This window comes from Heptranchias perlo, chromosome 15 (genome assembly GCF_035084215.1).
Source record: "Heptranchias perlo isolate sHepPer1 chromosome 15, sHepPer1.hap1, whole genome shotgun sequence".
Classification (NCBI taxonomy): Eukaryota; Metazoa; Chordata; class Chondrichthyes; order Hexanchiformes; family Hexanchidae; genus Heptranchias; species Heptranchias perlo.
In genome coordinates this window covers 34,664,669-34,786,047 of record NC_090339.1, presented here as the reverse complement: position 1 = coordinate 34,786,047, position 121,379 = coordinate 34,664,669, and the positions used below count along the sequence as shown (strand labels likewise).

The 121,379-nt window shown below is 44.4% G+C and overlaps 1 protein-coding gene across 1 annotated transcript; it reads right to left on the bottom strand.

Annotated features, from left to right (window-relative positions):
- Positions 1-427: 427 nt before the first annotated feature.
- Positions 428-120,813, bottom strand: tex11 (testis expressed 11). The gene is made up of 29 exons (XM_067996730.1): positions 120,645-120,813; positions 112,026-112,165; positions 109,939-110,023; positions 103,842-103,921; positions 101,204-101,284; positions 92,063-92,182; positions 89,049-89,129; positions 86,143-86,228; positions 83,665-83,722; positions 78,816-78,911; positions 77,028-77,109; positions 76,127-76,202; positions 72,880-73,031; positions 69,903-69,988; positions 68,288-68,425; positions 59,437-59,539; positions 58,717-58,841; positions 49,676-49,761; positions 47,645-47,698; positions 44,811-44,851; positions 39,720-39,806; positions 33,674-33,744; positions 28,018-28,134; positions 22,126-22,204; positions 21,021-21,170; positions 14,585-14,693; positions 10,553-10,673; positions 6,740-6,907; positions 428-590 (listed from the first exon to the last, which is right to left on the bottom strand). The coding sequence occupies exons 1-29, from the start codon at positions 120,811-120,813 to the stop codon at positions 519-521; spliced, it is 2,913 nt and encodes a 970-aa protein (XP_067852831.1). The 3' UTR covers positions 428-518.
- Between the last annotated feature and the right edge of the window lie 566 nt (positions 120,814-121,379).

The window sequence follows — 121,379 nt, the reverse complement described above, 5'->3', positions numbered from 1 at the left end:
AATATTGTGGCTGTTTACAGAACGTCACCTATAACATTCATCTCACACTCTGACTGAGTCTGGCAGCAAAACATTTACAATGCTGAGCAAACGAAATCAGTCTGAAGCCAAAGGTTTGTTTCCTAATAAATCTCACCATTCCTAAACATTTTCTTAAAACATGTCTGGAAACCAAAGTATTAGTTATACATTTTCCATTTAAAATCCAGAATATGACAAGCTGTTTCTAAAATGCTGTCTTTGTTGTGTAGTAGTTTGTTGTAGATATCGCCCTACATAAGGTTATCTGAGATTGCTGAAACCGAACGTTTCTTCTCGCACATTCTCCTGATTAATCTAATCATAGTTTAGAGCAGCCATGAAATTAATGTGAACTTGGTCAATACAAAAGAAAAAAAATCTTAAAATGAACAAATGGAATGGATAATTTAGATATGAGCTCACTATTATAAAGAATTGTTACTCCCACATTCCTGATGCATCCCATGTCCGCTGAATGGAAATGCTTTACTTTTCTGTTACTCTTCAATGGGGAGTACCTTCTTTTCTCTATCCATTCTATCCAAAATTTCAGTGTAGAGACTCATCATCTGTCAAAACACAAATATGTGTAACACACTGGTTTTCGTTTTCACGATACTCCACACACATGTAAGATCGTCATTCTATAGTTCTTTTACTCCGAAAACCACGGTACGATATTCAGTCTACAGTTCTTTCTCGCTTACTATTCCTATAAGTTGCGTCACAACGATTCCTTTATGAGAAGTCTTTTCTCAATTCACTACACTTAATTATTTTTTGCAGTAATCTAAAGCTTATGTTCATTTAAAATAAATTACATTTTGTCCTGTTAAATTATTATCCTCTACGCCTGTTGGAACTCCCCCAAAGCAACTAAGCCTTGGATGAATTCTGTCAGATGATTCCTGGGAACAGTAAAGGCTAAGAGGTGTGAATGTCTCTGTACGCCCAGATCAAAACACAAGAAAACACATATCATAGTATCGTAATAGATGCAGCACAGGAGGTCGCCATTCGGCCCATCATGCCTGTGCCGGCCCTTTGAAAGAGCTATCCAATTAGTCCCATTCCCCTGCTCTTTCCCCATAGCCCTGTAAATTTTTTCCCTTCAAGTATTTATCAAATTCCCTTTTGAAAGTTACTATTGAATCTGCTTCCACCACTCTTTCAGGCAGTGCATTCCAGATCATTAGAACTCACTGCGTAAAAAAATGTTTCCTCATGTCGCCTCTGGCTCTTTTGCCGATCACCTTAAATCTGTGTCCTCTGGTTACCGACCCTTCTGCCACTGGAAACAGTTTCTCCTTATTTACTCTCAAAACTGTTCATGTTTTTAAACACCTCTATCAAATCTCCTCTTAACCTTTTCCGCTCTAAGGAGAATAACCCCTTACAAACAAGATGGAGCAATCAGATGATAGAGCTTCCTCCCCACCTATAGTTACTCTCATCCAAAATCCTAGGTTGCTGAAACTAAGTAGGATGGCAAGGATCTACACGCTCCTTAGGAAATCTGTATCCATATCATCCACCAAATCAAAGTAATACATGGTTTACAAATCTATAAACCACAAAACATCCCAATATCTGGAACATTACTTGAACCAGGATTGGAAAAAGCTACTTTGGGGTGAGCTAGTGTATTAGATTCTGAAACATAATCAATAAGCTGCCAAAGCTGACCAAGATTTTAACCCCTACAACAGAACAAGCATGCTATATAGTTGCTTGTCTCATGAGGAGTGAGAACACTGGTCTTATGGCAAAAGAATCATGAGTCTCGAATTGTGTTTTATTGCCTCCAGTTCCCCTGTTTCATTTCACATGCTGTGCACATTGCTGTACAAGCAAATTAATTAATTTGTTTTTAATAATTGTTCTCCTCGCTTTATTTTTAGCAGTCATTTTGGACTTATGTTCGATAACTGTGTTTGTTCCCTGACCATTTGTTACCCTTATTCTTTACCTTGGTCTGATCTTTACTCTAATCTCTTATTTCTTTTATCTTCAGACTTGTGTTATTTTCACCTGATCCATCCCCCTGTCCCTTTCTAGTTTAAAATCCTATCCACAGCCCTATTTATCCTTTCCGCTAGGACACTGTTCCCATTCTGGTTCAGGTGGAGCCCGTCCCAGTGGTACAGCTCCTTCCCGTTCCAGTACAGCTGCCAGTGTCCCATAAAATGGAACCACACCAGTCTTTCAGACATGCTTTCACCTTCCTGATCTGTCTATCCCTATGCCAAGTAGCACTTGGCTCGGGTAGTAATCCCGAGATTACCACCCGTAAGATTTTTTTTTAGTTTAGTTCCTAACTTCTGATATTCTTATAGCAGGACCTCCTCCCTTTTCTTCCCTCTATCATTGGTCCCAACATGGACCATGACAACTGGATCTTCACCTTCCCTTTCCAAGTTACTCTTCAGTTGCTCTGAAATTCCTTTACCCTTGCATCAGGTAGGCAACACACCCTCCTGGACAATCAGTCGCAACTGCAGAGGACACTATCTATCCCCCTAATTATCGAATCCCCTATGACTACAACCGTTCTATTCTGCTCCTCCCTCCCCTTGGACTGCCTCCTGTTCCACTGTGCCATGGTTAGCATTCTGGCTGTCCACCCCGCATCCTTATCCTCACAGGTAGCAAGTACATTGAAACTGTTGGATGCGACCAGTGTCTGTGCGACCTCCTTCTCTACCTCCCCTTGGTTCCCCTTACCCTGCTGACTAACAGTCACATTCTCCCTTTCCTATACCTGTGCTTTCCTCTGAGATGTGACTGCAGAAAACTATCCAAAAATTCCTACCCCTCCCTCATGTGTCAGAGTGTCTCTAACTCGCATTCCAGCTCAAGGACTCTGAGCTGGAGTATCTCAAGGCAGAGACATTTCCTGCAGATGTGCCAATCGGGAACAGTCTTACTGTCCACAAACTCCTACATATCAGAGTCCTGACACATAGGGCTTGATGTTACCAGGGCTGCAGGTTCGCGGCGGGGGGGGCTATTGGGCGCGTGGGTAACGCGCCTGGCGAAATCAGTCTGCCCCCCCCCGCGAAATCGCAGCCTAATTGAATCCACTTACCTGGTCTTCCGGGTTCCCCACTGCTGATCTGAGCGTCAGGCGGACTGCGCATGCGCAGTAAGCTCTGTCAGCTGGAGGAGCTCTATTTAAAGGGGCAGTCCTCCACTGACAGATGCTGCAACAAATAGAAAAAATTACAGCATGGAGCAGCCCAGAGGGAAGGCTGCTCCCAGTTTAATGATGCCTCACTCCAGGTATCATTAGATGGGGTGAGGAGGAGGAGGACAGAGATCTTCCCCCAGGCGGGCAGGAGGAAGCGGCTTGCCTCTGCCACCAGGAAGGCCTGGCTCGAGGTGGCAGAGGAGGTCACCTGCACCACCAACATATCGCCCACCTGCATACAGTGCAGGAGGCGCTCCAATGACCTCAGTAGGTCAGCCAAAATGAGTACACTTAAATCATTCCTCTACACTCCATCTGCCACATCACCGCCCCCACCCCACACCTCCTTCTGCACTGCCAACACTACTCTGTCACATCACCCCTCATACTCACTCAAAGCTCATCCTCATCTTACCTGCATTTACTCACCTCGCCAGTACTCATCCCACCACTACCACTCAACCTAATCCTCATACAATCTCATGGCTCTATCTCATTCTCAGCCTCTCATGCATCTCTTTCACAGTCAGCCTCACTCAACCTGCCACTACCTGTGCTGCAGCCACAGGGCATGCATCACATATGTGCAGTAGGCAGCGTAAGGCAAACGTGTCGTGAGCATGAAGGGGATGCACAAGGGTGTTTGAGGGTTTGTCATGGTTTTTACTATTGAATTTCTGACCAACTCACATTACATATTATATTGGCACCACTACTGCCACGTCTTTGTGAATTTTGTCTGGTTTGTGCAATAATGCCCTTTCCTGAAGATCACAATGAAGACCCACAACTGATGACACCCATTGTGTCACTGCAGAGTGGGTGTAGGTGTATTTGCAGGGCTCTTTTGTGCAGACGACTGAGAGACGTCGGCGATGTTCCTGGTGGCACCCTGGAAGGATGCGGAGGAGAAGTTGTTGAGGGCAGTGGTGACTTTGAGAGCGACAGGTAAGAAGATGGTGCTCGGGCCAACTGGGAGCAGCTCGGCATGAAGGCTTTTATTGCTAGGGGGATAGAATATAAAAACAGGGAGGTATTGCTGCAGTTATATAAGGTATTGGTGAGACTGCACCTGGAATACTGCATACAGTTTTGGTGTCCATACTTAAGAAAAGACATACTTGCTCTCGAGGCAGTACAAAGAAGGTTCACTCGGCTAATCCTGGGGATTAGGGGGTGGACATATGAGGAGAGGTTGAGTAGATTGGGACTCTACTCATTGGAGTTCAGAAGAATGAGAGGCGATCTTACTGAAACATATAAGATTGTGAAGGGGCTTGATCAGTTGGATGCGGTAAGGATGTTCCCAAGGATCTGTGAAACTAGAACTAGGGGGCATAATCTTAGAATAAGGGGCTGCTCTTTCAAAACTGAGATGAGGAGAAACTTCTTCACTCAGAGGGTAGTAGGTCTGTGGAATTTGCTGCCCCAAGAAGCTGTGGAAGCTACATCATTAAATAAATTTAAAACAGAAATAGACAGTTTCCTAGAAGTAAAGGGAATTAGGGGTTACGGGGAGCGGGCAGGAAATTGGACATGAATTTAAATTTGAGGTTAGGATCAGATCAGCCATGATCTTATTGAATGGCGGAGCAGGCTCGAGGGGCCGATTGGCCTACTCCTGCTCCTATTTCTTATGTTCTTATGTAGATGTCCACGACTACATGTCGAGTGACTCTGAGCCTCCGTGTGCACTGCTGCTCAGAGAGGTCCAGGAAGCTGAGCCTCGGTCTGTGGACCCTGTGGCGAGGGTAGTGCCCTCTGCGACGCATCTCTCTCTGCGGTTGCCCTCCCTCCTGCTGTGCAGGTGGATGTGTCACAGCACTCTGTTGTGGAGCTCCACGTGTCAGAGGTGGACGGCGTGGACGGCGAGGCTGGTGATGCTGTTCGCCCTCCGAGGAGGTCATGACTGCAGCTACGGCGGCCCCCATCCGGAAGATGTACATCTGAGGGGGTCCGCAAGGTAGGTACATGTCTCTGGACCCCGGGGTAAGTGTGCAAGTTGGGGAATTTTCTTGTCAGGAGGAGGGTGGTGGAGGCCAAACTTTATCCCAAGTGACAGAGTGGCCTCCTGCAATGAGTGAGGGTCTTCCCCACCCCCCCCCACCTGTCAAATGGACCTTTGCAGCTGCCACAGGCTGATAGCTGCAACACGTCCATTTCAACTGGGAGTGTTTCCCCCAGTATGGGAAACAGTCCCAGTTGTCTCTAAAATCCCACCCCTCCTGACATATTCCCTTAATTAGGTCTGTTAATGAACTGAAATACCTCAGTATGTCAAGTGGCACCCCGCTGGCTTTAATTGCCTGCGGGAGTCCCACATGCGGGGGCTGCGCGCGCACGTCGGCGCGTCTGTGGGGAACCCGGAAGTGGGCGGGTTGGAGCCGGGCTCCCAACCCGCTCCGGGATTCCCTGATTTTCGGAGCCCCCCCGCCAGGAACGCACCCTATAGCGGGTGCTAAAATAGAGCCCATGGTCTACACTGCCATTTTTAGTTTTTATTTATTTATTTATTAGTAGTAATTTAATTCTAGATATAATACAATTGCTTGAGATCTAGACTATATTTAGTAGATGGATTTAGCTTGATTTCAGATTAATTTGTAATTAATTAGTCTTGTTTTTTGTTTGTTAACTTCTTTATTTCAGTATCCCCTTAACTCCTATTTATTATTTATGTATACCAGATTTTTATTTAATGCAATTCGGATCCCTTTAATGTTGGTATCCTCTATTTAGTTAATTTTAATTTTATCCCCTTAGATCTAATTAATTACTCTGATTATTTATTTATATATTTACTGTTGTCCCTTGGTTTAAATTACTTAGCATCTCCTTCCCCCTCTCACCAAATTCCTGTCGTCACTGTTTAGCAACTCACTCCGTTTAGTAGATTCACCCAACTCTCACCAAGCTCTGTGCTTAAAGCTCTGAATGAATTCAAATCCTACCACAGCAAGTTGGAAAAGTGAATGCAATCAATCTGTTAATTTGTGGGCTGGAACCTGATGAAACAACCACAAATGTTGCCGAATTGTCATAAAAACCCAATTGGTTCACTAATATCCTTCAGGGAAGAAACCTGTCACCCCTACCATGTCTGACATATATGTGACTCCAGTCCCATACTTTGTGGTTGACTCTTAATATCACCAAGGCAACTAGGAATGGGCAATAAATATTGCCTTGCCAGTGACTATTGACGACCATGCCTTCAGCCGCCTATGCTCAATGTTCTGGAATTCCCTTCCTAAATTCCTTGGCCTCTTCACCTCCTTGACCTCCTATAACAGCCTCTTTAAAACCTACCTCTTTGACCAAGCTTTTGGTCACCCCTGCTAATATCTCCTTCTTTGGTTTGGCATCTTTTTTTTTGATTACGCCTTTGTGAAATGCTTTGGAAGGCTTTCTACATTAAAGTCGCTACATAAATGCAAATTGTTGTTATAAATGGAGGCTAACGACTGAAGAAGAGGTTTTAAAACTTGTTCTGTAAGTGAGAGATAGTTACTGTGAGGCTGCTCTTACCTGACTTTCATAGCTGGCCCTGAGAGATCCCAGATGTTTGAGGAAGCGCATTCCAAGCCCACACCACCGTTCTGCCTTGGAGTATTTCCCCAAACTGTACAAGGAAGCCCCAGTATTCCATCCTCGAGTCATCAGCCACAGAATCTCCATCTCTGGGTATTCCTCCTGCTGCATATAGGAAATAGATAGCCTAAGACATAGTGGGGCCGATTTTGCTCACCCAGCCCCCCCACCCCCACCCCAAAGTACAAGTTGGGCAGAAAGCACCCTCAGTGCACTGTTCCTGATCAGATCCATACATGCCCCTATGATCATCTTCAGGTCATTTAAATATTGTGGGCTAGTCATGCCATGTGTCTATAACTTGCGACAAACCCATTCAGGGGAGGAAGTGTGAGGGCTACTGCAGGCCTTCAAGATCTGCAGAAGCTTAAAGGTACAGTACTGCTTTGGGAGATTTGGCTGCCAGCCTGTTGTTGGAAGTTTGGCTACATATCCTGAAAATCTCAAAGCTGCATCTGTCGTAATGTTTCTTTGGAAGTTGTGTGAGATGTCTGAAGACTCAGGGCCCCCTGCTTTGACAAGGAAAGCACAAAAAAAATGGTCAAAATTCTTTTTCTTTGCCATAACCACATGGTGTTCAAGAGAGTGAGACTTAGAATATGGCAGGTGGTGGTAATGTACTGTACTGAGGACATGGCTGTAGTGCAGAAAAAAAAATTCAAGAACTTCACTAGGAGTGACAAGATGGTCGCTTAAAGTCAGGTACTATAACAACTAGTCCTGGCATCATCCCTTCCTTCTTTCCCATGCACTCCTTCACTGCTCTCCACTTTCCCATGGGTGCCCACCACAATACATTGTGCACTTTCCAGCACCAGCTCCTTCATCATAAAATGTGTAGGCCTACAGCCAGCTCCTTCCATGATCAATACCTTCATGCTGCACATTCTACCTTCACAAACCCTAAGCCCTAACTCACTGCCTAAATAGTAAGTATGGCTGCTCCACTGGACATCCTTCATACCTACAGGTTTTGGAGGAAGATCAGAAGAAATATGAACTGGACCCCTGTTTATAATGTAGGCAATCAATAAGGATCTGAACTTATGACAGCACCATTCATACCAGCGAAGGATGAGTTATTTAGATATATCTGACATGATGGCACAGGAAATAATGATTCCCAAGGTAGGTTGTGATGGAAGTGTGCCTTCTCCTGTCCAAACCTGGAACCCACATCCAGGACAATGATGACTATCAAAATAGCAGCTTCCTTGATTTTGTTGATCCTGCTTGCAGCGCTACTTAACTCGACTGATTTCTGGGATGATGGGGTTATCTTATGAAGAAAGGTCGGACACGTTGAACCTGTATACATTGGAGTTTAGAAGAATGAGAGGTGATCTTACTGAAACATATAAGATCCTGTGGGGAAAAGGGGTAGAAGCTGAGAGGATGTTTCCCCTTGTGGGAGAGACTAGAACTAGGGGCCACAGTTTAAAAATAAGGGGTCTCCCATTTAAGATGGAGATGAGAATTTTTTTCTCATAGGGTCGTAAGTCTGTGGAACTCCCTTCCCCAAAGAGCGGTGGAGGCAGGGTCATTGAATATTTGTAAGGCTGAGTTAGATAAATTCCTGATTAACAAGGGAGTCAAAGGTTATAGTAATTAGATGGGAAAGTAGGGTTGAGGTCACAATCAGATCAGCCATGATCTTATCAAATGGCACAGCAGGATTGAGGGGCTAAATGACCTACTCCTGCTCTTAATTCATATGTTCGTATGTTCATCTGTTCGTACGTTCACTACGGGGTCATTCCAAGCAGTAGCAAGAGATATGTGTCAAATCTCCAAACCTGCAATTCATAGGTGCATCACACAGCTAACTGTTGCCTTGTTTGCTCAATTAAGAGACTTTATTAATTTCCCTTTGGAAAATAGCTAGCAGTCCAAAAAAGCCCTGCACTTTTAATGCCTGGCTAGACTCCCTAAAATGCAGGGTATTATTGATGGCATTCATGTGGCCATACAAGGCCCTAACACTAATGCTATCCCCTTTATGGTTAGAAAGGGTATCCACCCATCAATATACAAATAGAATCTGACCACAGCTTGTTAGGCTGGTAGCTCCAGATTCATTTATTTTGCAGCAAACAATGGTGTCACCATTATTGAAAGGCCATGAATACCGGATGCATAGCTGCTGGGGGCCCATGGTTATCCACTTTTGTTCTGGCTAATGCCCCTTTGAGAAATATATGAACAATGCCTGAAGAAAGATGCAAGGTGTATACAGCCACCTGTGTCTTGGTGAAGCATAATGTCAGATGCTCAAGAAAAGGTTCCAATATACTGACAGATCTGGAAGAGTCCACTAATATGGTCTAGGCAATGTCTTGAAGATTACCATGGAACAGGTTGAAGAGGGGATCGGGTTGAAGAGGAGAAACAGGCTGAACTGGTAGCAGGTGAGGAGCCTGATCAGCCACCTGTACACTGCGAAAACCATAAAACTGGCTCTTATTAATGACACCTTCACTTAAGTCCCTCTAATATCCCTCTAAATAGGTAGTCACGTAGCACTGCACAGTCACAGTTTGTGGACTCTTCCATAGATGCCCCTGTTGGCCAGGGGCTGCAGAAAACGACTGAGTTTAATTCGAATTGCTAACAAAGACACTAACTTTTGAACTGAAGTGACCTGGAGTTCAGTCACTGGTCTGAGCTGGCTGAAACCGGTTTGAATTCGTTCCGCTTCTAAGAGACAAAAGGAGCTCTGATGAGACACCAGTCCTTTTTTAGAAAAGGAGTAATGAGGTGATGCTACCTAGCCCCTTGGAATAGAGCCAATCAGGGGATGACACTGACCACTCGAGGAACTTTAAGCCAACCGGAGAAGACAGCATCATTCGAAAAGACAGGCTTGAAGTTAAAACTGAAGAATTGCAGGCTTGGTCCCAGTTTGTGAGGGAAACTCTGGAGACTAACCATCACAGAAGTAGGGACCCTACGTCAGGGACGTAGAGACTACGTCAGGGACGTAGAGACGACGTCAAGAAAGAGAGAACGTACGCCTGGCCAGCGGCAGCTCTCCTTTCCGGGTAATATAATATCCTTTCTATTCTGTGACCACTCAGGGAGTGTTAGTCAGAGAAACCTAGTGGGTGTGCGTTTAAATCCTAGTTTGAGTATAAAACTGTATAACCTGCTGTAAACTGCATGCCTATATCTAGCCAGACGTATAAGCGGTATGTACATGATCTAATAACGTTAATAAAGCGAATTGAGAATTAAGAGAGAATTGACTGTCTCCTCTGTGTACTAAGACCAATAATTGTAACCGGTGACTTCCGGTCAACACCCCCAAACTATGCAGGGCTTGGTACACTCTCAAATACTGTAGGAGTGAGTGAACCAGGATGCTGTGAGGTGCTACGGCCAGAGCTGCCATTGCTCCCTAGGGTTTTCTTGCCATGGGAACCTCTAGGATCAGAAAAACATGTTACAATGCTGCTAGTAAGACATCACTTCAAACACAACTTAAATGGCAAGATGCTAAGGCTGATTTGCTGTGCATTACTAGTAATAATGCAGTGATTTTAACTGCATTATTACTAGTAGGAATCTCATGGCGACAGAAGCCAGCGGATGAGGGCACAGGTTTCTTTCAGAATAGGATCCATTTAGAACGCATCCCTCTGGCACAAGTTTCAAGTATAGAGCGATGGCCTCTTCAGTTCCATGTTTTATTTCATTTTTTTTCACTCCCCTTGTCTCTGTCTCTCAGTCTGTCATTATTTCCTCACTCACCAAACTTTCTATAATGACTAATGCTTCCTCATAGTAAGACCAGACTTCCTCCAGGATTCGAGGTTCAATTTCGGTCACTCCTGTGGGAAGTGAGATCTGGATCAGGCTGTGAAGAAATTTGCTGTGAAAAAAAATGCAAATTAGTCCTTAATGACAGTCCTCCAAACATTAAAATAAGGTTTCAACTCCCTCCCGCAAATAGACAAATAGTCTTTTTAAAAAGTAGCATGTTGGCACCTCAGAAGACTAGTACAAAAGTTTGATGTCCCTACTTTGTTGAGTTGCATTACTAAACAATACAATGAAAAGATGCCCTCAAACTGAGGCCAGATATCTTCCCACAGAAGACAAAAAGGAAGGAGAATTGTCACCTAGTTATTTGTAAACAGGAGGATCTGTGCTGCAGGAGGATCATGGCATTGGGAAGCCAGGAAGGGAGAAAATAATTAGATAATTCTGTGGTCATCCACAGTCAACTAATGTGGACAACTTTGCCCTTTACCTAACGATAGTCCTTCACCAGGCCACCGTGTACTATTGTAATGAGCAATAAATACTGTGGCTACAAGAGCAGGTCAGAGGCTGGGTATTCTGCAGCGAGTGACTCACCTTCTGACTCCCCAAAGCCTTTCCACCATCTACAAGGCACAAGTCAGGAGTGTGATGGAATACTCTCCACTTGCCTGGATAAGTGCAGCTCCAACAACACTCAAGAAGCTCAACACCATCCAGGACAAAGCAGCCCACTTGATTGGCACCCCATCTACCACCTTAAACATTCACTCCCTTCACCACCGGCGCACCGTGGCTGCAGTGTGTACCATCTACTGCAGCAACTCGCCAAGGCTTCTTCGATAGTACCTCCCAAACGTGCGACCTCTACCACCTAGAAGGACAAGGGCAGCAGGTGCATGGGAACACCACCACCTGCACATTTTCCTCCCAAGTCACACACCATCCTGACTTAGAAATGTATCGCCGTTCCTTCATCGTCGCTGGGTCAAAATCCTGGAACTCTCTACTTAACAGCACTGTGGGAGTACCTTCACCACACGGACTGCAGCGGTTCAAGGCGGCGGCTCACCACCACCTTCTCAAGGGCAATTAGGGATGGGCAGTAAGTGCTGGCCTTGCCAGCAACGCCCACATCCAATGAATGAATAAAAAAATAATTCTTGCAACCCTTGCAACATGCAATCCATTCACTGCGACTAGTTAAAGGTATGAAGTCGAACTATCTACATTGGTGCTGACTGCACAACTTACTGTCTCATACCCTATGAACTAAGGTGACCTCCCTGTTTGCGTTGCAGATTTCTAAGAGGCCAGTAGTGGTTAGTCCCTCCCTAAACTTCTCCACCTCTCTTTCCTCCTTTAAGACCCTCCTTAAAATTTACCTCTTTGACCTGTCCTAATGTCTCCTTCTTTGGCTCGGTGTTATTTTTGTTTGATTACACTCCTGAGAAGTACCTTGGGATATTTTACTATGTTAAAGGCGCTATATAAATGCAAGTTGTTTGTTTTGTGACCAAGTTACTTCATAAAACACAAGTCTACATTTCCCCTGACTTCATCCAATCACCAAAAGCTGAAAACATTCACAGAAATGAACTCAGCCATGGTATCAGCCGTAGCTCAATTGGTAGCACTCTCGCCTCTAACTTAGAAGGTTGTAGGTTCAAGTCCCACTCCAGAGACTTGAGCACAAAATGCAGGCTGACACTCCAGTGCAGTACTGAGGGAGTGCTGCATTGATGGGGGTGCTGTCTTTCAGATGAGTTGTTAAACCGAGGCCCTATCTACCCTCTCAGGTGGATGTAAAAGATCCCACCACACCATTTCAAAGAAAAGCAGGGGGGTTATCCCTGGCCAATATTTATCCCTCAACCAACATCACTAAAAAACAGATTATCTGGTCATTATCACATTGCTGTTTGTGGGAGCTTGCTGTGTGCAAATTGGCTGCTACATTACAACAGTGACTACACTTCAAAAATACTTTATTGGCTGTGAAGCGCTTTGGGATATCATGAAAAGCGCTATATTAAATGCAAGTCTTGCTTTCTCAGAACTCTATATGCACAAGCCTTGTTCACTTTACAGAACAAAATATTCTCCAGAAAGGGCCAATAATTCCAATAACCTTATCTACAACTACTTCTTAACACGATGTCCACCTTTTGTGCCAGCTAATTTACTTGATAGTGGTCTGAGTATACTGCTTCTACAAGGTGATCCCTGAGTGAGATAAGGTTGAGAGATGGATGGCTGGTATGGTTCCCCCTGGAGCTCTAGAGATCCGAAGTGACTCCCGTCTCAAGAAAGCAGCTGTCCCAGAGGGAGCAGCTTCCAGCAGCCTTTCTATTGCATTAGCAAGGGATGCCGCGCCATGTCTGAAGTTCCCTCATGTAGAGGTATTGGAGGAGGCCTTAAGGCGGCAGACTAAACACCACTCTACGATAAGACAGTGCGCCTATTCCTTGCAGCCCACTGCTGGGCACCAGCTCAAAGGAGATATTGATTGGTGTCAGTACAGATGAAATAGTCCCAACCAGGTCTTGGCATCAAGATGCTAAGAACAGTTTCTATGGACATTGGTGGCTTCCAGAGTGATATAGATACTTTAAACAGGACACTTTCACAGGGCTTCCAACCTATCAGGAGTGGTAGTACCACTCCAAACCTGCCTGCACAGCAAATCAGAGTCCAGGAGAAAATTTCAGCAGGTTACTGGCTGATTCATATTGGCAGGTGGCATTCTCCCTCCACCAGTAACCCAACGGGAGGGATATCCAGGCCCTGATTTCACTGCCTGCAGATATCTGACTTCTGCTTGGCTGCCCTCCTCCAGCCTCACCCGTGGCAGGTTCAGCAGCTGGCTCGCTGGCTGGTTTGTCCATAGAACAACATGAGGCATCTGGCCTCCCACCTATGCGACAACCTAGTTGTGCTTATAGGCCATAAAATGATAGGCACATATGCCTAGCTGCTTGAAAGTTTTACATTCCTGATTGTAACCAGATTCTTAAATCCCCTAAAACTATCTCCAGAAATCTGTCTCTTAGCATCAAATGGCAAAGACTTTTGTAGTCTTCTGCACATTCGCTTTCCAGCTACAACTACTACTTGTCTTTGAGCTGGATAAACATTTTCCTGTAAGTACGGTGCAGATTCTTTTAGTTTCTTAAATTTCTGCCTGTAATCTTCAGGTGTTAAATCATAAGCCCCGAGAATATCACGCTTTACAATAATATAGTTTTTCCTTCTCTTCTGCCCTATGCTGGCACTGTTTCTCCTCCTTGTTCACCTCAAAATTGCTTTGTTCCCTCTGTTCCTGCAATCTGCATTGCTCTCATTCTCCTCGTCATCTATCTCCCTCAAGGTCTAATTGAAAATCATGCTCTTTTAGCTGAAACTCTGTCTTGTTTTCTTGTCAGACAGACTAACTCTTCTGCATTCTGACCTATCGAGCTTGCCTTCCTGTGGCACTTTTGCTTCAGCATCCTCCCTGTTGTAAAAGCTAGACTGCCGTTACGGTCCCTGTGTCTCTCTTCTCCACTTCACCACTAGACAGATATCAAAGGGTTTTCCAACAAATGAGAGGTGTTTTCCGATTACCCAGACACGCTGACAAGACGACTTGACATTCAAATATCCTTTTTGTCATATAACAATGGATACCATTGGTATGGCTGCCCCATCAGCACTTTTCATTGTCACAATCATAATACCACCGACACTGGTATTGATGTCATAATTTCTGACAAATATAACAACCGGACTTCGTTCTATTCTAGCACATTCCCAAAAAGCGTTCTGGTGATTGCTGTTTTTTTTCAAAACTGCTCATGTGGGCATCAGTCAAAAAATATCACACCATGCCTATGAGTCTTTTATACACAAAATATATCGACCAACTAAACATCTAAATTCTAAATTCTGATTGCCCAACAATTCCAGGTAACAGGGAAAGCTTACGTGAACTAACAAGCTCTCATGTGGTCATAAAATCCCTCTGGCTTGGTTACTGACCTGCATCGTATTACATCCATATCAGGCTGCTTCTTTTGAAGAGATAAGGCAATCTTCAAGGCCTTTTTACAGACTGATGGGTAGTGAGCAGGAGATTCCATGGATAAGGCTTTAATTTACAAGAGAATAAAGAGTCTATTATCCTCCATACAGTGGACAGACTGTACATATCCGAAGATCGATTAGCAACTTTATCTAATAAGATACTATTCTTTTTGTTGGTTGATTCAGCAATCTAGGAACTGCAACAATACTGGATTGGTGATCTCTTTCCATAGCAAGTGGATAGCTGTCAGTGGAAAAAAATCAGTGGAGTAAGTTCAAATAATTTCCACCCCCCCCCCGCCACCATCCCACAACTGCTCTAAGTTTACAAACTGGTACAAAATTATTTTTGGAATAAGCTAATAGTGGATAATTGCGACAAAATTAGGAAGTTCTGTCTTTGCTTTTGTCTAGTTCAAATAGTTAAGGTTTAAAATGAAGGCTGGTCTTCACCGTAAGTGCAAAATGGTGAACCACATACACTCTACATAAACCAAGCAGAGTGTTGTCCACAAATTAGCTAATAGGATCATAAGAAATAAGAGTAGAAATAGGCCATATGGCCCCTTGAACTTGCTCCGCTGTTCAATAAGATCACGTCTGATCTTCTACCTCAAGTTCACTTTCCCGCCCTATCCCCATATCCCTTGATTCCCTTAGTGTCCAAAAATCTATTGATCTCAGTCTTGAATATACTCAACAACTGAGCAGTCACAGCCCTTTGGGGTAGAGAATTCCAAAGATTCACAACCCTCAGTGAAATTTTTCCTCATCTCAGTCCTAAATGGCCGACCCCTTATCTTGATTTTATGGTCCCTGGTTCTAGACTGTCCAGCCAGGGGGAACAGCCTTTCAGCATCTACCCTGTCAAGCCCTCTAAGAATTTTATACATTTCCATTAAATCACCTCTCATTCTTCTAAACTCCAGAGAATATAGGCCCATGCTACACAATTTCTCCTCATAGAACAACCCTATCATCCCAGGAATCAATCTAGTGAACCTTTGATACAACCCTTCTAATGCAAGTATATCCTTCCTTAGGTAAGGAAACCAAAACTGTACACAGTACTCCAGATGTGGTCTCACCAGAGCCCTATATAAATGCAGCAAGACCTTCTTACTCTTATTCTCCAACCCGCTTGCAATAAAGGCTAATATACCATTTGCCTTCCTAGTTGATTGCTGTACCTGCACGTTAATTTTTTGTGATTCGTGTACAAGGACACCCAAATCCCTCTGAATACCAACATTTCTTAGTCTCTCACCTTTTAAAAAATATTCTGCTTTTCTATTCTTCCCACCAAAGTGGATAATTTCACATTTCCCCACATTATTCACCTTTTACCACCTTCTCGCCCACTAACTTAACCTATCCATATCCCTTTGCAGCCTCTTTGCGTCCTCCTCACAGCTTACTTTCACACCTAGCTTTGTGGCATCAGCAAACTTGTATACTTTACACTCGGTCCCCTCATCCAAGTCATCGATATATATATTGTAAACAGCCAAAGTCCAAGCAGTGATCCTTGCGGCACCCCACTAGTTTCAACCTGCCAACCTGAAAATGACCCATTTATTCCTACTCTCTGTTTTCTATCTGTTAACCAATCCTCAATCCATGCTAATATATTACCCCCAATCCCATAAGCCCTAATATTGTGTAACAACTTCTTTTGTGGCACCTTATCGAATGCCTTTTGAAAATCCAAATATACTACATCCACTGGTTCCCCCTTGTCTACCCTGTCAGTTACACTCTCAAAGAATTCTAATAGATTTGTCAAACACGATTTCTCTTTCATAAAACCATGTTAACTCCGCCTAATCATTTTATGATTTTCTAGTGCCACGTCCTTAATAATAGATTCTAGCATCTTCCCTACTACTGATGTCAGGCTAACTGGCCTGTGATTCCCTGTTTTCTCTCTCTCTCTTTTCTTGAATAGCAGGGTTACATTTGCTACCTTCCAATCCAGGGACCGTTCTAGAATCTAGGGAATTCTGGAAGATCAAAACCAATGCACCCACTATCTCTGCAGCCACCTCTTTTAAAACTGTAGGATGTAGGCCATTAGGTCCAAGCGATTTGTCAGTTTTTAGTCCCATTAATTTCTCCAGTACTTTTTCTTCACTAATATTAAATACTTTGGGGCCAATTTCGGATGGCCGAGCAGGTGCATTGGGGGCGGGGGGCTCCTAAAACGGCGGAATCCTGGAGCGGGTTCGGAGCCCGGCTCCAACCCGCTGACTTCCAGGTTCCCCAATGACGTGTTCTGGTGTGCGCGCAGCTCCCGCATGCGGGACTCCCACCAGCAATTAAAGCCAGCGGGATGCTGCTTTAGATCGTTATTTAGATACTTGAGGTACTTGACAGACCTCATTGACTGGAGATTTTGGCAGGGGTGCAATTTTGAAGGATCCTCAGCATGTTTCCCATGCTGTGGGAAACACTTTCTGTTGGAGCAGACGTGTTTCAGTCAGCAGCCAGTGGGAGATGCAAAGGATTATTTGACAGTTGGGGGGAATACCTCATTTATTGCAGCAGGGCAAAGTTTTGGCTGCAACACCTTTGTCTTTCCACTCAAAATTATTAATTTATACCCTAAACTCTACTGTGCAAACACATTTACCTACTTTGTGGACCCCCTCAAACTCACACCGTCAGGATGGGGGACGCCATAGCTGCATTCATCACTTCATCCGAGGACGAGCAACATCACCAGCCTTGCCAGGCACGCCGTTCACCTCCGCCACGTGGAGCTCCACAACACAGTGCTGCGCCACAGGCACCTGCACAAAATAGTCGTGCAACTACACATACACCCACTGTAGGGTGACCCAATGGGTGGCATCAAGTGTGGATGTTCATGGCGAACCTCATGAAAGAGACTTATCACGCAAGCCAGTCAAGAATGGCCAAGACACGGCAGTAGTGGTGACAATAATAATATTTAATGTGCCATTAACAAAAATCAAATACAAATGAAAAGCATGACAAATCATCAAACACCCTTGTGCATCCCCTTTGTGCTCACAAAACCTTTGCCTTAAGCTTACAAGTACTCCTATGTGGTGCTTCCCCTGTGGCTGCAGCAGAGATAGTGGCAGGTTGCTCTTGTTCATGCCCTGACAGATTAGAAGCTTTGGGCCTACGCCCTCTGGGTTTCGGTGCCCATGAGGGCCCCTCCAAAGACTGCTCAACCTGCACCTGTGCAGGGGCAGACTCGACCACCTGGAGAGGAGGCAGCATTGCGGGTACTGGTTGAGAGGGGGGCAACGGGTGAGACGTGGGAGCGCTTTGAGTGGCGTCCCCACTTTCATGTCCCCTTTCGTCATCATCCCTCTCCTGGGCCAGGCCCACATCACTCATTCCACCCTGCTGGACGACAGTTTGGAGGATATGTATGAAGCCTTGTAAGGCCAGTGATAGTGTATCTGCCTGCCTGTTTAAGGCTACAGAAAGTTGCTCACCCTGAGTCCGAAGGGCCGTTGTCAGGGCCTCAATGGACTCATCGGTGGCCGTGCTTGAAGCTCGATGGAGGCTAGCCTTCCCTCCATTGCAGACATTCCCGCACTTACCCGCGACACTATCTCAGAGATGCCCTCACATCCCTGTGACAGTATGTTTTTTTTTATTCGTTCATGGGATGTGGGTGTCGCTGGCGAGGCCGGCATTTATTGCCCATCTCTAATTGCCCTTGAGAAGGTGGTGGTGAGCCGCCTTCTTGAACCGCTGCAGTCTATCTGGTGAAGGTTCTCCCACAGTGCTGTTAGGAAGGGAGTTCCAGGATTTTGACCCAGCGACAATGAAGGAACAGCGATATATTTCAAAGTCGGGATGGTGTGTCACTTGGAGGGGAACGTGCAGGTGGTGTTGTTCCCATGTGCCTGCTGCTCTTGTCCTTCTAGGTGGTAGAGGTCGCGGGTTTGGGAGGTGCTGTCGAAGAAGCCTTGGCGAGTTGCTGCAGTGCATCCTGTGGATGGTACACACTGCAGCCACTGTGCGCCGGTGGTGAAGGGAGTGAATGTTTAGAGTGGTGGATGGGGTGCCAATCAAGTGGGCTGCTTTGTCCTGGATGGTGTCGAGCTTCTTGAGTGTTGTGGGAGCTGCACTCATCCAGGCAAGTGGAGAGTATTCCATCACACTCCTGATTTGTGCCTTGTAGATGGTGGAAAGGCTTTGGGGAGCCAGGAGATGAGTCACTCATCGCAGAATACCCAGCCTCTGACCTGCTCTTGTAGCCAGAGTATTTATATGGCTGGTCCAGTTAGAGATTCCTCCTGTACCTGTGCCACCATTCCACTCATGAAGGAGTTGGACTCCTCCATCCTCTGTGCGATTGTGGGAGTGCACATGGCACCTCGCAAATGTGTTGCTGCCCCTCGATAATTCTCCTTTTAAAGGACGGGCCCCAGGGTTCAGCATCTGTGTCCAGCTGAGCAGAACCTGGAGAAGAGCGCTCCCACCGACGCAGACTCTCCACAGCTGCCCCTGCCACCAGTGTCTGCTCGTGCTCATGTGTGTGGTAACTCACCATGTGCAACCCCAACTAACTGAGGACGGGGACCCACCAAGGTGTGTGTATCTGCGCTGGTGGATGGCTCGCTGAGATGTGACGGTCCCCCCTCAGAGGCCAGCAGGTCCTCTGAGGAATCGCCCTCCGCTGTCACGGCAGTCGCTGAAGGCCCTGTAAGAGAACGGAAGGCAATATTACGCATGATGACAGATGTTGAGGTGCTGAAGATGGCATGGCATGTTAACATAATTTGCTATTGTGAATGCTGAATGTTAAAGTTCTGTCACCAGCCGTTTGTCGGGTGGCAGTCTCGGCGTCCCCGACGGACAGGCACTTGAGGGTGCGGCTCAGTTCAAGAGCCACCTGCTCCGCGTCCGAGAGGACGACCTGATGTTGCGGTCCCCCTCCGGTCTTCGCCATCTCCCATGCATTCTGGGCTCTCTTCTCCTGTAAGGGGAGAAAGTAGAGGGGCGTGAGTAAGGGATGGTGACGTGGCCAACCGCTGAATATATTGGTTTGGGTGAGGCTGACTGTGAAAGATATGCATCAGAGGATGAGTATGAGACAGAGCCATGACATTGTATGAGGATTGGGTTGAGTGGTAGTGGTGGAATGAGTACTGGGGAGGTGAGTAAGTGCAGGTAAGTTGAGGATGAGCTTTGAATGGGTGTGAGGAGTGATGTGATAAGAGTAGTGGTGGCAGTGCAGAAGAATGAGTTGTGGGGTGGGGGCGGTGATGTGGAAGACGGATTGTAGGAGAATGAGTAAGTGTACTCACTTTGGCTGACCTAGTTAGGTCATTGAAGCACTTCCTGCACTGGATCCATGTGCGGGAGACGTTGCTGCTGCTGGTGACCTCCTCTGCCACCTCGAGCCAGGCCTTCTTGGTGGCAGAGACAGGCCACATCCTCCCGTCCGCTGGGTAGAAAATATCCCTCCTCCTCCTCACCCCATCCAGTAGGACCTGGAGTGAGGCATCGTTAAATCTGGGAGCAGCCTTTCCCCGGTCTGCTCCATGCTGTACTTTTGGTTGTTTGCTGCAGGAGCAGCATTGGAGGACTGCCCCTTTAAATAGGGCTCCTCCAGCTGACAGCCTGTGATGCAGGTGTGCAGTCCGTCCGCTGCGCAAATTGGCGACGGGAAACCTGAAAGCCACAGTAAGTGCCTTCAATTTACCCGCTATCGTGTGGGGAGCGGACGGATTTCACTGGGCGGGTTACCAATGTGCCTAGTTATCCCCCTGCTGCCATCCCGCCTCCCTGGTAATATCGGGGCCTTTAAGTTCCTCACTCTCATTAGACCGTTGGTTCCCCGCTGTTTCCGGGTATGTATTTTGTGTGTTCTATTGTGCAATGACCACAATATTGACACGACATAGGTAGTCATTTGTAATGTATAGCACAAGTGTGCCAAGGACTGAGGATCCTCATGCAGAAGGGGAATGACAGAGGAAGGGGAATGACAGAGGAATAATTTCCTTTTAGATTGAAGGGCTAGCAGTTCACTTTAAGCAGCATTTAAATAACAATACCTGCATGTACATAGTGCCTTGTCACACTGAAATGCCTCAAAGTACTTCACATATACTGAATTACTTTGAAAATCAGAGCTGTTGTTATCTGGATAAACATGACAGCTACTTTGGCAAGTAATGTCCTACAAACAATGAGATCACCAGAAAAAAGACTAATATCCAAACTGGCAGCCACTTGATGGACTAAAAATCAGAGATTGATGTGAAGCTGACATTACATTCAGCCACATTAAGTTGTCATATCCGCAGTAACCATAACTTAGAAATCAACAATTAACTTGGTGTCTACGAGTAACTTAGCTAAGATGCTAATCAGAACTAAAAGCGTTAATGCTTACACGCCAGGGTTTCCAGTGTTTTGGGCTCTATCTGCTGAAGTTGTAGCACTCTCTCCAACACATTCTCTAGCTCTGGATCATTCAGCTTAGCCTTGGCTTCAAACTCATACAGAAGTAACAGGGTCTCTGTAGGGTCTTTCGAGACATCACCTGTGGAGAGAGAAACAGTCACATTTGTTGTACAACAAAATGGCCTCATTTAGCACAGCTGCATTTTTATAGTTCAAAATATTAACATAGTTTTAAAATTCACAAAACATTGTTGGATATAATTTCAATATACTGACACATTGGCATTGAATAGGCACTGAATAGTAAAGCCTAAATTACAAAATAGATCAGCCAATACAAAAGCAATTTGTGGCACAGAAATACTGCAGTATGAAGAGGCTGCTTTACTGGGAGAAAGGAACACCCAGCATGTTCAAGCATCTCTCCACATCCACCATTATGTTGAAAATGTGTCTTAGACGAGTAAAACTTCTCTATAGAATTTACTATTTGCCAATCAGGTTCCATAATTTAGATTGAAGGTTGGATGACATGTGTTGAAGATTTGTTTTGGAAATATGACTGAGAAATGACTTTTGGGTAAATTTTTGTCCACTGCATGAATGGTAATCTGGTGGAGCGGATTACCCGCTCATCGTACAACCCGCTCAATTTTCATTCTATTGAAATCAATGGAATGAAAACTGGGTGGGTTCTATAACAGGCAGGTGATCCACTCCGCCAGATTAGCGCCCAAGCAGTGAAGATGAAAATGTATGCCACGATTCCTCACTCCAAATTGGATTTAAGCGCAGGCCAATATTATACAAAATTCCCACAGGAATAGTTTATTTTAAACTGCTCATGTGTGCACCTATTAAAAAATATCACATCATGCCCATGCGTCTCATATATTCAAAATATATCAACAAACTAACCCTATAAATTCTGGCTGCCCATCAATGCCAATCAGCACCTATAATTTGCACATGATATAGGGAGAATTGAATTATTGGACTCAGAAATGTTGAGGTCCCTTAGCCCTATCAGCCCATGTGATCTAAGCTCAACAATTCTGCTATTTGACAGATCCAGGCTGTCCTTAATTACTGACCTGCTGCTGTGGATTTCAGTGTCCCCCAAATCTCCCAACAAACTTGAATGTGCTCCTGCGCTTGAGTCAGACTCACAATCTACAAGGACAAAATAATTATTATGAAACACTAGGCTATGTGTAGAGATTTCTAATATTTTCACCTCAGTAGAATGAAGCATTTGAAAATGTAATTTTTTTTTGTTGCAAACATTGCAGAATTTCCCAAACTCCACATCATCATATATTGCACACGGGTTGCTTCTGCCTACGATAGTGAAGTCTTCATGATGCACAAGGACTTCCACTCCATTAATGTACAGCTAGACCATGACCATCTATACAGGTTCATGCAGGTCAATAACAACTTGCTTGCAGCTGTCATGATACCTTCCCCTTACAACCCCCCACTGATTTGACCTCAGACACAAAGTGCAAGATTGGCTCCTTGGAGACCAAGGCTTCCTACCACATGCCTGGTTTATGACATCAGTGCACTATCCACAAACACCTGCAGAACACAGTTATAATCATAGAATGATAGAGCACAGGAGGCCATTCGACCCATCATGCCTGTGCTAGCTCTTTGAAAGAGCTATCCAATTAGTCCTATTGCCCTGCTCTTTCTCCATAGCCCTGCAAATTTTTCCCCTTCAAGTATTTATCGAATTCCCTTTTGAAAGTTATAACTGAATCTGCTTCCACCACCCTTTCAAGCAGTGCATTCCAGATCATTCCAAAATGTATCACTTCATATTTCTCTGCATTAAATTTCATCTGACATCTATCTGTTCAATCTATTAACCTGTGCATGTTGTCACACTGAAGTCATTTGCAGTCCTCTTCACAGTTCCCCACACTCCCTATTTTGGTGGCATTTGACTCATCTGGAGATTTTCATTTATGCCCCATATACCCAAGCCCAGATCATTTCTCTATATTGAGAAGAGCAATGGTCCCAACACTGACCTCGGGGGACACCACTGTTTACATCCCTCCAGTCTGAAAAACATTGATTAACCACTAAATACTGCAGATGCTGGAAATCTGAAATAAAAATGTGGTACATGAATGTGAGAGCCATCATCGAGCATACTATAAGAACGATGAAGTAAAGATTCCAATGCCTTGACAAGACAGCCCAAAGTGTCATACATCATTGTGGTTTGCTGTACATTGCTCAACTTCGATGTGGAATAAACATGGAGCTGTCAGTGGTGGATGGCCCTCAGCCTACTTAGCAGCATCCTCAATGCTGTTAAGAAACACACAAGGATGTGGAGGATGCTGTTGGGGAAAACACAACATTCAGGACACTGTTGAGGAACAACTATCCTAGCTGTCTGTCGAGATCTGCTTAATGAGTCTTTCACCTAATGACAACTTAGCCTCTTAGAATGAACAGTTCTCTCTACATCTTCACCGTTCCCTAAAATACACACCTAAAACACCACAACTAATAACTACTGCACAACTGCCAAGCAGATCATTCATCTCATCTGAGATTCCAATTTACAATTTCACTACAGGAATACTCTCTGGGCAGAATGCAAATGAAGTGCCATCTAATTTTATTTCCCTAAATTTCAGGACTCTTGCTAATATTTGCCAGCCTGGTGCTTGCCCTTGGTGACTGACTGCAGTGCTCTGCTCCCCAATTTCAACAGCAAGCTTCGCCCAGTAGCTGAAGCATATGATGTATTTTATTGCTTTATTTCATTCAAGGCTCCTGGGATGGTGGTCGTTGTCAACCTCTTGCATGCAAGGGCCTGAGATGGTCGAGCTGTAGGCTGCATGATTTTGACAACTGCAGGAACAGCCTAGCCCTGCACACAATCTGGCACTTTTACAGCGATTGGATGATGGGGGCATCAACGTACTGAGTTGGTATCATCCATGACATTCCACTCTTCCCCTGCTATTGAGCTCCATTTCAACACACCCAGCGTGAAAGCAGAGTCAAGGAGAGTACTGAGATTACTGAAGTCTATCCAAGCGATTGCCTAGTCTGTCCAAGTTGGAGGAGATAATACAGTGCAATCTGCATGGTTAACAATATGAGCATTTCTGAGAGATGCTATGAATGATGTTACAGGCTTGTCATGGAGGACTCCACTGTAGATGGCCCTGGAGTGGCTACATGCTTCAATGAAGAGTTTCTATTTCATGTATCGGAATCGTATACATGTGGGTTGCGGAATCCTCCACATTAATCGCCATGTGCAAATGGCTTCTATGTATATTCTCCAATTCCTGTAATAATCTATTATGCTCAGAATATATTTTTTTTTAAAAAGCTGGGCCCCTGAGATTTACATACATGTCATCTTCAGCAGAGAATGGTTGTGAGTTGCCCCTCCTGGATAAACTGCCATTTGCTCCTGCTCACTTATACTGTGTGCATCGAGTGCAGTCCCCTCAAAGTCACTGTCTAAATGCCATAGACAGAATATTGCTGAGCTGGTACTTGTCTGGGTTAGGGGGCTGATTAGCAACACTGTTAGAAATGCAGAAGTGATAAGAGTATTCAATAGTTAGAGGGGCTTACACAATCTTTTGCAGTTCAAATTGACAGTTCTGAATGCTGTGTTGCCTCCCAAGTGTGAAGATATGGGACATATTGCATAGACTCGAAAAAAAATTGGAAGACGAGGGAGAACAATGGGCATCATTTTAGCACCCGCTATCGGGTGCGTTCCTGGCGGGGGGGCTCCGAAAATCGGGGAATCCCGGAGCGGGACTGGAGCCCGGCTCCAACCCGCCCACTTCCGGGTTCCCCACTGACGCGCCGGCGTGCGCGCGCAGCCCCCGCTGGTGGGAATCCCGCAGGCAATTAAAGCCAGCGGGATGCCACTTGAAAGTATTTATCTTGCTCGTTCAGGTCGTTTACAGACCTGATTGAGCTGTTTTATTAGGAGGGGTGGGATTTTCCACTGAACTGAGACTGTTTCCCATACTGGGGGAAACACTCCCAGTTCAAATGGACGTGTTGCAGCCAGCAGCCTGTGGCAGCTGCAAAGGTGCATTCGACAGGTGGCCACTCCGTCACATTGGACAAAGTTTGGCCTCCACCACCCTCCTCCTGACAAGAAAATTCACCGACCTGGAACCACAACCCCGGTGTGAGGACACACTTACCTACCTTGCGGACCCCCTCAGATGTACATCTTCTGGATGAGGACCGCCGTAGCTGCAGTCATCACCAGCCTCGCCGTCCACCTCTGACACGTGGAGCTCCACAACAGAGTGCTGTGACACATCCACCTGTAGAGCAGGAGGGAGGGCAACCGCAGAGAGAGATGCATTGCAGAGAGCACTACCCTCGCCACAGGGTCCACAGACCGAGGCTCAGCTTCCTGGACCTCTCTGAGCAGCAGTGCACACGGAGGCTCAGAGTCACTCAACATGTAGTCGTGGACATCTGCAGCCTCCTTCATGCCGAGCTGCTCCCGGCTGGCCCGAGCACCATCTTCTTACCTGTCGCTCTCAAAGTCACCACTGCCCTCAACAACTTCTCCTCCGCATCCTTCCAGGGTGCCACCAGGGACATCGCCGACGTCTCTCAGCCGTCTGCACAAAAGAGCCCTGCAAATACACCTACACCCACTCTGCAGTGACACAATAGGCGGCATCAGTTGTGGGTCTTCATAGTGATCCTCAGGAAAGGGCATTATTGCACAAACCAGACAAGATTCACAAAGACGTGGCAGTAGTGGTGCCAATATAATATGTAATGTGAGTTGCTCAGAAATTAAATATAAGTAAAAACCATGACAAACCCTCAAACACCCTTGTGCATCCCCTTCATGCTCATGACACGTTTGCCTTACGCTGCCTACTGCACATATCTGATGCATGCCCTGTGGCTGCAGCACAGGTAGTGGCAGGTTGAGTGAGGCTGACTGTGAAAGAGATGCACGAGAGGGTGAGTATGAGATAGAGCCATGAGATTGTATGAGGATTGGGTTGAGTGGTAGTGGCGGGATGAGTACTGGCAAGGTGAGTAAGTGCAGGTAAGATGAGGATGAGGTTTGAGTGGGTATGAGGGGTGATGTGACAGAGTAGTGTTGGCAGTGCAGAAGGAGGTGTGGGGTGGGGGCGGTGATGTGGCAGATGGAGTGTAGGGGAATGAGTAAGTGTACTCACTTTGGCTGACCAACTGAGGTCATTGGAGCGCCTCCTGCACTGTATGAAGGTGCGTGATATGTTGGTGGTGCTGGTGACCTCCTCTGCCACCTCGAGCCAGGCCTTCCTGGTGGCAGAGGCAGGCCGCTTCCTCCCGCCCGCCGGGGGGAAGATCTCTGTCCTCCCCCTCCTCCTCACCCCATCTATTGATACCTGGAATGAGGCAGCATTAAAGTGGGAGCAGCCTTCCCCCTGGGCTGCTCCATGCTGTAATTTTTTCTATTTGTTGCAGCACCTGTCAGTGGAGGACTGACCCTTTAAACAGAGCTCCTCCAGCTGACAGATCTTACTGCGCATGCGCAGCCCGCCCGACGCGCAGATCAGCAGTGGGGAACCCGGAAGACAAGGTAAGTGGATCCAATTGGGCTGCGATCGCGCGGGTGGCTGACTAATTTCACCGGCCCCACCGCCGCGAACCCGCAGCTCTGCTAACATCCAGCCCAATAAGTCACATGGTCCTCATGGGATGTAGGCAAAGAAAGGTCTGCAGTACTGAAAAATGAATTTAGGAGATTATGAAACAAGTTTAGGTGCAGGACTTCACAGGTGATAATCTCAGAGTTACTTCTCCAGCCATGCACTAGAATAGAGAACAAGAAGATTAGGGAAATCAATGCATGGCTAAAGGCGTGATGTCAGGAAGAGGGATTCCATTTTGTTGGGCATTGTCACCAGTTCTAAGAGAGATGGGAGCTATTCTGCAATGATGGGCTAAGTCTGAACAGGAAGGGTTTTAACGTATTGGCAAGACGGTTTAACAGCAAAGTGACAAGGTATTTAAATTAGGGAAGAGAGAATGGCTGGGAAAATAAAATCAACCAGCATCAGCTAATAGTGAAAGGAGAAATAGATGAGGATAATATTCATGCAGAAAACAGTTTAGCAAAAGGGATATGGAGTAGAGGAATAGAATCAAATGGACTAGTTATAAACAGAGAAAATAACTGAAGTAAAAGTAGGGGATAGCTTAGAAAAAAACCATGGGAAAAGGAATAGAGTTAAAGAAAAGCAAAAAAAAGGTTAAAATGCATGTATTCAAAAGTGTAAAATGTGGGAAGTAAACTGGGGAACTAGGAGCAATTATTTTACAGGAAGATTTAGACTTAGTAGCATTAACAACTGGCTACAAACTGGATAAGAATGAAAAATAAAATTATTGGCATACAACGGAGGTGAATTTCATGGAGTTCTCTGCTCATCTGCCATAACTTCAGTGGAAGAGCTGTGAACAGCATTTATGCCATTTTTCCGGGGAACTGCCCTCAGTCCCCCACCCCTAGAAATATACTCCCAATATATTTAGGAGGGACAGAAAAGACAAGAAAGGAGAAGGAGTTGCAATATCGATTTAAAAAGGAAATACATGATGTAGGCAAGGTTGATGTTGACAAGAAAGGAATATAGACTGAGACAATGTGGTTAGGGCTCAAAGATAAAAAAGGGGATTTATTACAGGCCTATAAGTTGTGGGAAGGAAATGGAATAGGAAATCTGCAGTCAGATTAGATCGACTGATTGAGCCGAATGGCCTGTTTCCATGTTGTAACTTCTATATATTTCTATGTATTTTATAGAGTGGGTTGTGGTTGGTTATTAAATCTCTGAAAAATTAGCATATTTTTTTCTGACATTAATTAAGGAAGCGGTTTAGTTTGGTAGAGTTGTTGCATATAGTTTTCAATTTATACTGTGTTCACACAGCTACACTGCCAATGTAAGCCGTCTCACCTGCTCTGAGGTACTTGGTGCTTTTCGACCAATCTCCAGACTAGCTGCTGCGGCCATTAATAAGCAAGTCTTTTGACCAATCAGAATGGCTTTATCAACTGAGAGCATCTGTGAAAGCTAAAGACAAATATAATACACACTGAGCAAACAACATGTAGGTGAAATGCAACTTTGGCGGGAGTGCAAAATGGGCAGTAGCAAATTGGCCGACCATTACACACCCCGCCTCACTTTCTTCAATGGAAGTGAAAATCGAGCACGATGTATAATGGGCGGTCTATTCACTACTTGCCATTTTGCGCCCCCACCAAAATTGAGTTTCTCCCCTATATATTTAAATAGTCAATTATAATATGACAGTTTATAATAATGACTGCACTGCAAAATAATTAATTGTATGCAATGCAAATTTTTATTTTCTTTTTTACAGTTCTGCTCACTCATCTGTTATGCTGTTCAGCTCCTCTTCTACACAAGAATAGTGATATTGCAATAGAAATCAGTGTTCTAAGAACAGAGAAAATGTGGAAATTATACAGCAGTTCTGTCAGTATCTGAAAGCAGAAATGTTAAGTTAACCTGCCAGAGAAAGACTCTGGAAACTGGAAGATAGGTGAATCCCTTAATAGGACTGAACAAAACCAAGGAGAGCAGGGAGGGAAGAGTACGACAGATAGAAATTAAGAGTCAGGAATGCTGACCCTTGTCACGGGGAGGCAGTTCCTGGACTGAATTATTAACAGTTTTTTTTTGAAACAGTAGAAAGAAGTGAAAACTGGTGGATGATATGCAAAGATCATCTCAACTTCAAGTTCTACCCAAAATGTTAACTTCCCTTTTCCCTTTCCAGGTACAGAAAACCCTGCTGTGGATTTCCAGCAAGAACAGAGCCAGACTTTTTCTGTAGGTTACAGGAGTAATTCCATGGTCCCAGCTGGGAGGGGACAGAGAATTGGGGCTACAATGTTATAACACTATCGCTAACCTGCACATCCTTCAAATGCAGTTCCCCGCTGGGAGCGTGGAATTATCCCTTATCTCTTCTACATTGTTCTGCAGAAATGAGAATTGATTAAGAAAATATGAAAACAATTTAATAGTGAAGATAATGCTCCAAAAAAGTACTTTCTCTCGAAGGTGCTGACTTCTGTTGGGGCACAGTTCCACAGGCACCCAGCACTCAACAACAACAACAACTTGCATTTATATAGCGCCTTTAATGTAATAAAACGTTTCAAGGCACTATTATCAAACAAAATTTGACACCGAGCCACATAAGATATTAGGACAGGTGACCAAAAGCTTGGTCAAAGAGGTAGGTTTTAAGAAGCATCTTAAAGGAGGAGAGGTAGAGTGGCGGAGAGGTTTAGGGAGGGAATTCCAGAGCTTAGGGCCTAGGCAGCTGAAGGCACGGCCGCCAATGGTGCAGCGATTAAAATCGGGGATGCGCAAGAGGCAAGAATTGGAGGAACGCAGAGATCTCCGGGGGGTTGTAAGGCTGGAGGAGATTACAGAGTTAGGGAGGAGCGAGACCATGGAGGGATTTGAAAACAAGGATGAGAATTTTAAAATCAAGGCGTTCTCGGACCAGGAGCCAACGTAGGTCAGCGAGCATAGGGGTGATGGGTGAAGGGACTTGGTGCAAGTTAGAATACAGGCAGCAGAGTTTTGGATGAGCTCAAGTTTATGGAGAGTGGAAGATGGGAGGCTAGGAGAGCATTGGAATAGTGAAGCCTAGAGGTAACAAAGGCCTGGATGAGGGTTTCAGCAGCAGATGAGCTGAGGCGGGGCGGAGATGGGCGATGTTACGGAGGTGGAAGTAGGTGGTCTTGGAGATGGAGCGGATATGTGGTCAGAAGCTCATCTCAGGGTCAAATAGGACGCCATGGTTGCGAACAGTCTGGTTCTGCCTCAGACAGTGGCCAGGAAGAGGGAAGGAGTCAGTGGCTAGGGAATGGAGTTTGTGGCGGGGACCAAAGACAATGGCTTCGGTCTTCCCAATATGTAGTTGGAGGAATTTTTTGCTCATCCAGTACTGGATGCCGGACAAACGACAGCGTAACAAATCAGAGACAGTGGGAACTACCAAAGTAGCTATTTTTGATTTGCAGACAGTAGACATCAGGAAGGTATTTGATCATGGGGCATACCAATGCCAGGCCCAATCTTATCTCAGCCAATAGACACACGCACGCACACAATTTACAGTAGTAGTCTCCAGATTGTGATCAGGAGCAGGATAGCCTTCTGATTTTCCTTCCCTAGCCCAGGAGACAAATGCAGCAGCCCAGCCATTGCCTAGGATAAGAACACCTAATTCAGTGAAGAGAATGCTATCTTTACCAATTCATCCACCAGGGCAAGTTTAAAAGTATATGTATAGAGAAAAACAAACAAGAAAATCATCAACATAGGGAAAAAGCATGCAGGGAAAGTAGTACATGAGAGTCTTGCTATTTAATTTATGTACCTCTCTTGGCTTTGATTTCATTATCCTCTCTCGCTCTCTCTCTTCACTGGTTTTGCTAGGGGAGGTAGGAATTTCTGCGCTCATCGTGTTAGGGACTAACATTTTTGCAATTTTTGGTATTCCAATTTTATGACTGTATGCTTTTGGCATACCCTGGAACTCATGTATATGATTATCATGGACTGCATGCATGATTTCCTGACATGCGCTCCTGGAAGGTGAAGCTCTATGCTGGGAACGCTCAATCAGAAAATTTACCCTCCATTGTCAGAATCAAGCACTGCCAGGTCAGCTAAAGTTGTAAAACTTCCTCTATACTGTCGCATCAAGCAATTCCAGGTGAGGTACAGAATGTTTAAATGCAGAGTAAAACTTCTTCCACACTGCTCAACAATATGTATTAATCGCAACCTCAGAGAAGCAGCTTTACAATGCCAATGTGATATTTCTATTTCCAACATCACCCATCTGTGTCCTCTCTTTTTCTGAGACAGTTAATTTAGTTGAAATTGTGAAAGTCTTTTTTTGCAAGTTTTAATCAGCTTGGCTCAGCTGGTAACACTATCATTTGAATTAGGAAATATTGGGTTCAAGCCCTGCTCCAAGTTCTTCAGCACATAAACTAGATTCCAGTGCAGCATTGAGTGAGCAGTCCAAACTGAGTCCTTGGGTTCAATTTTAAAAGCAAAATACAGGTGGGTTGGGGGGGGCATTGAAAATTGCCACCATTCCAGACCCTCGGACGAGGGGCGGGCGGCCAACACGCTCCCAGGAGGCGGGTCGGGCCTTAAAACCTTCCAAGGAGGCTTCAGACTTCCATTTTTAACTAATTCCCCATTTCAACCCCGGGGGGCCGGGATTCCCAGGCCTTCTGTTTTATGCCTCGTGAAAGGAAGCGAGAAGGCCCAACCACAGCTTGTTGGCCCGGAGCAGCAGGAGAACTTCCCCCAGGCCCAACAAGCCTACCTGCACCGATTCCCCCTCCCCCCAATCACAGACCCCTGACCCCGATCCTCCCCCTTCAACCCCCGACCGTCCTCAACAATCGCGGACCCCCCGCGATGACCCCGATTCCACCCCCCGCCATGACTGACCCCCGATCCCATCCACACGACTCACTACCCTCGTGCCCACCTGTGCCCCTTGACCATCCATGCCCTCCCCCCCCCCCATCCACGCAAAAAGACTTACCTGCAGACGTCCTCTCCCCAGCTGGTCTCCTGCCCATACTAATGGGTTTCCTGACCTCAAATTGACCCCCCGCCCCCTTCCCGACTCCGTTTGAAAATTGAGCCCCTTATCCAGGTGAGTCAGGTGGATGCTGATGATCCCATGGCATCATGAAGAAGAGTAGGAAATCCTCCTGGCCAACAATCCATCTTCAATAAACATCACCAGAAACAGATTAACTGGTCATTCATCACTGCTGGTGGAATCTTGCTATGTACAAAATGGTTGCCTAAACAGTGGCTGCACTTCAAAGTAATTCACTGTATATGTGAAGTGCTTTGCCATATTTCCGAGATGCATGATAAGGTGCTATATTAATGCAATGCAAGTCTTTACCAGTGTTCCTAATAGTGGCCTTTTAAGGAGCTTATGCAATAGACTCATAATTGAATGCACCGGATTACAAGCTTGGGGATTTTGGAAGAAGACAATTTCAGTTTATGATCTGTACTTGGCCAGGAAGGAAGAGGTAGTACCAATTTTGGATTCTCTCTCACTTATCCTCATCATTTCAAAATAAGTGCATAGTATTTCTACCCTAACTCCAGGCCCTGGATCAAAGGCTTGTGTGTTATATTTATCCCTATTGACCATGAGGGCCAGCTACTGAACTAGATACTGCCTAGTTAAGAGACTTGGTCTGCTTTATTGGTCAAATTTATTAAAATTAACAAGGAAACACTGCGACTTGCATATAAAGACTATGGCCACATACAGTACGAGTAGGTATCCAATTTGTTAATGGACTTGTCACTATGAGAAGATAAGCATCTTGTGGGAGGAGAACACAAACTCATTTTGTGCTCTCCTCTTTTCCTCCTCTCAGGATTTGCCCTGCACTGCAACCTCTGGCACTCAGCTTCTTTTGCCCTATCCTCCCCAATCTTCTTCTAAAACGGCCCGATTCTTTGCCCTCATGAATTAGAAAGTCTTTTTTTTAAATTATGGCACCAATGTTGGTCCCTTTCCCAGCCCCGTTCTTCAGCAGAAGGGATTTTTTTCTTTGGCCTCTTCCCAGCCCCACTACTTGGCCTCAGGTCCCGCTCTCCAGGCAATTTTTTTTTTAAACGATGACATAGCTTATCCTTCACTTACCTGCCCTGATGTTTTTCTTCAGGTCCCAGTCTCCTAGGAAATTTCTTTTAAATGATGGTTCAGCATTTCTACCTCTTCCCGACCCCACTCCCCAAAGTCATTTTATTTTAAAATTCCTGGCTCCTCTCTTTGTCCTCAGGATTTTTTTTCCTTCAGCCTCTTCCCAACGCCTCTCTTTGGCGTCAATCCCTGCTCCCTGTTCTTGCCCCACTTGCAGTTGGAAATTTTTTACAACCCAGCCTTGATCCCAGCAATAGCTTCAGTCTCCATGACTTCCTTCTACTGCTGATCCAAATTCAAGCCTCAGTCCCTGTGGCATTTCCCTCCATCCCATCTGCTGCTCCATTCCGAGCACCAACTTCATCCTCATCCAGCTCAGTCCCAACCCCATTCCAACCCCTAAGGCCTGCTGATTCTTCCTCTGCCTCAAGCCCCCATCGCCTTCACATTCCGCCACTCCCCTCCCCTGCTACCACTCCACTATACAATATATGCTCAGTTCAGGTGTGTTGTCTTAAGCTTTAGCCCAATGTGAAACGGAACAGCTCTACCCTCAGTTCTTCCTCACCCTATCCTCCGACTTACTGGGCAATGCCACAGGAGATTAACTACTGTCCCAGTTGAAAAGTCTCTTAAAGGGACTAAATTTTCTTACTTGCACATCTACTCCATGGTACGTGAAATACAACATATGAAGAAAATAGGCACGGTTGCATGGGTATTTGGAGCAGATTAGCATCATGTACCTCCACTTTTCTGATATCACGACTGCATACTTTTTTTAAGTTTAATATACCATTCATCATTATACATTGTTTGAAAGGAACAGAATAAAATACTCAAGATACAGTTAGTACGCACCTGATAAGAAAGAGTGAAGAACTCCCTCATTCTGCTTGGGCAGTCCTCACATTGCAGAGCTAAATTCCAAGCTTATAAATATAAAGCATATGGATATCATCTGTAATACTTAAGTTTTTTTTAAAAATCAATTTAGTTCATGAACTTTGCAGTTGATGTTACTGTAACAAAAAAAATTATAACTCATCATTTTATGGATCAGTGTTCAAATTTACTGGTATTCCAATCATACCGAACTATTTCAGCCCATGTTGTATCCTGTGCCATATAGCCAAAACAATCTACTCACTAATGACATTGCTAATGGCTCTAAGGGCACTTGAGTTTGAATCTGAAGTAAAAATTGTGGTATATGCGTAACAACATGACTTCATGGCCAAACTTTCCATTCTTTATAAACCCACTTTCAGCAAGTTCGCAATTGCGTTTTGACTCATATATTGCTGCTAATGTAATTTTATATTAACAAAAATGTAGAATGTCCGAACTATAATTTTTTTTTGTGACAATAGACACAATTTTGAACTGCTGCTGTCAAAAGTGGAAGCCATTATACACAGTTTAATTTATAATACACCTGCATTTTTAAAAAAAATGTTACTTAAGTAATCTGCTTACTTTGCAGGTGATGCTTTAGTGCTTAACGTCGGATTATTGGCCTCCTAGAGTCGGATTATCAAGCAGCATAGTCAGAGGCCTGGAAGCAGGATGTTTGACCACCTTCTTGGCAAGAAATGGTCTGAGGAGACCACTGAAGGAAGGATTATTTTTATATAAAAAATAATAAATTAAATACTAAAAAAAAAATCAAAATGAAAGCAACAAACACACTCATGTATGCTATAAGAAAGAGAAGACATTTGTGCTTTAGATAATAACCCATTGAAAGCATCCTTTGTGCAAATAAGACAAATTTCTTCAGCTCATTCAGAATTAATGCAATCCATTTCAATTCCACACCAATTTACACAAGCCAAACAGTGAGGTAGGTCACAAGGCAGCTTCCATCCACCTTAGAGTGGCACCAGTGACTTAAGTGGAGGTCAGCATCTTGGGCTGGGGTCTATTTAGAACACTTGAGGGCCCATTTTCATTTTGCTCACAATGGCAGTGTAACATCAGTGGGGTGGAACTTGGGAGGATGTACTGTACACCTGACATCACTTCTGGTAGGCAATTGTGGAAATGTCATTGAATGGTGGGGAGCTGGCAGAGAAGCTTCCTGTCCAAAATCTGGTGGGCAGAAAATAGAAAGCCGTCTATCTTCTGAATATATAGTACCAGGCTAATAGTGCTTTTTCTGAGTATTACGTTTTGGGATCTCTTATCCATTTTTCCATAGAAAGGTTTTTGGAAAAAAAATAGTTAATATAAATGTTGTGTTTTAAAACAGCGTATTCACCCAAGTTTTTAAAAAAGGCTCTGAGATGATATGTAGTTAAGTTGCTTTGATGTTTCCCCATAGACTTTAAATAATAAGCAATTTGTTAGCTTGTCTTAGTAAGGTTTCTCTGCCAACTAGACAACAGAGGAAAGGCATTGGAGAAGGATGGAGCAGTCAACAATGTCAAAGGCTGCTGAGAGTTTGAGAAGGATGAGGATGGATAGTGCACCAAGGTCACAGTCCCAGAGGAAATAAAATAAAGAAATATATAAATCCATCAGTCTGATTCCAATACAAGTGTTTATATATTGCGCTAGAAGTATTAAAGGAGGAGGGGTGAAATTCAACTTTGGCGGGGAAATGGGATGTGTAACCGGTGGCCAATGCACCACCGTCTGTTTTGTGCCCCCACAGGCGTGTTTTAGGCAGCAGGTGAGCCCCTCGCCCCAGGCAGGCAAGGGCCTCATTGACATTCAAAAGTCGGGGTTCAATGTCGTCATTCTGACCCTGACTACATTTTAACTGGCAGCAGTGAGTTCAACTCCTGGTGCCGGCCTGGCCAGGGAAATTGAGTGACCAAACTTACAAAGAAATTAAATATTTAATGGTTCATAAGAACATAAGAAATAGGAGTAGGAGTAGGCCATACAGCCCCTCGAGCCTGCTTCGCCATTCAATAAGATCATGGCTGATCTCCAACCTCAATTCCACTTTCCCTTGATTCCCTTGGTGCCCAATAATCTATCGATCTCGGTCTTGAATATACTCAACAACTGATCATCCACAGCCCTCTAAGGTAAGGAATTCCAAAGATTCACAACCCTTTGAGTGAAGAAATTTCTCCTCATTTCAGTCCTAAATGACCGGCCCCTTATCCTGAGACTATGACGCTAGTTCTAGACTCTCCAGCCAGGGGAAACAACTTCTCAGCATCTACCTTATCAAGCCCTCTCAGAATCTTATTGTTTTAATGAGATCACCTCTCATTCTTCTAAACTTGAGAGAGCATAGGCCCATTCTACTCAATCTCTCCTCACTGGACAACCCTCTCATTCCAGGAATCGATCTGGTGAACCTTCGTTGCACCGCCTCTAAGGCATGTATATCCTTCCTTAGGTAAGGAGACTAAAACTGTACAGAGTACTCCAGGTGTGGTCTCACCAAAGCCCTGTACAATTGCAGCAAGACTTCCTTACTCTTGTACTCCAACCTACTTGCAATAAAGGCCAACATACCATTTGCCTTCCTAATGCTTGCTGTACCTGCATGTTAACTTTCTGTATTTCATGCACAAGGACACCAACAATCAATAGTCTTTCACCATTTAAAAAATATTCTGTTTTTCTATTCTTCCTACCAAATGAATAACCTCACATTTCCCCACATTATACTCCATCTGCCACCTTCTTGCCCACTCACTTAACCTGCCCATATCCCTTTGCAGATTCTTTGTGTCCTGTTCACGGCTTACTTTCCTACCTAGCTTTGTAACATCGGCAAACTTGGATAGATTACACTAAGTCCCTTCATCTAAGTCATTAATATAAATGGTAAACAGCTGAGGCCCAAGCACTGATCCTTGCGGCACCCCACCAGTCACAGCCTGCTGACCTGAAAATGACTCGTTTATTCCTACTCTCTGTTTTCTGTCTGTTAACCAATCCTCTATCCATGCTAATATATTACCCCCAACCCCATGAGCCCTTATCTTTTGTGTGGCACCTTATCGAATGCCTTTTGAAAATCCAAAGATGCCACATCCAATGGTTCCCCTTTATCTACCCTGCTAGTTACATCCTCAAAAAACTCTAATAGATTTGTCAAACACGATTTCCCTTTCATAAAACCATGTTGACTCTGCCTAATCATATTATGATTTTCTAAGTGTTCCATTACCACATCCTTAATAATGGATTCCAGCATTGTCCCGACTACTGATGTCAGGCTAACTGGCCTGTAGTTCCCTGTTTTCTCTCCCTCCTTTCTTGAATAGTGGTGTTATATTTCCTACCTTCCAATCCACTGGGACCATTCTAGAATCTAGGGAATTCTGGAAGATCACAACCAATGCATCCACTATCACTGCAGCCACCTCTTTTAGAACCCAAGGATGTAGGCCGTCAGGTCCAGAGGATTTGTTGGCTTTTAGTCCCATTAATTTCTCCAGTACTTTTTCTTTACTAATATTAATTACTTTAAGTTCCTCACTTCCATTAGACCCTTGGTTCCCCACTATTTCCAGTATGCTTTTTATGTCTTCTATTGTGAAGACAGATACAAAATATTTGTTTAACGTCTCTGCCATTTCCTTATTACGCATTATAATTTCTCCTGTCTATGCCTCTAAGGGACTCACGTTTACTTTCGCTACTCTCTTCCTTTTTACATACTTGTAGAAGCTCTTACAATCCGATTTTATATTTCTTGTTAGTTTACACTCATATTCTATTTTCTCCCTCTTTACCAATTTTTTGGTCATCCTTTGCTGGTTTCTAAAACTCTCCCAATTCTCAGGCTTACTACTCTTCTTGGCAATATCATAAGCTTTTTCTTTTAATTTAATACTATCCTTAACTTCTTTAATTAGCCACAGATGGATCACTTTTCCCATAGAGTTTTCATTTCTCAATGGAATGTATATTCATTAAGAATTATGAAATATATCTTTAAATGTTTACCCTTGCTTATCTACCGTCAGATCTTTTAATCTAATTTCCCAATCAACCTTAGCCAATTCGCTCCTCATACCTATGTAATTGGCCCTGTTTAAGACTCTAGTTTCGGTCTTAAGTACATCACTCTCGAACTCAATGTGAAATTCTATCATATTATGATCACTCCTCCTCAAAGGATCCCTTACTATGTGATTACTAATTAACCCTGTCTCATTACACAAGAGAAGATCTAAAATGGCCTGTTCCCTGGTTGGTTCCACGACACATTGTTCTAGGAAACATCTCGAATGCATTCCATGAACTCATCCTCTAAACTACTTTTGCCAATTTGATTTGCCCAGTCTATCTGAAGATTAAAGTCCCCCACGATTATTGCATTACCCTTGTTACAAGCTCCTCTTATTTCTTCATTAATATTCTATCCAACAGTATAACTACTGTTAGGGGGCCTTTAAATTACTCCTACCAGTGTTTTCTGCCCCTTGTTATTTCTTATCTCCACCCATACTGATTCTACTTCCTGATCTTCCAAGCCAAGATCCTTTCTCACAACTGAATTTATGCCATCCTTTAATATCAGGGCTATTACCACTGCACCCCCACCCCCCACCATCCTTTTCCATTTTGTCTGTCTTTTAGAAAAGTCAAACACCCTGGAATATTTAGTTCCCAACCTTGGTCACCTTGTAATCACGTTTCAGTAATGGCTACTAGATCAAACCCATTTATCTCAATTTGTGCCATTAATTCATCTATCTTGTTACGAATGCTTCGTGTATTCAGGTGAAGCACCTTTAATTTTAACTTTTTACTATTTTTCCCTGATTTGACCTTATTCACTGATGCACTATTACCATTAAACTCTCTGTCCCTTCGTGACACACTCCGCTTATCTTATCCCAAATCGCTACACTGCTCTATGGCCTTAACTTTTCTGGGAAAGATTTATAAATTTACCCTTATCTGAACCCAACCCCCCCCACCCCACCCCACCCCCTCCTTCTTTACTTTAAAGCCCTATCTACCACCCTAGGTATTCGATTCACTAGGACACTGGTCTGAACCCGGTTTAAGAGCTGCCCGTCCCAAGGAAACAACTCCCTCTTATCCCAGTACTAGTGCCAGTGCCTCATGAATCAAAACCCCCGTCTACCACACCACTCTTTGAGCCAAGCATTTACCTCTCTGATCTGTTTGACCCGATGCCAATTTGCACGTGGCTCAGATAGTAATTCAGAGATTATTACCTTTGAGGTTCTGCTTATTAATTTTGTCCCTAGCTCCTCAAACTCCCTCAGCAGAACCTCATTCCTAGTTCTACCTATGTTGTTGGTTCCTATGTGGTCCACGACAACTGGATCCTCCCCCTCATGCCCCAAGTTCTTCTCCAGCCGTGAGGAGATATCCTTAACCATGGCACCTGACAAGTAACACAGCCTTCGGGACTCCCAGTCGCAGCTGCAGAGAACAGTATCTATCCCCCTGACTATACTATCCCTTACCACTACCACATTCCTTTTTACTCCCTCCACTTGAATGGCCTCCTGTACCATGGGGCCGTGGTCAATGTCCATCAAGTACCTTGCACCTGTTGGACAAGGCCAAAGGCAGAGGCTCCTCTATCACTGCATCCTGTGTCCCCATACCTGCCTGACTCGCCATCACATCCTTCTGTCCTGACCACTGACCAAATCCAAACTACTACTAACCTAAGCGGTGTGATTGCCTCCTGGAGCAAAGTGTCCAGATAACTCTCCTCCCTCCCTGATGCATCCCAATGTCCGCAGCTTGGACTCCAGGTCAACAACTTTGGGCCAAAGTTCCTCGAGTTGCAGACACTTACTGCAGATGTGGTACAGCAATGGGCACTTAGTGGAAGTGATTTGATATTTTAAAAATCAGGTCTCAGCCTTCGGACAGTGGAATTTTCCTAAAATTTGACGGTGCACTTTTAGTGCTTAGTATTCAACAAATAGCATTCTCTTACCTATTTTTCGAAACCAATTGGCTTCACTACTTTTCAACTCAACAGCCATCTTCCCCTCAGCCAGCTGAACTATCAGTTTCTTATGAGCTGCAACAAAAGCACAAATAATTTTTGTACAGCAAAGTCACTGTTATCAATTGTAGGATAACTTAATTGAGCATGCTGTTGTAATATTTACACGGTGTATATGCTCTTCATAACAGTGTGAATTTTTTTTGCAACTCCTTTTGATCATCCCTAATAAAGTGAAACGTATGGTATAAAGTTACAGAAAATACCTCAGAAGTATTAAAAACTGCCAATTCTGAATTATCTACATACAATACCCCAACTACAACTGTCAGTACACCAACAATTCATCACAGCAGCTACAAGATGACACTACATTAACTGTTAGCTAAAGATGAGAGGAAAAAACTGCAAATGTAGGAAATCTGAAGTAGAAGCAAAAAAAAATCTGGAAATAAATAGAAGTGTCAGTTAGAAATCCTTCATCAGACTCTGAAGGTTTTCTACCCAAAGTGATTGATCTATATTTTCACTTTTCAAATGCGGACAGACCTCTTATTTTAACTTCAAGCTTTGTTCACATTTATTTAATTTTTCTTAATGAGGCTTCAAATGTTATCATATAACATTAATTAGCCATTTTACAACTAGAGCACCACATGGTAAAAAATGTTCTGGTTACCAAGTGTATCAACATTATAAATGCATTCTAAAAGAATGCTCAATTACAATGTGACCACACAAAGCAACCACACCAGTTCTTAATCCCACAATGGTTCCAATATGACATGGCATTTAAACAACTTGTGCAACTGTCTGTATTTAACATATGGCTGATAACAGGACACAGAATGTGCTCTGGGTGGGGGACTTCAATGTCCATCACCAAGAGTGGCTCGGTAGCACCACTACTGACTGAGCTGGATGAGTCCTGAAGGACATAGCTGCCAGACTTGATCTTCGGCAGGTGGTGAGCGAACCAACATGAGGGAAGAACCTACTTGACCTCGTCCTCACCAATCTACCTGTCTCCACACAGGACACTATCCAATGGTTCAATGAGCAGTGTAGAAGAGCATGCCAGGAGCAGCACCAGGCGTACCTAAAAATGAGGTGCCAACCTGGTGAAGCTACAACACAGGACTACATGCATGCTAAATAGTGGAACCAACATGCCATAGACAGAGCTAAGCAATTCCACAACCAATGGATCAGATCAAAGCTCTGCAGTCCTGCCACATCCAGTCGTGAATGGTTGTGGACAATTAAACAACTAACAGGAGGAGGAGGCTCTGTAAACATCCCCATCCTCAATGATGGCAGAGTTCAGCACGTGAGTACAAAAGAAAAGGCTGAAGCGTTTACAACCATCTTCAGTCAGAAGTGCCGAGTAGATGATCCATCTCAGCCTCTGCCCCAGATCACCACCATCACAGAAGCCAGTCTTCAGCCAATTCGATTCACTCCACGTGATATCAAGAAACATCTGAGTGCACTGGATACAACAAAGGCTATGGGCCCCGACAACATCCTGCTTGTAGTGCTGAAGACTTGTGCTCCAGAACTAGCTGCGCCTCTAGCCAAACTGTTCCAGTACAGCTACAACACTGGCATCTACCCGACAATGTGGAAAATTGCCCAGGTATGTCCTGTCCACAAAAAGCAGGACAAATCCAATTACCGCCCCATCAGTCCACTCTCAATCATCAGCAAAGTGATGGAAGGTGTCGTCGACAGTGCTATCAAGCGGCACTTACTCACCAATAACCTGCTCACTGATGTTCAGTTTGGGTTCCGCCAGGACCACTCGGCTCCAGACCTCATTACAGCATTGGTCCAAACATGGGCAAAAGAGCTGAATTCCAGAGGTGAGGTGAGAGTGACAGCCCTTGGCGCCAAGGAGCCCTCGTAAAATTGAAGTCAATGGGAATCAGGGGGAAAACTCTCCAGTGGCTGGAGTAGTACCGAGCACAAAGGAAGATCGTAGTGCTTGCTGGAGGCCAATCATCTCAGCCCCAGGACATTGCTGCAGGAGTTCCTCAGGGCAGTGTCTTAGGACCAACCATCTTCAGCTGCTTTATCAATGACCTTCCCTCCATCATAAGGTCAGAAATGGGGATGTTCGCTGATGATTGCACAGTGTTCAGTTGCATTCGCAACCACTCAGATAATGAAGTAATCCGTGCCCGCATGCAGCAAGACCTGGACAACATCCAGGCTTGGGATCATAAGTGGCAAGTAACATTCGTGCCACACAAGTGCCAGGCAATGATCATCTCCAACAAGAGAGAGTCTAACCACCTCCCCTTGACATTCAATGGCATTACCATTGTCGAATCACCCACCATCAACATCCTGGGGGTCACCATTGACCAGAAACTTAACTGGACCAGCCATATAAATACTGTGGCTACAAGAGCAGGTCAGAGGCTGGGTATTCTGCGGCGAGTGACTCACCTCCTGACTCCCCAAAGCCTTACCACCATCTACAAGGCACAAGTCAGGAGTGTGATGGAATACTCTCCACTTGCCTGGATGAGTGCAGCTCCAACAACACTCAAGAAGCTCAACACCATCCAGGATAAAGCAGCCCGCTTGATTGGCACCCCATCCACCACCCTAAACATTCACTCCCTTCACCACCGGCGCACAGTGGCTGCAGTGTGTACCATCCACAGGATGCACTGCAAGGCTTCTTCGACAGCACCTCCCAAACCCTCGACCTCTACCACCTAGAAGGACAAGGGCAGCAGGCACATGGGAACAATACCACCTGCACGGTTCCCCTCCAAGTCACATACCATCCCGACTTGGAAATATATCACCGTTCCTTCATTGTCGCTGGGTCAAAATCCTGGAGCTCCCTACCTAACAGCACTGTGGGTTCACCTTCACCACATGGACTGCAGCAGTTCAAGAAGGCGTCTCACCACCACCTTCTCAAGGGCAATAAATGCTGCCCTTGCCAGCGATGCCCACATCCCATGAACGAATAAAAGGAACTTGTGCAACTGTCTGTATTTATCATATGGCTGCTAACATTGTGGATGGAAATGCAGCAGCCAATTTGCACACAGCAAGCTCCCATAAACAGCAATGAAATAATCTGCTTTAGTGAGCTTTATTGAGGGACAAATATTAACCCGGACACCAGGAGAACTCCCCTGCTCTTCTTAAGAAAGTGCCGTGGGATTTTTTACATCCACCTGAGAGTGCAGACAGGGCCTCGGTTTAATGTCTCATCTGAAAGACAGCACCCCCTCAGTACTATACTGAAGTGTCAGCCTGGATTATATGCTCAAGTCTCTGGGGTAGGGCTTGAACCACGATCTTCTGACTCAGAGTCGAGAATGCAGTGTAAATAGGCTCAAACAGTCCTGGAGAATATATAAAGATTTTTTTTTAAATGATTGCACAGGTCTACTAGAAAACAATTAACTGAATTGTCGAAACTAGCCTTTTACATTCAGAGGGCCTTTTACATTCAGAGGGCCTACTGGGTGCCAGGGACGCTCAGGCATGCCAAATGACAGGAAATACCTCATATTACCACCACCCCAAAATCAGCCTGAAATTTTGACTGGTGGAAAACAGGCAGAGACCCGGATTCACTGGATCCCATCCCAAATTCTACCACCTCTCGCCCCAATAAGGGCGGCTTTGCACCCTCAGGTCCAAAAAATATTGGAGCTAATGTGTCCCCATTGCATATTATTGGTGTATCATATGAGAACTTAATATATATATCTAGCATACATGCACTTTTTATGGTAATGTGTAACATTTTTTATGTTAATAAACCTTTATTATGTTTCAGTGAATTATATTCTCTTGTGAAAGCATGAAACATTTTGAATTTAATAAATCTAGTTAATATAAATTACTAATGTCAAATGTCTTTGAAAAGTAGCAATGAACACAATAAGCATTACATATGTCAGCTTAATACTTATACATATCCTGCCGAAAGTTTACATTTGTTCGTAGCAGAAATACTCAGCCAGCTTTGTAAATGATATACAAATTCCACTAATCATCTAGATTATTACAGCATGGAAAGAATAATACATCAAATACTGTGCTTGGAAAATGACAATAGGCAACTCTTTTACCTCTTCACTATTTGCTTCAAAATTTACATCTAGGTTTGTTTTTTTCCCTGTTGCTTCCATGAGCGGCATTTATTTAGGGGGCTCATTCATGAACGAACCTCAAGTAAGATTTAGACAAGAACGATTTATTTCCTGCATTACGACAGATGTATGCAACAGGTATTAACTGCTTCAGCAAGAAATCTATCAATCTGTTGAAAACCTAAAGATCTGTTTAAATATATAGTATAGGTATGTGAGTAGCAGGGTAAGGCTAAAAAAAGATGGATGCATGGTTAGATAGAAGTTTGAGCTCTACAAAAAAGTACCGAGAGAGATGATTGAGTACTACGTGAAATATACAGTAGACTATGGAAAAGATTAATATAAAGCATGATCAGACCCCTGCAAATGGACGACTCACCACCTCCCCCCCACTCCGATGTGGACCCCCCTGATGTCCGACCCCACCCTGATGGCCAACCCTCCCTCCGAGATCCCTCCCTACCTCCAACTCCTTCCGACCTCCGATCTTCTGGTGACCTGATCAACTCCCAGCCCACAATCTGCTCCATGGTCCCCCCGCAACCCCCCCATGGCCTCCATGGCACCTCCCCACCCATGTCCTCCATGGCCCCCTCACCTCCCCTGATGTCCTCTTCATCCCTGATTCCCGCCCGACAGCCAGCCAGCCTGTCAATCAGGCTGGCTGCCAGGTGTGAAACCCGGAAGTAAAATTTATTGCTCTCAATGAGGTCACAATCTCAGATGGTGACTCGCCAACTTTACTTCTGGGTTTTGTGTCCGATTATCTTCCCCCCGCTCCTTTCCCGGCTCCATGTAAAAATCATGCCCAATGTATTGTGTTCACCTGTTAAAGTTGCATGCATAATTTAAAGACTTTAGTAATTTAACTGAAATGGTTTTCAGCTGAAGTGTTACAATACAGTTGCAATATCCTCTGAACATAAGATCCTCTATTTGTGCTTACCAGTCTTCAAATACGATAAAAGGGAGTCCAGGCGTTCATGTCTGCCAAAAGAAACAACAAGGCATTTATAGTTAGTTGGTGAGGGTAAATTTTTTTTTAAGAAAGTACGTTTTTCTTCCAAAACATATCCATGGCTACTTGTGCAATTTTAGATATACTTGTCGAGATCAGGAATGTTCAACTTTGTGGAGCAGCAGGCCAGAACCATGTACTGCAACTCATAAGTGACTTGCATACGATTAAATTGCTTTTGAGTCAGGCAGAATCATGATTTGTACAATATTGAATAATTACTCACATTTAAAAATACACTCCAAAACTCCCTCCTCAGTCCTGCTTCCAACTTCCAGATTGGAGCTCATCTCAGCATTCACAAACCCCTAGACTGTACTCCCAGTGCTCCCTAATTCTAGAACTACCACAATTCTCCCAAGTCCGGAGACCTCTCTCCCCAACACCCTCAGATTCAAGGATCTCTATCCCAGATGCCAGAAGCTGCCACTGTATTCCTAGAACCTCCTTCTCTAGCATTCTTGGAACCCTGGGACCCTCCTCCCCAGTGCTGCCAGACCCTAGGACCCATAGCCTCAAAATACTGCTAGTCCCGAAGACCTCATCGTAGTCCTGCAATCAGGACCCCCCTTCGCAATGCTCCCTGCTGATGGCAGTGTCCCTGGTAATACTACTCAGCATACCAGCCTTGTTATTATAAAACCTCTGACTCACCATGAGCAATGCTATGGGAGAACTGCTAGTAAGTTTTTGAACTTTCTATTTACAATGAATTAATATTCAAGCAAAAGGATATTAATAAATTTATTTGAACTACAACAGCTTAAAATTAATATTATCGTAGCTATACAAATCAAATACATAATACAACTGGTTGATCTCCTGCGGCATTGCTCAGAGACTTTTTTTTAAAAGATGCAGAACTGAGACTTCTGAAAAATAAAGTTAGCAGAAGCAAGAGTATAGAAGAATGTTGAAGTCTGGCTCCCTTAAAAAAGGAAACGCAACCGAGTCTATGTAAAGAAAGAAGCACCAGGGCTACTTAAAAAACAGAATTGGGTCTATGGGGGAAGAAAGGGACCACAACCGGGGGTCATTTAAAAATGAAAAAAAGTAGAACAGTAGTAATTTTTCAAATAAGAAACACAGATGGGGCTTTTTCAAATAGTGAGTACAAGAACAACAATTTTGAAAGGGCACAATGGGGGCAATTTTTAAAATAAAGTACACAATGAGGGCAATTTAAAAAAAACACCAGAACTGAGTTTTTATTTTAAAAAAGGAGAGAAGCTTATTTTAAAAGAAGATAGGGGTATTTTTTAAAAAAAGAGCACGAGAACGGTTTTCTTTTTAAAAAAAGAGAGAAGGTGGAGAGAAGCTTCCCAAAGTCTGGTTGGATGTGCTCCAGGCATTGGTGCGTGATTTTGTTAATAAAGTCTAGCGGGTGGGTTGGAAGCACTGGAGACCTCAAGTGGCAGAAAAAAAGCTGATGGCACATATGAAGGCCCAGGGTCTGATGCTTAGGCAGAGTGCAATGTTGGGAGCACTAGGGAGTGCTTGCCCCCTCCTTATGACAATGACCTTGTAAATGATGGGCATAGGCTACGCCCCCACAAGACCATCCCAGAAACTTTGGCGCAAGGCTGGAACCCAGTGATAGAGTGGACGTCTGCATGAATGACCACAGATTTTCAGGGACCATGAGCATGATTTTGACCCCGAGCCAGGAAGGGGGCGGGGAAGTCAAGTTGCAGACAGGAAACCCGGAAGTACGATTTTGCCGTAAGGACGTCTTTTATTTATTTTTTTGTCGGTTTGCTGTCCGACAGGCTGGCCCCAGTCAGAAGGGGAAGCAGCCAGGGAGAGGACGTGAAAAGGTAAGTCTTTGATTGTATGGATTGGGGAAGGGCATGGGGGGCATGGGTGGACATGGGGGCACGTCAGTCATGGGGGGGAGGGATCGGGGGTCAGTCATTGGGGGGAGTGTCGGGCCCAGGGGTCTTCGTGGGGGTCCGCGATCGGGGGAGGTTTGCGATTGTTTTGGGAGGTAGCTGCAGGTAGGCTTGTTGGGCCTGGGGGAAGCACTCCTGCTCCTCCAGGCCCACAAGCTGTGCCAGAAGGGCACTTACCTACAGTTTTGGCCTTCTCGCCTCCTCTCACGTGGCGTGAAGGAGAAGGCCCGGGAATCCTGGCCCCCATAGGTTGAAACTGCAAAATCTGTAAAAATGGAGGCCTGCAGTCTCCTTGAAAGATTTTAGTCACCAACCTGCCTGCTAGGAGTGGGTTGGTTGCCCGCCCCCAACCCACCCGTTTTTCAATGTTAAAATCGTGCCCCGTGTCTTTTTCTTTAGTTGGTTGGCACCAGCTATTACTGACTAGGAATTCACTGTTGAGATCAACAATGGTAAAATATCAATCTTGATTGGCACTGATGGAATTCCCATTGATGCATAAGTCAGTGGCAACCAGCATGGAAATGTCTCTACACCCTTCATCAGTGAACAGTAGTACACCTCATGCTTTCTCCAGAACTAACATTATTGAATCTTGCTGAACAGTACACTGTGGGGCAGTAACAGTGGGAATTGAAGAGCGGCTGTGCTGTTAATTTTGATTACTGCGAATAAAGTCCTGCAAAATGACCTCCAGGACACTGCAGTTGGTCTGAGTAGCTAGAAACAAGAAACTATATCATTCTTCAATGAGAAGCATTGTAAGCAGCCTATCACAGTAAAAGCGCAACCACCTTCAACACAGTACTTAAAGAGAAAGGACACAACTAGAACTGAGATACAACCAGATCATAGATGCAGTGAAGTTACCTTGTGTCCTTATCATCTGTGTCTGTAATAGATGGCACAAGGCGAATTAAACATCTGTTTAAGGTAAAGGGAATCAAATGAAAAATCTGGAATTATTTCGGAATTTCTGCAGATAGAAACTTGCTTAACAATTGAAAGTATATGTTTACAATTCTTCACATTTTTAAAAGCCTGCCACTCCTTTAAGCATCAAATCTCCATAATTTTACGGTCAAAACCATCAAATAATTAAAGACTAAAACTTAAAGTAGATAACCTGCTTATTTTTGGTATAAATAGAGCCAAAAGAACACTTTCAAATGACAAATTTTGTTGATGTCTGAGCTTATTCAGGACAAAGTATGTAGTTCCTTTATAGTGGCAAGTCTTTTACATCTGTCCCTGTACCAAGTGCTGTACTGTAAACAGGATCAGGCTGCAGGTGAGTGCACTGGTGGTACTGCAGCTCCCTGGCCTATTACAGTTCAAAGGTGACATTTTTACTCTTATGTGTTTTTTTTCCCAAAAAATGCAAATTAGAATTTTTGAAGGAAAACAAAGACTGTTACATTTTGACATTGTTAGCAGTGGAATTACAGTCAGAACATCTCCTTTAAGCCCAAAGAATATTTTTTGATCACTTTATAATAAAGCTGCAATAATTCACTGTCCTGGCAACTCAGACATTAGCTGCTTCCCAAAATAAAGGAAAAAATTGTATTTATATAGCACCTTTCACTTCTCCAGGACCTCCCGAGGCGATTCTTGGCCAATGAATTACTTTTGAAGTAATATGTTGTTATATGTTGTTAAACACAGCAGCCAATTTGTGCACAACAAAGTCCCACAAACAGCAATGAGATAAATGACCAATTCATCTGGGGTTTTTTTTGGTGATGTTGGTTGAGGGATGAATATTGGCCAAGTCACTGGGAGAGCTCCCCGTCTCTCTTCAAGTAGTACCATGGGATCTTTTACATCCATCTGAAGAGGCAGTCAGGACCTCAGTTTAACATTTCATCTGAAAGATATATTTTACACACTCTCGTAATTTTTACTTCAACTGGGTTTATGGATGGTCACAGTCTTTTGTCTAGGCTGATAGTATGACATTGGGCAGAAAAAATGTTCAAATTACAATTTGATCATTTTTGACAATTAAATACTGACATCCCACGGTTTCCATCGGCTGCAGAAGGCTTAAAGTGAACCGGTGAACACCACATAGTCATCCTCCATGGGCACCTGGGTACATACTAGAGTGTGGAACATGAGCAAACAGTTGATGAGACCTTGTCTGGTGTACATTTTGAATTCTAGGAGATCCTTCAATCTGTCCACCGGGTGACCAAAAATGAACAGTGTGGGGGGACAATTGTAAACAATTTTACAACACCAAGTTATAGTTCAGCAATTTTATTGTAAATTCACAAGCTTTCGGAGGCTTCCTCCTTCCTCAGGTGAATGTTGTGGAAAAAAAAGAATTTGTGCACAACAAAGTCCCACAAACAGCAATGAGATAAATGACCAATTCATCTGGGGTTTTTTTTGGTGATGTTGGTTGAGGGATGAATATTGGCCAAGTCACTGGGAGAGCTCCCCGTCTCTCTTCAAGTAGTACCACGGGATCTTTTACATCCATCTGAAGAGGCAGTCAGGACCTCAGTTTAACATTTCATCTGAAAGATATATTTTACACACTCTCGTAATTTTTACTTCAACTGGGTTTATGGATGGTCACAGTCTTTTGTCTACAACATTCACCTGAGGAAGGAGGAAGCCCCCGAAAGCTTGTGAATTTAAAATAAAATTGCTGGACTATAACTTGGTGTTGTAAAATTGTTTACAATTGTCAACTCCAGTCCATCACCGGCATCTCCACAGTGTGGGGGGAGAGGGGGAAGTTAAGCCAGAAATTGAGCAGAAGCTTCTTCAGATAGTCAAATGGGGTCTGTAATGTTGTCAATGTGAGAAAATGTTGCAGTGGTAATTTGGTTTTAGATTTATCAGTTTGAGCAATAAGATATTCCATTTACTATACCAGTTCTGTACCTGAGAGCTGTGAATAATTGACTACATTCTTGGGAGTATTCACATAAATACTCAAATGCCTTTCTGGCAGCATCCTCCTGGTCATTCTAAAGATATACACAAATAAGATTGTAAGTGGTAGATCATCAATTATATTTTAAAAGTTGAACCACCAGAGTACCCCCATTTAGACATTTACAAAAAAAGGAACACCATTTAACTGAAAATACTCATTACAAATCATCCTGTAGGTTCTTTATTCTCAACCGTGCTTTTTACAGTAATTTTAACAGATTGGTAATTTTTTTTGCAGATACTGTATGAATACAAAATAACATTAAAAAGACAGGTCTACATATTGCAAAGTGATAGTACTCAAAATCAAGAGAAACATTAGATCCTTCTATTTTTTGTTCAATTTACACAAACAATAAGGATTGCGTAAAGTAGAACAGAAACTAGCATTGGGTATTATAACTTAAATGTTCAGGCTAGCTTGAAGCACTGCAGCAACTTGTCCTTAACTCTCAGATCACGACAACAATGCATGGTGAGAGCACATGAGCTACCTAGGCAGTAGCCTTGCGGATAGTGTTAAGAGAATCCCTCCACGCCTTGGACCATAAAGTGACTATGGCACAAGAAGAATGAGTTTTAACTTTACCTGATGGTTCCAACTCCTGCCAGGTAAAAGTATAAGAATCATACCTCAGCAAACAGCCAACGGTTGGGATTCTCCTCCTCAGAACAAAGTTCCAGCAGTGCCAGAGTTCCACCTGTCCCTCCAATCTGCCCCACCCTCAACCCATTTATCTGGGCAAGGGTCCTTTGTGATGCAATGTGGACTTCCAGTGGGTCCCTGCCACCAGGAGGAACCAACCTGTGCAAAGAGGAGAATCCTCCTCCACCCTCCCCCAGTTCACAAAGGGAATGAATGGCACTTGTGCGGAATAATTCAAAACTGCCACTTGTTACCCCATCATTTTAATCAAATTGCTGTAGTAGAAATCCTAGCACTGCAATCGGCATGAACCTAAATCGGAATTGACCAATTCACTGTAGACTAAGTTGTACTACAATTGACGAAGTAAGATTGCAAACGGGGGGAGAACTTTCTAAGAGCAGACTGCATAGGTAGTTTACTGCCTTGAAGACTGTCTTTGGGGTAATTATTCTTACGGGAGGTCTGTACAAATATTGATAGGTGGAAGATTAACAGTGCTCATGAGATTATTATTTCACTGTTCATCAAAATATGCCTACATAAAATCAACATCTACCCACATAACAGAAGCACTTATCTTTCTGACATTACAGAAATGTTACTCAGATTTTCTACCTGCCCAACTCTCCAATTTACCCAGTAACAGCAGTCAAATTGACCAAAAGACCTTCCATAGTATCATAGTAGGTACAGGACAGGAGGAGGCCATGCAACCCATCGTGCCTGTGCCGGCTCTTTGAAAGAGCTATCCAATTAGTCCCATTCCCCTGTAAAATTTTTCCCTTCAAGTATTTATTCAATTCCCTTTTGAAAGTTAGCATTGAATCTGCTACCACCACACTTTCAGGCAGCACATTCCAGGTCATTACAATGCACTGCGTAAAAAAAATTTCCTCGTGAAACCTCTAGCTCCTTTGCCGATCACCTTAAGTGTGTCCTCTGGTTACCAACCCTTCTGCCACCGGAAACAGTTTCTCTGTATTTACTTCAATTGATACTAGCTCAATTGCTAAATTTAAATCTGAGATAGATAGCTTTTTGGCAACCAAAGGTATTAAGGGATATGGGCCAAAGGCAGGTATATGGAGTTAGATCACAGATCAGCCATGATCTTATCAAATGGCGGAGCAGGCACGAGGGGCTGAATGGCCTACTCCTGTTCCTATGTTCTCTGTCAAAACCATTCATAATTTTGAACACCTCTATCAAATCTCCCCTTAACCTTCAGAGAGAACAACCCCAGCTTTCTCCAGTCTCTCCACGTAACTGAAGTCCCTCATCCCTGGCACCACCATTCTAATAAACTTGAATGGGCGATTCTCAACTGCTGCCCGTCCGTTTCTCATGTGAAAATAGGCGGTTGGCAGTAGTAAATTGGATGCCCAAAACCCACCTAATGCAATTTTTAAGCAGGCCTGTGAGCATAGCACACCTGCCCGAAATAGGCGGGAGGCTGCTTACCTAGTTTTCAAGTACAAAAACTTTTAATCCAATACTCCAAGGTTGCCAACTTTAACACCCAGCAGAAAATATAGGCAATAGAGCGCTGGTTTTGTATGTCGTTTTCTATCAAAGAAACAGTTATAAACAATAAACCTTTTTATCAGATGTATATCACTGTGTTATAGTGAGGGTTAGTGCAGAACAGTTTAAGTCTTAAACTTAAATAAAGCCAATTACATAGGTATGAGAGGTGAGTTGGCTAAGGTAGATTGGAAAATTAGATTACAAAGGTATGACGGTAGATAAGCAGTAGCAGACACTTAAAGAAATATTTCAGAATTCTCAACGAATATACATTCCATTGAGAAATAAAAACTCCAAGGGAAAAGCGATCCATCCGTGACTAACTAAAGAAGTTAAGGATAGTATTAGATTAAAAGAAAAGGCTTATAATGTTGTGAAGAATAGTATCAAGCCTGAGGATTAGGAGAGTTTTAGAAACCAGCAAAGGAGGACCAGCAAAGGAGAGCAAATTAGCAAGAAATATAAAAACAGATTGTAAGAGCTTTTATAAGTATGTAAAAAGGAAGAGAGTTGCAAAAGTAAACGTTGGTTCCTTAGAAGCTGAGACAGGAGAAATTATAATGAGGAATAAGGAAATGGCAGAGATGTTAAACAAATATTTTGCATCTGTCTTCACAGTAGAAGATACAAAAAGCATACCAAAAATAGTGGGGAACCAAGGGCCTAACGAAAGTGAGGAACTTAAAACAATTAATATCAATAGAGAAAAAGTACTAGACAAACTAATGGGACTAAAAGCCGACGAATCCCCTGGACCTGATGGCCTAAATCATAAGGTTCTAAAAGAGATGGCTGCAGAGATAGTGGATGCATTGGTTGTGATCTTCCAAAATTCCCTAGATTCTAGAAAGTCCCAGCCGATTGGAAGGTAGCAAATGTAACACCGCTATTCAAGAAAGGAGGGACAGAGAAAACAGGGAACTACAGGCCAGTTAGCCTGACATCAGTCATTGGGAAAATGCTGGAATCCATAATTAAGGAAGTAATAACATTGCACTTAGAAAATCATAATATGATTAGGCAGAGACAAAATGGTTTTACGAAAGGGAAATCGTGTTTAACAAATTTATTAAAGTTCTTTGAGGATGTAACTAGCAGGGTAAAGAAAGCGGAACCAGTGGATGTAGTATATTTGGATTTCCAAAAGGCATTCAATAAGGTGCCACATAAAAGGTTGCTACTCAAGATAAGGGCAATATATTAGCATGGATAGAGGATTGGTTAACAGACAGAAAACAGAGTAGGGATAAACAGGTCATTTTCAGGTTGGCACGCTATAACTAGTGGGTGCCGCAAGGATCAGTGCCGGGGCCTCAGCTATTTACAATCTATATGACTTAGATGAAGGGACCGAGTGTAATGTATCCAAGTTTGCGGACAATACAAAGGTAGGTGGGAAAGTAAGCTGTAAGGAGGACACAAAGGGCTCGATTTTAGGGTCGGGTTACCTGCGGGTTTCCAGCGGGGGGGCCCCGAAAATCCCGATCTCCGGTCACGTGACCGGATTCGGACGAAATCCCGGCCACTTCCGGGTACCGCGCTGACGTGCGGGGCTGCGCGCGCAAGCCCCGCTGGTGGGAATCCCGCAGGCAATTAAAGCCAGCGGGGTTCCACTTGAGAGCACTTAACTTGCTCGTTGTGGTCAGTTAATGAGCTGAAGCAGCTGTCAAAAGAGGAAGTGTGGGATTTTAGGTTCAAACAGTACCTTTCAAACCAGGCGTGTTGCAGCCAGCAGCCTGTGGCAGGTGCCAAGGTGCGCTCCACGGGGGAGAGCCCTCACCCACGCAGGAGGCCACCGCGTCACATAGGGCAACCCCTGCCCTCCACCAACCCCCGCCAAGCCAGAGGACAGACCGACACGAAACCGCAGCCCCAGTCCGAGGACCCACCCACCTACCCTGCACAACCCCTCACACCAACACCTGCCAGATGGGTGGTGCGTTGACATCGTCGGAGGACGAACAGGATGACCAGCCCCAGCAGCCTCGCAGTCCACGCCGTCCGCCTCGGAGAGGTGGGGCCCCCCAACACGGTGCTGCGGCACACCCACCTGCACAGCAGGAGGGAGGGCAACCGCAGAGAGAGATGCGTCGCAGGAGGCACTACCCTCCGCACAGGGTGTACAGAGCGAGGCTCAGCTTCATGGACCTCTCCGAGGAGCAGTGCATACGGAGGCTCAGAGTCAATCGCCAGGTAGTCACCGACATCTGCAGCCTCCTTAACGACGAGCTGCTCCCTGATGGACCAAGTAGCATCTTCGTACCTGTCGCCGTCAAAGTCACCACTGCCCTCAACTTCTTCGCATCCGGTTCCTTCCAGGGTGCCACCGGGGACATCACCGGGGTCTGTCAGTCCTCTGCACACAAGTGCATAAGGCAGGTCACCGATGGGTTGTTCCGCAGGGCCTCCCACTACATCAACTTCGCCATGGACGAGCGCAGCCAGATGGAGAGGGCGGTTGGATTCCATGCCATGGCCGGCTTCCCACGGGTGCAGGGTGTAATCGACTGCACCCACATCGCAATACGGGCACCTCCGCATGAGCCAGGGCTGTTCATCAACAGGAAGGGGTATCACTCCATGAACGCCCAGCTCATCTGTGACCACCGCCAGAGATTCCTACACGTGTGCGCCAGATACCCCGGCAGCTGCCACGATGCCTTCGTCCTCAGGGAGTCCGCCGTCCCACCCATCCTGCAGGCACCCAACGCCGGCAACGGCTGGCTCCTCGGCGACAAGGGGTATCCCCTCCACACGTGGCTCATGACACCTCTGAGGAACCCCATCACCGAGCCGGAGCGTCGGTACAATGACAGCCACACTGCTACCAGGTCTACAATTGAGCAGACCATAGGGCTTCTCAAGATGCGCTTCAGGTGCCTTGATCGTTCTGGGGGAGCGCTCCAATACACACCATTCAGAGTGGGACGAATCATAGTTGTCTGCTGTGCCCTGCACAACATGGCCCAACAGAGAGGGGTGCCGCTGGAGGAGGCCCCATCCACACCCGCCACCCACATTGAGGAAGGCGAGGGCGAGGAGGAGGAGGAGGAGGAGGAGGAGGAGGAGGCAGAGGAGGAGGAGGCGGAGGAGGAGGACGCGCCAGAGGATGTTGGACGACCCACGCCCCGAGCCGCGACTCACCGGGATGGTCGCCGGGCCAGGGACGCACTCATACGTCAACGGTTCTCCTAGAGTCAGACACTGCGAGGCGCTCGCATCTCCTCACCTGCACATGCGAGCGGCCATACCAGCCCCCTCCACTGAAGAGTGCTGCCAGTAATCCTGCACCCACAGCAGTGTGCCCAATGGGTGGCAGCAGGTGTTCGCCGTCATGATGGCCTCCACGGAACGCAACTATTGCACAAGCCGCGGAAGAATGGACGAGAGGTGGCAGGAGTGGTGAGAATAGACTATTTAATATCTGGAATGTGACATTATATAAGAAACAAAGTACAAATTAATAAACACCCTGGTGTATTCCCTTTGTGATTATAAGGCCTTTGCAATTCTTCTCCGGGAACCCCTACGTGGTGCTACCCCTGTGGCTCCAGCAGAGGTAGTGGCAGGTTGCTCGTCTTCTTGCCTTGACCGGGTAGATGCTTTTGGCGGACGGCCCCTGGGTTTCGGTGCCCGTGAGGGCACCTCCACAGACTGCTCCTCCTGCACCGGGGCAGGGGCAGACTCGGCCACCTGGAGAGGAGGCACCATTGCGGGTACTGGTTGAGAGGTGGGCGACGGGTGGGACGTGGGGACGCCTTGAGAGGCGTCCCCGCTTCCATGTCCCCGGTCACCATCATCCCTCTCTTGGCCTCGGCCCACATCACCCCTTCCACCCTGCTGGACGGCAGTTTGGATGGCATGTGTGAGGCCTTGCAAGGCCACCCCTAGTGTATCCCTCAGCCTGTTGGTGGCGTCGGAATGTTGCTCACCCTGAATCCGTACAGACGTTGTCAGGGCCTGCAAGGACTCGAAGTGGAGCTGTGCGTGACGCTCGAGGGAGGCCAGCCTGTCCTCCACCGCAGACAGTCCCGCACCTACCCGCGACACTGTGTCGCCGGTACCCTCCTGTGCCTGCGCCACCAATGCCCACATGCAGGAGGTGGACTCCTCCATCGCCTGCGCTATTGTGGACAATGCGCGCGGCACCTCTGCCAGTACCTCAGCAATTAGCTGGTGGCCCTCGACGACTCTCCTTTTCACTGGTGGCCCCCTGGGTTCAGCATCTGGGTCCGGCTGAGCAGAGCCTGGAGATGAGTGCTCCCTCCGTCGCGGACCCTCCGCGGCTGCCCCTGCCACCAGGGTCTGCTCATGCTCACTCGTGCGCAGTGACTCACCAAGTGCTACCCCAACTAGTTGGCGAGGGGGACCCACCGAGGTGCGTGTCTCTGCGCTGGTGGATGGTTGGCTCTGATGTGACGATGCACCCTCAGAGACCGCCATGTCCTCTGAGGAATCGCCCTCCACGCTCGCTTGACCCAAAGACGGACCTGCAAGAGAACAGAGGGCACTTTGAGGCATGTGGACCAACTTGACAGTGCGCCTGATGGCAGGTGATGAGACGGTAACTCACGATCATGGGTGTTGAGTGTCAGCTTTCCCTTACCGGCCGTTTCGGCAGCGACACACTCGCCATCGGCCACCGACAGGCAATGTCGCGTGCGGGCGAGGTCGAGCGCCTCCACCTCTGCGTCGGTGAGCTCCACCACTTGCGGCGGCCCACCTCCGGTGCGTGCCCTTTCCCTATTGTTCTTGCTTCTCTTCTCCTGTGAAGGCAAAACACAGATGTGTGAGTGGGTGCGTCTTGCATCGTGAGACGCATCGAGCATCGGTGTGGTTGGGTTGAGCGTGGCGCGGAACGGATGGGGGGAAGCGTGGGCCACGTGGCCATCCCATTGCATGGGGATTGGGGTGTGTGGTAGTGTTCGGGTGGGGTCAGGGACGGTGGGTACTTGCGTGCACGGCGAGGATGGTGAATGAGTGGCTGTGAGGATTGCTGATGGAGCGCAGTGGTGGCTGTGCAGGAGGGGGTTGTGATCTGCTTGGCGTGATGGTGGGGACGGGATGTGGGAGGGTGCGTTGGTGTACTCACCTTGCCAGACCTAGTCAGGTCATTGAAGCGCTTGCGGCACTGCTCCCAAGTCCTTGGGGTGTTGCCCCTGCTGCTCACCTCCGCCGCCACCTCTGCCCATGCCTTCCTGGTTGCGGCGGCAGGGAACTTGCGCCCATCTTCTGGGAAGAGTGTTTCCCTCCTCCTCCTCACGCCCTCCAGCATCAGCTGCAGTGCCAGATCTGAAAAACGGGGCGCAGCCTTTCCCCTTTGTTGAGCCATTCTCTCAGACCTCTTGCTTGCAGCAGGAGGGGCTTTGGGAGACCGCCCCTTTAACTGGAGCTCCTACATCGCGTCGACGGTACTGCGCATGCGCAGCCGGCCGGCACGCAGCTGGGGAGCGCAGAACCCGGAAGCTGGGCTTAATGGGTCAAATTATCCCGCGATCGCGTGGGGGACGCACACGATTAGCCATCCGCGTTTTCCACGCTCCCGGAGGACCACCCGCTGGGAACCCGCAGGCCTGCTAAATTCGAGCCCAAAGAGACTGCAAAGGGATATAGGCAGGTTAAGTGAGTGGACAAGAAGGTGGCAGATAGAGTATAATGTGGGGAAATGTGAGATTATTCATTTGGTAGGAAGAATAGAAAAACAGAATATTTTTTAAATGGTGGGAAACTATTAAATGTTGGTGTTGAGAGAGACTTGGGTGTCCTTGTACAAGAAACATAAAAAGTTAGTATGCAGTTACAGCAGGCAATTAGGAAAGCAAATGGTATGTTGATCTTTATTGCAAGGGTGTTAGAGTACAAGAGTACGGAAGTCTTACTACAGTTGTACAAGGCTTTCGTGAGACCTCACTCGAGTACTGCGTACAGTTTTGGTCTTCTTATCTAAGGAAGGATATACTTGCCTTGGAGGCGGTGCAACAATGGTTCACTAGATTAATTCCTGGGATGAGAGGGTTGTCCTATGAAGAGAGGTTGAGTAGAATGGGCCTATACTCTCTGGAGTTTAGAAGAATGAGAGGTGATCTCATTGAAACATATAAGATTCTAAGGGGGCTTGACAGGGTAGATGCTGAGAGATTGTTTGCCCTGGCTACAGAGTCTAGAACTAGGGGGCATAGTCGTAGGATAAGGGGTCGGCCATTCAAGACTGAGATGAGGAGGAATTTCTTCGCGCAGAGGGTTGTGAATCTTTGGAATTCTCCACACCAGAGAGCTGTGGATGCTGAGTCATTGAATATATTCAAGGCTAAGACAGATAGATTTTTGGACTCTAAGGGAATCAAGGAATATGGGGATTGGGCAGGAAAGTGGAGTTGAGGCCAAAGATCAGCCATGACCTTATTGAATGGCTTGAGGGGCCGTATGGCCTACTCCTGCTCCTATTTCTTGTGTTCTTAACACTATACAGAATGTATGAAGTGTACCAAAGTCATCCAATGGTAGTGAAAGGGTACTGCACTATTTTTTCCTAAATAATTTTGGGAATGGGTATTTCTAAGGCTGCAGGCTTCAACAACTCCACTCACCTAAATACTAACAAGACAATAAACTGTATTTCCAAACTCTGGTATTTACAAATTCAAGTACGGATGTGTCAGTTACATTAGTATGCTGATTACGTTGATGCACATCTTTTTGTTGCAGTCATTTCGGCCAATTTAGAACATTTCCTACTGGCAAAAATTATTAAAAGAAAAATCTGTTAAATTATTAACCACTTTCTGAACCTGTAAAAAAATCTCTTCTTTACCTCCAGAGCAATCTGCGCAGCTAGACTCAGAAAATCAGTCACTGGGATTCTATTGGTTAACGTATTATCTTCATACTCTACAGGTTTTTCTGCAAGCTTTCCTATGGTTTTAATTGCCTGGACAGCTGAAACACAAGAAGAAAGCTATAGAAATGAAAACTTTTCAGTCATGTTTTGTGACCGTTACACTGTGAAAAAATTACGTATTATTTTACCTTGGGATGTACATGTGTTCCTTCTGAAAACAATATACAGCGCATGATGCTATCCTATTATTTAGAAATTGTTGTCAGAAAGAATGTAATAAATGATGTGTGTAATTATTACATTATTACATGGTGTTTTTCCATTTAAAAGCAGAAATAAGAAAATGGTACAAATCTATTTTTTTAATTTATATTTGATCATGTCTCTGCCCCCCCCCCCCACTTTTCCTTTTAATTTCCCTAAAACTTCCTCTACACCACACTATTCCAGCATGGATTGGCAACAAAACTTCTTCCTAGCCTCCACTATTCAGTGGTGATTTGACTCACTCCGTGATTTATCTTCCTTAGTGGAACTTTAACAATGCAAGAAATAAGGCAGGAGTCAACATTGCCAGTGGGTGGTTGGGTATTGTGAGGACTTCAAAGTAGTATCATAACCTCGATGCAAAATGCACACTTGGCATTTCAATGGATCTTTTAAGCCTCAACAGTTAAACTATATAACATCTACCTTTTTGTATATCACTTTCCAAAATGGCAATTTTGTAGACACTGAACTGGGTGAAGATATTATCTGGGTCAATTCGTTCTGCTTCTTTTATGGCCTCTTTTGCCTAGATATAAAGTTTGAGAAAGGCTCATTAATCTACAATTTGGAACAGCTTGACCACCCTCCATTGATAATTCCTGTAAAAAGTACAACTTTAAGCTGATTTATTATCATTATTTCACACTGTTAATGGATGTGAGGAAGGTGTCAACTGATAAGAGTAAAAGGCTGTTGGTTTATGCAGAGGTTGTTTTCTTCTAAGGCTTTTTTAAAAAATATAAGACAGGTATATGGTATACCAACATTGATGGCATTCTTCAACATAAAGGGCCTGACTTTGCACTACAGACACACATTTTCATGTGTCCCACAAACTGGCACTGATTCCATGCCTTCTGTACTCATCCGATAAAGGCTGGTTTATTTTAAACGGTTAATGCCTCCGTAAGAATAGTGCACAAAATAATGTCATACAAATGCAATAAGTGTTCATGTGCTATCATGGGGCAGGATCTTGCTCCAGGGACTCCTGTGTGGCTTGCTGCTCATTATTTCCATTATTATCCTCATCATCATAGTCTACAAAGAACTTTCTTCCCGTCTCTGATGCTTTCTCCAGATTTTCATCTTTCACCACTTCATGATCCTCTGGCCCTGCCCCTCCCCCCATTGCTGTGCTGGCTGTGCAGAAGAGGACATAACCTAAAAATGGGTGATAACCCTGCACAGTTAAAGTTCCTGGCTGTGCTGCTTTACAGAGATGACATGGTGATTGTGTAAGTCAGCACACTGTGCACTAACCTGCAGCCTACACTGTCTCATTGATCTCGCCATTTCCCATGGTTAAAGCAGAGTGCCTCCCCAGCAGCTTCATGGCCTACTGTTCGTAGGCATTCAGTTCTCCAAAGTCGTGTATGGCTCCTCCACTCACCTGTCTTTCACTATCACTGTACACATATTTCTCCTGAAAGACGAGCAGTTTCCTTCAAGTAGCTGTTTCCAGTTTAGCAGAAGTAAACTGGAAACTGCTATTTGAAGGTAAATCAGAGCAGTGGGAGACATTCAAAGGGGTGATTCGAGGGATTCAGGGTAAACATGTTCCCACAAAGAAAAAGGGAAGGGCTGCCAAATCCAGAGCCTCCTGGATGTCAAGGAGCATACAGGGTAAGGCATACGGAATGCTTTCCTTTATTAGCCGAGGCATATAATATAAAAGCAGGGATGTTATGCTGGAATAAAACACTAGTTAGGCCACAGCTTGAGTACTGCACACAGTTCTGGTCACCACATTACATGAAGGATGTAATTGCACTAGAGAGGGTGCAGAGGAGATTTATGAGGATGTTGCCAGGACTGGAGAATTTTAGCTATGATGACAGTTTGGATAGGCTGGGGTTGTTTTCCTTGGACGGAGGAGGCTGAGGGATGATTTGATTGAGGTGTACAAAATTATGAGGGACCTAGATAGAGTGGATAGGAAGGACCTGTTTCCCTTAGCGGAGGGGTCAATAACCAGAGGGCATAGATTTAAAGTGATTGGTAGAAGGATTAGAGCGGAAATTAGGAAAAATATTTGACCCAGAGGTTGGTGGGGGTCTGGAACTCACTGCCTGAGAGGGTGATAGAGGCAGAAACCCTCAACTCATTTAAAAAATACCTGGATGTGCACCTGAACAGCCGTGACCTGCAGGGCTATGGACCAAACGCGGGAAAGTGGGATTAGGCTGGGTGGCTCGTTTCTCAACCAGCACGGAGACGATGGGCCGAATGACCTCCTTCTGTGGCAGAAATTTTCTATGATTCTATGATGGAGTGCATTAACTGAAGGCTAAAATTTTAGGGGTTTCTCTCAGGTGGCATCAGAAAGCAAAATACAGAGTCAGTGAACCCCTGAACCCACAGTACAGTGAGAAGCAACACTTATGCAGGAAGTCATATTAGAGGACTAACAATGTGTTGGTACTCATGGTGTCCAACAATGAGAAGGGACTGTGGTCTTGCCTGCCTTGTCAGGTCAGTAAACTTTTTCCTGCACTGGTCTGCAGTTCTGGGGGCGAGAGGTGACACTCTGTGCCACTGCCACCTCCCTCCATACAATTTTCTACGGCTGTCTCCCACGGGCACCTTTCTCTTCTCTGCTCCATTTCATCATGGAGTGTCTGAAGGCCAGACTCATTGAAGTTTTGGGCTCTTCTTTTCCATCCTCTTCGAATTGCCTACTATCATTTTTGTCTCTATGCCTGCTCCCTAGTAGAGGAAATTCTTTAGAACAGTCTTGAACTCTCAGATGAGACATTTGAAGCCATTAACTGACAATATATTTAGTCTTGCAGAAGGTTCACCAGTTACCTGCTGCTCCCCCAGCCTGCTGGTAACGCAAAGGCTAGTGGAAATCTGGAACTCTCTCCCCAAAAGGCTGGGGATGCTAGGTCAATTGAAATTTTCAAGACTGAGATCGATTGATTTTTGTTAGGTAAAGGTATCGAAAGATGTGGAGAAAAGGTGGGTAAATGGAGTTGAAGTACAGATCAGCTGTGATCTAATAGAATTGTGAACTTCACTCCATCATAAGGTCAGAAATGGGGATGTTCGCTGGTGATTGCACGGTGTTCAGTTCCATTCACAACCCCTCAAATAATGAAGCAGTCCGAGCCCGCATGCAGCAAGACCTGGACAACATCCAGGCTTGGGCTCAGAAGTGGCAAGTAACATTCGCGCCAGACAAGTGCCAGGCAATGACCATCTCCAACAAGAGACAGTCTAACCACCTCCCTTTGACATTCAACGGCATTACCATCGCTAAATCCCCCTCCATCAACATCCTGGGGGTCACCATTGACCAGAAACTTAACTGGACCAGCCATATAAATACTGTGGCTACAAGAGCAGGCCAGAGGCTGGGTATTCTGCGGTGAGTGACTTACCTCCTGACTCCCCAAAGCCTTTCCACCATCTACAAGGCATAAGTCAGGAGTGTGATGGAATACTCTCCACTTGCTTGGATGAGTGCAGATCCAACAACACTCAAGAAGCTCGACACCCTCCAGGACAAAGCAGCCCACTTGATTGGCACCCCATCCACCACCCTAAACATTCACTCCCTTCACCACCGACACACAGTGGCTGCAGTGTGTACCATCCACAGGATGCACTGCAGTAACTCGCCAAGGCTTCTTCGACAGCACCTCCCAAACCCACGACCTCTACCACCTAGAAGGAAAAGAGCAGCAGACACATGGGAACAACACCACCTGCACGTTCCGCTCCAAGTCACACACCATCCCGACTTGGAAATATATCGCCGTTCCTTCATCGTCGCTGGGTCAAAATCCTGGTACTCCCTAACAGCATTGTGGGAGAACCTTCACCACACGGACTGCAGTGGTTCAAGACGGCAGCTCACCACCACCTTCTCAAGGGCAATTAGGGATGGGCAATAAATGCCGGCCTCGCCAGCGACGCCCAGATCCCATGAACGAATTTTTAAAAAACAGACTTGAGGGGGTGAATAGCCGACTCTTGTTCTTACTTTTAAAGTGTGTGCTGATTTTTAAAGGCTGCGTCTGAAGTATCCTTCATCTGAAGTTACACAAGAGTTCTGCTACATCATACCAGCGAGTATGCAAGTGAACTGATCCTGTGATTTACGGCAGAGTCAGTGTTGGACTGGATTGACAGCCATAAGTACAAGGCCAACAGCATTTCTTTAGGGCAATTGACTGCGTACAATTTTAGGGCCCGGGTATCCATCTTCAACCTAGGGCTCGATTTTCGGACCTCCGACCTGGCGGGTTCGTGGCGGGGGAGGGCTCCAAAAATCGCGCACTTCCAGGATCCCCAGTGACGCACTTACATGCGCGCGCAGCCCCCGCATGCGGGACTCCCGCCGGCAATTAAAGCCGGCGGGATGCCACTTAAACTAATTAAGTAGATACTTCAGGTCGTTAGCAGACCTATAGACATGATATTTTAGGAGGGGTGGGATTTTCAACTCAACTGAGACTGTTTCCCGTACTGGGGGAAACACTCCCAGTTGAAATGGACATGTTACAGCCATCAGCCTGTGGCAGCTGCAAAGGTCCACTGACGGGGGCGGGGGGGAGACCCTCATTCATTGCAGGAGGCCACTCTGTCACTTTGGATAAAGTTCAGCCTCCACCACCCTCCTCCTAACAATAAAATTCACAAACTTGCACACTTACCCCGGTGTGCAGACACATTTACCTACCTTGCGGACCCCCTCAAACGTACATCTTCCGTAGCTGCAGTCATGACCTCCTCGGTGGACGAACAGCATCACCAGCCTCGCCGTCCACCTCTGACACGTGGGGCTCAACAACACAGTGCTGTGACACATCCTTCTGCACAGCAGGAGGGAGGGCAACAGCAGAGAGAGATGCGTCGCAGAATGCACTACCCACGCCACAGGGTCTACAGACCGAGGCTCAGCTTCCTGGACCTCTCGGAGTAGCGTGCATACAGAGGCTCAGAGTCACTCGACATGTAGTCGTGGACATCTGCAGTCTCCTTCATGCCGAGCTGCTCCCGGCTGGCTCTAGCACCATCTTCTTACCTGTCGCTGTCAAAGTCACCACTGCCCTCAACAACTTCTCTTCCGCATCCTTCCACGGTGCCACTGGGGACGTCACCGACTTCTCTAAGTCGTCTGCACAAAAGAGCCCTGCAAATACACCGACACCCACTCTATAGTGACACAATGGGTGGCATCAGCTGTGGGTCTTCATTGTGATCCTCAGGAAAGGGCATTATTGCACAAACCAGACAAGATTTGCAAAGATGTGACAGTAGTGGTGACAATATTTTTTTTATTATTCGTTCATGGGATGTGGGCGTCGCTGGCGAGGCCGGCATTTATTGCCCATCCCTAATTGCCCTTGAGAAGGTGGTGGTGAGCCGCTTTCTTGAACCGCTGCAGTCCGTGTGGTGAAGGTTCTCCCACAGTGCTGTTAGGAAGGGAGTTCCAGGATTTTGACCCAGCAACGATGAAGGAACGGCGATATATTTCCAAGTCGGGATGGTGTGTGACTTGGAGGGGAACGTGCAGGTGGTGTTGTTCTCATGTGCCTGCTGCTCTTGTCCTTCTAGGTGGTAGAGGTCGCTGGTTTGGGAGGTGCTGTCGAAGAAGCCTTGGCGAGTTGCTGCAGTGCATCCTGTGGATGGTACACACTGCAGCCACTGTGCGCCGGTGGTGAAGGGAGTGAATGTTTAGGGTGGTGGATGGGGTGCCAATCAAGCGGGCTGCTTTATCTTGGAGGGTGTCGAGCTTCTTGAGTGTTGTTGGAGCTGCACTCATCCAAGCAAGTGGAGAGTATTCCATCACACTCCTGACTTGTGCCTTGTAGATGGTGGAAAGGCTTTGGGGAGTCAGGAGGTGAGTCACTCGCCGCAGAATACACAGCCTCTGACCTGCTCTTGTAGCCACAGTATTTATATGGCTGGTCCAGTTAAGTTTCTGGTCAATGGTGACCCCCAGGATGTTGATGGTGGGGGATTCGGCGATGGTAATGCCGTTGAATGTCAAAGGGAGGTGTTTAGACTCTCTCTTGTTGGAGATGGTCATTGCCTGGCACTTGTCTGGCGCGAATGTTAGTTGCCACTTCTGAGCCCAAGCCTGGATGTTATCCAGGTCTTGCTGCATGCGGGCTCGGACTGCTTCATTATTTGAGGGGTTGCGAATGGAACTGAAAGCTGTGCGATCATCAGCGAACATCCCCATTTCTGACCTTATGATGGAGGGAAGGTCATTGATGAAGCAGCTGAAGATGGTTGGGCCAAGGACACTGCCTTGAGGAACTCCTGCAGCAATGTCCTGGGGCTGAGATGATTGGCTTCCAACAACCACTACCATCTTCCTTTGCGCAAGATATGACTCCAGCCACTGGAGTTTTCCCCCTGATTCCCATTGACTTCAATTTTACTAGGGCTCCTTGGTGCCACACTCGGTCAAATGTTGCCTTGATGTCAAGGGCAGTCACTCTCACCTCACCTCTGGAATTCAGCTCTTTTGTCCATGTTTGGACCAAGGCTGTAATGAGGTCTGGAGCCGAATGGTCCTGACAGAACCCAAACTGAGCATCGGTGAGCAGGTTATTGGTGAGTAAGTGCAGCTTGATAGCACTGTCGACAACACCTTCCATCACTTTGCTGATGATTGAGAGTAGGCTGGTGGGGCGGTAATTGGCCGGATTGGATTTGTCCTGCTTTTTGTGGACAGGACATACCTGGGCAATTTTCCACATTGTCGGGTAGATGCCAGTGTTGTAGCTGTACTGGAACAGCTTGGCTAGAGGCGCAGCTAGTTCTGGAGCACAAGTCTTCAGCACTACAGCTGGGATGTTGTCGGGGCCCATAGCCTTTGCTGTATCCAGTGCACTCAGCCGTTTCTTGATATCACGTGGAGTGAATCGAATTGGCTGAAGACTGGCTTCTGTGATGGTGGGGATAGCGGGAGGAGGCCGAGATGGATCATCCACTCGGCACATCTGGCTGAAGATGGTTGCAAACGCTTCAGCCTTGTCTTTTGCACTCACATGCTGGACTCCGCCAGCATTGAGGATATAATATGTAATGTGAGTTTAACAGAAATCAAATATAAGTAAAAACCATGACAAACCCTCAAACACCCTTGTGCATCCCCTTCATGCTCACGACACGTTTGCCTTACGCTTCCTACTGCACATATGTGATGCATGCCCTGTGGCTGCAGCACAGGTAGTGGCAGGTTGAGTGAGGCTGACCGTGAAAGAGATGCATGAGAGGGTGAGTCTGAGATAGAGCTATGAGATTGTATGAGAATTGAGTTGAGTGGTAGCGGTGGGATGAGTACTGGCGAGGTGAGTAAGTGCAGGTAAGATGAGGATGAGCTTTGAGTGGGTGTGAGGAGTGAAGTGATAAGAGTAGTGTTGGTAGTGCAGAAGGAGATGTGGGGTGGGGGTGGTGATGTGGCAGACGGAGTGTAGGGTATTAAGTAAGTGTACTCACTTCAGCTGACCTACTTAGGTCATTGAAGCGCCTCCTGCACTCAATGCAGGTGCGCGATATGTTGGTGGTGCAGGTGACCTCCTCTGCCACCTCGAGCCAGGCCTCCGTGGTGGCAGAGGCAGGCCACTTCCTCCCGTCTGCCGGGGAGAAGATATCTGTCCTCCCCATCCTCCTCACCCCATCCAGTAAGATCTGGAGTGAGGCATCATTAAACCTGGGAGCAGCCTTTCCCCTGGGCTGCTCCATGCTGTAATTTTGCATATTTTCTGCAGCATCAGTCAGTGGAGGACTGCCCCTTTAAATAGGGCTCCTCCAGCTGACAGCCTATGATGCAGCTGCGCAGTCCGCCCGCTGCGCAGCTTTCCAGTGCGAAACCCGGAAGCCAAGGTAAGTACCTTCAATTAAGCCGCGATTGCGTGCAGAGCACCCCGAAATAACTGGGCGCGTTACCCACAGGCCCAGTCGACCCCCGCTGCCAACCTGCCTCCCTCCTAATATCGGGCCCCTAGTGTCGGTTGCCTACCATCTTGCTGTGTAATTTGGGCTTTAAAAAAGCTAAGACATAAAAATTGAGTACATAGATCAATAAACATAATAATAAAAACCAATGATCCACAGTTTTCATGGCAAAATTAACAGTATCACATAATTTAATCCCTGAAAACCCAGTAAAAATTCCAGAATATTAATAAAAACAGGATTTGATTTATTCAGTCACTATAAATCATTTGCCTTAATAAGATTACTTTACTGCCGGGAATTTCCTCAGCGATTCTCCCAATTGGCCGCCCTAACTTCAGTGGAAGATCAGTGGAGACCCCAGATACATTGTGTGAACAGAGTTTCCGCCGATTTTCTACCACAGCAGCTGATTGGGAGAACCCCCAAGGAAATTCCTGGTGTGTGTGTTACATCGTGGTATTGTCAAAGTGTTTTGTCATGTTTTGATCAAATTTTCCAAGAACCAATCAAAACAGACAAACTTCACTTCTGAGCACTCCCTCAAAAATTTATTTCCTCGTTTTTTCAGTAGCTACGTGCACCCTGCCCTATTCCCACATTCTGGGGTCGATATTAACCCTCACACTACGGGCGGGAGACGGTCGGGGGCAGGGGGTGTTTAATTTTTTTTTAAATTGCAAAATGCAACCACAATTCGCCACGCGCACACCCTTTGCCATTTTTTGGCGGTAGGTTTCGTGCCATGTCTGTGTCCCACTCTCAAGAGGCGGGACACTTCATAATAGTATTTAAATCAGGCTCCTAAAGTGTAGCTGGGAGCCTGATTCAATTTAATGCTGGCTGGCCGGGTTTTCCAGGGATCAGGAAACCTGGCAGATAAATGGAGACCAGAGCAGCCAGATCAAGCAGGTAAGTACTTTTCCAACAATGCTTGTGAGCCTTTGGAACAGAGTGCTCCCCCCAGCTCCTCCTGCCGCGGCCTCTCCTTCCCGCCGTGATCAGCCAACCCCACCCCCACCCCCCAAAAACCAGGATCTACGGACCCCCCCGCCCCCCCGCTTCTGCCCCGCGATCTGTCAAACCCCCCACCTTTCAATCACCATCCTCAATGGTCCCCAGTTGTAGCCTTCTACCGCAAACTGTCTTGCCGGCCAGCCTGTCAATCTGGCTGGCTAGGAAACATAATAAAAAGAATGATAATGAGGACCTGCAGTTTTCCCCCCAACACCTGCAAACACGCTCCCTCACTCCCTCCCCGTAAATATGGGGGCCTCTCTTCTAACAGCATAGCCTCCAACTTACTGTGAACAAAAACACAGGGGATCTGTTAGTGCATGAGAGACATTACCTTTTCTTGCTGATTCAGATGCAGGTAGCAAGACGCCCTGTTTCTCTGCAGCCTAGCCAGATTCTGATCCAGTTGTCCAGCACAAAAAAAACTTAAAGAATAACTGTACCATTGAAGAGCCTCTGAATAATTCTGCCCCTGAAAAATGAGAGGATAAATTTGGCATTAAAAGAAAGTGATTCTCACTCACTACTCTTTAAAGGCTAAGTGGTCTGCATTTTTCAAAACTTGCAATCATGGTTATGGTGCAACAAATTAGGATAAAGAGAAAGACCAAGTTTGGGACAGGGGGTTGTGGCGGTGGGCGAAATAGACCAGCCAAAGGAACCACCCAGGTACAGTGAAGCAGAAGCGCCTTGGCAGTAAGTGCTCCTCCATGACCCTCCAGATGACCACACATTGCTGGAAGAAGTTTAATGACCTGACCAAGTAAAACAAGATAAAAGAACTCAGCCACACCTTCCAAGAATGCACATTGCTAACCAGGTTTGACAGTTGCAGCTACCTTCCTCGCACTGAGTTGAAGTGCCAAAGAGCTTTTCTTTAATATTCAGAAGGTTCCACAAGGCATTTTATACTCCCAACTTTCACATCTAAATGTTACTTCTTTGGTAGCCTTACAAGCATGTGTCCCACTCAAAGCCTCACATGATAAATAATTATTTGATGCATACACCCTCTCATGACCTGCCTGCGGATAACTGGGCTTAACTGCATCCTCCACAAGTTGGATCAGTTGGAGATTAGAGCACCCTGGTCTGTACATTTTGGGGAGGCCTAATGGCTGGTGGACGGAACACACCTCCTGTGGTCCTTGGTCAGCCTGGCCTCCCTCTGTTCCTTTTTTTCTACCTCCAAAAAGCACAGATAGAGAGATATTCCTATAGGAAATACCACAGTGGCTTTTATTGAATGGGGGAGGGAGAAAAAAATGGAAGCCCCATAGCAGAAGATTGACACTGAAGGAGTAGTCAGAAGCGAATGTTTTTTTCCCCCCAAATACAGTCGTAAAATAAGAACTTTCAAAACATGACACGCAGAAAGGTTACACTGCCCTGAAATATTGTGGTGACGTGTGAGGCAGATCAATTCTAATCATGGGGAACCATTACAAGTGCTTCTAAGAAGTAATTCTACAAGACTCTGTTCCTGGAGCCTTACTGGACAGGAGTACGCATCAGACAAAAGGCAATAGCACAATAGGAACAATTTTGTGACCCATAGTCCCATTCAGTTAGGCTCCACGCTGGGACTGCAGCCTTGAAAAATTACCCCTCTACTGTTGCACAACTATTTTCTGTGCAAAATTATGCCTAAGGATATCAACCTCATCTGACAACAAGTTAAATCAAAGACTCTGTTCTACTCTCTGGATCTGGATCTTTATATACTGATAAAATATATGGAGTATAAAGCAGCCAAGTGAAGTGCTATTTTAAAGACAATTTACATTGACTTCAACGGCAAATAATATTAGGACTTCAATGGTAATATTAGGATCAAGAAAAGTGATTGCAATGGAGAGGTGACCACCCTGTAAAGGTCACCCAAGTACAGGTTGCATGATATACCTTTTGATTGGATTTCTCATGAAGTTTCTAGTATTGTGTCTCACCTCAAAATTTTTGGCAGCTCTTTCCCAGAGAATAATGTGAAATCGAGTGAGAATATCTGATGAAAGTCGTTTCCCTGTGTAATGACCTAAAGATAGTGATCAGAAGAGATTGACCACAGTAAAAATAAACAGAAAAGGTTGGAAACTGAAATAAAGGAAGTGAAGAACATTACCATTCAACAACAATACTTGATGAAAAATTGGAATTTTTCCCTTGACCCACTGATGCTGTTTGCTGTGGAAGTGTTTCCCAAGCACTTAATCCCCAGCAAACCAGCCTATGAGCTATCTTATCTGCAGTAGTTTTAGATCATTAGCTTTAGTTGTTTCTTTTCAAATAACTGAACATTCCTCATAAAACATGAATTTATAAATCAAACTGTGGAGCTATATACAATAAAGCAAATAGAATGCTGAACTGTTTAGTCCAAACAATATAATATAAATTGGAGGAAGTTATGCTTAACCTATACCATGCTCTGGTCAAACCACTCCCTGAGTACTGTGTCCAGTTCTGATTAAAGAGGCACAAGATAGATATTCAAGCTTTGGAGGCAGACTAGCGAAGAACAATAAGGCTAGCATCAGAGCAGTGAGTTATGAGACAAGACTGGAGAACTTGGGCTCCTAAATCTTGAAAGGAGGTGATTGAGAGATGACATTACAGAGGTGCATAAGACACCAAAAGGTAAATCCAGAAATAGGCTTCAAATTCAACGATAGGAAAAAGCACAGCTCATGCTGGTAAAACACAAATTTAGAACTACTGTCGGGAAATTCTTCTTCAGACCAAGGTCGACCAATACATGGAAGAGACTTCTGGGTAGGGAGGTAGAGGCAAAAACGCTGGAATTGTTTAAGAAACGGATGCTGTGATGGGGGGGGGGGGGGGCGGGGGGGGCGAGAAGTTAAATGAGAGTTTGCTGTAATTTTTTTCTGAATGGATGCACTAAGATGAGCAAAGTTATCTATGTGGAATCTTGAGGAATCAAAACTTCCTAACATACCTTTACATTGTTTCCATTCTTTGAAACCTCGGTATTGTCCTGCGCTAAATGTGTTGGCCCTTCACCTTAGTCTCTCAATAAAAATAATCCTTTCCATTTTGCTCTTTAGTTTATGCCCTTGCCTGAATCCAATTCATTATCCAAAATATTGGAAAAAGGCAATGTACAAGCTAACTTGGAAGGCAAATGGGTTGAAGGATTCCCACCGTTTTCCTAGCACAGAAAGGAACCGAAACAACTACAGGACGCATGCCAAACCATCATTTCAAGGGGGATAAAAGGGAAAGACAGCTATAACGGCTCTAATCAATAAGGGGTCAATCAACACATGGCACACATATTTTTGGTAATGAACAAAGGAAACAAACAATTAAAGAATTTGATAGATTTGTGTTTATTAATGGGAAGCTTTTTTTCAAGGGTGAATCAGTAAAAAATTATTTCTTCCAAATTTGAGCAAAAAATCTGAAATCTTGCAACTGGTCACTGTGCCTCCCAAAACAAGAGTACAAGAACAGCATAAAAGTGTGTGTGGTTACATCTTTTATGGCTCTAACCAATATGACTGAAATTTTCCTTGGAAGGTGTATCATGCTTGAAAATGGGTTTCCTCATAATAGTGAAAGATAATCCAAAGGGTTCGCTCATAACAAGCAAGTAATACAAGTGCTCCTCTAAGGTACAGCAGCTGCTCTTTTATGCTGCTATCCCAGATCTCCACATCCTCCCTCCCCACCCCCCACAGCCTTCATGCTACCAGCACATGGCCCAATTATTTAAATAAGAGGACACTGGAACATTCTGACAGGTTCCCTTCTTGTGGCTGTTTTTTTTTATACGTTCATGGGATGTGGGCGTGCATTTATTGCCCATCCCTAATTGCCCTTGAGAAGGTGGTGGTGAGCAGCATTCTTGAACCGCTGCAGTCCATTTGGTGAAGGTTCTCCCACAGTGCTGTTTGGTAGGGAGTTCCAGGATTTTGACCCAGCGACGATGAAGGAACAGCAATATATTTACAAGTCAGGATGGTATGTGACTTGGAGGGAACCGTGCAGGTGGTGTTGTTCCCATGTGCCTGCTGCCCTTGTCCTTCTAGGTGGTAGAGGTCGAGGGTTTGGGAGGTGCTGTCGAAGAAACCTTGCAGTGCATCCTGTGGATGGTACACACTGCAGCCATGGTGAGTTATTGGTGAGTAAGTGCCGCTTGATAGCACTATCAACGACACTTTCCATCACTTTGCTGATGATTGAGTGTAGACTGATGGGGCGGTAATTGGATTTGTCCTGCTTTTTGTGGACAGGACATACCTGGGCAATTTTCCACGTTGTCGGGTAGATGCCAGTGTTGCAACTATACTGGAACAGTTTGGCTAGAGGTGCAGCTAGTTCTGGAGCACAAGTCTTCAGCACTACAGCCGGGATGTTGTCGGGGCCCATAGCCTTTGCTGTATCCAGTGCACTCAGCCATTTCTTGAAATCATGTGGAGTGAATCAAATTGGCTTCTGTGATGGTGGGGATATCGGGAGGAAGCTGAGATGGATCATCCACTCGGCACTTCTGGCTGAAGATGGTTGCAAACGCTTCAACTTTGTCTTTTGCACTCACGTGCTGGACTCCGGCATCATTGAGGATGGGGATGTTTACAGGATGTGACATGAAATGCACTGGGCCAGCTGCCCCTACACTCTAAATGGAAAATTGCCCTGTTTATGCCTAGAAGTCTGCTGGAAAATAATGTGGTGTCTAAATTCAATAGTGATCTAGCTAAAATGGAATTTACACCGTTTTCTGGTCCTACATTCCAAAATCATACCAATAGGACCAATTTTGCCAGTCTGAAAATCAGCCCAATGGTGCCAAATCTCTTCAAGGGAGAAAAGGACAGTGAAAGGCATGTACCTGAGCAATGAATAATATATTATACCCAATTATTACCATAAGATTTTCCAATTCTCTTAATCATTTCCTACCTGCAATAATGTCTTCCATTTTCTGCTTGGCAAGGAGCTCCTTGCCTCTCTGCAGCAGTTGCATAACATGCATCAACACAACCTTCCCAATGTCATGGCAGGTTTCAAACTGCTTAGACAGAGTTGTCAGAAACTCAAAGGACAGTGCATCTCTGTTGAAAGCCACTGCATTAGTTAGTAAGTCAGCACTACATTGATGTTTTCAACAATAAGCACTCCTTGTAATTATCAAATTCCAGTATGCATAATATCCTGGAAATCACTAAACCCTAAAGTCTCTTATAATCTAAGTAGACACAGCCAGTTGTGTGTGCGACTTTCTTCATCAGCATGCCTGCAAGTGGCCAGAAAACTAACGTGTATCAAGGAAAAATGCCATCACCGCTGTTTTCAATGGGGGGCAAGCTATTATAACTTTTACCTGTTCCAGCGAGGGTCTCAAAAAAATGGCACAAATGGCCCAGGAAATTTTGGCGTGTGAATAAAACTGGCAAAGCTCATTCATGCCATAATTTCCTGGAACTTCTGCGCTAGAATAATGGCAGCAGATGCGGCATTACTATAGCGCAAATATTCAGGAGAATCTTTTTTTTTTATTCGTTCATGGGATCTGGGCGTCGCTGGCAAGGCCAGCATTTATTGTCCATCCCTAATTGCCCTAAAGAATGTGGTGGTGAGCCGTCTTCTTGAACCGCTGCAGTCCGCTGGGTCAAAATCCTGGAACTCCCTTCCTAACAGCACTGTGTGAAGGTTCTCCAACAGTGCTGTTAGGAAGGGAGTTCCAGGATTTTGACCCAGCGACGATGAAGGAACGGCGATATATTTCCAAGTCGGGTTGTGTGTGACTTGGAGGGGAACGTGCAGGTGGTGTTGTTCCCATGTGCCTGCTGCTCTTGTCCTTCTAGGTGGCAGATGTTGCGGGTTTGGGAGGTGCTGTTGAAGCCTTGGCGAGTTGCTGCAGTGCATCCTATGGATGGTACACACTGCAGCCACTGTGCGCCGGTGGTGAAGGGAGTGAGTGTTTAGGGTGGTAGATGGGGTGCCAATCAAGTGGGCTGCTTTGTCCTGGATGGTGTCGAGCTTCTTGAGTGTTGTTGGAGCTGTACTCATCCAGGCAAGTGGAGAGTATTCCATCACACTCCTGACTTGTGCCTTGTAGATGGTGGAAAGGCTTTGGGGAGTCAGGAGGAGGTGAGTCACTCGCTGCAGAATACCCAGCCTCTGACCTGCTCTTGTAGCCACAGTATTTATATGGCTGGTCCAGTTAAGTTTCTGGTCAATGGTGACCCTCAGGATGATGATGGGGGAGGGGGGGATTCGGCGATGGTAATGCCATTGAATGTCAAGGGAAGGTAGTTAGACTCTCTCTTGTTGGAGATGATGTGGAGATGCTGGTGATGAACTGGGGTGGACAAATGTAAGGAATCTTACAACACCAGGTTATAGACTGGAGATGGTCATTGCCTGGCACTTGTCTGGTGCGAATGTCACTTGCCACTTATCAGCCCCAAGCCTGGATGTTGTCCAGGTCTTGCTGCTTGAGGGCACGGACTGCTTCATTATCTATGGGGTTGCAAATGGAACTGAACACTGTGCAATCATCAGCGAATATCCCCATTTCTGATCTTATGATGGAGGCAAGGTCATTGATGAAGCAGCTGAAGATGATTGGACCTAGGAGACTGCCCTGAGGAACTCCTGCAGCAATGTCCTGGGGCTGAGATAATTGGCCTCCAACAACCACTATCATCTTCCTTTTTGCTAGGTATGACTGGAGAGTTTTCCCCCTGATTCCCATTGACTTCAATTTTACTAGGGCTCCTTGGTGCCACATTCGGTCAAACGCTGCCTTGATGTCATGGTCAGTCACTCTCACCTCACCTCTGGAATTCTGCTCTTTTGTCCATGTTTGGACCAAGGCTGTAATGAGGTCTGGAGCCGAGTGGTCCTGGCGGAACCCAAACTGAGCATCGGTGAGCAGGTTATTGATGAGTAAGTGTCGCTTGCTAGCACTGTCGATGACACCTTCCATCACTTTGCTGATGATTGAGAGTAGACTGATGGGGGGGGTAATTGGCCGGATTGGATTTGTCCTGCTTTTTATGGACAGGACATACCTGGGCAATTTTCCACATTGTCAGGTAGATACCAGTGTTGTATCTGTACTGGAACGGTTTGGCTATAGAGAGAAAGTGTGGCAGAGGGACACAAACCCAATGTGAAAGAAAATCTTAAATGAAAATATTAAAAAATACAAAGGTAAATTTAATCCTATTTTTCTGAATTATATAATTCTTTGAATTTCTGTTTTATTTTGCTTAAAACTTTACCTGGAACATTAGAAATTTTAGTTACTGGGAAAAACGGCAGATGAAAATGTTTGGAAAAGGATTGTGAATGATTTAATTGGTTTTTCAACAAACCATGAACTTGACATGGGAACAGTGAATGGGAAATATGGACCCAAGAATTTGAAATGGGAAAACTTAACACAAACCAGTAAACAAAAAAAAAGTGACAACAGGAAGTAAGGTTTGTAGACAGGAAATGCAGACAGACATATGTGGGTTGATTATCAGCTTTACCACCTGTAGGGTCACCTGAGCGGAGTGCAAAAAGTGAAGTGTGACAGGGAATCCACCTGATGCTTAATAACCAGGCAGTAAAAACAAAAATCTAGCCCATGATTTTTTAATAAGATATCATAGTAGGTACAGGACAGGAGGAGGCCATTCAGCCCCATCATGCCTGTGCTGGCTCTTTGAAAGAGGTATCCAATTAGTCCTATTCCCATGCTCATTCCCCATAGCCCTGTACATTTTTTTCCTTCAATTAATTATCCAATTCATTTTTGAAAGTTAATATTGACTCTGCTACCACCACCCTTTCAGGCAGTGCATTCCAGCTCATTACAACTCGCTGCATAAAAAAATGTTTCCTCATGTCGCCTCTGGTTCTTTTGCCAATCACTTTCAATCTGTGTCCTCTGGTTACCGACCTTTCTGCCACTGGAAACAGTTTCTCCTTATTTACTCTATCAAAACTGTTCATGATTTTGAACACCTCTATCAAATCTCTCCTCAGCCTTCCCAAAGAGAACAACCCCAACTTCTCTAGTCTCTCCACATAACTGAAGCCCCTCATCCCTGGTACCATTCTAGTAAATCTCTTCTGCACGACTCTAAGGACTTGACATCTTTCCTAAAGTAATTCCTAATATAGATTACTAGAAGCGTTTTTCACTGACCGGTCATGTTCCATTAGTAGTTTTGCAGCTTCAAGACATACATCAAGCGATACTTTTCCAAAGAGATCTCTGACTGCTAAAATGAACGAAAATGACAAGGAATAAAAAGACAAAAACAGGATCAGAAAATGTCAGGTCCTGTAAACTAGCTTGTGTCAAAATGCTCGACTTTGTACTTGATCCAGTTAAATACAACTGACACATTGGATTATTATGTAGAGTTAATATATTGGCACGGAATGCTATTTAATACTCTCCCACCAGTAGCAATACCATCATTACGAAAACTGCAATGACCAACAAGCTTTAACATAGCATAGCAAGCATCACCCATGACACATTAATTTTACCGGCATTCTACAGATGACCACAGACTCCTCTTTATTTCTTAAAATAAAATGGCAGCATAGGTATTTTGGATGGAAGTTGAATTGTATTTTTGGTTGGCATTCTGAGGATCAGTAAGGATGGTAATTATAAGAAATGGCACTGTGCTTGCTGGCCCAGATTTCAGGCCCAGGACACAGACTCCCACTGCGAGGGCCCGGCTGCATCGTCCCTAGAGGTAGCCACACTCTCCAAGGTGGACCACAGAGTACTGTTGCCATGCGAGGTGATGCCAGAGGCTGGAAGCAGACTTCTCCACACTTTCAGCCACAATGCTAACTAGAAGCTGACTGACCTGCTTAGCGTTTCCAGCATTTTTTGTTTTTAAGCCAAAAAAAGGTTTAATATATTACAATAATAAAGATATTCCTTTCATTTGAGTAGCTTCATTACTCTAATACTAGTGTTTGCTTCAACATCATGGTGCCATGAACTTGTTTTTAAAAAAAATTCCATGTATGTATTGTAACTCATTCTGGTCCGCACTGAGCCCGTTCCAACCTTTGCTTCTTACCTGCAGAAACAGCTTCATCGGGACAAACACATTTCAAAAGGATTTTAATCTTTAAGAACAGTCCAGCTGGATGGGGATTCTCCTGTTGGATTAAATAACTAGAACAGTTCATCACAAAACATGTAGAATTTTAAAAGTTTTGTTCTGTCTAATTCATACTCTCACACCCATCAACCTTGTTTTGCAATTGCCCTTGCTAGAAGTCGCCATACCCCACCCCTAACAATGACGACACCACGCTCTCTGCATCCCTAATCCTCCCAGGGTACCTATGCCTCATGCTTTGCAATCCCCACCCCCTAGTGCCTAAAACAGGCTTTTATGTAGCCCATGCAGAGTACCTGGCTCTCCCCTATGTTTGGCTCATATCCTTATGTCCAGCTCCGCCTCCTCCCTCATAGGTTACCTGAAAAGTACTCAAAAATATCCCCAATTGAGACAGTGCTGGAACAGTAAAATATACAATCAACATTAACTTGCATTACTATAGTGTTCTTCATGTGCAAAGAGACATCTCAAAGCACTTTACAGTGTGATGGACAGCAGCAGGAGGAAAGGGAAATGCAAAGGGAAAGAGAGGGGTTGGGAGGGTGATAGTATAGTTGAAGAGAAGGGTCTTTTGGAGGTTTTTGAAGGCACTGAATGTGGTGACATGGCAGGGGTACTGAATGAGAGTTTGTAGAGGCATAATGGCTGAAGGAACGGCCACCAACAGTGAAGCAATGACAGCAGGGAATAAGGAGTAGGCTGGAATGAAAGGTGCATGAAGAAACATAAGACTTGGGGAAGATTACTGATGTTGGGTGGGGTAAAGCCATGTAGTGAAAATCAAGAGGAGGATATTAAGTCAATTCGCTGGGCTCAGGGAGCCTGTAGAGCTTGACAAAGATAAGGGCAATAGGACTGTGGGCTTTGGTACGGGTGAGGTCGAGGGCTACTGTGTTTGGAATGAGTTATAGTTGTGAAGGCTGGGAGGCCATCAAGGAGAACTTCGGGAAAAAAAATCAAGATTCGAAGTAATAAAGATATAGATAAGAGTTATGGCAACAAAGGGAATGAGGTAAAGATGGAGGTTGGCAATGTTATGGAGGTGAAAGAAACAATTTTGGGTATAGATTAGATATAGAGGAGGAAGCTGAGTTCCAGGTTGAACAAGACACCAAGGTTCTGCTCTTTTGGACCTAGCCTGATGGAAGCTGGAGTGGTTAATGAAGTTGAGGCCAGTGATGCAGACATATTTTCAGGAACTGAGGAGAAAGGCTTTATTTTTGGCAACATTTAGCTGGAGGAAATTTTAGCTCATCAAGCTCTTGATGTCAAACAGCCAGTTGGAGAAAGTGACAACACCATTGGGTCAATGAACGAGGCAGAGGTGTAGAATTGGGTTCTGTTGGCATACAAGTGGAAGTTGAACCCAAGCTTCCGGATGATGTCAGCAATGGGTAGCATATAAATGAAGAGGCAGAATGGGCCAAGAATGGAGCTCTAGGGGTGCAAAAAAGATGACCACCTAGGCACGGGAGGAGCAGTTGCTGGAGGTGATATAGGCTTCATGCACTGGGATCACTGAAAATGAAAATTTACCCGATAACACATACAATAGGGGTGAACTGTGGAAGAGCGACATTCGAGGAGGAAGGTATTTTCAACAGTGTCAAAGGCAGTGAAGAAGCTGAGGAGGATAAATAGTGACAGCAAGTCACAGTTACAATCATATAGAATGTTGTGACAACCAAACTAGCATAACACATGGCTTCTGTGCCTACAGGACTGCATTATATGCCTTACTTCATTCGCCCGAATGACAGCATTGAGAGCCCTCTCCTGGTGTTGCTTGATATCCCACTCTAGATAAACATTGGCCAGTAAACGCAAAACCTTTGCCTAAAACGGAACAGTATCAGTCAGTTGTAAAATTTTGTATTGCAGGTCTCTGGCACAGTATCTCCTACAATTCTTCTGGTCGTTTGAGCCTCTAATATATTATCTCTTACAAGCTCTCTAATCATGCATAGCACAGTAATCACTTACACATGCACACATTAATAAGGAACATGGTTGCAGGCACAGCACTCCTCTAGCATCATGCCGTATGAAGATAACGTGCCTCTGTCACTTAAGGATAGCGTGATCACAAGTGTACGAAAGGGTACATCATCAACTATGTATGCTATTATTGCTAATCCTAAATTGTTCATTGCCTGTGAGCGGTGCAATATTTTCCTGTACATGTAATCAGGACTACTGCACATCCCTTAAACTTGTAATAGTACTACCTGTGAATGGAAGGATTGTTTAAGACCGTGTGCGTTTTAACTTGCAGAAGTCAAGAGGCTCCTCTCAATAGATGAGCTGCCTTCCAAAGGCTGGTTAGGGCTTGGTGTTATCATTCCTGAGGTTCTGTGACAATTCCACAATGCCAAAGAATTAGCTCCAACAACCAGAAGAAATAATGGATCTGAAATCCACGAGCCCGAGACTTTCCATGTTCGTTAGCACTTTAGGGATCATCAGGAACAATGGACGGGCATAAAGGAAATTTGACAAAAATTAGGCATTTTTGTCTTGTTTTTATTTAGTGGCTCTTCCTTTAAATTCAATCACAGTGCCTAAGCAGTTTTTTGTACCAAGCTTATCCTGGTACAGCGTTGCAAGTTTCACCTGTTACAGGCTGGAGAGAGGAATAATGATAACTTAAAACAATGCTGTGTTTCAGCGTGTATATGACTGATTTCAACGCCGGGGGCTTCCAAGAACAAGGTTTCTGACTATTACTTGCACCCTTTCATGAATCTCTGAAAAATGCACAATCATGCAGCTTTACTACATCAAGCTGCATTGTGATACCTGTCATCTGCCACAGTCCAGCCTCTCAGTGCCATCCATCCCTTGTCCCTTTTCTCTAGATCCTTCTCAACAACCACAGCCCACAGAAGAAGATATCTCAGAGCAGGAGAACCCTTCCGAGGAGGCACCGTCATGTGCAGCATCTCTCCCAAGCACCAGCACAGATATTGGCACTACAGCTGGGTTAGAAAGGGGTCTGCACACGGTGAAGCTCCCAGTACTAGTGAGCAGCAGCAGGTACCGGTGACAGAGACTGCCATGGAGACAGCTTGCTAAAGGACTAGATCCTCTCCCAGCTCTGCAGAGGACAGAGATGCGGACTTCAGGGGCCCAATGAGAAGAAAACTGCTAGGATTACACAAGCAGATATATCAGGTATTGGAATACCTGCCAAGGAGTTTCACCACAAGGCTGAGAATGTGGAGCAGTCCGCTTCCAGCCTGTATGGTGTCCTCTCTCAGGGCATCAGCACTCTGCAGTCTACCTTGGAGAGAGTGGCCACCTCCAGGGACGCTGCAGCCAGGCCCTCACAAAAGTCAATGGTCACAGCCTTTGCAGCTTTGGCGGAAGATCAAATGACTGCCATGCAGACTATGGGCTCAAACCTGTGCTCCACCTCAAGAGGCAGACGTCCAAGACTGATAGAGCAAATGGATTGGGACTTTGAGGGCATCATTCATCTTCTGCAGTCTGCTCTTCGACAGATGAGTGGAAGTGCTGAGCCCCAGCCCCATGGGAGTGGAAGTGGCACAACGGGAACTGCACATGTTGTCCTCCCTCAGGATGTCAGCACGTCTACTCCCTCACCACCCTCTCAACCAATACCTGCCATAGTGCCAGAAAGCAAGCTGGATCTATAGATTCTTCTCATTATAACATCGTAGTTTATGCCATCAGAATTTCATTCACATAGGGGTTGACTGAATGGTTTCAATGACCCTTAATGCAGAATCAAGGGAGTGGTGAAGGGGTAACAAGGACTGTCAATGGTAAGGAGCTTTTTGTGACTTTTCAGGTGAGGGGATTAAGCAGGTCACCGAAAGCACTGCTCCATCATCGGTTCCCTGGTCTTTCTAGCCACAAAGCGTTCTGCTGGCCCTCCTTGTGGTTTTCACTCACCTTCATCCAATTCTTCTTCATCTGGATGATGCTTCTTCTTGTTGCTGTGCCTCCTCCAACTCCAATCCTTTTTCCATTGCAAGGTTGTGCAGAATGCAGCAAACGACAATGATGCAGCCCACTTTGCCTGGGCCATTTGTAGGGAGCCCCTAGAGCGATGAAGGGCTTGAATTTTTGCTTCAAAATGAAATGATATGCTCTGAGTTCCAGGTCGTCCTATGGTACCTGTCTTGCTCATGTGTGGTGAAGCTGCAGAGCGGTGTAATCATCTAGGTGTGGAGGGGTTTTCCCTTGACCTCAAGCAGCCATCCTCTGACGTTCCTTTATGGGTGGAAATGTGGGGGAGGATGAGTGTCGCAGAATGAATGCATTGAGGCAACTTCCAAAGAAAGTGGTGCAGACTTGCATGATCCTGCTGTGGTGACCACATGCCAGTTGAACCTTGATGGAGTGAAAGCCCTTCCTGTTTTACATAAGTTTCTGGAGCCCTGATAGCTACATGAGTGCAGTCCCTTATGCACTGGACATGAGGGAAGCTGGCCACTGCTGCAAATCCCAGAGCTCTTGCATTCTGGATGTTTGCATCCATCATAGAATCACAGAAATTTACGGCACAGAAGGAATCCATTCGGCACAACGTGTCTGTGCCGGCCGAAAGAGAGCTATCCAGCCTAATCCCACTTTCCAGCTCTTCATCTGTAGCCTTGTAGGTTACCGCACTTCAAGTGCATATCCAAGTACTTCTTAAATGCAATAAGGGTTTCAGCCTCTACCACCTTTTCAGGCAGTGAGTTCCAGATCCCCACCAACCTCTGGGTCAAAAACTTTCTCCTCAACTCCCCTCTAATCCTTCTACCAATTACTTTAAATCTATGCCCCCTTGTTATTGACCTCCTTGCTAAGGGAAATAGGTCCTTCCTATCCACTCTATCTGGGCCCCTCATAATTTTATACACCTCAATTAAATCTCCCCTCAGCCTCCTCTGTTCCAAAGAAAACCTGACGATTTATCTACTTTCAAAGATGCTTAACCCCTTAACATTTCCTCTCTCACTATGTTCATCCCATCCAATATTTCACACACCTCCTCCTTAACTATGACGTCTGCACGTCCCCCGTGAAGGTAATGTACTGGTTTGCTATGACAAGGAGGGCATTGGTAACATGTTTGATGCAGCTCCGCAATGCTTTCTGGGAGATGTGGGTGAAGTCCCCTGTAGCAGCCTGGAAGGAACCTGTGATGAAAAAGTGATGGTGACTTTGACAGCCTCCAGAAAAGCATGGCCCCCTGGTCCAGCAGACAGTTTGAGAATTTAAATTCAGTTTAAAAAAAACCTGGAAATAAAATCTGGCATAAATAAAAGAGACCATGAAGCTTTGGATTGTTGTAAAAACCCAAATAGCTCACTAATGTCCTTTAGGGAAGGAAACCTGCTGTCCTTACCCCGTCTGGCCTATATGTGACTCTAGTCCCAACATGGTTGACTCTGCCCTCTGAAGTGGCCTAGCAAGCCACTCAATTGTAACCAACCGCTACAAAGAAGGTCCACCACCACCACCTTTTATAAATGTTGGCCTTGCTAGCGATGCCCTCATCTCGAGAATTAATTTTAAAAAGGCAGAGGGTCTTGCTGCAACAGGCTGCTCAGGTCAGCGACAGCCCATAACCAAGAAAGTAATTCTTGGCCTATAGACTCTGTGGGCCAAGTAAGACCTTCTATGAGCAGCCCCCCACACCCACTATCTTCTAACAGGCCCAGTTGCTTCCTGTCCTGGTTCTTCAGGCTGTTGCTTCTCCTCTTCTTCCAACTGTTTACCCATCCAAAGGAGTGAAACAAAAATAGCACCCATGATAAGCATTGAGTGCTTAATGAGGGTAGGTAAGAGGGGGAAAAAAAACATCAAGAAGCAAAGTAGGTGCTCAGAAATGCATTGCTCACAATGGCACACAGATCCTAATGACCTAAGCGGCTACAGGTGAGTGCTCCTTTAAATTCAGCTTTCAGTCATGTCTGTCAGTTTGTGAAGCCAATCCTGCTAGCTTTTACCTAGCGGGTTTGCCACTAGGCGGATTTCTGATCCCCCCAGTTAAAATCGCATTGGGTTACAAATGATGTGATTGGACCCCCATTTCAATTTATTAATTACACCTGCTTCTTGCAGGTGCGGTTTCAATCCAAGTCAACTCCTGAGTTAAAATAGCAGTTGGCACATTTCCTGCAGGAACAGGGCAGTAAGTTGATTTTCGCAATTTTAACTGCTTACCCTGCCCTGTTCCCACCAGGTAAGTTGGCTTATAATCGGGGCTGTGAAATAAATTTAAGTCTCCGTTTTATAAAATGACAAATGGACGATGGAATTGTGCATTAACACAGACATCAGAAAGAACTGCAGGACTTGAAAGGAAGTTTTATAGACACAAGATTGTACAGCCGACCTTAAAAAGGAACCATCCCCCGATTTAAGTCGTTTATATTCTATTTTATCCATGGTATGAGAAATGTAATTGAATATAAAAACCTCTTACCAGCTTAAGTGATTCTACATACACTTTATAACATCCTAACACATCTGCATAATCCTTTGTACACTATATATACTCATTACACATCAACACATGTACAGATAAACTATAAGCTGCTTCAAATCTGCAAATACCACTTATACATACCTGCACAGGAGAACCTGGGGAATATCTTTTATCCATTTTTGCAATGTCGTAGCTCTGACTAGTGATAAAAAAAACACACTTTGAGCAATATCAACAGTAGGTATAACAAAGAAAAATGATCTACCCAGTATGGTCGCTTTCTTTCTTCAAATCCTCTGCATGCCACCAGGCCAGCCAAGCTCACCCTTGTAGTATAAGGAAACATAGTGCAAAGGTTCAGAGCTACGAACATTGGGCAAACACTAGGTGAGAGATGTTTTATGCAATGTACCAAAGTATTGCCTCAAAGCACAAACATAAATGTGGAAGAATTGCATTCATCAAATGGGCTGCCTGTACTTTAAGCCATGTGCAGTGTTCTGTTACCAATGATTGGGCTGTTCCAAGTAACTGATTTTCTTCAGTTATCATTATAGAGTGTCAAGTCACAACTTCTGGTACTTATAGGAAAAAGTATTTTCAGCCAATCACCTATCAGAAATCATGTAAAAGAAATAGCTGAAACCAGGAAAGATGGGCAGCAGCTGTAGGCTGAAAGAAGCTGGTGTGAAGCCCCATCAAAGTAAGCTTTTAAAATTAAAATAAATTCTAGTGGTCTACTGTGCCACTGTTCACATTTTAATGATCAAAAAGAGTTAATTCTCTTGGCAGCTATTTTTAATCATCACTGCCAATAGGGAGAGGAGGAGCTTCAAATTCAATTCTTTGTTGACAAAAGCAAAAATACATAAAATAGTGGGATGTATGTGATGGATAGGGATATTGGTCATATCATATCAAAGCAAGACCCCATGAGACCAATTTTCATGTCGTCCCAGCACCCCAGCTTAAGTCAGGAGGTGCAAACTCCCGACTTGTTGCTGAAGCCAGCTGTATCTCCAGGCTTAAACTGGCAATTGTGTTACTTTCATTTTATCGCTGTGCTACTGGAAGATGCACAGGAAAATATCAGTGAATGGTCATGCCAGCAGCATGGTGCCACGTTTCGAGGAAATCTTGCTCCACCAAGTGCAGCAGAAAAGGGATCTCCTCTTTCTCCCGATGGGTGGGTCAACTGAAGCATCGGTTAAGGGACTTAGTAGAAGGTCACTGAACATGTCGATGCCAGCGGCACTGTCCAGAGGACCTGGATTCAATACCAGAAAAAGTTCAATGACCTCACGGGCAGTGGGAAGGTATGGGACCATACGGTGACCTAATTGTAATGTAGTGCACAACTATTACTGTAAAGGTGTTCCCTTCTACCCACCCATTACAATAATGGCTACATTTTTGTGGTTGTCCATTAGGCAAAACTGTACAATTCCCAGCACCTGCCTTTCCCGGCACCAGTAGGAACCTCAACTGCACAACCAACTTCTTCTATGCACAACATCTACATCATGCACAGTTCTGATTTCCCATCATCTATGGGTAACATCCTGATACGTGTCGTGCTACCGTTATCAACTACTCAATGCATGCCACTGGTTTTGAGAAGAGAGCACGTAACAAAAGGGAGAGGACAGGAACTGGTGGAGAACCTGAAAACCTGAATTTTCTCTCCACTTTGGAGGAACAGGCAAACACAGGGGCAGGACTTTGAAAAGGAAGCAGGAGATAGCGATCCATCCTTCCGTTAGTCTCCATCCTATTGAGTCATGCATTCACTGACACTGAAACAGGTATTGAACAATAGATCTATGCCAGTACCTTTGGAGAATGCTACATGAGAACATTTGTGATTTTTTTTTTCCTTCCCATCTGTAGGTATAATAGTAGAAGTTGAGGTGGGGGCTTTGTGACTAAGAGCATCCATGCATCTCACAGCACATCACGTCACTCAATCTCAGCTTGGCAAGCAGCAGGATATTTAGATGATGAATTTGAGGACAGCTCTGGGTGAAACATAGAACTCAAGTGAGCAAGAGCAGATGGAAATGGCTCAGGAGAAGCAGGAAACAGCTGGCTGAAAAGTAAGTTAGATCCATCCACAGCTGATCCGGAGAGGAACGCAGGTCATTGGGCTCTAGCATGAAAAATTCATGAAGTCTTTTGGGAGTGTAGCTACTAGCTTTCATCACATGCGGCAAGTACGCAGGATTCCACAACTCACATTATGTAGTGTGATAATGCACAGGATAATCTGCAATCCACTGAGCCATTGCAGGAACCCATTTTAATAATCTGATTTTATAAACACATTCCATAAATAAATTGCATACTATGACACCACTTTTCTAAAAAGTATTTCCAGGAATTTCCTCGAGGCTTCTCCCATTCTGCCACTATAACTTTGGCAGAAGTTCAGCAGAAACCCTGTTTACATGCATAAATGAGATTTCTGCTGAACGTCTGCCAAAGTTATGGCGGCGGAGCAGGAGAAACCCCAAGGAAATTCCTCGCATATGACACTATAGAAGGATTAAATTTTATATCTTTGTCACAAGAGCCATTGGTGGGTAATCCTTCAAATGTAGTAAAATAAACTGTCCTTACCTAAGCCAGAAAGCGCTTTCTTCATATTTCTTCTGCTGATAAGTTTCTACTCCGAAATTGTAACACAGCAGTGACAAGTAACCTATCTAAAACAAAACACTCAGCTCCATGCTGATACCGCAGTAAAGAGATAAACAAAAACTGACCTAAAGAATACTGAATTTTATCCAGAAGGAAACAACCAAAAGTGGGATAAATTCCATATTCTTCAGGTCTCATAATAACATAAGAAAGCCCAAAGTAAGAAAAGTCCATTTGGCTCCATCTGGAATCTATGGATTTCCCATTTCCCACCACTACCACTTATTGATCAACTACTTTAAGGAACACTAAAGGGCAAATTTTCCAATTGTGCACTCCTGGCAACCAGAGCAAACATCTGGAAATCACGTGTGCAGCCCATGATTTTCTGTTCATTAAAATGAATAGATAGGGAACCATATTTAGAAATTTATAAATGCCCCTATATAAACTGATGGACAATCTGTCAGACACAGAGGATTCATCTTGTTTCACATCATAAGAATCTCTACATTATATATTTTTATAGGAGCAACTCCATTCAGGGAGAGTTTGTCTGTTGTCTTTGTTTTGAGAAAGGTGAAGAAATCCACATCCTTACTATTATATAGATTGCTTGTAGTCGGCATTTTGTCAGGATAAATGGTTTGCTTCTTCAGATCGAATGAGAGTTGGTCAACGCAAGAAAGTCAGAGCCATTATCTGAAATGTCCAAATAGCATTTCCTATTTAACAGACCCACAGATGAAGAACTATGAATCTGATATCCAAGAGGCCACCTTGTCACTTTGTAAATTAAACTTGTTTGACAGGTTTTACATTGCAAGGAGTGTTGTATTGTAGGTTAGCGATTAATTGTAAATTATATCTGCATTTTCCTTATACTAGACTGGATCAAGGAGAAAGAGATATATAACGGAGATTGTAGTCCTCACTTGCCAGTTCCCTTCTTGCTGTATTATTATATGGGCCAGAAGCTAAAGAAAGACTCTGAAGTGTCTTTCTCACATAAAAGCTTTTCATTAAGGACATGTATTCCAAGTTATTAAGATTACGACAGTAAACAGCTAAGATCCGCAACTTTTATTGTTAGAACGGTTTTAAAATACTGGTGAACACCGTAAATTTCCGCAGGGCTTCTCCCACTCTGCCACCGTGAGTAAACAGGATTTCCACTAAAGTTACGGCAGTGAAGCAAGAGAAGACCTGAGGAAATTCCCGGCAAAGTATTCTGCACATCAAGCTGTGTCATCCATTTTGTTTCTGTGTTATTTCTATCTCTTAAGAAAAACTAATTAGTAGTTTTTAACCCAAGTTATATGTTCTGTTGGTGTGTTATTTTATACCAATTTTGGAGACATCAGGAGTTACAGGTTCCAGTGCACCTACAGTAGAAGGGTTCATTGTCTTCCCTGGTGCGCTACATCCTAGATGCATTGCACAGGTGGTCAAGTTTTTGTTCATAGAAAATGCGTGCTTGCCTATGGAAGGGCACTGATGTGCTGAGCAGGGGTAGAAAGTATTAGGAAAGAGTCTGAATTATGACAAACATGTTGTGAAGTTTCAACTATCAACCAAACATTTTTAAAAGGGCACTGTTGCCCTAATCTTCAGTTTTCAAAGTCTGTGTTTTTTTTTGTAAAATACCAATGCAATTCATTTCAGAAGGTACTATAGTGTTATGTGGATCTGATTTCACCATGCACCATTCATCACTGTGGAATGCAGCCATCAGTTAGATTTGGAATATTTTACATATGAGTATTTTAAGTTTCTCAGACTTTTCTATTTTTATAAAGCTTTTGTTTTCCTCCCCTTTTCTGTAATCTTCTCCTGAAGGCAGTGATTCATGCTGGGGTATAATTATGTAAGTACCAGCAGCCTTTAATAATTTACCCAAATAGTCACTCTTTATGTGTGAGCCTTGACAGTATGTGCAAGCAGACTATTCATCTGTGAAGTGCACTAAGGCCATGCCTAACCCTGTTCTCATCTGACATTCATATGCATGCACTTTTCACTGAGGGTTGCTGAATAATGATCGATTGTAGGGGCTCTAGCTGATTTTGTCACATCCCTAGCCCAGAGAAACTGAGGCAATTTTTGTAGCACTCCACACGAGATGAGCAAACTCAACAGACTAGGGTTTGCACGTGGGACCCACCAGTTTGTAAAGCTCAGTACCACAGCACATGATGCATTTATGTACCAGCCATCTGGAGAGCTCCTACACAATAACTTCTGTGATTTTTTTTAAAAAGGGAATTTAATTTTCTGGAAGGTGATCAATGCTAGAACAGAATCAAATGATGGCCAGAGATAGTTGAGCAAGGTAAATGGTGCTTTTTATGTTAACAGCTCTTGTCATATTGATAGATGTAATAGCCAGCTTACAGGACCTTTTTGAAGTTCCAGTGGCTGCTTCCATCTGTATTACTTCAGTACTATCAAAGTGTGCTCACAGATTTATAATTATTTTGATAGATTTATGGGGTATCTACAGAAAGATTATGTGCATGCAGATTAAATGCTGTAATAGCTACAAAGAGGCTCACAGCAGTATTCCAGAAAATACATGTTCGCTGTGGGTTCAGTATCCCACTGTGCACTTAGTAAGCAAATTATAATGTCACTTCATTATGAGATGAATGTGTATGAAAACTTTCCTTTCAGGTATGTTTGGTTTTGTGTTAGCAATACTGATGACTCAACCTTGAATCAAATATAAAGTCCTGAGGAATAACTAAACAACAACAGCTACCATTGGCTGAAAGCCAATTTCACTCAATCCAAACTGGATTTGAATATTCCATTGCAATATTGCCACAAATGACATTTTACAGTGAACATAACCAGTATATAAATGTTAAAACACACTAACAAACCTCTTTAGGCATTCTGAGTAGCAGATCTTTACAGCGTTGGATACAAGTCACTGCATTCTTATGATCACATTGAGCCACAGCCTAACAATAGAAAGAAGAGTCAATAGAATGTATAAACCAAAATAGAATATTGACTACAGTGACATTTTGTCTTTTGTTCCACTATATTTCACCCAAGATTCTTCCTCCCTCAGCAGAAGACCTTCAGTGCTGGCAAGGCCCCTATAGTCCATCTGGATCATGGACTATAGGTCTCTTGATGAGACAACAGAATTGTACTCCCAGTACAATAAGTTTCTTGGATACCAATTCAGTTTACTCTGTGCACTTCATCTATCAGCTCACCCAGAACTTGCTTCAAATAGCGACAGGTAGGCCACTCTGACATTCAAATCTCATGTGGAGTTAGGTGTTCTATAGACATATCTATCTATACCATAATAAGAAGTCTTGCATATGATAGGGAATGATAGGGAAGGAAGAAGGGGGGTGGAGTAGCTGTACTAATTAGAGATAATATAATGGCAGTAGAAAAAAGGGACATAACTAACAGAAGGATAGAAACAGAATTCATATGGATTGAAATAAAGGACAAGAAGGGATCGATCACGCTAATAAGGGTATACTATAGACCACCTAATAATGGAAAGGAGGCGGAGGAAGAAATATGTAAGCAAGTATGTGAAATGAGTAAAGGACATAGAAGAGGTAAGAAGAGGTAGGTAAAAGGGTACAGCGAATGGAGATTTTACAATATGTGCAGGACTCCTTTCTTACCCAGTATGTAAAAAGCCCAACAAGAGAGGAAGCACTGCTGGATCTAATATTGGGGAATGAACCATAAACAGATAAAATCAGGAAGCATAGGGGAACTCTAGGCAATTTTCAAAAGGTCTTCGATAAAGTACCACATAGTAGACTCATGACTAAGGTCAGAGCATGTGGAATCAGGGAACAAGTAGCAGAATGGATAGCAAGCTGGTTAAAAAGCAGAAAACAAAGAGTAGGGGTTAAAGGAAGTTATTCAGACTGGCAAAGGTAAGAAGTGGTGTTCCACAAGGATCGGTGCTGGGACCATTGCTGTTCACCATTTACATAAACAATTTGGGCTCGGAAATCGGAAGTAAAATTTCAAAATTTGCGGACGACACCAAATTAGGGAGTATGTTTATACTGAGGAAGACTGCAACAAAGTTCAGGAAGACATTAATAAACTTGCAGAATGGGTGTGTAATTGGCAAATGAATTTCAATATAGATAAATGTGAGGTATTACATTTTGGTAGGAGGAATAAGGGGGCCACATACTGCTTGGATAATAAGAGTCTAAATGGGGTAGAGGAGCAGAGGGATCTGGGGGTACAGATACACAAGTCACTAAAAGTAGCAATGCAGGTTAATAAGGCCAAAAAAAAAGCAAACCGAGCACTGAGGTTCATTTCAAGAGGGACAGAATTGAAAAGCAGAGCAGCTATGTTAAACTTGTACAGAACCTTGGTTAGACCACACTTCGATTACTGTGAACAGTTCTGGTCTCCATATTATTAAAAGAATATAGAGGCACTGAAGAAAGTGCAAAAAATTTTTTTAACTAGGATGACCAGAACAAAGAGGCTATATCTATCAGGAAAGAGTGAGCAAGCTGGGGCTCTTTTCTCTAGAAAAGAGAAAATTGAGGGGTGACCTGATTATGAAAGGGTTTGATAGGGTAGATGTAGAGAAGATGTTTCCACTTGGGGGGGTGGGGGGAGACCAGAACTAGGGGCCATAAATAGAAGATAGTCACTAATAAATCCAATAGGGAATTAAGGAGAAACTTATTTACCCAGACAGTGGCTAGAACGCACTACCACAAGGAGTAGTTGTGGTGATTGGCACAAATACATTTAAGGGGAACCTAGATAAACACATGAGGGAGAAAGGAATAGAAGGATATACTGATAGGGTTAGATGAAGTAGGGTGGGTGGAGGCTGGTGTGGAGTATAAACACTGGCATGGACCTGTTGGGCCAAATGGCCTGTTTCTGTGCTGTACATTTTAAGTAATTCCATGTGCACTTCCTGTACATATTAATCATATTTCCTGTGTCAGGATTTTTCAGTCACACTTCATGGGGACAATTTTCCTCTCACTACTGCCCCAATTTGGGGTGCTAGTGGGATGGCAGAGGTATGGAAATCCAGCAAAAATCAGTTCCGCCAGATTCCTACTTGTTTAAGGCTCTGTTCTATCTTTTGGTCAGGCCTAGGGCAAGTGTCTGAAGCTTTTTCCCAAAGCAGGCAGGAGCTTCATTAGCGTATGCAGACGGGGGCAGGGAGGGTTTAGAGGCATATTGGATGTCGAGTCTCCAGCATGCTAGGAGACATGGCCTCAGACAAACATGTAGGTGCTCGGCCATTTAAAAGGCCCATACACTTTATTTATTGTTTCCAGATTGCATTTAGGCTTTCATTAGCCTTTGTGCCAGGTTCAGGTATTTATTTACTTTGCCTCAAGCTCCTTTTATTGGCACCAGAGGGTTTGCCACCAGGACTCCTTCAAGCTGATAAGTACAAAGGAAAAGGGAACCAAATGGATGCCAGGCAGGTCGGGCTGCTCAAGCTGTGCTCTGTGCCCTCCCGCCCACGGACCAACATCTGCAGAGAGGTAGCAAACCTCACTCTGGCAGATGTTGTTGGTGAAAGCGTCCCTTCCCAATGATTGCTGCACGAGCTGCTGCGCCATGGCATCACTGAGATGTGATTGACTGTCTAACCCTTAGGTTGGAAGGCTCTTTAGAAGCATCACAATTACATCATGTCATGCTTTACATGGTATTATATAAAAGGCATGCCAGGGTAGTCAGGAGTCAAGTGTTTGTCCACACTTGCCAAGAAGCTACCAACCATTTCTGAAGACTCTGGCAAACCCACCTGGTTAAGACTATGGTGACAAGTCCCACAAGAAATAGTGACACAGTCTGGCAGAAAATTAACTCTATGTTATAAATGTAGTAGTTCAAGATATACACATACTGATTCTGCCTGATAGGAATGCACTTTGAAAAGGTCCTTTTCCACATCATTCTTAAGAGCATTTACATCTGATTGGCCATCATATCCAGCAATTAACCTTGCATACAACATCTCCAAACTCTGGGTTGGGGGGGGGGGCGGGGGGGAAGATACACAGTGTTACAATCTTTCTATCAGGAAATTCAAATCTTTGATCTTAAACACCTGCAATAGACAGAATTTTTAAAAGGAGTTCTCACACTACTGCATCTACAGAACATTTTTATTCATATGCATATTTATACACCACTCTTGAATGTCATTTTTACCCAAGCTAGCATATTTCTGCCAGTGATCTTAACCTATAGTAACAGTCAGGATCAGAATGGTAAATAAAACCTGAAATAAGAGTCACCCACTAGAATTTGCTTGTCAGCTGGCATGAAAAGGAGACACTTTGTAAATCAGCAAGAGATTACAGAATTGAAACTTGAGGGGGAACTTTAACTTCTCTGGGCAGGGAGTTGCAGACCTCTGCAGCCTCCTGCAACAAGACATACTGTCTTCCGGGCCAGGTGGCCCATGCTTTGCCAGTGGCATTGAAAGTAACCACGGCTCTCAACGTTTTTGCCTCAGGATCTTTCCAAGGTGCTACAGAGGACATTTCTCGCTTCTCTCAGTCTGCTGTTAATAAATGCGTGAAGCAGGTTAACAATACCCTCTTGGCCAGGGCCAACAGCAAGCTTCCCATTGCTTTTCCAGATACAACAACCCTCCACATTGGCTTGCCATCTGGAGCAGAGTGAGAAGAATCCCAAATGTGGAAGATAATGAAAAAATAACATGGATATAGGCAGCTGATATTCTCTGTCTAAACACAAAATATTAAAATGAAATATCTTACTCCCAAAATAAGTTAGAAAAATCTGGAGGTACCAATTTTTCACACTACAGCTGACAATTAGAAATGGCTGCCACCACAAAGCAAAAGCTTTAAATTATATGGCTAATGAATACAAGGTTGGTTGGGAGGGTATGGGCTGGGAGGAAATGCAATTATTACTTCCAACCACAGTTTTTATGTTTCCAATTTCCTTCCCTCTCCAGAAGAAAGTGACTACTGTTGGGATACATTTCCAAAGGCTCCTGCAACTTTTCAGTACCTCACTAAATGTATTTTTAATTATTTCTTCCTCCTTTTCTCTCTTGAAGGCTCTGATTCCAAGCTGAGGTACAGCTGAACCGATACCAGTCACTCTTAGTACCTGTACTCTCTTTAACGTGAACCAAGTAGGAGGAAAACAGAGCAGCCTCGGCATGAGTCCAGCATACAGCACTGCCCTTCTACAAGTAACATTCAGTAAGGTCCAGAGGAAGTTACCTGAACTCTAGAGCAGTGAGAACAGAGGTCAGCACAGTCAAAAACAAGCCTGCAAGCTATCATCATAAACTTCACATTCTTCAAGTGTGGTTCAGAGTAAGAACAAAAGTTTAAACTTATGAAACTTGTAAATAGTAACTGGCTGAGCATATGTAGTCATGCAACAATGGGTCAAGCAATGCCACCTAACCATCAGAGGTTAACCAGTTTCTGAACTTCAGCAAAGGGACAGCACTACATAGAAGTGGTAGGCATAAAAAGAGAAAGAATATACAGCTCACAGAGGGTTAACACATGGGTGTCACATTTTCTTTTTGTTAATCCAATTAATTTGTTCACCATTAAAAATTTGGTAGTCATACCATTTTACTGTCTACCATTACTGAATGCAGACTTCACTGTCAATTTTAATTTAATGAGTGTGGAAGGTGGAGGAATTATTTGAGTCTCTCAAGTTGTGGGATGTTGGATCGGTGCATTGAGGGTCACATGACTGCTTGTGCGAGGGGGTGTGGTTGGTGGTGCAACAATGGTGCAGTTGACATTGTCTAACTGAACCTTTGTGCTATTAAAGCATCCCTTGCGTCACAGGCAGCAATATATTCCGGTGGCTGTGCGTCCGGGTCACCATTGGTTCCATTAACATTGTTCTCCTCATCTGATGAGGAGTCATGAGCGCCTTTTTCATCCTGAATCTCCAGACTTCTTTGCTGCGCTATGTTGTGTAGGAAGCAGCATGTAACAATGATTCGTGGCACCATGGCTGGCGAATACGGCAGAGAACCTTTGGATCTATTAAGGCACCTGAACCTTAACTTCAGCATTCCTACGGTTTACTCGATAACGCATCGTGTGGTGATGTGACTGGCATTGTACCTCTCCTGCAGTTGAGTGGCAGGTTCCTCAGAGGTGTCATGAGCCACGGTTGAAAGGGGTATCCCTTGTCCCCAAGCAGCCATCCTGTCAGGTTGGTCCTAGGTAAAACCATTGTGGGAATATTCAACTGCCACAGTATGAAGGCATCATGGCAGCTCCCAGGGAATTGTGCACACACCTGCATGGTTACTTTTATGGTTACAGCGAGCTGCACATTGATGGAGTGGAAGCCCTTGCAGTTCACAAATGCTCCAGGCTGGTCGGGGCGGGGTGGAGCGGAGGGCTGCCCTGATTGCCACATGCGTGTAATCTATGGTATCCTGCATCTGTGGGAAGCCTGCCAGAGATGCAAACCCCAATGCTCGCTCTGTCTGACTGTCTTCATCACAGGGGGATGTTGGGCTCGATAATAACCCAGAGGAGAGATGTGAGCTGTGGGTGCGAAACACGAAAGATCATGGGAATGTCCAATTTCAACATGGGTGCCTCGTTATCATTTTAGTTCCAGGTTTCGCGTCTCCAATGTGCGTGAGCGGGCGTGATGTGCACCCGCATGACAAGATTTCACCTCGACTATTTAAAGGGCCAATGCACAGATGGAATTTGGAGGAGTTGGAAGCATTTTAGGAGAGAGGGAAAAATTAAGATATGGACTCAGGAAGGTCAAAGGCTGTGCCCCACTTCAATGAGGAGTCACTTGATGTACTGTTAGGTGCAGTGAGGGCAGGGAAGGAGGTCCTGTTCCCCAAAAGTGGCAAGAAGAAACCTGCTGCTGTGACCATGGTTAGAGGTGGCTGAGGATGTCAGCAGCAGGAGTATAGTGCCCTGTACCTGGATCCAGTGCAGGAAGCAGTTTAATGACCTAACCAGGTCAGGAAAGGTGAGCTGCAGATTCACCTACATCCTGTAGTGCACCCCCCCCATCACTGTGTTGCCAAGCGTATTTCATCACATCACTCCTCACAGCCATCCAAGTTTCATCAGTACCCATTGTTCCCTTTCTATGCGCCTACACACCTCCCCCTTTCTCCATCCACCACTGCCACTCACCCCAATCGTTATCCAATGTAACCCCACCTCAGCACATGTCCTCAAATGCATGCCAGTGGCACTCATGATGCACTTGCCTGATAGTCACCCTCACCAAATGCACTGCATCCAACAGATGCACACATGCCTTACAGACTCATAGGTGTGTCGTGTCCCCTTGCAGAAGAAGAGAGCCCAAAATACAAGGTAGAGGACCAAAGGTAGTCCTCCACAGATCATACAGTTGACATCCGCAGAGGACGAGGCCGTGGAGATAAGCGGCATCTCAGCGTTCCTGACCCTGGGAGATGGCAAGACTCTGACTTCGCTGATACATGGTGACCCACATCATGTTGACTTGATTTCAGCACCGAATTGAATACGATCACTGAAATCATGCTGAATTTCAACATTTTTACATTCCCATGACTAAATCATCTCTCTCTCTTCTCTCCTCCACAGCCATCACGCCACTAACAACAGCCCATGCCCCTTCCAGAAGGGGTTTGATCAGAGGAGATGGTTCTTTCTGAGGGTGCACCATCACCGGACACCTGGTACCAGGCACCAACGCAGATACGAGCACTTCGGTGGGTCCTGTTAGAGAGTTAGGTGGGATCTCACCTGATGAATCACAGTTCACTTGAGCACGAGCAGGTAGGAGTGTTGGTAGGAACAGCTGTGGAGATGAGTGTCTACGTTGGAGGGTGCAGTTCTCTCCAAACTCTGCTCGGCTGGACAGGGATGCTGAACCCCAGGGTCATCAACTAAAGGAGAATGATTGAGGGTCAGCAGCAAATGTGCGAGGTACTGGTAGTGGTGCCAGGCACACTGTGCACAATAGCATAGAGGATGGAGCAGTCCAACTCAAGCATTTGTGGATTGGTGTCAAAGGCTATTGCGAGGATGTCTTTCATGGAAAGAGTGGCCCCCTCTGTGGAACTTCAATTGCTGCACACTAATCAGTCTCTGCAGGCCCTGACCACGGCCATGCAAACTATGATGCCAACATTTCTACCACCTTAAACAGGATGACTAACCTTAGCTGTGGCCTTACAAGGCATCATTGATCTGCTCCAAGCTGCTCTCCCGCAGAGAGGCAGGAGTGATGAGCCGCTGGCCCAGGAGAGGGATGATGGAGAAAGGGGACTTGGAAGTGGGAACTCACTCAAAGCATTCCTGCGTCTCACCTGTTGCCCCTCCCCCAACTCCCTTCATCCAAGTAGCCAATATGCTGCCCCCTCTCCCGATGGCCAAGTCTTCTTCTGCACAGGTTATTAAGTTTCATTTATTTATTTATATTAAATTTATTAATTTGCACCACTTTCCCATGTTCAACATTCTTGCCTGCCGAGTGCCAACTCAGGTTTGCAGTTGCTTGGTGATGAATGTGAAGACAAGAATTGATTGAGACCAAATGGTGCATGTGCAATGGGTGGATGGTTGGTTACAGGACTGCTTTGTGTAAGAGGGGGTAGGATGCGGGGGATGTGATAGTTACATTGACCCAGTGTGAACCTACGAGCTATTAGGGCATAACTGGCATTCTAATGTTTGCGGATGGTCTGGCATTGAGGGCCCTATCTATATCTTCCTCCCCCTCCCCATTGGAATCCTCACCAGATGAAGAGTGCTGAGCAGCTTGTTCCTCCTCCACCTCTAGTCCTCACTGCTGTGCTGTTGTGCAGAACGCAGCACACCATGATTATCCTATCGCTGGCGAGGCACCTGAAGCGCATCTTAAGCATGGCGATGGCTTGCTCGATGACACATCTGGTTATCATATGGCTTGCGCTGGAGAGCTCTTGGTGTTCACTGCTGGGAGTTCCTCCGAGGTATCATAAGCCAGGTTTGAAGGGGGTATCCCTTGTTACCTAGTAGCCACCCCTGAAGGGTGGTTCCAGGTATGAACAGGTCGGGGATGTTGGACTGCCGCAGTATGAAAGCATCTTGGCAGCTCCCAGGGAATCTGGCGCAGACCTGCATGAATCCTTTCTTGTGGTTATACACCAGCTGAACACTGATGGAATGAAATCCCTTGCGGTTGACTGATGCTCCTGGTTGATCTGGTGGTGCTCCAATTGTCACGTGTGCAATCGATGGCACCCTGTACCTGTGGGAAGCCAGCCAGTGATGCGAATTCGAGTGCCCTCTCATTCTGGCAGTTGTCATCACAGGAGAAGTTTACATACCTCCCAGCCTTAGCAAACAATCCATCATTCACCTACAGTATACATTTGTGGAATTCTCTAATCCAGAGGGCTATGGATGCTGAGTCACTGAATATATTCCAGGCTGAGATAGATAAAGTTTTGGACTCTAGGGGAATCAAGGGATACAGGGATCGGGCGGGAAAGTGGAGTTGAGGCCAAAGATCAGCCATGATCTTATTGAATGGCGGAGCAGAATCGAGGGGCCGTATGGCCTACTCCTGCTCCTATTTCTAATGTTCTTGCGTGCAGCCGACTGAGAGATCCTTGATATGTCTCCAGTAGCGCCCTGGAAGGAATCAGAGGCAAAAAAATTTGAGGGCGGTAGTGACTTTCACATTACTGGCCACCAGATCCAGCAGGTCTTATAGGAGGCTGCAAATGTCTGTGACCACCTAATGTAACAATCTCAATCTTAGGAAGATCTGATCTTCCGAGAGATCAAGGAAGCTGAGCATGTCTGTGGATCCTGTTAGGTGGGTAGTGCCTCCTGTGAACTCGACCACTCTGTCATTCCCCTCTCTGTTGTCCACCTGCAGCTACCACCACTACACTACCTTACTGCTGTGGATGCTGATTGGACTTGAGATGAGGAAGACAATCAAAGGCAGCCATGACACCATCCTTCCTGATGTTCTCTGTGTGAACCTGTCCAAACTGTACAAATAAGCCTTTCACAAGTACTCTCACCAAACCATTTACCAGAGGGAACTGAGAAAGCAGCTGTGAGCACTGAGCCTTTATTCATATTGGGACTCCTGACCTTTAACTACCCCATTGACGATCCGGATTCTTTCCCCTCAGTCTGGTTCAGTAATAACTGAAGTCGAATACATTTTAAAGTCCAACACATCTTTAATAGCAGGGTTCTTAGTCTGCAGCATTGATTTGGACTCCTGATAGAGTCCCTCTATGCTGGCAGAGCAAGAACAAGAAACATACAGAAATCCACACGTTTTTATACAAATCAATAGGGTTGGAACATACTTAACGAGGGTCAACACCAATCATAAGCCGGGCATAGGTTGCCATGCGAGGTTACATTATTTCCGGCCAATCATAAATAATCATGTGCTGATCATGCTGCTGTTAGACATCAAAGGGGATAACTTCCTCATCTTCCAACTTGGAATGTTCTTCCCTGTTCCTTCTGTTCCTTATCTCCCAACCTGGAATGTCTTTCAACTTTGGCTAAGCTCGTTACCTATATTGATCTGCCATAAACATGGAGACATTCAGACCAGTCCTTGACTCACATCAAAGACCTATCATTGATAAGACAATGCAGGCCTGCTGACTAAGCAACCATATGGCCCAGCAGGAGGGCCAGGCCACTTGTATCAATCTCAGTTACTAACTAATTAACCCTTTCTAACCATTTTGCATTCTGCTTCTTTGCCACGTAGGCATTTTAATATTTTACCGAAAACTGACCACGTAGGGATTCTCACCATGAAGTGCCGTTCAACCTCGCCTCCATTTCACTGATGAGTTTCCTGAACCCCAGGAAACCCATGCAGGAGGTGTTAATTTCAAATCACTGCCAAAGTCTCCAGAAACAAGCCTCATTTAAATATTATAATTATGGACCCACCCCTCCAGTGCAGGTTACTCGGATGCCTTCATACGTGCCGCAGTTAAATCGGAAGTAGACGCATTCACGGCGAGTCGGGGGGCGGGTATCGCAAATTTGCTGATTTAATCTTCCCCCCCACCCATCCTGACACTCTCCCGCCTGTCGCGGGGAAATTAAAATTACCCCCGGCATACATCAGTTGGCCCTGGAATATAATCCATCCGTAACCTGCCTAATGCATTTGTCTGCTGCCAGCCCATGACATTCTCCATATGTCACCTGGAAGGAGCCGGAAGCAAAGAAATTCAGGGTGGTGGTTACTTTAACTGCCACTGGCATGGTATGGCCGCCAGGACCAGCTGACAGAAGATCATCCTCTAGGAGCCTGCCGTGTCATCCAGAACTTTTAAAGCACTACTTCCCCAAGAGGTCAAGGAACCCTGTTGGTTGGGTATGGCCTTGTGCAACCACAGGCCCTGTGTTGCTGTCTTCTCTGCTGCCCACCTGCAGCACCCTCCTCAGCTCGTTCTTGCTGCTGATGCTCCTCTTCATCAGTCCAGAACACTGCCACAATGGCAATGGCAGCACCCATAATGGACTTCTCCCTTGCCAACTCTTTAGAGTCTCAAAATCACTATCTGAAGCCAAGTACTGTAACCAAACTATAGCCCACAATGAACTGAGGAAGCACCTGTGAGTGCAGAAGCTTTCACATGGGAAGTTAAGCACCTAAATAAACATCCTGCCAATTCCACCTCCATTTCCCTGGAGGCCTTGCTGACCTGCGGGAAACCAATGCTGCAGTACTTAAATTCAATTCAGGGTCCTTGTTGCATCACAGGACCCCGATTTAAATATGTTTATCACCCTCCCGCCTCTCCATAGCAGGACACTCGTCGGACCCGCTGACAGCTATCATGAAAATTGCAGCAGACGCGTTGGCGTGGGGCGGGGGGCAGGTCGGGCAATTGTCACATTTTAACCACCCGCCCGATCCTCTCCCGCCTATGTCTTGCTGCCTGACCCCTTAGACTCTCCGATCTGAGGGAGCCCAGCTGCAAGTTCTAATTTCAGCTTCTTCAGTCACCCCTCAAAATGGACGTCCTTTTGTTGCAAAGAGGAAATTGAGGCAGGAGGACCAGCAATGTCCTCTCCCACTCCATATCCATGGCTACCGTTGTCCCACACAAGTTATAGGTGCAGACCCAGGTCTGCCCCTTTAGGAAAACCCCAGAAATCCCAGTGCAACATAAAGGAGAAGAGATTTTGTAACAGGTATCTTCGCCCCTTTTTGCTATCTGTAGCACCTGGGAACTGAATGTTCCCCAGGCAATATGGGGAGTTTAGTCACTTGAGCCTTTCTTCATATGACCCATAATCATCTTGGTCACTCAAACCCTTTCCAATGCATCTGTATCCTTCCTGAGGTAGGATGACAAAAGCTGCATGCCATACTCCAAAACTGATCTGCAATGCAAGTATAATCCATTCTGACTTGCAATTCAACCACTGCAAGTATGACTCCAGATGGAGTGCCAGCACCATGACACTACCATTGAAACAAAACGGCAGCAGCCTTTTCCTTTCAGCAAAACAAAATCTAAATGTAGTGCATTGTATCACATAACATGCCATGAGGTCAGTATTGCCACCACTCTAATACCACAACCCATGGATTGCTGCCTAAATCAAGTGGCCGATCAAAGAATTGAAGAGAATTTACATTATTTTGCCCTTGCTCGTTTGCCTCTCAACCAAGGTTCTGATCGTGATGGCCACAAAATCCAAAACAACGTTACTACAGTATTGTAATATTTAGCATATTGTTACTGTTGCTTTAAGAATCTCCTCACCAAATTCAGGCAAAGAAACATGAAAGTGGAAACGAATCCAAGTTAGTGCATAAGCATGGAGTAAGGAAATCAAATTACAAGACTTACAACCGCGATGTCATTTCATTATTAGCTTTTTACTACAAAATATAATCCCCAAGAGACAATGCAAGCATATACTATTAATTGAATGACTGCATCAGGTAAAACAAAAAACCCAATCAAACTTAGGAAACAGATATAATAAAAGTAAAGTACTGTCACAGCCAAGTCCAGAAATCCATCAGCCAGCAAAGGCTTCCTACAGTCCAACCAGCTTCGTCCAGTTTTTGTAAACATCTGGAACAGAAAGTAGTAATGCTTTACAATGTAAACTCTCCACAAATTAAATGTACTTCTACTGAACCGTGTGTATGCTCGCTGTGGCTGATTTTAACTATGGCCGCCCAGTATAAATGGGTCGGTAACAGTTGGAAAATGGCGTAAATTCACTTACTACCCCCTGTCTGTGGGGGCTCTCGCCGCAGTCATCTTGGTATGCGGCCAGAACGCCTGCCTGATTCAGATATGAGGCCACTTTTAATGTGCAAACTGTGGTTCTATGACGTGCATAAGAACCCATTTACAATTTTGAAATACAAATGGACAAAAGCATGTGACACGCACGCTTCACCTATTTGTACCGGCAATGAGCGGCCCACTGTTCCTCCTGGCCCCACAAAAATTATTCAGCCTGCTACTGGCCCATGCACGGCACCCTGGAGATCACCATCCCCCTCGCTCCGTGTAGGAACTGGCCGATGTCCCGCCCTCCCCTGCCAGCAAGTTGACTCAGGGCGTCGATTCAGCATGTACAGCACTGGATCCACGCATAGGAGGCCCGGGCACCAAACTGATATGGTCTTCACAGCAGCAACAGACAAGCACGCTCCAGCCACCAGCTGACTGCTCATTTTGCATCAAAAGTTAAAATCAGCCTCGATATGTGTGCACCTCTGAGTACAGATTATCAAACCCCAAAAATATCAGACCAGTCCTTTCTAAGGAAGTTGTAATATTCATTAAATATGTATCATTTTATATATCTACTAATATAAAGATGCCAATAATACATAATTGCTCCTAATGACAGAGAAGGAACAACTTTCTTGACCAAAATTTAATTATGTTGACTCAAACAACATCCTGTGATATTTAAAGTTATTTTAAATGATAATTCAACTAACTTTTCATTTAATCAGGGTTATTATATTTATATGAAAATTAAAAGTAAGCACTTACTTGTTTTACACAGTGCCTTTCACATCTCTGAGGAACAGTTCAAAGTGCTTCATATGCAATTAATTGCTTTGAAGTACAGTAACTGTTTTGAAACTAACACAGCAACCATGATGTACACACAAGATTTCACAAACGGTAATAAAATGAGTGATCAGTTAATCTGCTAGAGTTGAGGGAAGAATGTTGACCAGGAGAAAACTCTGCTGTTCTTCAAATTGTACCACGAGATCATTCACACTCACCTGAATCACCAGAACCTGCATATGGAATCTGCTTAGTGACAACATAGCATTCCTTCAATTCTTCACTGGAGTATCACCTTAGATTATGTGCTTACATCCTGAAGGTGAGGAGTGGTTTGAACCCACAACCTTTTAACTCAGACAAAATTGGTACCAACTAAACCATGTCCAGTGTTTATTACTGGCAACTACCTGTTCAATGTTCATCTGTCTGCTGGTCTAACCAGTGTAGTTGTCACACTCAAGGTTCTTCAAGCCACAATAAACTGTACAATTGTTCATATTGACTCCACCTGTGTCCTAATTATTTACGATTTTACTAGAAATATTGACCAGAGGAAATTTCAGTGCTTGTTTATGATGTTACTACATGTAGAGAGAAAAGGAAATCATCCTTCTGAGCTATATTATTCACTTTTTTCGGAAATTATCATTTTATGATTATTCTTTCAGAAATCTTCACAAAACATTGAAGAATATTAGAGGACATAGTTTATTTTTAAACTCAGCAATTTATCACATTGTGCCTTTTCAATTTAATTATGGGGTTGGGGGGTTTCAGTAGGTGCACAGCAATGCTTGTTGCCATTTAAAGAGAGAGAATTTATTTTTACAGGATATTGCATTGTTAAGAGATGCTGTTTTTGCCTTATTGTTGCACCAATTTTTAATCTGGAAAATAGGGAGCAGCTGGCAATTTCTGCTATTTTTTCTAATATAAGCCAACACCAGTACCAATCATTACCAGCACCCGGCAAAAAATGATATAACTAGCCAAAAATCCCCAAAAATACGTAGTGATACTTGCTAAATCACCAGTGCTTGGCTAAAGTTCAGACACCCCAATTTATAAATAATTCCAGACCAAAAACTAAATAAATCAAGCTGGCTTGATCATTACTGTCTGAGCTATATCTATCTATTCTATATTAAAAACAATGCGAGGTCACATCATTTCACTGGTGCTTTACCTGTAAATGATGCTGTGAACATAATGCGGCATATGTGATAGGGCCTAAAGCAAAAGTAAGTAAACTTCCGTTCCCTCCTTTCTGATTTAACGTAGGCCCTTCTGATATACTTACCTGCACCCAGCCGAATAGAAGCAATGGGAGAGGGCTGGCTACGTCGTCAGCCAAAGAATGGCAATTAGCCTGAAGAAACTGAGTATATTCTAATACATAAAAAGTTCTACTATATAATGAAAGGGGCAAATACAGGACAATTTTATTTTAATTGTAAAAAAAAATGATGCGAGTAGTTATGCTCCGCTATAACTAGGCGCCCCAAAATTACTGCACAATCAAACACAGCAGTTAGATTCACAAAGGCACCTTTACAATAATCTGTCAAATGCCATATCTCAAACTCACCAGGATTTGTCTTTGTAGTGTCACTTCAGTGGGATCAGCACAGTCACTCAGGCAAACCAGCTTGCACGCCACATGACGCACTGAAAGTTAAAGGGTTCATAAACTTATTGTTAGATTCAATACAGTAAAGCTCTGTTTTCAGTTTCAGCACTTTACCCATTTCCAGGTAATGATAAGTCTGGAACAGTATTGCATATATAGCCGGGTACGGTAGAATGGTGGTTAGGCCTGGACTAATAATCCGGAGACAGGAATTCAAATCCCGCCATGGCAGCTGGGGAATTTAAATTCAGTTAATTAAATAAAATCTGGAATAAAAAGTTAGTATCAGTAATGGTAATCATGAAACTATCGGATTGTCATAAAAACCCATCTGGTTCACTAATGTCCTTTAGGGAAGGAAACCTGCCGTTCTTACCCAGTCTAGCCTATATGTGACTCCAGGCCCACAGCAATGTGGTTGATTCTTAACTGCCCTCCGAAATGGCCTAGCAAGCCACTCAGTTGTACAATATCACTACAAAAAGTCATAATAAGAATAAAACCGGACGGACCGCCCGGCATTGGACCACTAGGCACCGGTCACGACAAAGGCAAAAGCAAACCAAGCCCAGTCGACCCTGCAAAGTCCTCCTCACTAACATCTGGAGACTTGTGCCAAAATTGGGAGAGCTGTCCCACAGACTAGTCAAGCAACAGCCTGACATAGCCATACTCACATAATCATACCTTTCGGCCAACAACACAGACTCCTCCATCACAATCCCTGGGTATGTTCTGTCCCACCAGCAGGACAAACCCACCAGAAGTGGCAGCACAGTGGTATACAGTCAGGAGGGAGTGGCCCTGGGAGTCCCCAACATTGACTCCGAACCCAGTGAAATCTCATGGCATCAGATCAAACATGGGCAAGGAAACCTCCTGCTGATTACCACCTACCACCCTCCCTCAGTTGATGAATCAGTACTCCTCCATGTTGAGCACCACTTGGAGGAAGCACACAGGGTAGCAAGGGCACAGAATGTACTCTGGGTGGGGGGACTTCAATGTCCATCACCAAGAGTGGCTGGGTAGCACCACTACTGAACAAGCTGGCCGAGTCTTGAAGGACATAGCTGCCAGACTGGGCCTGCGGCAGGTGGTGAGAGAACCAACACGAGGAAAAAACCTACTTGACCTCGTCCTTACCATTCTACCTGTCGTAGATGCATCTGTCCGTGACAGTATTGGTAGGAGTGACCACCGCACAGTCCTTGTGGAGATGAAGTCCCGTCTTCACACTAAGGACACCGTCCAATGTGCTGCATGGCACTACCACCGTGCTAAATGCGATAGGTTCAGAACAGATCTAGCAGCTCAAAACTGGGCATGCATGAGGCGCTGTGGGCCATCAGCAGCAGCAGTATTGTATTCCACCACAATCTGTAACCTCATGGCCTCGCATATCCCTCACTCTACCATTACCAACAAACCAGGGGATCAACCCTGGTTCAATGAGGAGTGTAGAAGAGCATGCCAGGAGTGTCACCAGGCGTACCTGAAAAATAAGTGCCAACTTTTTAAAGCCACAATACAGGACTATATGTAATATAAACAGCGAAAACAGCATGCTAGAGACAGAGCTAAGCGATCCCACAACCAACAGATCAGATCAAAGCTCTGCAGTCCTGCCACATCCAGTCGTGAATGGCGGTGGGCAAGTAAACAACTAAAGGGAGGAGAAGGCTCCGTGAACATCCCCAACCTCAATGATGGCAGAGCCCGGCACGAGTGCAAAAGACAAGGCTGAAGCGTTTGCAACCATCTTCAGCCAGAAGCGCCAAGTGGATGATCCATCTCGGCCTCCACCCAAGATCACCACCATCACAGAGGCCAGTCTTCAGCCAATTCGATTCACTCCATGTGATATCAAGAAACGGCTGAGTGCACTGGATACAGCAAAGGCTGTGGGCCCCGACAACACCCCGGCTGTAGTGCTGAAGTCTTGTGCTCCAGAACTAGCCGCGCCTCTAGCCAAGCTGTTCCAGTACAGCAACAACACTGGCATCTACCCGACAAAGTGGAAAATTGCCCAGGTATGTCCTGTCCACAAAAAACAGGACAAATCCAATCCGGCCAATTACCGCCCCATCAGTCTACTCTCAGTCATCAGCAAAGTGATGGAAGGTGTCGTCGACAGTGCTATCAAGCGGCACTTACTCACCAATAACCTGCTCACCGATGTTCAGTTTGGGTTCCATAGGAACATAGGAACAGGAGTAGGCCATTCAGCCCCTCGAGCCCGCTCCACCATTTGATAAGATCATAGCTGATCAGTGATCTAACTCCATATACCTGCCTTTGGCCCATATCCCTTAACACCTTTGGTTGCCAAAAAGCTATCTATCTCAGATTTAAAATTATCAATTGAGCTAGCATCAATTGCCATTTGCGGAAAAGAGTTCTAAACTTCTACCACCTTTTGTGTGTAGAACTGTTTTCTAATCTCACTCCTGAAAGGTCTGGCTGTAATTTTTAGACTGTGCCCCCTATTGCTAGAATCCTGAACCAGCGGAAATAGTTTCTCTCTTTCCACCCTATCTATTCCCCTTAATATTTTATAAACTTCCATCAGGTCACCCCTTAACCTTCTAAACGCTAGAGAATACAACCCCAATTTGTGTAATCGCTCCTCGTAACTTAACCCTTGAGGTTCAGGTAACATTCTAGTAAACCTACGCTGCACTCCCTCCAAGGCTAATATGTCCTTCCGAAGGTGCAGTGCCCAGAACTGCTCACAGTACTCCAGGTGTGGTCTAACCAGGGTTTTGTATAGCTGCAGCATAACTTCTGCTCCCTTGTACTCTAGTCCTCTAGATATAAAGGCCAGCATTCCATTAGCCTTATTGATTATTTTCCGCCAGGACCACTCGGTTCCTGATCTCATTAGAGTCTTGGTCCAAACATGGACAAAAGTGCTGAATTCCAGAGGTGAGGTGAGGTGAGAGTGGCTGCCCTTGACATCAAGGCAGCATTTGACCGAGTGTGGCATCAAGGAACCCTAGTGAAATTGAAGTAAATGGGAATCAGGGGGAAAACTCTCCGGTGGCTGGAGTCATACCTCGCATAAAGGAAGATGGTAGTGGTTGTTGGAGGCCAATCATCTCAGCTCCAGAACATCGCTGCAGGAGTTCTTCAGGGCAGTGTCCTAGGCCCAACCATCTTCAGCTGCTTCATTAATGACCTTCCCTCCATCAGAAGTGTTCAGTTCCATTCGCAATCCCTCAGATAATGAAGCAGTCCGTGCCCGCATACCGCAAGACCTGGACAACATCCAGGCTTGGGCTCAGAAGTGGCAAGTAACAATTGCGCCACACAAGTGCCAGGCAATGACCATCTCCAACAAGAGACAGTCTAACCACCTCCCCTTGACATTCAACGGCATTACCATCGCCGAATCCCCCACCATCAACATCCTGGTGGTCACCATTGACCAGAAACTAAACTGGACCAGCCACATACATACTGGTGACTACAAGAGCAGGTCAGAGGCTGGGTATTCTGCGGCAAGTGACTCACCTCCTGACTCCCCAAAGCCTTTCCACCATCTACAAGGCGCAAGTCAGGAGTGTGATGGAATACTCTCCACTTGCTTGGATGAGTGCAGCTCCAACAACATTCAAGAAGCTCGACACCATCCACGACAAAGCAGCCCACTTAAACATCCGCCACCTTAAACATTCACTCCCTCCACACCGGCGCACAGTGGCTGCAGTGTGTACCATCTACAAGATGCATTGCAGCAATTCGCCAAGGCTTCTTCAACAGCACCTCCCAAACCCGCAACCTCTACAACCTAGAAAAACAAGGGCAGCAGGTACATGGGAACACCACCACCTGCACGTTCCCCTCCAAGTCACACACCATCCTGACTTGGAAATACATGGTCATTCCTTCATCGTCACTGGGTCAAAATCCTGGAACTCCCTACCTAACAGCACTGTGGGAGAACCTTCACCACACGGACTGCAGCCATTCATGAAGGCGGCTCACCACCACCTTCTCAAGAGCAATTAGGGATGGGTAATAAATGCTGGCCTTGCCAGTGATGCCCACATCCCGTGAATGAATAAAAAAAATATATACAGTTACTCGGTAGCTGTTTACCTGCATCACATCATCACCATATGCACACACACTGGACACAGTCCTTTGTGAGAACAAATTCAAAAGGGGCTCCAACTTCTCCAGGTCCAGTTTTAGCTCAAAGAGTGTACTAGAATCAGAGCTTTAAATCTGGATTTGTTGCAAACTTCAGCAAATGTTCCAATATAAGCGGTAGAATTACTTACTCTGATCTCCATGCACAGTAAAACTACATTGTCACACTGAGTTTGACCTAAGCTGTGATTCATATTTTGTTTGCATTAAATCATACATAGAATGCCATCTGGTAACAGAGCCTCAGAGCTCAGGGGAGACCTACATGGACAGGGACCATAGCGGGATGTTTCCGTCAGCATCTGGGTGGAAACAAAAAAAAAGTACTCTGCACAGGCATCTAATCTAGTGCACAACTGGTACTTCAATGAGCACTGATATTGCACAGTAGCGGAAACCAGGCAAGGGGGCAGTTAAAACGGAGTGGGGGACGTACCCACTTCTTTCCCGCCCTGATCTGGCTGACTGCAATTTTAAATTGAAGGTGGCAAGGGCGCCCACTCAAACTAGCGGGGTCCTCTTTAAATATGCAGATCAGGCTCCGATAACGTCATCGTAGCCCGATCTGCTATTTTAACCAGATGCCTGAAACAGGGAACTTCCCCACCAGGGAAAACATGCTGGGAGCAGCAGCCAGGGCCAGAAGAGGCCCAGTTTTACAATTCATTCATTTTCTTTTCTTATGTACATGGTCTTTGCCCCCCTTTCCCTTGCTCAGTCCCTTCTTATAGCTGTTCAACTGTAGTACCTTCCAGTTCTGACGAAGGGCTTTGCCTGAAACGTTAACATTCTTCTTTCTTTATAAATGTCTGACTCGCTGAGTGTTTCCAGCATTTTCTGTTTATGTTTCAGATTTTCAGTATCTGCAGTATTATATTTTTTGACAAGCTAAAAATCTGCCAGCTTGAACAGACTTGATTGCTACGCAGATAGTCATCAAGAATGCTTTTGCTGAGATTGCTAAAGACTTTGCAATTCAGTAATATTAGCATATTACGGTCACTTTGTTTCTTTGCAGAAACCTGCAGCCAGGTTATCTATTAACACCAATACACTGGCTTCACGACTATGCAGCGCTCAGGCTGAATTCTTTTTAACCCTAAATATGCTGCAAAAACAAAATGCCCAACGTGGTTACAGTGTCCAAATACATTGGACTGGTAGACATACTCCTATTATAGGGCACATTCTCAATGAATTTAAACACATCAGCTTCCATCATATTGACTTTACTCTACCAGCATAAACGAAGGCCTGGATGAGTTCTAACTCCAGTTTATTCCACATAACTATCTAAAATTTTCATAGCATCTGCAGTTAATTGGATCTGCCCCTTCCACCCTTAATTGGTTCAACTGCTGTTTCACTACACTGGCATTAAAGATTTACTGCTGTGTTAAACCTATGTTAGAATTTGCAAAAAGACAAATGCTGCCCAAGTGCAGCTGAACAACTGGTCTTTCATTTCCCTATGTCTGTAAGTTAGTGTTAAGAATTACGCGACAGTAAATCACCCCACCACTAAAAATATTTTTGAAGTGGCTGCAGATGCAGCGTACCGGAAGAGCAACACATTACGCAATGAAGAGTGAGTTCACAGGTTGGAGTTCACAATATATCTCACAGAAAGAACCTGATTTCCACCAATATACTCCTCATCTTTACCAGTCCATTCTTGTGACTAAAGTGTTTCCACAGGAAAAGAAGGAAAATTAGAATATGGACCAAATTCTCTTAGCATCTGGATACAAAGCAATTGACATACAGCAAGGAACCGGCCAATTGGCCACACTCTTGGTCAGGAAGTATTGTATTACAGTGTGGGGGACACCAAAAAGAGAAGAAAAATAAAAGGGAAATGAAGAAATAAATAATTAGCAATGTAACAATTACTCACATTTTGTTCTTTGTTCATCATTAATTGATGATTCTAGCCTCTTGGTTACTGCCCAATTCCACAAACTAATAGCATACTCTTCAACCTTTATTATAAAAAAAAATTGCATCATGTCTTTGTACTGTCTGGACTTGCTTCCTAACCATTTCTGTCATTATTCATAGCAAAATATAGCTGATAATTACAGTGATTGTAGCACTTTTCAAATACTACAACTGAATCAATATTTTCTTTCAAAAAATAATTCTGCGAATACAGCAGATGAGTAACTCAGTGCTTCTACTTTATAAATGAAGGCCTGGTCCAAGACTGAGTTATAATTCCAGTGTATGTCACATAACTATTCCACAATTTTCAGAATGTCTGGAGTTAATTAGATCTGCCCCCTCCATCAATAATTGGTTCAACTGTTGTTTCGCGACATTGGCATTAAACCTTTATCAGAATTGCAAAAAGGCACAAATGCTGATCAAGTGTGGCTGTACAGCTACAGGTAGTCTTCCATTTCCCTATACATAGAAGTTAGCATTAGTTACACTATGTCTGATTGCAATTTATTATGTAACTGGCACTATTTGCCACAAAAAAAATGGAAATCAGTGCAAATGTTTGATCTGGATTATCCCCAAATGGCAACCAACTGCAGCTTCTGCTTCCAGCTAGTCTTTCCATTCAGTGCGAAATGCTATGAATTTCAATAGGTGAGGTTATAACTGTTGCTTTTCCTAAAGGACAACAGTTAAGAACACATGCAAAGTAGTCCTCAAAGAAGTTGCACTCAGCAAAGTGGCAACACAGTCATTAATATATTCACTGTACACAACGGTGACCATAAATTTGACCCGAGTATAAACGCACATTTCAAACCACCCATCAATATTACTGATTAGCTTTATCAGTTCTCTGTTCAGACTACCCAGAAAACAAAGAAAAATACTTTTAAAATTAGTTTTCCCATTAACAAACCTGAAATAGAAATCTTCAATGTATTTTGAGACAGAATATTGAAACCCACTAAGTTTTATTGTAGATACATTTTGAAAACTAGGACATACGCTTATATGATGAACAGGGAGTTTTGGTCACAATTTTAATCATGAGAAAATCTGTATATATATTTTAATATTTATGCATAAGAAACAAGTTATTTTTAATGGCACAACTATATTGCTATAGTTAGGAATGAACCTGCAATAATACCCAGAGGATGACTTAAGTACAACATCTCAGCCATGCCATTTATATACTTCTTGACCTTGACAATCAATCTTGCTTCACTCAGATCGGCAGTTCAGCAAGCCAGTCCTCAATGCATAGAGCTGAGGGAGGGCTCAGAGGTCAGCCTTTCTCTTTCTCTCTTTCCAAGAAATTAATCTAGGGTAGCTTGAGTCTGGAATAGTGAGACAAAGAGGTCTAACTTCCTCTCTCAGTTGGTCATGACTCTAGACTGAGGCATGAACACTTATGGCCTATAAGAGAAAGATTAGTGCCAGTTAGCTCAGGGACTGTTAACTTGTAAAGTTAGTTCAGCCCATCAGGGCAAAGTTGCATTTTTTATTAGTTTTTATTATATGAAGATCGATTAAGAAACAAATTTTTCTCACTGGAAAACTGTTTAATTTTACATGAAATATGTGAATGAATACAATTTGTTGGTTTGCAATTGATCTTGTCTCACTAGAGAGCTTTCCAACCTGCCTTCCAAAAAGATAGGAGAACGTACGTGATGGTGCATGCGAGATTATATATGCAAGAGATCTTATTGTTACAATCCCCAGGTCAGCTATCGTTTAAGTATATACTGAGCAGTAGAGGTGTTCTCCAGATTGTACAGAATGCAAGGTCTGCTTACGGGAGTGACCAGTGATGCTGAACAAGGTAATAACTATTGTAGACCTGTAAAATCGTACAGATGATAACAGTAAACAAGGCAATTCAAGAACCCAGAACAAACTACACTGGTGTCGCTCCAAGTATCAGCATCATGACTGACCTTCCAATTGGCAGATAGCTGAGCAACATTGCCAGGAGAGGCCATTAACTTTTACAAGTTAAAACGTGAAAAATACTTGTGTACTTTTCCAAACCTGCGTATCCTTGGTTTTACTTCTCTCTATGTCATCCAAAGCTGTAACTTTATCGAATAGTTTGTCAATCACTTCCTCTACATTTCTAGTTGACTGCTTTTTCAACAGCTCTTCAGCAAGTCCTTCCAAAGAAAAACAAACTGGTCATCCCACTGACTGTAGAATATGATAAAACAGCAAACATTCAAATGTTATATATTTATGAAATAAATGGTATAGTACCAATAATTTACACATAATTAAATGAGGTCACTTCAGGAATTTATCAAATGTACAAATTTTGTACTTCAATTTAATGATTAATGAAATTATTTACTGATTCCCATTTTTCACTAGGAGTAAGTGTTGATTCAAATACTAATGTGGCTTTGACTTCATATTTCCCTTGCCTACCCAGCACTGCATAACTAATAAAGTGACTGCAGGTGACAATAGGGGCTGCGTACGGCCAAATTGAACTGTCAGGTGTCCAATTAATTAGTTGCCTTTAGCACATTCTCTACCTTATATATGTGTAAAATCTTTCATTCAGTGCATATTTTATATTTGAAAGTGTCACAACAACAACTTGCATTTATATAGTGCCTTTAATGTAGTAAAATGTTCCAAGGTGCTTCACAGGAGTGTAATAAAACAAAAATGCCCATTATTTATCTAGGCCTGTGATGCTGATCCTTGTGCTGCTTTGGATCCCATTTGCAACTTATCAAACCCTCTCCCTCCCACACCACCACTTGCTGACAGCATTCATCAGGGCCAATTCACTTCAACCAATTGTCCTTGGAGGCAGAATCAATGATTCTTTGTAGTCCCTTTGATAGACAGCTCTGTGGCCAGAAGCTTTCAACTATGGTTTTACCTGGGGCTGCTTGGACCAGTTAGTCAGTCTACAGCAGAGTTTCTGATCTAGTTTGACTCTGTGGTTGCACTTCATCACTTAAGAACTGCACAACTATTTTAGTGATCTAATTATATAGAAAAGTAAATCAGAGTAAGTATCTTTATTATTTTTGATAAGTGTATCATAAAGGATAGCAAAAGTTGCAAATACATTGGTTTGCACTGAATACTGTTCACTTACCTGTTCTATGTTAAAATAAATTGCCTGATGGCTTATAGCCTGAGTGTTAGTCTGAGAATTTATATTTAAACCACCTACCAAAGACGAGGAGAATCACAGGTGGTACTTTCCAGTAAGTCAATATAGAGTGGTGAGGTTCACTGTTGAATCCCTAGGTCTCGCTATCATTTATCTAGATATTGGACAGGTAAAGGCATACTCCTGATTGTAGGGGAACACAAGGACCACTTATGGGACCAAATAAAGTATCTAGCGTAAAACCCAAAAGCAGAACAGTATATATACATATATATTCAACAATTAGTAATTATAGCCTTAAAGGGACAGATCAGGATAAACAAAGTACTAACTTAGCAGCAGAATAATACATAGTGTGTTACATGGTATAACACACCAGTCCTTATAAAACAATGTATCCTCCAACTTTCGATGAGTAACACAAGAGGTCCACTAGTATGTTTAAAGATGCAGACATTTTCTTATCTGCACATCTTTACTGTGTTTGATCACGTGACTCCCATCCTCCATCTGCATTCTCTGCACTTACCTATATACCAAGATTCCTTATAAAAGGGTCTTTTCAAGAGCATAATTCCAGGACACACAAGTTACTCCGTGGGCTCAATCATCTCAGGTATAGTGTATAAAATAGTTATAGCAGCTTCAGTGAGGAAAAAACCCTCAATCACTATAAGTTTCTGTTCTTTACCCCCTCCTCTCCTAAAGATAATGACTAATGCTGAGGTACGTTTCCATAGGTATTAGCTCCCAACTCAAGTGGCCATGCATCATGCGTAAAGCTGAATAGCAAGCATCAATAGATTATTAAACCATGGAGCTCTCATAAATGAACCCAACTCTGTCCTTGTTGGGGGGAAAAATTTCTCCAGCCTCAATGTGCAACGTCATAAATGTGTTCAAAAAGTATATTTTTATAATGTAATTATTTAGCAAGTAAAGCAGTTATTCCTTCAGATGTTCACATGAACATGTACGTCCAGCAGTAGACAGTGTTCAAGAGTTAGAAGGAGCACAATGGTTGATTTTTAGCTCTGCAGCCCTGGGGTGATGAAGCCAAATCCAGCTCTTCTTCCCCCACTGACATCCATTTACTCTACAAATTGAACCCAAGGCCTTCCTGGCCTGTATGACTCAGTGCCATGTGGTTCGGTTATCCACATCATGGAAATTTTAATGCAGTTTTAACAGTGCCTTGTGACCATTTTTATTGTAACTTCATTTCAATGAATAACAACAGTTCATCAAGAACAAATTATAATGCATGCATAATTTACATAGCAGAGACCCAACTAAACAAGCTAAACCCTGTCAACCAAATCTATGTCCTCTGAAAAATAGTTGTAAAAAGAAGGTAGTGCATTTGCATTACAAACTCAGTCACAACCCATTTCCAGAACCCAACAGCATAATATATATTAAAATCCTTATATAATAATCAAAGAATAGAACCTGCCCATTGGTAAACTTGACAAAAACAGTTGAAGGAAATACAATCTTTTTCAACTGGGCCACCTTCCAAAGAAAATAACACTTTTGTGTTCAGATACCACTCAGGCATTATTCTGACTGATGAAAATAAAATGATTCAGAATGCCTGAAAAATAATACATTTATAATCATGAAATATTTTACCTTTTATCTCTGTGAAGATCAAATTTACATCCATTTCTTTCTAAAATTAAAATATACCTAGTTAAAAATCAGATAAAAATAATCAGTTCGCTAAAATTTTTCCACTATCTGCCAAGAAATCATTCATCTGCTGATTAGCATTAACAGTCTCAATCAAAAATCATATAGGAATATTGAAATGGAAGAACGAACAATAACCCATTCAGCTCATCTAGCTTCCTCTCTTTTATTTATGTACATTTATGTCATCCAGTTACAACATTTTCATCATTTACTACAATCAAGCAAATATAAATTGGGAATATTCAATGGTTCACAGTCTGTAAACATAATACATGACTGTTTCATGACCTAGTACATCAGGAAAGCCATGAGAAGCAGTGCACATCTTGACTTGGTTAAGGTAAGTAGCCTAGATGACATTAAGGAAATGGAAGTTGTGACCTGCCATCACAAGGCACTTCACATAGGAGAGAGACTGAGTGGTAGAGGATTTAGGAAAGTTAGCTGAAGGCACAGTCAAAAAGATAGGCTTTGAGGAGGCATTTAAATGGCAGGAAGGATGGTAGCATGGCAAAGAGGTTTAAATAAAGAATTCTCGAGGATAGGGCTGAGATGGCTGAAAGCACTGCCACTAATCAAGGAACACTGGGATGGATGCACATGAGCAAGTTGGAGGACAGCGAGCTGTGGGTTGTAGGAAGTTGAAGAGGTAGGTGTTGACCTCTTTCCTTCTATGGTTCATAACGACACGCTTCCAGAAAGTATAAGACACTTGATAATGGACTATGCGGAACAGACTTTATTCATATACAACATAGGTAATCAATTTATACCGTACACAGGAGTAGCTTCGGGTTTCTCGCTCTTTCGAGCTCTCCAACCATCTCTGGAAAAAATCCACCCTTCTTACACACCTTGCCTACTTCAAAGGTACAGTTCATTGATAAGACCTCATGATTTATCTGTTCTTGGAAAGTTTTGAGAACAATTTATTGACAGCTTATTTACCTAAACATGCACTCTATACCATGGTTAATTGATCCCTCTGCCTATGTTTATTACTTGTAAACAATTTTACAACACCAAGTTATAGTCCAACAATTTTATTTGAAATTCACAAGCTTTCGGAGGCTTCCTCCTTCCTCAGGTGAATGTTGTGGATTTTCCACAACATTCACCTGAGGAAGGAGGAAGCCTCCGAAAGCTTGTGAATTTCAAATAAAATTGTTGGACTATAACTTGGTGTTGTAAAATTGTTTACAATTGTCAACCCCAGTCCATCACCGGCATCTCCACATTATGTTTATTACACCAGTGACTAAAGTTATATATTAATTACTCATGGTCGATGTCATTCCAGTCACTTATTTTCTTGCACAAGCATTCCTTGTAGATAATAATCAGACATTTGGAGTAGAACATAATCCATCCTTCCTTCTCGTAGGAACCCCACTTGTATCTTGTTCATCAGATTAGATGGTATGATGGTAGATAAGCAGTGGCAAACATTTAAAAAGATATTTTATGACTCGCAACAAAAATATATCCCTGAGGAGGAAAGACTCCACAAAAAGGGCGAGCCAACCATGGCTAACTAAGGAAGTAAAGGATGGTATCAGATTAAAAGAAAAAGCATACAACATGGCAAAGATTACTGGTAAGCCCGAAGATTGGGAAAACTTTAAAAACCAGCAAAGGATAACTAAAAGAATAATAAAGAGGGAGAAAATAAATTATGAGAGTAAACTAGCAAGAAATATAAAAACTGACAGTAAAAGCTTCTACAAGTATACCATCTCAAGGGCAATTAGGGATGGGCAATAAATGCCGGCCTCGCCAGCGACGCCCGCATCCCATGAACGAATAAAAAAAAAGCAAGAGGGTAGCTAAAGTAAACATTGGTCCCTTAGAGGATGAGACTTGGGAAATAATAATGGAAAACAAGGAAATGGCAGAGGAATTGAACAGATATTTTGTATCTGTCTTCACAGTAGAAGACACTAATAGTATACCAATAATAGTAGAAAATCAAGAGGCAAAGGGGAGGAACTAAAAACAATCACTATCACTAGAGAAAAAGTACTAGGTAAACTAATGGGTCTAAAGGCTGATAAGTCCCCTGGACCTGATGGCTTGCATCCGAGGGTCTTAAAGGAAGTGGCTACAGAGATAGTGAATGCATTGGTTGTAATCTTCCAAAATTCACTAGATTCTGGAAAGGTCCCAGTGGATTGGAAAACCGCAAACGTAACACCCCTATTCAAGAAGGGAGAGTGACAGAAAGCAGGTAACTATAGACCAGTTAGCCTAACATCTGTCATTGGGAAAATGCTAGAATCCATTATTAAGGAAGTAGTAGCAGGACATTTGGAGACTCATAATACAATCAAGGAGAGTCAACATGTTTTTATGAAGGGGAAATCGTGTCTGACAAATTTATTAGAGTTCTTTGAGGAAGTAACGGGCAGGGTGGATAAAGGGGAATCAATGGATGCAGTATATTTGGATTTTCAAAAGGCATTCGATAAGGTGCCACGTAAAAGATTACTGCACAAGATAAGAGCTCATGGTGTTGGGGGTAATATACTGGCATAGATAGAGGATTGGCTAGCTAACAGAAAACAAAGAGTCGGGATAAAAGGGTCATTTTCAAAATGGCAATCTGCAACTAGTGGGGTGCCGCAGGGCTCAGTGCTGGGGCCTCAACTATTTACAATATATATTAATGACTTGGATGAAGGAACAGAGTGTCTTGTGGCCAAATGTGCTGATGATACAAAGATAGATTGAAAAGCAAGTTGTGATGAGGACACAAAGTGTCTGCAAAGGGATATTGACAGGTTAAGCGACTGGGCAAAAATTTGGCAGATGGAATATAATGTGGGAAAATGTGAAGTCATCCACTTTGGGAGGAAAAATAAAAAAGCAAAATATTATTTGAATGGAGAAATACTACATAATGCTGCGGTACAGAGGGATCTGGGTGTCCTCGTACACGAAACACAAAAAGTCAACATACAGGTGCAGCAGGTAATCCGGAAGGCAAACGGAATATTGGCCTTTATTTCCAGGGGGATGGAGTATAAAAGCAGGGAAGTCATGGTACAACTGTACAGGGTGCTGGTGAGACCACACCTGGAGTACTGCGTACAGTTCTGGTGCCCTTATTTAAGGAAGGACATACTTGCATTGGAGACAGTTCAGAGAAGGTTCATTAGGTTGATTCTGGGTACGGAAGGGTTGTCTTATGAGGAAAGATTGAACAGGTTGGGTCTATACTCATTGGAGTTTAGAAGAATGAAAGGGGATCTTATTGAAACATACAAGATTCTGAGGGGACTCGATAGGGTAGATGCTGAGAGGATGTTACCCCTCATGGGGGAATCTAAAACTAGGGGGCATAGTCTCAGAATAAGAGGTCGCCCGTTTAAGACAGAAATAAGGAGGAATTTCTTCTCCCAGAGGGTCGTGATTCTTTGGAATTCTTTACCCCAAAAAGCTGTGGAGGCTGAGTCATTGAATACATTCAAGGCTGAATTAGACAAATTTTTGATCAGCAAGGGAGTCAAAGGATATGGGTAAAAGGCGGGAAAGTGGAGTTGAGGTAAAAATCAGATCAGTCATGATCTCATTGAATGGCGAAGCAGGCTCGGGGGCCGAATGGCCTACTCCTGCTCCTATCTCTTATGGTCTTATCTTAGAAAGCCTGTTGCACCATGAGTAGTTGTAGTTATTCAGGTCAGTTTGATCATTAACCCTTAACTCTCAAACATGTCCAACAGTAGGTTGGGGCAAGGCCATGGAGGGATTTGTAAACAAGGAGGGGTTTCGAGTTTGATGTTTGAGGAAGATTGGGAGCCAGTGAATGACAGCAAGATTTGGGAGATGAGTGAGCAAGATCAAATGCAGGATATGTTGCAGCAAGCGAAAGTTTAAACAAGTTGGAGCTTGTACAAGTTTGAGTAATATAGATACGAGTTTAGGGACCATCGAAGAGAGCATTCGAGAACCCGAGTCTTAAGGTAATGAAAGCATGGAGAAAGGTTACATTGGCAGAGGGAAGTGAGATAGGGCCAAAGGCAGGCAATGTTGTGGAGCATGCTGTCTTGATGATGGATAGATTAAGGGGTTTGAAGCTCAGCTCAGGGATCAGACAGGAAATTAATGTTGCATTCTGTCTGGTTCAGCTTGAGAAAGCAGCTGGAGAGAGGAATAGAGTCAGGATCAAGGTATAAAGATCTTTGCGGGACCCAAATAAGATTGCTTTGGTTTCTCCAGTGTTCAACTCAAGGAAGTTCTGGCTCATCCACAATTTGATGTCAGATAGGCAGTCTAGATGTGGTTGTAAAATCTTTGTGGTAGAGACGAGGTGCCATCGGAATACATATGGAAACGAACCCCATGTCTGCAAAAAATGTTTCCAACGGTCAGCATGTAAAAAAAAGAAACAGAGGGCCCCAAGGATGGAACCTTAGGGTACCCTGGAGATGACCCTGCAAGGATTGTAGGTTACTGCTAGATATATGTTAGCTCCGTTGGGACAAGTAGAACTGAAAACAGTCAAGGGCAGTCCCTGAAAATGGACCACGGATGAGAAATGGTTATACAGGATAAAATTATCAACCGTGTTGAATTCTATAAAGAGGTCGAGGAGGTTAAAGAAGACAGTGCACTACGTCACAGTCACAGAGGATATCATTGGCGACTTTGACAGGTTGCCTTCGTGCTGTGGGTAGGGTGGAAGCCAGACTATAGGGATTCAGAGGGAATTTTGGGGAGGTGGAGACAAGATTTAGTAGCAATGTGTTTAAGGACTTTGGAGATGAAAGGTAGGTTAGATATGAGATATTAGTTGAAAATGATAGAGGGGTCAAAGGTGGGTTAAGGGAACAATTTATGATGCCATTTAGCACGGAGGAAAGAAGAGGCAGTTGACTATTCATGAGTTGGGTGGGGAGGGAGTTGAAAGAGCAGGAACTGGGTCTCATGGAAGAGATGAGCCTGGTAAGGGCTGGGAGGGAGACAGAGTATATACACAAAATAATATGAAGCCAAGCCTAGGTGGTGGAATAGCCAAAAGGGTACAAAGAAGAGATGAAGAGGAGATGGTATCTGAGGCAGTCACGGAGATTAGTCTTGTCCTTGATGGAGGGCAGTGGGTTAGGGACTTGGAGGAAGCCATTGAGATGAGGAGTCTAGGATTGTTCTTACCCTCTAGAATGAGTCTGTGCTAGGGGGATTTAGTAAATTATTCTTGATGTTCCTTGCATTTATATAGAAACATTTGTTTATTCCTAAACTCATTACTTTTCTCATTTCAGCTTTCTGCTATTGTTATTTTTTTTCTCTATTTGGTCTATTTTGTTTATGCTGCTCACCTGCCTTACTACTTTAAATCCTTCCACTTGCCCTATTTAATCTATCTGGAAGACCAATGGTGAAGGTGCCCACTTGATCAGCATTTGCCTCTACCAGAACTTTTCCCCCAATATCCTAGGAATCTGAAACTCTCCCTTCTACAGCATCTCTCTAGCCATGCATTGACATATCTAATCTATTTTCCCCTAACTAGTCCTGTGCATAGCACTGGGGATAAACCTGTGATTACTCTCTCAAGGTCTTGCACTTTAATCTAGAGCTTAACTCCTCTGCAAAACCTCCATCCTACTCTTTTCATATGTCACTGGCTCCAATGTCTGGTTGGTTTCCCTTCTCAAGAATTTTTTCCACCCAATCCATTTTGTCACAACCTTGCACCTGGAAGACAACATAAGATTCAGGCATCTGGGAGGTAACATAAGATTCAGGATTCTCAATCAGGACTACATATCAAGCTGTTTATCCACCTAATCACAGATTCCCCCATGACTACCTATACTCACAGTAACCCCTTACACCATGGCACTGCTTTTGATTACTCTTATCTATAACTCCATCCTTACAGGTATCGAGAACTGTGTACCCAGGCCCATTGGCTTTTCCTGTAGTGGTTCCTCTGGTCTCCCTGCAGGCATTCAACCACTTCCTCCCCTCTGTTTCATCATTCTTCATTTTAAGGTGATCACTTCTGAAACATGTCTTTCATAAATCTTTCCTTCCAATGTATGTTGTAGAATACAGTCAGTTGGCCCTTGAACTCAGCATTCCTCTGCTGAAGCAATGCAGCCCTCAAACATTTCATACATGCGTACTCGTCCCAGGTTGTTCCATACGCTGCACACTGTACAATTCACAGGTCCAGCTCCTAATCCCACAGTTTAAATACTCCTAACTGCTATGCTACTCAGAAGTACCAACTGTGGAACTTATTTTCTCCAACTTTCTTCTCTCATCTTGCAGATTTGGACCCACTCCATTTCTGCACTGAATTCCCACTCAGGTCAAAACTCCTCACCTTTTCTCAGCACAAACTCACTCTATCAGCATCTCACTCAGCAGGCTTCTCCCAATTCGAGTAAGGACATGATCAGCACTTTCAGGAGCATCTTCTCACGTGATTCTCTGAAGCCACCTGTAGCAAGCATCTCAGGGAGGTCTTTTCTGTGCCGGAGTGGAAAGCAAGCTGATAGACTCAATTCAACTTTCAGCTTGAGGCAGGCATCCCTCCAAATCACAAA

What these genes read in the sequence shown, in the direction of transcription:
- tex11 (XM_067996730.1), bottom strand. Translation starts at nt 120,813, where the DNA reads ATGAAGAATGATGAAACAGAGGGGAGGAAGTGGTTGAATGCCTGCAGG. An exon ending in TGATGAACAAAGAACAAAAT is followed by an intron (nt 103,922 to 109,938) that starts GTGAGTAATTGT and finishes TTTAACTTTCAG; the next exon opens with TGCGTCATGTGGCGTGCAAG. An exon ending in CTACTAATGGAACATGACCG is followed by an intron (nt 73,032 to 76,126) that starts GTCAGTGAAAAA and finishes GGCTTTCAACAG; the next exon opens with AGATGCACTGTCCTTTGAGT.